This window comes from Drosophila nasuta, chromosome 2L, assembly GCF_023558535.2.
Source record: "Drosophila nasuta strain 15112-1781.00 chromosome 2L, ASM2355853v1, whole genome shotgun sequence".
Classification (NCBI taxonomy): domain Eukaryota; kingdom Metazoa; phylum Arthropoda; class Insecta; order Diptera; family Drosophilidae; genus Drosophila; species Drosophila nasuta.
Window position 1 is genome coordinate 16,406,146 of NC_083455.1, and position 142,005 is coordinate 16,548,150.

The 142,005-nt window shown below is 38.1% G+C and overlaps 16 protein-coding genes and 1 long non-coding RNA gene across 19 annotated transcripts in view; 8 read left to right on the forward strand and 9 right to left on the reverse strand.

The window, feature by feature from the left end:
- The first annotated feature begins 1,116 nt into the window (after positions 1-1,116).
- LOC132783673 (proteasome maturation protein) lies at positions 1,117-2,011 on the forward strand. The gene is made up of 3 exons (XM_060788998.1): positions 1,117-1,401; positions 1,463-1,728; positions 1,791-2,011. Exons 1-3 carry the CDS (start codon positions 1,399-1,401, stop codon positions 1,924-1,926), a joined length of 405 nt encoding a protein of 134 aa, XP_060644981.1. The 5' UTR covers positions 1,117-1,398; the 3' UTR covers positions 1,927-2,011.
- A 145-nt stretch (positions 2,012-2,156) lies between these two features.
- LOC132783666 (protein PALS2) lies at positions 2,157-9,860 on the reverse strand. 2 transcript variants are annotated; one of them, XM_060788989.1, is made up of 10 exons: positions 9,363-9,858; positions 8,912-9,009; positions 5,029-5,181; positions 4,458-4,955; positions 3,988-4,086; positions 3,766-3,927; positions 3,495-3,705; positions 3,098-3,429; positions 2,952-3,026; positions 2,157-2,779 (listed from the first exon to the last, which is right to left on the reverse strand). In XM_060788989.1, exons 1-10 carry the CDS (start codon positions 9,457-9,459, stop codon positions 2,603-2,605), a joined length of 1,902 nt encoding a protein of 633 aa, XP_060644972.1. In that variant the 5' UTR covers positions 9,460-9,858; the 3' UTR covers positions 2,157-2,602. The 2 variants fall into 2 exon arrangements, with proteins under 2 accessions (XP_060644972.1, XP_060644973.1); XM_060788990.1 differs by lacking the exon at positions 2,952-3,026 and having other exon boundaries at positions 9,363-9,860.
- Positions 9,861-10,114: 254 nt separating this feature from the next.
- Positions 10,115-11,526, forward strand: LOC132783669 (small glutamine-rich tetratricopeptide repeat-containing protein beta). Its single transcript, XM_060788994.1, has one exon. It carries the CDS (start codon positions 10,275-10,277, stop codon positions 11,328-11,330), a length of 1,056 nt encoding a protein of 351 aa, XP_060644977.1. The 5' UTR covers positions 10,115-10,274; the 3' UTR covers positions 11,331-11,526.
- A 476-nt stretch (positions 11,527-12,002) lies between these two features.
- Positions 12,003-14,927, reverse strand: LOC132783668 (apoptosis inhibitor 5 homolog). Its single transcript, XM_060788993.1, has 7 exons — positions 14,744-14,927; positions 14,428-14,589; positions 13,832-14,356; positions 13,574-13,774; positions 13,311-13,513; positions 13,062-13,248; positions 12,003-12,997 (listed from the first exon to the last, which is right to left on the reverse strand). Exons 1-7 carry the CDS (start codon positions 14,810-14,812, stop codon positions 12,734-12,736), a joined length of 1,611 nt encoding a protein of 536 aa, XP_060644976.1. The 5' UTR covers positions 14,813-14,927; the 3' UTR covers positions 12,003-12,733.
- Positions 14,928-15,099: 172 nt separating this feature from the next.
- On the reverse strand, positions 15,100-17,966 carry LOC132783665 (conserved oligomeric Golgi complex subunit 5). Of its 2 annotated transcripts, none has more exons than XM_060788988.1 (4): positions 17,854-17,966; positions 16,966-17,593; positions 15,817-16,899; positions 15,100-15,751 (listed from the first exon to the last, which is right to left on the reverse strand). In XM_060788988.1, exons 2-4 carry the CDS (start codon positions 17,578-17,580, stop codon positions 15,173-15,175), a joined length of 2,277 nt encoding a protein of 758 aa, XP_060644971.1. In that variant the 5' UTR covers positions 17,581-17,593; positions 17,854-17,966; the 3' UTR covers positions 15,100-15,172. The 2 variants fall into 2 exon arrangements, with proteins under 2 accessions (XP_060644971.1, XP_060644970.1); XM_060788987.1 differs by lacking the exon at positions 17,854-17,966 and adding an exon at positions 17,683-17,775.
- Positions 17,967-17,972: 6 nt separating this feature from the next.
- Positions 17,973-18,770, forward strand: LOC132783675 (ragulator complex protein LAMTOR3 homolog). The gene is made up of 3 exons (XM_060788999.1): positions 17,973-18,101; positions 18,170-18,368; positions 18,539-18,770. The coding sequence occupies exons 1-3, from the start codon at positions 18,058-18,060 to the stop codon at positions 18,674-18,676; spliced, it is 381 nt and encodes a 126-aa protein (XP_060644982.1). The 5' UTR covers positions 17,973-18,057; the 3' UTR covers positions 18,677-18,770.
- Positions 18,715-20,839, reverse strand: LOC132783667 (glucosidase 2 subunit beta). Its single transcript, XM_060788992.1, has 2 exons — positions 19,780-20,839; positions 18,715-19,637 (listed from the first exon to the last, which is right to left on the reverse strand). Exons 1-2 carry the CDS (start codon positions 20,768-20,770, stop codon positions 18,973-18,975), a joined length of 1,656 nt encoding a protein of 551 aa, XP_060644975.1. The 5' UTR covers positions 20,771-20,839; the 3' UTR covers positions 18,715-18,972.
- Positions 20,840-21,104: 265 nt separating this feature from the next.
- Positions 21,105-22,280, forward strand: LOC132783671 (mitochondrial inner membrane protease ATP23 homolog). Its single transcript, XM_060788996.1, has 2 exons — positions 21,105-21,889; positions 21,951-22,280. Exons 1-2 carry the CDS (start codon positions 21,224-21,226, stop codon positions 22,149-22,151), a joined length of 867 nt encoding a protein of 288 aa, XP_060644979.1. The 5' UTR covers positions 21,105-21,223; the 3' UTR covers positions 22,152-22,280.
- Positions 22,281-22,314: 34 nt separating this feature from the next.
- Positions 22,315-22,918, forward strand: LOC132783676 (uncharacterized). The gene is made up of 3 exons (XM_060789000.1): positions 22,315-22,407; positions 22,464-22,716; positions 22,782-22,918. Exons 1-2 carry the CDS (start codon positions 22,347-22,349, stop codon positions 22,508-22,510), a joined length of 108 nt encoding a protein of 35 aa, XP_060644983.1. The 5' UTR covers positions 22,315-22,346; the 3' UTR covers positions 22,511-22,716; positions 22,782-22,918.
- A 512-nt stretch (positions 22,919-23,430) lies between these two features.
- LOC132783663 (villin-like protein quail) lies at positions 23,431-40,481 on the reverse strand. Its single transcript, XM_060788985.1, is given in 9 exon segments — positions 23,431-23,642; positions 23,713-23,904; positions 23,962-24,660; positions 24,662-25,003; positions 25,481-25,762; positions 25,764-26,427; positions 26,491-26,693; positions 26,754-26,963; positions 39,748-40,481. Coding segments are annotated over 9 exon segments (2,733 nt in total). The 5' UTR covers positions 39,775-40,481; the 3' UTR covers positions 23,431-23,528.
- A 113-nt stretch (positions 40,482-40,594) lies between these two features.
- Positions 40,595-43,233, forward strand: LOC132783677 (uncharacterized). The gene is made up of 3 exons (XR_009632178.1): positions 40,595-40,765; positions 40,865-41,117; positions 42,667-43,233. It is a non-coding gene; the product is annotated as an uncharacterized LOC132783677 (long non-coding RNA).
- Positions 40,895-41,939, reverse strand: LOC132783672 (uncharacterized). Its single transcript, XM_060788997.1, has 2 exons — positions 41,442-41,939; positions 40,895-41,112 (listed from the first exon to the last, which is right to left on the reverse strand). The coding sequence occupies exons 1-2, from the start codon at positions 41,815-41,817 to the stop codon at positions 40,895-40,897; spliced, it is 594 nt and encodes a 197-aa protein (XP_060644980.1). The 5' UTR covers positions 41,818-41,939.
- On the reverse strand, positions 42,866-44,575 carry LOC132783670 (elongation factor Ts, mitochondrial). The gene is made up of 3 exons (XM_060788995.1): positions 44,074-44,575; positions 43,761-44,009; positions 42,866-43,480 (listed from the first exon to the last, which is right to left on the reverse strand). The coding sequence occupies exons 1-3, from the start codon at positions 44,239-44,241 to the stop codon at positions 42,953-42,955; spliced, it is 945 nt and encodes a 314-aa protein (XP_060644978.1). The 5' UTR covers positions 44,242-44,575; the 3' UTR covers positions 42,866-42,952.
- Positions 44,576-44,679: 104 nt separating this feature from the next.
- Positions 44,680-73,445, forward strand: LOC132783661 (dynein axonemal heavy chain 7). Its single transcript, XM_060788983.1, is given in 23 exon segments — positions 44,680-45,345; positions 45,410-45,437; positions 45,439-45,635; positions 47,130-47,292; positions 47,365-47,598; positions 48,192-49,771; positions 49,943-50,065; positions 50,128-50,281; positions 50,344-51,639; positions 51,702-52,148; positions 52,212-53,839; positions 54,086-54,872; positions 55,117-55,299; positions 55,406-55,752; positions 56,051-56,890; positions 56,951-57,316; positions 62,739-63,026; positions 63,082-63,497; positions 63,556-63,734; positions 65,479-66,855; positions 67,291-67,540; positions 72,476-72,627; positions 72,794-73,445. Coding segments are annotated over 23 exon segments (12,066 nt in total). The 5' UTR covers positions 44,680-44,821; the 3' UTR covers positions 73,301-73,445.
- LOC132783662 (cilia- and flagella-associated protein 91-like) lies at positions 67,898-72,388 on the reverse strand. The gene is made up of 3 exons (XM_060788984.1): positions 71,924-72,388; positions 71,616-71,853; positions 67,898-70,999 (listed from the first exon to the last, which is right to left on the reverse strand). The coding sequence occupies exons 1-3, from the start codon at positions 72,246-72,248 to the stop codon at positions 68,104-68,106; spliced, it is 3,459 nt and encodes a 1,152-aa protein (XP_060644967.1). The 5' UTR covers positions 72,249-72,388; the 3' UTR covers positions 67,898-68,103.
- A 28,523-nt stretch (positions 73,446-101,968) lies between the features above and the next one.
- LOC132798441 (casein kinase I) lies at positions 101,969-103,418 on the reverse strand. Its single transcript, XM_060810300.1, has one exon. It carries the CDS (start codon positions 103,181-103,183, stop codon positions 102,092-102,094), a length of 1,092 nt encoding a protein of 363 aa, XP_060666283.1. The 5' UTR covers positions 103,184-103,418; the 3' UTR covers positions 101,969-102,091.
- Positions 103,419-108,729: 5,311 nt separating this feature from the next.
- The window catches only part of LOC132798527 (class E basic helix-loop-helix protein 22), a 41,601-nt gene continuing 8,325 nt past the window's right edge, over positions 108,730-142,005 (forward strand). Inside the window, exon 1 of the mRNA XM_060810408.1 lies at positions 108,730-109,340. The gene's annotated coding sequence lies outside the window, so the exon portion shown is untranslated. The remainder of the gene's footprint in view (positions 109,341-142,005) is intronic.

Here is a 142,005-nt window from a genome sequence, read left to right on the forward strand (position 1 = left end):
AATCGATGTGACTAAGGCAACCTTTTTTCGGTTCAGTTCGATTCGCTTCGTTTCGGGTTATATCACAAATCTAGACAGGTTGTATATTTTCTCAATTGTTTTCTTCTACATACATATGTGCGTCTCGGACATTTCCGATTTTGTTAATCGGCAGCATAATAAATCAACCGTTGAGAGGTTTTTTGGCTTCAATCGAGGGTACTTGAGTCGAGCGATAGAATGATTCCTTTGCAATCAGTATATTATGTTGATCTTCAAAAAAACTAATCTAATATAATATAGGTAATATATAGTAATTTCATATCGCCACAAAAATATATTAAATGCTTGTTAATTCTTAATTTTAAAAAAGACAAATCACATGATCAATTTGAAGCATGATATTAATTGTAGCCTTAGAATGCAAAATACTTACAACTTTTTTTGCAGTTAGATCGCCTGTCCCTTATCTCAAGCATGATCGAGATAATTAATTTATGCCCTAGGTACATATTTGTTTCTTCACGCCACTGACGCCCAACGTAGTCGTCGTCTTCTTGGCCATTCATTGGGTTATCCGGTTTTCAATTTTCAGTTTTCTGTTTGCTCTTTTCAAGTTCAGAAATCAGAGATACGTAGACAATTTGTGGCTTTTATGCGGGAGTTTGATTAACACAATTTTGCTGCTGCTGCTTCGCGGTGTGATTTTTTTTTTGTGTTTATGGAAATTAAGCAACAAGTTTTATTAGTAACCATGCACTAATTAAATTCTGTCTGTTTCTATCAGTTGTCACTCAATGTGACTCTATAGAAATTAAAAACAAGCAAGCTCAAAACTGAATTTCGGTGCTCTGTGGAGCAGCGGATCATAAAAGCCGCTAAAAGGTGTGGGCGATTTCACAAAAAATCCAAAACAAAAGCAAGCTAACAACAACTTGTGTGCTGTTGTGCGCCTGATTTGTTTATTGAATTGATTAGAGTTCGTCTTGAGCACGAGATTCCCAAATGTGTGCTTAGGTAAAATTACTCATAGCACACTACGCACGTAAATTTTTTATGATTATTTTCGCTTTTCAAATTCAAGCTGTCACAAATATATACATATGTAAATTACGTATTTAGATTATATTGTGCTATAAATTGTTAAGTTAAAATTATTCAAATTTAAAAATTTTACCGAACAAAAGCTAGCTGCTATTGCACTCGATTAAAAACGTATTTTTATATCGCTTCGAGTAGTTGCCACTTAGCTGAGGAGCGAGGAGTTCAATCATCGATACATCGATAGTGCTATCGATATTTCACCAACGTTACTAAACACTAATGTGCAGCCAACTTCAAGTCACACCTAAATTTGTGTTGTCATTGTAAACTGTTTTATATCGAAACACCCGGAATCTACTAAAAGCAGCTTGTAAAATGGTAAGAAATTAGTTAAATAGTATGTTAAAATGTTATTAAAGGCACCGATATTGTTTTACAGAACCAACAATCACTTAAAGTTCGCCCAACAGACGTGCCCGTCCTCAATGCGTCCGGCAAAGCCGTTCTGCCTACACAGCCAAATTGTGTCAGTCAATTAGCGCATATCCATCGCTTGCGAGACTCTGAATTGAACTACAAGGATCACCGATACAATATTGATATGCAAATGCTGCGCAATCACGAGGGACTAGGTGCCCCACTACGTATGGGAATGGATCGTTTTGCTGCCCGTCAAGTCGGCCGTCTCCCTTTTCTGCACTCTAGGTAAGTTGTTACCATTAAATTGTAATCAAAGGGATTACTAAAATATGAACTATGTATTCCAGTAATATGATGGACGATGTGTTAACTGGTCGCTGTGATGAAATTGCCTTTGAGGACTTCCTAAACATTCCCGAACACAATGAGCAGATGCGTCAACCTCATGCTGTCGTCGAGAAGTCCATGGGCATTTATCTCTAGTTGAATAATTATCACTTTCACAAGCATCAACTTTATATTAAACCAATATGGAAAAATAAACGGAAAACTCCTTTAAGGTGTGGAATTCCCCTGCTTTTTTATTTTGAGCCAAATGCGCATTTATTTGTCATCAACATTTTGCTATTTTATCGCACAAACTTATTACATTTCACTGAAAACAAAACGTAGTACATTATGCACTAAAAACTAAAGAAATATATTGGCAGAGCTTGATTTGTAATAATAAGAATTGGTTGTACTCAAGAGATTCATTAAATTAAATGAATATAGTATATATGATATGCATACAAAAAGTTATAATAAAAATTGAAGAAGTAGCTAGAGCGCATTCATTGCAATGAGACAAAAGTCTCAAGAAATGCACAAAAACGTTTAAACACGCGAGAGTATAAATAAAATAAAGGCGTACAAGTTAAAACAGCATGCGAATGGACGAATTCGTTTCAATACATAGTAACATTATTAAACTTATAACTTAAGGAAACCAATTAAAAGAAGCGGAGGGCCTGATAACATTGTACATTATACACAATATTGCATATTTAAATACATATACATTAGTGTTATGTATGGATTAATTCGTTTCGTTTTGTGATGATTACAATAGATACTAATTAGAATAAGAAGAATTCGATTTGCAAATAGAATTGCGTTCCTAATATATCCAGTTGACGGGCACCCATTGCTCTTCATGGCTCATCTGGTCCAAGGTTTCAACCACTTGACGGAACGTTTCATCGAAGTCCTCGTTGACAATGACCATGTCGAAATATTTTTCATACTTTCGCTGCACAAAGGTGCTCTCCTCCACTGTGGAGATGAGATCGTCATCCTGTTGATAATAATAAGCAGAATTGATCGATGTGTTAAGCAATATTTGTGTGTTCAAGCAGAGATCTAGCAGAGCTATAAAGGTGGCCTAAATGCGTGCAGGTTGTAGGTTGGGTATGCCATGATGCAGCATTAGAACGCTTCAACATTGCAAACATTGCCTTTACATTTACCTCATAGAGCGATGCTAACGACTCAAGCGTACGTGCGCGTCTGGAGCTGAAGCGTATGGAACTTTGACGATCAAACTGCAAAAGGAGCAACACAGGTTAACAACAGGATCTAAACTAGCAACTAAACTGGGAAAACTAAAACATACAGATAGATTTCTATTTGAGCCGGTGGCACGACGATCTGCATAGATCGTCTTTAGTTGCTCCATGCCAGGCGCCGCAATGAAGATGACAAATGGCATCAATTCCTGGCTGTTGTGCAGCACTTTCAATGAGTTGGGCGCACAGTCTAGAATGCACATGCGTCCACTATTAATGACATCTTTGATTGACTGCAACGAGGTGCCGTAGAGGTTGCCATTGTGTTCCCCATATTCAAGAAACTCATTCTGCTTGATGGACTCATCCATTTCCTCACGATCCATAAACCAATAGCTTACGCCATTCTCCTCCAAGGCGCGCTTAGGCCTGCTGGTGTCTGTAAACAATTCAAAAAGAAAGAGATGTAAAAAGTTTCCAAAAGATATTTTCTGTTTAACCTACGTGGAATGACGGCTCCAAACTTGTCCACATCGCTGTTGATCAGGCGATTCTTGAGCGTACGTCTGCCCACGCCAGAGACACCAATGAGAACAAGAGTTTTCCTGCGGAATGGTGGCATGCGCGTCACCTCCTCGTACAGCAACAGCTCTGCCTTGTCGAACTCACAGTTTGCCACAGAGCGGTACATCGTCTTTCGCTTGCGCTTCGATATCTTCGGATATATTTAATTTTAACTGATTTCTGATAATTATTAATTGTAGCATTTAAATACCCGAGTGCCACAGATGCCAATCTTGTGCACATAATCGGCTTCGGGCGCCACAAAAGCTTTGCGTCGCTCCTCCAGCTCCTGCGATGGCACCAGTCCAATTTTATCCGACTCGGCAGTAATGTTCTTTGCCTGCCACCAGTTGGGATCCTTAACATTAATGATCTGCAAAAAGATAAAACTATTATACACCTTGTTTTCCAAATACTTGATGTTGAAACTCACCTGCAGAATGTCGCCCGATTTGAAGGGTAATCCAATGTCCCTGCAGGGCAACAGCGAATCCTCCGATGGATTGTATGTGAACAATGCGCGCATATAGCACTATGGTAGAAACAGTTACAAGCATTAGACGTATAAATAAGTCAAGAAGAATATAGAGTAGAAAGGCTAAGCTTTAAATTTACTTACTCAATTGCAGGCGTTATTTTTTTTTTTGGGTGGGAATTTTCTTGGACTAAATGAATCAATATAATTCGAAATTTGAAAGCTCAATTGATAAAATTACTATTTAAAATATATCTATGTATAGGTTGTATATAAAGTAAAAAGTTGAACAAGCTAGGCAAAAATAATTATTTTCGTTCTAGTTGTCGAAAATCCATGCATAAAAGTAGCAAACTTTTCAAAATATTCTTTTTCTAATAGCAAAAAGGTAACAATTAACCGCAACTATAAAGCAACACACAACTTACCGTTAGTTTCTTGCCCGATTCAAGATTTGTGATGCCATTCTGTTTTACCTGACCCCCACTGACCGTATAACGACCACTTTTGATCTCTTCATCGACATTCGGTCCGATCTTAAGCGTTAGATTCTCCTTCGCCCGCGACACCTCCACTTGCAAATCATCAGCTGATCGGACGGGCGTTCCATTGACCTCGAGTATAACATCGCCCACATGGAGCATGCCCTGTTTATCGATAACACCGCCGGCGAGGATGCGTGCTACTACTAGCTGTTTATATTCGTCCACCTCGACGGTCAGACCCAACGGTTGCTTTGGATCCCGACGCAGGCCGACCATTTTAATCGTTTCCACTGGCATTTTGCTATTTAAAACGTCTTCCGTATAGAGATATCCGCCTAATTGGCGTTGAGAAGTTGCTTCGAGCTTTGTGATAGATCCGCCAACAGCTTTCAAACGTTGCTCGTACAAATATCCTATCTCATCGTGAGCACGCAACAGAGCCTAAGGGAGATAAAAGAAGACACTGATACTGAGAGAGAGCTTATCAAATTTAGAGAGAGCTTTCTTTACTTACACGAAAGTGTGGCTGGGCCAAGAGCTTGGCAAGCTCGCGGGATTCCAAACGTCGCGAGGGCGAGAATTTGCGTATGATATCGTCACAGATCGGCTTGTTGTTTAAATGGGCGGGCAGAAAGGCGGGCACGGGCTGCGGCTCTGTTGGATTAAGCTGTGAATGAGAGTAAGTGAATAAGAATGAGATGAGAATACGAATACGAATGAGACATGTACGCATAATTAAATTAAATCGTTCACTCTAAGTCTGACATGATGGGGCGTTAGCTCTTTGCTCTTTTAGCTCTCATCATAAGTTTGTCATGCCCTAGGTCAAGTCATCTTTGCTTCTGCTTAATTGACATCTACGTCTGTTAATTGAAAGCTTGCGCTTTTTATCGTTCACATTTTTTTTTTTGGCAGCCTCATTTAACCCTTTGAACTTTGAGCTATTTTGTGTTGGGTCACATATTTGGGTCGTGTGCGTTGCTGACAACAACAAAATTTAGGTCGATCGAAGGGAAAAGAAAAAGAGTGAATTTAATTTGTTTTCGCTGCAATTGCAATTAATTCTGGTCTTCCGGCGCACTTTTCCAGCTGAATTTATTTACCCTTTGTCAGCATTGTGGCACTCTCATTGCCTGTCTGTCTTCTGCCTGTCTCTGAGTGTGTATTTATTATTGTGACTCTGCTACAATTTCCGCCCACATGCAATATTTATTGTGTACGTGAAGACTTTTTCTTTTTCTTTGCTGCCAACACAAATTGCATTAGTCGAAAAGAGAAAGAACACTTGACGAATCAACGAAACAGTTTAGTTCGCCTTCTCTTTTGTTGGCTTGATCCTAATTTAGAGCTTTTGTCAATCGGCTATTCTATTGTTTATTTGTTTACACATCACATAGTATCGAATTTCCGTTTTTGAGTTCTCTTCTTCCGTGTGTGCAATGAAGCCCCACGCAGACAGAATTCCCGCTGTTAACCCTTACACACACACACACACACACACGCTCAAATGCACAGGAATGACAACTGTTATTGACACTGAGCTTAGCTCTGCTAGTTGTTGTTGCTCACTGCAAAGGGCTTTCACCTTACAGTTTTGTTGTCATCGTACAAAACACGCACATTTATAACAATTTGTTGAAAAAATTTCAACAGGTTAAAAACGCTAATTAGGCAAATTGCAGTTACTCACTTAATAAATAACAATGAACAGTTGTTGTGTGTTTCTTAACTGCGAAGGTTAAACGTGTTTTTTAGGAAAACTGACGAATCTTTAAGATATATTTATGTTTAACCTAAAAATGTGTGACATTGTATTACGAGTTATTTCAAGTTGTTTACCAACAATAAAGTGTTAATTAAATTGATTTTATTTGAAGAAAGCACTTTTCGTTTTTTACTCTTTTTGTTACTAAATTGTTTTTTCACTTTTTTTGGAGCCACTCCCAAACGAGCGAGCGCAGCATTAAAGCCAAGAAGAGCGCGAGCGTGACTGAAGACCAAAAGGTGTGAGTGTGTGTGTGTGAGAGAGTGAGCTTCTGGCTTGACTATATAGTTGTGTGTGTGAGCACTTGGTTTTTTGAAATGCCAAAACACAGTTAAGACGTTACACAATATAAAACGAGACTCGAGACGAGTGGCGACTACGTCATCAACTGCCAGTTAGCCAGGTTAATACTGGGGGTTTGTTGTTGAATGAGTAACCAAGGCAGCAGCAACAACAACACCACACACACAACTAGAAAAAAAAAACACTTGTGCTATATTCGCTCTATTTATCTTTGGCACACATACGAAGCACTCATCGATTTCAAATTTCCTTTTAACCACTAAACACTTTATAATATTCAAATAGCGTCTTTTTAAATTTATAAACTGATCGAAGAGAGCGAACGAAGCGCGAGAGTGAATGAGCGGGGCGCTAACTGTTGAATATTTATGCCGAGCCGCTGCCCCGTTTAAGCCATGCTCAAGCAAGCAAAGCGCGCACACACACACGCAAACACTAACTCATGTATGTGTATGCACACACACACAGTCAGCAAGAGTCACGACAACAACACAAAGCAATAGCAGACAGAACCTCACCTTAGCACAGCTCGCAAGTAACTGACTCTGGGCATGAAACCCAGTTTACCATACAGTTGGGTGTGAGTGATACAAGCACAGAGAGAGAGAGAGAGAGAGAGAGAGAGAGGCAGAGCATGTTAGACTGCTAGGGCTATAGCTCAGCACAGCGCTGCACACTGTATGAGTGAGCTTGCAGGTTAGTCGCGCTCTTAGTTGTATGAGTGTGTGCGTGTGCTAGTGCTTGTCTTATTGGGAATAACGTTACAACTGTACGCCGCTGTAATCGGCGCTGTTAGTTAACAGCGACTCAACGGGCTTGTTGAAGCCGCGCTCTCAGAGCTTTTATGCTGCACATTTAGTAGGCCAACCACTTTGCACACAGCTTATAGCTTGTGTGCATTTTGTTATTGCTGCCAGGTATCGTTAAAGTAAACTTTTCATAATTAACACATGTATGCGCATTTACTTAGGAAAACATTTCCCAAAACCGGTTTGCAAAGCTTTGTAGCCACTCTTTTTTTTTGTGGTATGCCCATAGGGCGTTGTTGTTGATGTCGCCGTTTGTTGCTGCTTTTTATTGACTTGTGGCATTTTGTGCAGTGACTTTACTTTATATTTTCAACTTGATTTTTTTGCTTTAATGAAAAATCTCGTGACTTGTAAGTTTAATTACTTTCACTGCCTTTCTCAATAGCAGGTCACTGTAATAACACTCAAACACACACACGTACATTTAAAACCACATTCTTAGCTAGGAAAATTGTTTATTCTAATTATCTGCGACACGCGACGTCGCTGTTGATTAAATCTAGTTTGTTTGGCTATCGCGTGTTTTTGGTTTACCACAAATAGCAAAACCAAAACAAAAACCAGCAAATATTATTTCTACTGATTATGCAGATTTAGATGCCATATTCATTAGCATTATTTTGCAATGAGGAGAAAATCAATAGCCTGTCATAAATTATCTAATAGTTTGCATAATCGCATGTACAACAAGAGGTCAAGTTGAATGTGCCAAAGAATAGTGTTAATTGCGCTGCCATATTTGTGCCATAATTGCCATAAAAGTATTGTCCCCATAACGGACAGCGTAATAAAACCGTTTCGCACTTCATAAGATAAACGACAAAAGTAAAGTAATCGCTGCTCGCGACGTTCCCAAGCTTTAAGTCAGCGTACTTATTTCTTTTTATTGTTCTAGCATCGTTGTCTGTGCTGTTTACTTGTATGTTAGTGAAAGCTCTGTAAATGGGCAGCCATGACCCTTCTTTACTGCTATGGTAAGCAAATGATATCGCAAGTAATCAGGCGTGAAGTAGCCCAAGCACATGATGTAATAAAGAAGAAAAGCGTAAGCGCACACACAAAACTTTTGCTCCAAATAATACGTAGTGTGTACAGTGGTTCATCGCCAATTTGATTACAAACTAGATGTGAAAGTTTATATTATATATCATCAAAATTTAAGCGTATGAATATAACATAATGTGTAGTTTAATTAGGCAACACCTTTTATTTAAAGGTATACGATGAAAAATAAAAGTTATTATGCTTTAAAATTTTCATGAAGATATTACTTTCATACACAGTCTGTACCAAATGAGCTGTGAGTCACTGTACCGTGTTCATACTCAGCATGCATTGACATCGACAGCGTAAACAATCGTTTCGCTTGTGCATGCGTGTGTTCAATAATGGGGGAAAAATCATTTTCTTTTCATTGGCAGATGGTTCGACTTGATTTGGGTCATGTTCCAAATGCAAATAAAAAAAAGAACGACAGTAACAATCAAGAAATGATGTGTGTGGAGATTTAATCTACATACCATAAGCTCCTTGTGCGGCGTTGATGGATTACTGAGCAAGAGACCCTTGAGAAAGATTTCATCGGTATCCGATAGATCAGCGGAATTGCGATATGCAGCTGCAATAAAATAGAGATAAAATTAATAATAAGAATTTTATTGCTGCAAAAAACTATTTGATAGTTGATAGTTTGCATATTTACGAGTAAAAAATTACCATTTGAAGAATTTAGCTAAAGATATGAATGCAAACAAAACAATTCATTACACTATTTGACCATGAAATAACACAATGAAAATGTGTTTTCATGCCTGTTGGTGTATTGAAAACAATTAATTGATATACTTTAAGAATGTAATTTTGTATAATTTTAACGATTTGTTATGAATGTTAAAATAAAAATTAAAAAACAAATACATGTGCTTAGATTTGTGATAAACCAAATCAAGATTATGTTATTGGAGCACTTACCATTATCGGCGTCGTCCTCGCCTATTTTATTAGTGCTGGCCAATAGCTCCACCTGATCCTGCCGCGCCCGACGCGAACGTGCGCTCCAACGCACCATGTTTGTGGCGCCACTCAGCGTTTTAAATGTGTGTGTGTGCGTTCGGTGGCAGACAGAAAACTGTCTTGGCAGTGAGTCAATCAAACCAACTGACCACAAGACGTAAAGGATTGTACGTAAGGCACACTGACGTCACGTAAGGAAACAAACACACAAACACGCACTCTTTCTTACACATACACACTCACACACGCAGTCGCTTAAGTAGTAGTTGTAGCTTCTTGGACTTTTGCTAATTTTGGCAATGCCTCAGCATATGTTTAAAAGTAATTTGAATAATCTTCTGCTTTGTTATGATATACACACTGAACAATCATTATTCCGCCACGACAACAACGCGAACAACAACAAAAACAAGTACAACAAGTTGGAAGACGCGCACAACCAAAAAACATACAGCAGGCCAACAACACGCCAAGAGGGCCAGAGAGCGTTTAACTGAAAAGTCTTTTGTTGCATGCTGTGTCAAAAAGCTCTTTGCCAAGAGAGCTTGCTCATTCATTCAAAACAACATAAAAAAAAACGAGTTTTTCACGCGCGCGCTACGCATACAAATGCTGCTTGCTACAAAAATTTGCGTATTCTTGTGTGTTATCGAAACACAGCAACCCTAGAAGTTGTACACACAACAGAGTTGATTTTAGCTGGATTTATCGGTCGCATGCTCATACAAAATTTTCATACATAAAGCGTGTGCGTGTGTTTGTGAATGATTGTGTGTAAGGAAAGCCTTCAATGAGCCACATAAGTGAATTTCCACAAAACATTTAACTAGTTAAATCTATATAAATTAAAGAAAACTATACTCACACAAAATGCCGGATGCAGTGCAGCAAAGTTTTGTGCGCTCCTTCATTGATTACTTGAAGAAGCAGGTGGACGTGATGTCGCCGGATCAAAGTGAAAGCATTGAAGTCGCCATTCAATGCTTGCAGGCTGCCTTCGATGTGGGTGATGAGGAGCCCCAAGAGCAGCAGGCAACTGCAACCACACAAAGTACAACATCATCGGCGGCTTCGGCTCCTGGTGGTGATGCAGCAGCGGCTTCTTCATCGGCGCCCAGCACCAGCGGCGTCAACACCAAGAACATCGATATGTTTGAGCTCTTCCAATCGCTGTACATTGAACGCAATCCCGAATCCTTGGCACTGGCTGAGTCCATTAAGAACGAGGGCAATCGTCTGATGAAGGACTGCAAATACAATGAGGCGCTGTTGCAATATAATCGCGCGATTACCTTTGATCCCAAGAATCCCATCTTCTATTGCAACCGAGCTGCGGCACACATTCGACTGGGCGACAACGAACGCGCCGTGACAGATTGCAAGTCTGCGCTCCTGTACAACTCCAACTACAGTAAGGCGTACTGTCGCCTGGGCGTGGCATACTCCAATCTGGGCAAATTCAATGAGGCGGAACAGGCGTATGCTAAGGCGATTGAGTTGGAGCCGGACAATGCTGACTATCGCAACAATCTGGAGGTCGTGCGCAATGCACGCAATCAGCCACCACAGCTATCGCATCTGACAGATGGCCTGAATGCTATGTTGACGAATCCAGCTATACGCAATTTATTCAGCAGCGCTGAGATTGATCTGGAGCAACTGCAATCGATGACACAGAATCCGATGGTCATGAACACGATTGGTCAATTGTTCAGCAACATGGGTGGACCCCAGGGCGGTGCACCTGGTGCTGGGGCACCTGGAGCTGCTCCTGGACAAGTGCCAGCAATGCCTAACGATATGTTGCAGTTGTTCCAGAGTTTCGCCACACAGCTGGTGGGCGCCCAGCAGCAGCAAGGCGGCAATCCTGGAGCAGGTGGACAGCAGCCAGGTGGCGGCAACCAGCAGCCTCCTCCAAGCGTCTAGATGCATCAACGATGTGTCCGTGTGGTGTTAGTCCAATATAACAACACATCTACACTATCATGTTGTACTATGGAACAGCAAATGAATTGCTTAAATGTTACAAGCTTATAAACTAAACATAATACACATACATATATATTTTTATTAATGCTAAATAAATAAATACAACACACGACGAAACAACCGAAGTTTGATTGAGAGATCATTTAAAATCATAATTTAAGATTTTTTAGCGATAATGATTCATTTCCAATAATATACGAAAATTTGTATTTGCATTTTGTTTTCATTAATAATTTTTATGTAACTTTTTTTTACATATGAGCAATAATTACTTATACTTTCATCGAAGAAAATATGAACTTTGAGATCTTTCATTTTTATGAATCCAAAGAGCAGGTGTTAATTTTTTTCCAAGTCACTTCTAAAATTATTTTTATTAAAATTAAAATCAACATTTTTAGTCCCTGCAAATAAATTAAAAAATTTTTTTTGAGGTTTCTAATGAAACCATTTTTTAGTTTTTCCGTTTATTGAAATTCAAAATTTTGCATATTGTTTTGTATGTCTGTTGTAGGATGTTTTCGCTATGTAATACAATTGTTAGGTATATATTTAAAAGGATTTGTGATAAAATCTTATTCTTTTTTCATTCACGTACATGGTTGTAAATCTTGTGCATATTATTTCATTGTTTTTCTTTATTTCGTATGTATAGAGGGACCTTCCTTACTTTACTTTCAATTTGATATTGTGGTTATTATGTGGAGGATATATATATATTGCAAATTGGTTATTTCGTTAACGTTTACAAACTATTTTTGTATTATTATTGTATAAATAGAATAGAAAAATTGTTGCTTGATATATTAAAACAAAGTCTACGTCCATATGATGGTGACAATATGAATGGTTGATAGAAATGGTGAAATTGGACGTGGCTTTTGCTTGAAGATATCAGAGACGTTAAATATTTGCAAACATGTTTCACATACGAAGCAATTGTTTGTGTAATAACAAAACAGGAAGAGATAAAAGAAGAGAATTGTTAATAGAAGAGGTGCAGCATACAATTCGATGATGCTGAGATATTTTGGTGCACACCAACTCTGAAATATATCAAAGGTAGACAGTTACATGAAAAGCTCACATGATACTCACCCTGGAACCCGTGTTGATGACATTTGTGAAGCAGTCTCTACAAAGTTGCGCCCGTATGTGATTTTGGAAGTTGTTTATTAAACAAGTGAGTTAGAACGTCGTTACGAATATTTTCATAATCTCTGGAAGGTTCTCAAATATCTTTTTCTTTTCTCGGTTTTTTTTTTTGTGGTGTTTGTAGTTGTTTAACGACTAGGATTTGCAATGAAAATATGCAAAAATTCTGTTTACTTAGTGGCATCTTAATATCTGTAGCGTCGATTCCTAAATCCTCCAGCTCCACCGCCGCCTCCTCCACGGTTGCGCCCGCGATGGTTGTTGTTGTGATTGTTGTTGCCATAGTTGGGATTCACTTTGCCCGAGTATTTGCCGGATGGTGGTGAATAAAATTTCTGTTCATTGGATGGTCGCGATTTCTTTTCCTGCTGCTCCGAAGTATCCTCCTTGCCATTGGCGGCAGCCTTGTCGCCAAATGTAATTGGCACGTGACGTTTGCCCAGCTTACTCTGCAGATGACCACAACATTGACAAATTAAAGAACAAACATTAAAGAATATTCAATTTTCTTACGCTTTTGGGCACAATCCAGGAGAGGACAATGTCGTGTTTGAAAATGGGCGGTGAATGAAATAGATCGCGTATCAATATGTTGATATTTGATGTTGTCTTCAGTGCTGTTTGCTTCAATTGATTCTCCTCGGTTTTCAGCTCCTCGCCCGTTTTTCCCTTAAGTGACTCCTCCAATTTTTTAATATAACTAAAAGTAAAGTATATTAAATTAGAATATATTATTTTGGAAATCAAAATAGGGTCACTTACCCCTGTGTGCCGCGTGCTAGATATTGTAGTCTAGCTCGAAAGTCTTTTAGTTTCTCGGCGTCTTCAACGAATGTCAAATTGCTCGGATGCTTCTTGCCCAATGTGTGCAATGTGTAGAGTAAACACTCGGCATGCGAGAACTGAAACGAAGGCGGCGCATCAGCCACATCCTCATCAGTTAGCTTTGGCAACGGCATGTACTCCTGTAAAAATAATAAATCAATTTAGCATAATTACAAATTAATCATGAACTCAATGCATACCAAAAGCACATTGTAGACAGAATTGATGCGTTCGCTGGCATTTTCCAGTTTGTCCGTGTTGGTGATCATCTCAGCGAATACTTTCAGCAGTCGCAGCTGTATTTGATCTTGTGACACTGTTGTTGCAAGCAAATTCCATGTGTCAATGGGCAATAGTTTATCGCAAACATAGCTCACAAATTGTGTCGATTTAATGGTTTTCTAAAAATACCAAAAGATTATTTTTATGATCTTACAATTGAAAGTTGAGTTGCTTACCGAAAAATAAGGTGCAGCTGCTGTGGCGCATTGTATGAAACGCTCTACAACTTCATCATCCACCGCAATCGGATCTGTATTTAGCTCTGCCTGCTCTGTGGCCAGTTTAACTAGCTCTGCATGTCCGGTTATTGTGTTACCCAGTTTTGTTGCACCCAAAATAGTCATGCAAAGATGAAATTCATCGGCTGTCACGTCCTGCAATGCTTTTTTAACCTCCTCAACGATATAATCCTCGATTTCCTTCGTAACAATGTTGGGACCCATAGTCAGCAGCTTGGTGGCAATGAATTTGAAGCAACGCTCTCGAGTTGGCTCATCTCCCGTTGTGATTTGCTGGAATAAACCGATGATGGCATTCTTGGTGTCCAGCTTAATGATGGTGAGGAGCGAGTTATTCACTTGTTGCAACTCGGTCGCATCGTCCAAGATCAGCAGCTGGGCCAAAGTGTCGCCCACGCGAATTGTGGCATCCGCATTACCCTGACACAACTTGGGCAAGTCTTTGATTGCTTGTCGACGTATCTGTATTACAATTGCAAAGTTAATTTTAAATGTGATGTGATTTGATGATGTGTTAGTTTTAATAGACAAACCTGTGTATCGTCGTCTTCGCATAGATCAACCTGTGCTTCGATGGCGGTGTCGCAGAGATCGGGGAAATGTTTGAAAAAATTGCCAATGAATTGAGATGCCAATCGCTTCTCTTTCGATGTGCCTTTTACGGCTTGCAATATCTCTTTGTATTCCGCCACATGCTGCAATAATAAAATGCCAAAATGTTATACAGATGTCTATGTTTGCGTATGTGTATTTGCACACTTTTTTATTAAACAAGCGCCGGCGCGCGTGTATTTGTGTATGTATGAGTTTGTGTGTGTGGGTTGACGCGTTTTTTCTTTTAGCACTAACCTCAGTTATTTTATCTCCCGCCTCTGATAATACTTCGTAGCATTTATAAAGTCGTTCAATATTGTCCATTATTACTGCTATTTTTTATTTATAATTACTTTGCAAAAGTCACTTTACACACAGCACAAGAAAAACGTTTTCACGACTTTTTTTCTTAAACAAAATGGTGTGTCTAGTCAGCGATGGAACTTTGAGTAAATGTGCCGACAGCTAGCATACAACCCTGGTTATCGATAACAACACTATCTATGCGATACATTAACTATTGCATCGATTATCGCTTCTTTCAACTATTGAATCACGCGTACATATCGCTAATATATTTCAACTATTGTATCATACCTATCGCATCTATTCAAACGTACAATTTTTGCTGGTAGTATGTATTTTAAATATATTGCCGTTACAAATGAAATTTTTAAATTTAAATTATGCAATTGCCTTTAAGGCTTGCTCAAAGTAATCCACCATCATGGGATACACTTCATCATACTGCTGTATATTCTTGCGTCGCGCATTATCACGATATCTTTGTAATGCCCCCGATATCAGCTCCAATTTCTCGCGCTCTGCCGTGTGCCCGTCGAGCCATTCTATTAAACGTTCATTGGACCAATTTGCTGTGGTGTGCGGTGATTGCAGCTCTGCTCCGGCATGGCCAAAGAGCAGCAACAGCACTATATAGCTAGGCACCAAGGAATCCGATCCAACTGTTTGCTTGACCAACTCTTGTGGCGTTTGCACTATCAACAGCGACATGGCGCGCAACAAACGCGACGGTTTGCCGAGCTCAGCCAAGTTGGGACAGAGAGGCTTCAATGCCTGTTCCATGTTCTGGCAATCTTGTTTCAAACGCTGCCTGCCCGCTGCACTTAACGGTCGCAAGATGCACAGATTATGTATAAAGAGTTCGATGCAACGCTTTGCGAGCTCCTGTCCACATTTGCTGGTCAATTCCTTGTCGTCGAATAGTTCAATATGATGCGACCAGGAGCGAGAGATAAACTCCTGTAAATCAGATAAACTTGTGGTAATAAATGGTATATTAAAAAGAACGAACTTTGCTATCAAACCTGCAGCTCTTTCATGTACATCGATGGGCCCGTTGTGGATAGGCGATCTGTATTCAATCCCGGCTCCCGATGCATGCTTAAAATGATGATGCTGATGGTGGTAATAATCGATTCCATTATCTGCTGCAGTATGGTGCCAATTAGTAGGTCAGCCAGCTCCAAGGAACGTGCAATTGTGCCACTTGCTCCACCTGTTGTCTTCTCGAACTGCAGTTGCAAATCACGCAACATGCGACGCACTGAATCCTTGTAGTAGTAAAGCACATTCGCCAGCTGTGTGTTCTGCTGTTGCTGTAAATTGGGCATATCGACAACTTGCTTGGAGTCTGCCCCCAGCTTAATTTGTGCCTCCAACTTGGTGCACAATTCCTTGCCACAAGCAATGAAAACATTTGCAATTGTGGTGCTCAGGCGACTATCGATTAGTGCAGCACTCAGCTCAGTGGTTGCGACTCTGATGAAGTTGTCCACGGTCTCGTTACCAGGCAGTTCAACGCCAGCCAAACACGCCTTCAGGTTGGCTGCACATTTACTGACATAGCCTACTTCTAAGGGAGCAAAGAGTTCATTGTCGAACTGGAATTCGTTGTGCAGTCGCTGCTCCAAGCCTCGTGCCGAGGTCAACAGCTTGGAGAGACCTTCCTGCAACGTTTGATTCACATGCTGCGAGCACTCGTCGAATGATTTGCGCAATAATTGCTGCACACGTTGCCAGAAGCGTTGTGGAATGCATTGATCCGATGACTCAGAAGTGTAGCCAAATTGATTGATATGCTCCAGAGATGTTTTTAGTAGCTTAATTTGGGTGCAACTTTCATAGAGTTCGTCGTATAGCAGCCAATGTAACGATTTCCAGAATTTGGCTCGAAAGTTCTGCGTCGTGGTCAATTGAGGCGCCTTGCCGGGTCCGCGAGCACTGTTGTTCCTGGCAGAATTGGTTGGTGAGCGCATAGCATCGGCTTTATTGAGCACTGAGATGTCTGTGCCGGCAAAGCATTCTTTGAGAGATTGCTCCATGTCCGCTATGAAGGTAGCAAGCAGATTTTCCAGCGATTTTTCCAACGTGTTAAAGTTCATGAAAATCTAAACAAATTTAGGGGAAGCAATTAGTAAAGAAGCATCTTAAGTTCTAGTTATTAAGTTCCTTACTTTTAGTGCATTGACCACTTGCGTTTGATTGCGCTCCTGGAGTCCCGTGACCAACTGCATCTGCGTCAGATTGCGTATCTTTTGGCCGGAACTTATGACATACGCGCGCTCCTCCTGTATGAACTCAATGTCCTTCAGTTCCTTGTCCTCGATCAATTGACCTAACTCAAAGTGCAACTCTGCTTGCCGCAAAACGTCTTTTGTGCTTTTCAACTTGGCGGTCAACGTCAGCAGCGTGCCTGCTGAGCGTAATAGATGCGACACCTCATGCAGCCGGCCCAGAACTTGGGTCTGGTTCTCCACCAGCTGATATTGAGTGTCCACCTGACTCTTCAGACGATGTCCCGTGGCACGCACTCGTTGCACATCATCGGTTAACGTATTGAGAGCAGCATCGAAACGTCCAGCGTGCGTTGCTTGCTGCAGCAGAGCTCCATGCTTATCGCGCACCTGCTGATGTAATTCCTCAGTGGTGTTTTGCAGACGCTTCGACAACTCCTGGATCTGAGCGCCAATCGTCAAATGAGACATCGACGATGTGTAGTCGTCATCATCTGTTTTTGGATCAACTGGCGACGTGTTGTCCTTGCTGGCATTGAGGCTACTCGTTGCCATTGTCTTCGATACCCTATTAAGTTTAAGATTTTTTATATATATATATATTAATTAATTTGTTTTAATTAATTTAAATACAATAAACAAAACAAAAACACGTACATTGCAACGCAGCTGTAGCTCAACTTGGTACTTTTTAGGTATTTTGGGCATATTTAATGTGTTTTAATATGTTTGTTTTGTTTTGATGAAGCTCAAAAATGAATTGAATATTTGTGGTATTATTGAGAACATTAATTTATAATTTTATGTGCTGCAAGTTATGTTACTTACCAGCATGCCTTTATTAATTCGTTTTAATTTAAATTTATCAACTGTGCTGCAGTGATTTTTCTCTCTTTCATTTTAACATTTTTTTCTGAACAGTAAGTCCATATTTAGCGCTTTTCTGCGTGTTTGTTTTGTTTTCACGGCGAACATAAAAGCAAATATATTTTTTGTTGTATTATTATAATTTTGTTGTTTGGGGCTGTCGTCATGTCAGACGATATCAAAAAATATTTCAACGGTTTGCTGCACAAGTTGGTGACATTTAAATACCGTTATTAAAAAAGGGCGTCTGCTAATTGCTTTTGTATTTTCCTCACAGGGTCAGTGGACTCTACGTGATTCAGATAACGGACCGCGATGGAGTCCCGTTGCTTCGTGTTAGCCACAGTCAGGAGAAGAATGTGGACTTTGCATTGATGCCTTCACTTATCCCAACGTTCACCACAGCCAGCGATCAGGCCAGCAAACTGGGTTTGGGCCGCAACAAAACCATTATTTCCATGTACTCTAACTATCAGGTGGGTGTGACCAGCGTTCGCTGTTACCAGCTGTCTGCTTATCATTGATTGATTTTATACCCTAGCTAGTCATATAGGGTAGAAGGGTGTTAAATGTTAGTTGGTTTATGGACTTTCTACTTGATTTTATTTATCATGATGCCTCACATTTATTGTTGTTATTGTTTTAGGTGGTGCAAATGAACAAATTGCCTTTGATCCTTACATTTGTGGGCGCCGAGGATTGCAATACGGGTCACATTCTAGCGCTGGAGCATCAGGTGGATGGGTATCTGGAGGACATCAAAATGGCCGTGACAGAGTCGTAGAAAGCGAGGAAAAAGAGCAGCAACAGCCTCATAGCATATGTGTAGTATATAGAATGTATATTTAAAAAATGAAACTTTTTACTTGGCTCTTAAATGCAGCATACATTGAATATTTGTCTACGACCGAATGCAAAATGAGCGCGCCTTTGATATACAAATATATATAGTACGTGGGGGAATGATCAGCAAAAATCACTTTACAATTACAAATTACATTTACTTCCATTAAGAACTACAAACTGCTAACCAGATCCAACGTTTCGTTTCAACTATCAATCTCTCGTTGTTGCTATCTTTCAAAGTTCATCGTGCTTATTCTGTTCGGCGGCCTGGAAAGCCTCGCTATCGCAGGCAGCTGGTGTCTCGAATTCGAAATAATATTCACACCGATTTGGCTCACTGACTCCCGTGATGCGTGGTTCCAAGGCGCACTTAATGTTGATCAGCGCCGAACGTTGTGGTCCATTCCAGCAAGCGGCACCATTCGAATACTTTTGTTTGCTATACTTGTCGCCCTCGCCCAACCATTGATCCCAACGACCCAAAGTGGTTTCAGCGCCACCGTTGCGTGGCTTTTGCGACGCACGATCGAAGGGACACAAGGTGTAGACATATTCGCGATCCTCGAACGTATAACACTCGCCATCAAGCACCGCCCATTCCTCGTTGCGGCCATAATCTTTGCCTTCCTGTTCGTCCAGCTCCTTGATTTCATGCTCAATTTCACGAATGTGGCGATCCACCTCATCGAAAGCATTGCGCGCCTCGTTGGCTTGTTCGATCAGTCGTTGTGTCTCAGGATCGTAATTGGGTGCGGCAGTTGATGTTTCTGAGTCGGCAGTGGCTTCTCCTACGCCCACATCGGGCTCGTCATCCTCCTCGTACTGATCTTCTTCATCTTCGTTGTCCTCTTCGCCATCGTGACCATGCTCATCAATTCCCAATTCCATGTCTGCTTGTTCTACAATAGATATTATAAAAAAAAATATAATTTAAAAAAAAAAAGTATTTGGATTTCATCAAACTAATAGTCGAATTCCTACGAAACTATAATCTTAAACGAATTGTACATCTAGAAATTATAAGTATACGGCTTTACTTACCAGCATTGGCTACTGGGGCCTGTGGGGCTTCAGTGCTTGGCACTTGAGGCTTTGGCTGCTCAGTCTCCTCAACTGGCGGCTGGAAGAGACCTTCGGCCAGCATCTTCTGTGGCTTGATGCGTGGCCAGGCCAATGTGACAAAGGCATCCAGATCAACACGTTCGCGTTCATCCAAAAAGTATTTGGCCTCCTCGACAGTGACAACGCCATTGCGATCGCTGTCTAGATTCATGTCAACCATCAGTTCGGTGATCTCCACAAAGCCATCCTTGTTGGCATCGTAGCGCACAAAGCTGAGCGTCGCCTCCTGGCGCATTTGCTGTGGTTCCTGCTCTGCTTGCGCCGTCTCCGCATCCAGTTCACGCTGTTGCTCCTTGAAGGCCTCCATTGCTTCATTTTCTAAAGCTTCAGCGTTGCGCTTGAGCTGCTCTTTTTCAGCTTTCAGGCCTTCCTGTTCCTTGATTCGTGCTCCCAGCTCTGAGCGTCGTGCCGCCCGATCTGCCTTCAATTGTTTGCCGCGGGTAATCATCTCCTGTCGCTTCTCAGCGCCCCGCTTATGCAGCTCCGCAGCGTTGCGTCGCTCAATAGCTGCCGCTGCGCCGAGTTCGTTGCAAGTATTGCCACAGCCCACGACGGGCAGCTCGTCGCTACCGTCGCAACAATCACAAATGCCGTCTTGCACCTGTGAACTGGGAATGTCCAGCGATTGATGGCCCTTGTTGATGCAATGGAATTTGGCTTGGGGGCAGGCTGAGGTGCCGGGTTCATCGCTGCCATCGAGGCAATCACAGTAATCATCGTTCACCTGAGTGAATGGTATCGTTTTGCTGCCATCCAAACAGGTCCATTTCCCATCAGAGCGCGGTTGATAGAGCGCCGCCTTAGCTAGTGAAACGCCGCGAGGACGCGGAACTTCGCCGCCATAAACGGAGGATACTGTGGCGACTGCGCATATTGCTAATAATACGAATTGTTTGTTTGCTAGTCGCATTGTGAAAACTGAACCGTAGCAATTACGTGGAAATTTTACACTTGTAAATGCCGGTCGACAATTAAGTGTGGAGGCTAACGGTACCAAAAAAATACCAGAAACTGCAGACCATAAAATACTGATATATCGGTGCAAAATATCACTTCGGTTAATTATTATATCGAAATACAATTTTCAAAAATGACAAAGACGTTATTTTAATTGCCGAATTAATTTTATATTTTAATATTAATAAAATATTTAATTCTTGATAAAATTTATAAAAATAAAAATATAATTAATTAACTATCAATCACATACACTTTGTTGTGAACAGCGATTTGCTCGTTGCGTATATGGGCCACATTGCTGCGATTATTAGGACGCATTGGCAGCACTGGCAAAACAGCTGCCGGTTTGTTATTCAACTATTTGCCTTACCTACAGCAGGGATAAAATAAATAAACCAACACAATGGGTTTGCTGACACAAGTGTGGGCCAAAGCGGCGCCAGCAAAGGAGACGACTCCACCACCACCAGAAGCTGTGATACTGGCCGATGCTAAGCCAGTGCAAGATGTGAATAAAACGGCTGCCAACCCAGACACAACACCACCAGCAACAACACCGGACAAAGAGCCAAAGGAATGGGGTTATGATCTCTATCCGGAGCGACGTGGTGAAGCTTACAAACCAAGACTCTCACACATCCTGTTTGGAAGCGAGGGCAAGGAGAGCATCGATCGCTACAAGTGCGAACAGAACGTTTATTGGTGCGTGAAGAATGGTCCGCTCGTCAAGCTGATGATGGGCGCCCTGCGCAGCTCTGGTTGCCCCATGGATCTGCGGCGTCACATCTCTTGTGAGGTGTGCGATCCCAGCGTAACTGGTGGCTATGATCCGGTGTTGAATCAGATTGTTGTCTGCCAGAATATGGCCAAAAACAAGAGTATGGTGCATGGCGTCTTAACCCACGAGATGATTCACATGTTCGATTACTGCAACAATGATTTGGATTTCCGCAATGTGGATCATTTGGCGTGCACAGAGATTAGGGCAGCTAACTTGGCGCATTGTTCCTTCCTGAGTGCCATGATGCAGGGCGATGCTTCGCCATTTAATGTGAAGGAGGCGCATCAGGTGAGTAATCTCTACTCTAATCTAAAATCTATTATTACTGATAATCTTTCGAATCTTGCAGAACTGTGTGAAATCCAAGGCCTTGGCCTCGGTGCTCGCTGTGCGCAATATTAGTCATCAGGCGGCTGTGGATGCAGTGGAGCGCGTCTTCCCCAAGTGCTATGCGGATCTGGAGCCGATTGGACGCCGAATACGCCGCAATTCGACAGACCAACAGAAGGCCTTCATGGAAGCCCCCATGTATGGCTACGATGTGTATTAGAAAATCAAGAGCAGCAGACTAATTCAATTAATCGCTGCAAAACGCAAATTATGTTTTAAGAATTAATGGCATAACATTAAATTAATTTTATGCATTATTTTCAAGGTTGAATGCAAATAAAATAAAATACAAGTCAATGATAGCTTTAAATTAAGCCAGCAGTTGGTCCGAGAGTTTAGTTAACTGTTGTGAATCATGGAGGACTGCGAAATTATTGGCATTCTAATCGAGTTTATAGGGGAAATCATATTTGGTTGTAAGTAGAGTGCTGTCTAAATCCTTGTTCTCTAACTAAACACTGTGTCCTGTCAGCGGATAATTCGTATAATGATTATTCAGAATCAGTGGAAGATGATTAGGCGCTCGTCGAAACCATTTGGCATCCAACCAAGCATTAACAAAATAATATATGTATTAATTAAATTACCACAAAAAGAAAGACAAAACAATTTACAAACTATATAAAGCCCCCGAAAACTCAAAAGTCGGTTTCATAAAATGGATTGCTGGGCTTTGGTAGAGGCTTTGTTGGGTTTCTTCAACGACATGTTCTTCTCGGATATCAGTAAGTAGTACAATAATAGAAGATACCATAACGAAATTTTAAATTATATTTTCTAATGTTTCTAGCTGATGCACAGTACTTTGGCGATTATTATTATGATGAAGATTATCAATAATAATAATAGCAATTATCAATAATAAATATAATAATAATAAAGTGTAGAAATCATGAATGCAAGTTATTAATACAAATAAAAACAGTTCTGAGCACATTTACCCTTAAAAGCATTTCCACTGACCCAAATCACGCGCATCGATAAATTGAGGATTCGTGCGTTTGATTAGAATGAAATTACCGAGTTTTTGTCACGGCTCATTAAATGGTCGACAGACGATAAAGAATCCAAACCGCAAAATGGGCGTCATTTAGTCACAAAACGTTAAACACGGCAGCAGCATCAGCAAAAGCAACACACATAAATTAAGCATGTTCTGGGATCTATTGGGTGGCATTTTCGACTTTATAATGGGACTGATATTTCCAAGTAAGTGTGGACTTCGCTTCGTGGTGAAATCATTTGCAGTTGCAGCTTATTTTCAACAGGTTCCGGTGACGATGAGCCGGACTCCTCGGAGGTGGAAACAAATCCTTGAGATGAGCGCATCTTTAAATTGTGTTGTGTGCAGTTCGCATAATATATATTTCGTTTTAATTCAAAAAACAGCAGTGCTTAATTATAGTCTATTAATTCGGAGTATATACCATGCATATATATAATTATATATATAAGTGGCTTTATTACTTCTCCAAATAACTAAAAAGCCCGATTAAAATATACTATATACAGAAGGAGATTGGCGAGACCAGTTGTCTTAGAACAATTTGTAGAGCTTCTTGAGCTCCTGCTTTTTCCACTTGGGCAGCTCATCAAACTCATAAAAGGACATTTTAAAAACTCCAACAAAGTCATCGTGCGTTAGATGAACCTGCAAGAAAAGAGAGAAGAAAAACATTTAATTCCGTTTGAATAGTTGTAAAGTAAAGATCTGAACTAACTTCACGTCGCAGCGGATTAATTTCCGGTGGCAGCATATCCATTTCTTGCACCAGCACAGAAAGCGGATACTTCTTGTGGCCATCAAAGTCCTTCTGATTGTTGTTCAGATGCAGAGCGGAGCCCTCACTGAGACCATTGCTGGGCGCCACGCTGCCCAGTTCCTGACGCATCTGCTCGTAGCTGAGAAAGTTCTGTGGAAGAAATGAATCAGTTATTTATTAAGTGAGGATTATCGCTCATTCTCTTGCCTTTCCCAGCTCATCGTGCCACGTCTCAAAGAAACCCTTAAACACATTGGGCTCCGCATATTGACGCACCACAGCCAATGCTGTGGCCGAGCGTCTACCAAATGGCGCATTCTGTACATAGCTTTGTGCTATCGCAGTGTATTTATCGCGCTCCTGACGCAACGCCTTCGAGCCCAGCCAGACATAAGCCAAGGTGCCTGTGTCCAGTATGTACGTGGAGTCGGCACAGAGATCCTTTTGCTCAAAACCCAATATTTCCTCGCAGCGCAATTGTGTCTGCTGCCACCAGACGAGAAACAATTGCACTGGCGGTCTGGGTTTCGTTGGCATTGTGGTGTTCAAGTAGCAATTGTTGCTCAACGTGGGCGAAATGTTGCCATTGCCACCGCCACTGTTGTTGCTGCCGTTGCACATGCTGCCGGCGCCGCTGCTGCTGCTGCTCGTAGTGCTGCTGCCACACGATTGCCCATTGATGACGAGCGTCTGATTGAAGTACATTGACACCGATTGCCAGAACTCTTTGCTCTCCTTGCCCTCCAGCATCAGCGAACTTTCGCCCAGTAGTGCGCCCACCGATTTGGCCATCTCTCGAGCATCGCCAGTGCTGCTCTGTCCACACCAGACCCACACATGACTCGTCTTGATGACATAGCAATCCTTGGAGCTGATCGCTGACAACGGATGCTCTTCGACAGCCTTGGGAGTTGTAGCTGGCATCGCCATAGATCTTCAGCAAAAAGGTCTCCAGCATAATATTGGTTTTGAAGTCCCAATTGTGATTGTTATTGGAGTGCAGCAGCTCGCTGCGTTGACCTCGCATTATGATCAGTTTGCCATCGAAGAGCTGCAAGAAATGCGGCGTCTCATCGAACTCGTAGAGCTGCACAAACATCGCCTCCGCGCCTTGCATCGACTCGAAACTAGTCATGGCAAAGCTATCTGCCTTGGCAATTGTGTCCGCCGATGCCTCCGAACCGTTCCACTGATAGATGATGCTCTTGACGCCCACACTAGCCAGATCAGCGGGCACAACGGTGGCACACTGAAAAGTAAATAATAATAAAAATAATAACAATCTATTGCAGCATATGTGAGACCTTTTTTGCATATCAATTGCTTAACTTTCAGCTTCATTTCGGTTAGAAAAAAAAAACAAATTTGAATAGGCATACTGCGAGTTACAGAAGCAATACCTTTAGCTTTTACTTGAAAAGCGATTTAGACACTAGCATAATAAGTTAATAGAAAAAAAAAACCAAATTGAAGATCATATCAATTAAACTTTTCCCTTAACATGTTCCATGTTAGCTCAGATGAATTTGTAAATATAAATTTAGAGTTCAATTTTCTACTTCACCATTTTTACACTTCCCTTACCTAAAAACACCTCTTCAATTATGTTTAATTTACACATGAAAAGAGTAAAGCTTATGCCACAACCACAGCCACAACGCTGCGCTGAAAGCGAACACAATTGGCAACACATCAAAAAAGTGTTGGCTGTTTGTTGGTCACTCACCTGAACGGTGTACTTGACCACATAGGAGGCGTTGGTGGTGAAGACCGTCACTTTGGTGGCCGGCAGCTCGACCAGTTGATCGCCAAAGATGCGATATAAAACACGCTCGCCACGTCCATCGTCCACCAGCTGTGTGTCCGCTGCCATCTTGGGGCGTTCGCACAACAGAACCGCATCCAATTTGCCAAACTTGGTGGACACAGGCTTGTGGCCTCGTGTATTATCCTGCCACACAGTCAGCCAGTTGCCAAACAAACGCTTAAACTCCACGGGTTCCTGTCCCCTCGAGCACACGCACCACGAGCGTGCTGTTTGCATACTTCTTTTTCTTCACAAATGCACGTCCATTGCTTATGGCCGTGAGAGCATCCGCTTGAGTGGCTTGGGCGCCAACCCACAACCAAATGCTTTGGCCATAGTTGTCGAGCAGATAGACACCATGTGCATCGCTTAGATCATCCTTGCTGGGCATGCCCACGTCCAGTTGATCGAGATGCAATCGCCCACGTTGATTGCACTTGTAAATGCGAAACTTGTTGCTGCTGCCATTGATATCGCCATTCGTCTTGGAGTCATAGCTGTTGCTGTCCAGCTGCTGATTGGATTGAAAGACACGACGTTGCTGCAGTGGCAACACCATATTCCATGCCTGCTTGTGCTCCGCACTCATCGACTGCTCGTAGCCATCGTCAACGATGCAAATGGTGCCAGAATCCTTGCCTCGCTGTCGCTGCACCCAAGCGAGCGCACCTCGACGCTCAATCGAGGCACTCGAGCGTCCAATCCACACAAAGGTGATGGCCTCCATCTGCAGCACCATGATGTAATCCGAATTGAAGTGTGACCACTCAATCTCAGCCAGCTCAATGGCACGCAGCCATTTGCGACCGTACAGCTGAAAGAGTCGCACCTTTTGCACTGAGTTGATCAAGGCGCCAGAGAGTACACTAGAAATGAAAAGAGTATTCATTATTAGATTATAGTCTGATTAAATATATAAGATTACTCACTCGTAGCCCTTCTTGAAATAGGAGAGAAAGCGTGCGCTTTCGTGATTCTGCGTCTCGCGATAAATGGACGCCACATTGCCTAGATACGAGTCCAGCTCCTGAATCTTGTGCACAACATTCGAGCGATTCTGTTCGCTGACATTGCTGCCCAGCCAATAATGTATGTAACGCTCCAACGGCACATTCGGCTTCTGCTCGCGTGTCTAGTGATCGAAAAGAAAGATTAGTTGTGAATGGAAATTGCCATAAAAAAGAGTACTTACGATGGTCTCGTGATTCGCATAGTGTCCCACTAAACTCGATGCATAAATGATGTACGCACAGTTATCGTAGAATGTTCCATATTGTGCTCGAGCAACGGCTTCTAAGCGATCCTCGTCGATCTTCCACAGCTCAAAGGTTAACGCATGCTTCGGCACCTTACGGAATGTGGCATCCACCTTCAAGTCGGGTATTGTGTTTGGACGCACCTCCTGTAAAAAATTATTTGAAATTGAATTAGGAAATTTACTTATTTATATTAAAAAATGAAAAAGTATCAATTGGAGTTAGATTATAGTATCTTTTACGATAAAATTGTATTCATATTTTGGTTACGTTTTTTATGAATTTTTATAATTAATTTAACTTTCAATATGTCAGTTGTTTATAGCTTTTTTTAGGATAAAATTGTATCCATATTGTTACATTTTAATATGACAGCTTTGAGATAAAAATCGCATAATCTTAATTGCGTTAAACGGTTTAAGCTAATATAATATTAATATTAAACTTCACTTACAGATCAATTTTTAATTTTAGTATGAATAAATATCATCAAATATTAATAATGATTAAATTCTAAAATAATTATTTAAATATTCTACATTCCAAACTGTAACAAATAGAAAAGGAATTAGTAAAGCTGACTTCAATATTCTTATTGACCCAAAGACAATTTAGACCTAATTTATTTTGCATATTTTCTACACTCTTAAGCGTGTATTGCCTATTACATAAAGTTAGCTTGGCTATTAAGCTGAAAGCAACTCCAATACAGTTATTATATGCTCTAGTCTTATTAAATTGCACTTTGAAAAGCCTGACGAAACGAACTGATCGACTTTCGCAGCTGCATTTTGTTAGACCACATATTTTGCTGTTGATTTCCACGCCTCAATTATGTGGCTTAATGACGGCTGTCAAGGCGCCATTTAAAGAGCTTGTTCGAAGACACTAAAACACCTTTCGAACGCTCTATAATTGTTGTCCACTCTTCAATCGATGCGACAGTTATCATCAAATGCCCCAAGGCGAACAAAACAGTTGAGCTTCTGCCTCTGACGGCTGTGACTGAAGGATGTGGATGTCTGTGATGCCTTGATCGACAACAGAAAACCAGACAAAGTAGTTTTGATTATTCGGGGACGGGTATTGAGATGGCAGTGTACGCTCTGCATTTGGCTTTTCCAATTTGAAGTGATAGTGAAAACTGTACTAGAGTGACGACTGCGACTCTGACTCTACGCAGCCAGTTTTTCTTTCTTTTTGTGTTTATTTGTATTTTGTTTTTATCAAACATTAATTTTCTTATTTATTTATGGAGCGTGTGGAACGAGTGGAAGAAAGTGGTTTGAGTTTGTGTTTGGAGTTTTTTTTTTCGGGGCGGCGACTTCTTCGACTACGCAACCAGCTAACAGATCTTTATGTCATTAGCTTGTGGCTTTTTTTTCATTTAATTAATAATCGTAATCAACCTTTGTCTTTGACTTTTTTCTTTCCATCCACTTTGATAACTTTTATTTACATTTTCATTTCCATTTCCATTTCCAGCTCCATTTTCATTTCCATGTATTTGCCAGCCAGCGTGTGTTCATTGACCAAAAACAAGTTCATGCTTCGCCTGGCTGGGTGATGGCATCACCACCATCATCAGCCTTCATCATCAGGCCCAAACGACATTTTATAGAAATCAGAGGCAGCAATTATAATTGAAATTGTTATTCGAGTTATTTTTTTTTTCGTCTGCTCTCTTATATCTTTTGTTAGTCACATAAAATAACATAAATAAATTCGTCAAATTGCGCGCAAAACATTTTAATTAATGTCTGGAAATGGCAAGTGAATTGGCTTGGTCCACATTGCACTTTGGGGCTGATAAAGACTGAAGATAGAAAGAGAGAAGATGGTGAGGCATCGTTTGGCAATTGACGCTATGATTGATTGGAGCCAAGATTGTGCGCTGACAGCCAAACTACTATTTGTCACTTGGCCGTAAAAAGATGTCTACAAAAAAAACAAAACTGGAACATACCGCTATACACTTTGTGCTCCACATGATGATATTAGTCTATGTGTTTCTTCAACTTTCACACAACACAAGATTAATTAGTGTCATCATCAGTCCAAGAAATGTTCTAAGAAAGTGCCAGCAAACGAAAAGAAATCCACGCTGTTTTTTTTTTTACAATCACTACAAATTAACAAATTAAAGCGTTTTCGTTAGAAATTTCATTACGCTAAGTTGTGGTTTTGGTCGCCCTCCACCCCCCTAAAATATAAATGATATAATATTTTTTCGTAGTATGTGAGTCCCCTTATAACAACAGCTCACGACATACAACACACGCGATTTTCTGTGTACTGTCTCTCTAATTGCAATTAACTAAAACAAACAAATAACAACTATTTGCCAGATTAAAAAGGTGAAAGACCCCCAAGAAAGCGAATTACATTCACGTGCATACATTACAGATGATATAAATGCGATAAACGAAACTGAAAACTTCTGAATGTAATTATGAAACTCGTGTTTATCGTCTCGTTAATGGTTCTAATTTGTCTAGAATTATAAATGGTTTAGTGTTTAGAGATAAACTAGATTTAATTATGCTTATATATACTAAAGAAAATTAATTTCTTTAGGTTTTTTTAATGTTTATTATAGAAAAAGCGTGACTCGTAAAAATAAATCCTGAGTTTATCTCAACAAGAAGTTTGAGTGAAAAATATTCACAACAAAGGACTTATATTTTGTTTCGTTTACCAAAAATAAAATGGTTCATTAAATTACAAAATTTATTGAGCTTCAAATTTTATTTAAGAATTATTTAATGACGCTAAATATATATATCAAATCTCAAAAACTAGTTTTAGTGAAAAACAAGTAAGAAAGCTACAGTCGAGTGTACTCGACTGTGAGATACCCGCTACCCAATTTGATTAAAAGCAATATATTTTGCGGTATTATTCTCAAAATATACCGAATATACTGCAAATATACTAAAAATATCGATATAGATTCCAGATTGTCAGTCAAAGCAACTAAGACGCCTAGTAAGTAGGCGTTGTTGCCCATACAAAAGTATTTCTTTAATAACTTCGACAATTTTTATCTGACCGCAACCAAATTTTCAGGAATCATAACTATAGTTATTATTATATATGCCAAAATCACAACCTTAACTTTACAATTATGCTTGTTATTCGATTTTATTGATTTGCGGGCCGGAAGTGGGCGTGGTAAAAATTTGAAACAAACTTGATCTGCGTGCAAGCATAACAAATGCTATCGAAAATTATAGCTCTATCTCTTATAGTCTCTGAGATCTAGGTGTTCATACGGACAGACGGACAGACACACAGACGGACAGTCGGACAAGGTTAGATCGTCTCGGCTGTTGACGCTGATCAAGAATATATATACTTTATAGGGTCGGAGATGCCTCCTTCTACCTGTTACATACATTTCCTGTCGGCACAAAGTTATAATACCCTTCTACCCTATGGGTAGCGGGTATAAATATTTCCAACAAATTAGTTTGTTTTTCTTACTAAAAATAAAATATATATATTTCATGATATTACAAAATTTATGGAATTTTGACACTTTATTTAGGAATTATTTGAAGACGTTAAATATATGTACTTTATAATCAAAATTAATACAACTTACATTGTATTTTCCTAATTAAACGCAGTTTTTTGAATCTGCAACATAAGTATAATGAAATTTCCTCTTCAAGATTAGCACTTTAATTTAATGACATAATATAAACAACCATAAAGGCCAAACACTTTGTGTTGACATTAATAAATACAATTTCTCTGTTTCTGTGCAAACTCAAAACCTTTTTTTAAAAGCGTGTTATGCGCTGTCCAAACATCAAATAAATCGAATAAACGTTACGAATGCACTTAATGCAATGATAATATATAAAGCGAATAGATACCAGTAATAATTATCAGCTTGTAATTGCCAAAGAGATAGAAAGAGAGAGACAGAGAGAGAAGAGGCTAGAAATTAACTTGTCGGCTTAGATGGAGTCAACTTGAAAGAGACAGTTGGATTTGATTGTGGGGATAGTGGGGAGGCAAAGATAGAAGACAGTCAGACATAAGTATGCATAATGAAAAGCCTGTAAAGTAAATACCGTTTCTTTTGGTGACAACGTTAGCTCCATGTTGATGCCGTTGTTGTTGCAGTTGCAGTTGGAGTTGCTGTTGTCGCTGTCGCTGTCGTTATTCGACTGGCTCTTGCAATATTAGAGAGCAACAGGTAGGCAGCCTTGAACTAGTTTTCAATTGCCGGCGAGCACTCAAAGTGAAATCCTTTTCCAAACTCGATTTTCTTACGCGCACCACAAATTTGAACTATTTCTCTTTTTTTTGTTTTGTGTTTTCTTATATTTTTGCGTACTTTTTTTTTGTTATTTTTATGATTAAAATATTGTTTTTTTTTTGTTTATCGTTTACTTGAGAATTTGGTAGAGTAAATAAATTGTAGTAAAAGTGATTAGAAGTCCAATGAATCAAAGATCGAGGAAAATCGAGGCACCTTTCTCACAATCTTGCCACTCGCGTGAGATTCGCGACGTTGTGGAAACGAAACCGTTAAGAAGAGCACTGCGAGGAGACTGCCAACTGACTGAGTGATGGGTAACGGGTTGAAAAAGTTGGTAACTGGCTGGTAAAGCTGCTGCTGCTACTCGACCGGCGACCGAGTGCGTAGTCGCTGCCAGAAAGCCAAATGCAGACTGGTCGACGCAAATGCCGAGCCACCAAGTTTATGGCCAAGAGACACACGAGTTTAGCCAACTGGGAAGCGTTTTTGGTTGTGACTCAGACACGACAACGAAGACAACGACGAAGCCAATTCTTCGTCTTGGAGTTTAACTCTAACTGCGATTGTGAGTCGGGAGTCGCGAGTTGGGAGTGTAGCATGAATGAAATTATCAGTTATGTGTCTTTGGCTCTAAGAAAAGTGAGAAAAGCGCAGAAAGCGCAGCATTTTACTTTGTGGTTTCTGAACAGTGAGAGGAGGCAATGCAGAGCAAGCTTAAAGCCAACGGAACATTAGCCATGTGCATAATGCCACTTGATATAAGTAACAGATAGATAAACAAACATACAAAAAAAAAAAGGGATAGTTGTTATTCTGGCATTACCCTCTAAGTACTTGCACTTACTAAAAACACAAAGAGTCTTATGATTGAGCTGGCAAAGAGGTGACAATTCTTTAGAAGAAGAGTTTGAAACTTGCTCAATATTAAGATTCTAATTTAGAGATGGAAGAATTGTTATTGAGGTGTCATATGATTTTTGTGTAAATATGTATACATATTTACTTACTTTATAAATATAGAAAAAATTGAAATCTTTTCATTTTTGAATTTTAAAGACCAGAGCATCTATCTTGCAAGAGCTACGTTATAATTATAGAGAATTTTTTTTTACAATTAATTAATTGTGCAGAGCACAGCATCTAAAACATTGCTTAGAGCTATAAACTACTAAACAAAATGTTGGCTATGAGTTCTTCAAATTAATATTTTTAAAATTATATATTTTAGTGTTCTAAGATCAATCTATGTAAATATTAGTTTGGTATTTATTTCAAACTGCTTTCGCCTACGTTTCTTGAATTAGGAGATGAATATTAAAAGCTTTTTATTAGAAATATAGTCGCATAGCATAGTAGCATATTAATATAATTAGAATGCCTATTTAAATATATTTTAACTTTAGTGGAATGTTCTGTCCTTAAAATAACAATTGCTTAACATTAATTCCTTCTTATTCTTAACTCAATAAATTAAGATTTTGTAAAATTGGTTTGATATTTATTAGAAATTATTTTCAATATTCATTTTTTATGTGATTTTAGCAATAATTTGAATATCTTATTAAAGTTTAATGAAATTTTCTGTCCTTAAATTGACAATCGCTCAACATTAATTCTCACTACTCTTAACTCAATAAATTGAGCTTAGTAAAATTGGTTTGCTATTAATTAGAAATTATTTTCAACATTCAGCACTGATTTATAATTTAAGGATGTATTTTAAGATTGTTTTCTACGATTTTAGCAATCCAAAATAATTTGAATACCTCATTAAACTCTAACGTAATTTCCTCTCCTTAAAAAAGCAATCGCTGAAGATTAATTTTCACTGTTGTTAGTTTAATAAATTTAATTAGCTTTTTTGAGAGGCAGTTCCTGGCCAAAAAGCATATTTGTTAGTCGCTTTAAGCTTATTTGTCTTCCGTATTAGCCACTTGTTGTATTGACATTTTCCATATGCAATCATGCATTGTATATAGTGAGAGGAGGTAAACATAAGTACTACTTCAACGACAGATAGATAGATAGATGGATGGCAACTATCAGGTTTCCGATGGGTTTGTCAGCTGCTTTGCTTGGCTGGGCATTTACTTTTATGATTTATGCATAAAAGAGATAGACCGACTGTCAGTTCGATCGCCCAACGACGCATCGTCTATAATCATTAGTCGCAGAGCCCAAGGGAAACAATGGAGATTCCCCCATCTCTACTCTCCTCTCTCTTTCTGCTATGTGTCTGTGTCAATTTCCCGGTGAAAAGCATTTGAAATGTTGGCGAACTTGCTTTATGATTTGTTTAACAATTTGATGTTTTGTTTTGTAGTTTTTTTTTTTTTGGATTTGAACGCAATTAAGCCAAAATGTTGGTAATCGCTTTGCTCGACGGCTCCTTAATGAGTCAAAGTATTTGTGTGAAGCGTGAAAGACGCTAATGGGCCTATATACTAAGTAGTAAGCGCCTTGGGTCTTCAACTGAGTACATGTATCTGTATCTGATTTCTGTTGTTGCATTTGTATCTGTAAATGTATCTGTATCTGTAACGCCTGACCATTGTTATATTGGTTCGAGTGCAACAATAATGCTGCCTTTCAAAAAAACAAAAACAAAAACAAACCGCATCGGCTCACACATATTTTCCCTCTGCAACATTTTCAAATAGATCGCAGACTTTGACTTCAACTTCGACTCTGACAAGTTCAATCAACCGTTGAGGTTGAGGCGTGAACCAAAACGAAAAATGGAGGTAAAAAAAATGAAAGCAAAATGTAAATGCAAAGCATTTGCCATTGGAAATGTGCGACTTTTAGCATATTGAAAAGAAGAAAAAATTTCAACAAAATAAAACTGCAAAATATGATGAAAAATGTAATTTACAATTTATGGTAATTACACACGTCAAGACACAACAATTGACTTTTCCTTTTCTTTTCATTTCTGTTGTTGTTGTTATGTTTTTGGTCTGCAACAATCTTATTGTGTTTGCTTTGGTTTTTCCTTTGAATTTTCTTATGCAGTCTGTGTAGACTCACCTCAAGACAAACACCCATTAACGACATTTACGTAAAGTTTAAACAATGCCAGCGTATTAAATGCATTTTACTTACTGGCTAACAACAATTGCAACAACAACTCTACAACCTGACTGCGATTGGCAAGAGCAGGGAAATATCAAAGAAGGGGCGAAAGGGGAGGAACAACCGGAGCACGTTCAGAGCAAAATGTACCGCTTTGATTTTTCTTTAGTATTCCATCTGCTTTTAGCCCCGCTAGCGGTGATTGTGCCGATTTGTGTTTTTCTTTCATTCGCACACTCTCAGCTTCAGCTGGCCTTTTCATTAGCCAACCAACAACAACAACAACAACAACAGCAAATGCTGCGCATCTCTCTGAAGATGGCTAAACTATGGCAAACACGCTGCCCCGACTGCGACTGCGACTCCAATTCCAATTCTGATTCCCCATGCTGTGGTTAATTGCCAGCGCACAGAGCAGGCCAAGACCAGACTAGACAACTCTAATAGACAACCACATGACCACAGCTGTTTCCATCACAAATGGAAATGTGTTCTTTTTCTGTAATTCTTTTTCTTTTTTGCGTTTTGTTTTCCAGTTGTAAATACACTGAATATGTCATCAGGTGTGTGATGTGTGGAATTTAATGATCTTGTCCAAAAGTGTGTGCACTTGAAAGTTACTTCACAAAGTGGTTCAATACAAAAGTGGTTACCTCTTTGTAATTAATTGATTTGAAGAAGTGTTTAATGGTGCTTAAGACTTTCGAGTTTTCATATATAATTCGTCTTAAAAATTTCCTATCAAGAGTTATACTAAAGATTTTGAATAATATAAGCTGAACTGAACTGAAGTATTTTGATCTAAATCTCTTTACAGATTTCTCATTTAAATTAATTGCAATTCAAAATTATGTTTTTAAAACAATCTTAACTGAACTTCATGGCAAACTTGATGCCTTTAAAATAATATATAAAACAATATATTTTTAAAATAATTACTATTTAAAGAACAAATTTTAGTTATGTGCAATATTCCCAAAATCTACAAAATTTAGTTCGATTACCAATATTACTACCAAACCTCTTTCATAATTCAATTTTCTATCAACATTCGAATTTCAGTAAAAAGCAGAAGCAATAAAAAGAGTTATGTCACCATAACAAACAAACAAGAATAATAAATTTTGAAAATAGAAAATGGAATTATAGCTATTGTTGTCATACAAAAAGGTAAACAAAACGCAACACTGAATAAAAGAGTAACTAAAATTCGATTCGGGATGAAGTCATAACGAGTTCGATGCTAACAGTAATAATAATAAAATATATTGGCTTTATTGTGCTGAAAATGCATTTAAGACCAGCATTACGAATTGTTAATTTGTTTTGATAATGCATAAGCCAAGCGCCGCGATTAATCAATTCGAATTCGAAAGGCAACCAAAGATAAGAGATTTATCGAAGAGGAGGAGGAAACTCATTTTAGGAAATTTGTTGCATTTCTCTGGATTTGGAGTTGGATTTTGTTTTTGCTACCGTTAGGATCCGATTGGTAATTGTGAGCATATCGAAAATAAATCCAAGACAACTGACAAAATCTCTCTCAAGTGGCGATGAAGAAGGAGTTTGTGGTTGATGTTGCTGTTGTTAATGTTGCTGCTGTTGTCTGTTGTCTGTCTTCCCACGCCGAAAGCTTTTGAGATGTGGGTGCGAGTTGCAAGACAAAGTTCAAAATAATTTCAGGTACCGTGTATTATGGTATTACATTGTGGGTGCTCGACTGGCAAAGAAAGCAGGCAAGCAAAAGGGCAGGCAGCCAGATAGTCAGACAGTCAGACAGTGGAGTGATTGCACAAGAAGTTGAACAACAATTGCTTGAAGTTAACCCATAACAGTCAAACAAGCGAGAGCAACAGCTGCTGTGGCTGCTCATGTTGCTGCTGCAGATGTACAGTAACCGTTATTTAACAGTTATTTAACATGCAATTAACCTGGCCCATACTAAAAAATGCAAATATATGGCCCGGCACAGTTGAGCCGCGTCGAGATAAACCCTCCAGTATTCCAGTTCAGTTCAGTTCAGCTCAGCATCGGGAGCTGGAGCTAAAAACCTCGCCTTCAAATGTTATGGTGCAATAACTTTCTAACCAAAAAAAAAAGACCAGAAAGAAAGAGACTAGTTTACCTATTCTTCTATCTCGCTCTCTCGGCGGGGGTCATTCATCTTAATTATCACACGGCCCAAAAAGAAAAACCTTCCAAATTAAACAAAAATGCTACTTTAATGGGCTTGGAAATTCATTAGACAAAGGCAGAGCAAACCCAAAAGAGAAAAAAACAAAATATGATCACATCCCCATTTTGACTAGCCTCTAAAACACAGTCCATTGCTGACCATTTGCATTGTGTGCCCGGAGAGCAAGTAGATCTGAGATCTTAGATGGTAGACAACTGGGTCTGGCCCATCAAAAAAATTTGTAGAATTAGAAAGCTCTTGGTCTAGTCTGCAGTGTTTGCTAGCCGTAGAAATTATTCCCACCTTTATGGCCGACCTCTTCGTGTTCGTTCTTTTTTTTTGGTCTTGTTGGGTTGTCTAATCACCGGAAGCTATCTCTAAGCATCTATCTGGGCATCGGATCAGTAGCAGACACGCTTAATTACAAAAGCCGCGTCTCCCATTTCCAGCTGTGCTTTTCGTTCACATTCACATTCAAGATACATAAATCTATTTTCATAGCATCCCATCGAGTTTCGGGTGTATATTCAAATTGTGTAACGTGTTCAAAGTGTTTGTTTTCTCTTCAAAGTTTGCCTTGCTAATTAGACACGTTTTGCTTGATTTCTTCCAGAATATGACTCCTCGTTTTATATATAGAATAGAGTTGTGTGTCATCGATATTTTGCAGCTATCTAACGGTAGCATTTCTACGACAACTTGTGTTACTATTGGAATATTACTTGTTATTGATATTTTATCTGAATGTTATTTTGAACAGACAGTAGATTGCCTCTAGATATCTTTTCTATAAATACTTCGTTATTGAAGAGGCAATTTATCAAGCATAAAGTGATGAAATACAGTAAAAGAAATTCTAATATTCGAATTCGATCTATTTGATATACATGTATACTTTCTGGAAATTCTTCTCTTCTTAGATTTTTCTATACAAAATAAAATAATTTCTATTTAAAGCTTGCATAAACTCTATATCAAGTAAATTATTTTTTCACGTCTCTTAAATTTAATCTGTCGACACATAGAAATCGCACCATTTATGAATAATCAAATAATTAACAAGTTATGTTGCATTATCTAATATTACATAGATAAATTATTATTATTAGCTGACATCTATTGAACGTAATCTAGCGACTAACTATAGGCAATTACCTCTCAATTAAACGTATTAATACAAGCAATTAATTATTGTTGATATTACAACAAAATGTAATTTTTAAAGCATTTGGGTAATTAGTTCATTATGAATTAAAGTATGTCAACATAAAACTATGTTTGTCGAAATACTGAATATGTGGAGAACGTGTCTGGTTAGATTTTCTTCTACGGTACTTTAAATTGAATAGAAATGTCATGATCTACAAATACGTTTTCTATGCTCACGTTTGAAAAGCGAGACTCAAACCTAGAAATGAACCCTTCTCTTGAACATGACTATGTAAATTTGGTTACATTTCTTCTTCTTGCAATGCGATTGTTTTTGTTTTCTGCTTTGCAATTACCTTTCGTGCGCAAGTGGGACAGACGTACAGTATGTCAAGAAACTCTTTACACACTGAAAAAAACACATATTTTTTGACTTTGCATGCAAAAATAACGCCTTTAATTATTATTTTTCAATATTTTTTTAATGCAGATCTATTATTTAGCAAATTTCAAATTAGTATGTACAAAAATAAAAACAATACAACGAAAGGGAAAATTTTAAATCAACAAAATATGAGTTTACACATTTTTGACACTGTCAAGAAAGTGTTTACACACTTTAGTTTTCGATTCTGTTTTGTTCTATTTTTCGTAAAAACTGTACTTTATTGTTATCTATGCTTATGCACTATTCGCTATTTTTGCATTCCTTTTCATTAAATTGCGAAATCTTGCTACGCACTTGTCAAAAAGCTGATTTTTAAATTATTTGACATGCCTGGAGCTGGTTTGACTTTTGACGTTACCCAATCGACTTATTATAGTCACCAAATTGGAAAATCTGTAGTTTAGCTAGTGGAGCTTATTGGGGTATCGCAAAAAATAATTTATAATGCTCCAAATCGAGCCGAAAATTAAGACAAACTGCAAGCAAAGTGTGGAAATGGTCGAAAAATGGATATTGACGAGCGGCCAGACCGCCTTATTATGGGCATGGTTCGTCAAAACCCCCAAATTTTGATCAGAACCCATGCCAAGGAGTTGGAAGAAGGGTGTGACACGGTCAATTCACATGAAACCGTCCGCTAACTAATTCTGCGGAGCAAACACTCTTCAACCGTTGAAACGGTTGCGCGTAAGAAGCCGCTGCTTTCGAAAGTAAATGTTGAAAACGCTTAAATTTTGGCTTTTAACATGAAAATCACGCCGGACAACTATTGGGATGACGTCGTATTCTATGTCCAAACCAAAAAAATGCTATACTACAATGATGGACCAACTAGAGTATGGCACAAGCCGTTAACAGCCTTACATCAGCGCAACATCATTCTGACAGTAAAATTGGGAAAATAGAATTTGCTCCACAGAATCAATTGACGGATGGTTTCATGCGAAACGACCGTGCCACACCCTTCTTCCAACTCCTTAGCATGGGTCCTGATCAAAATTTGGGGGTTTTGACGAACCATGCCCATAATAAGGCGGTCTGGCCGCTCGTCAATATCCATTTTTCGACCATTTCCACACTTTGCTTGCAGTTTGTCTTAATTTTCGGCTCGATTTGGAGCATTATAAATTATTTTTTGCGATACCCCAATAAGCTCCACTAGCTAAACTACAGATTTTCCAATTTGGTGACTATAATAAGTCGATTGGGTAACGTCAAAAGTCAAACCAGCTCCAGGCATGTCAAATAATTTAAAAATCAGCTTTTTGACAAGTGCGTAGCAAGATTTCGCAATTTAATGAAAAGGAATGCAAAAATAGCGAATAGTGCATAAGCATAGATAACAATAAAGTACAGTTTTTACGAAAAATAGAACAAAACAGAATCGAAAACTAAAGTGTGTAAACACTTTCTTGACAGTGTCAAAAATGTGTAAACTCATATTTTGTTGATTTAAAATTTTCCCTTTCGTTGTATTGTTTTTATTTTTGTACATACTAATTTGAAATTTGCTAAATAATAGATCTGCATTAAAAAAATATTGAAAAATAATAATTAAAGGCGTTATTTTTGCATGCAAAGTCAAAAAATATGTGTTTTTTTCAGTGTGTAAAGAGTTTCTTGACATACTGTATTGTGTGTACATTCGGTATCTTTGATTATGCTATTAAAGTACCAATTAATGTACATTGGTAAATATGTACAATTTAAAGATGTCTTCATGCATATGTATGTATGTAGTTAGTTTTAATAGCATTGTTAGCACATGCAATAAATCAGCATTTTAATGCTTATTTTCACACTCACCTGCTTAATGAAGTTAAACGGTGGCATTTTGTTCGCACTAATTCGCGGTTGTTTTAGACGTCGTCTTTATTGTAGTTGTTGTTGTCATGCAAAAACACAAAGCACAAAAGCGAAATGAAGACAAACTGCAAGCGACAAATGCAGCAAAGCAGCTGTCTTTTTTATGGCTATTGTTGCAGTTGTTTGGTATTGTTGTTGTGATGTTTGTGTTGCAGTGTTGCTGTTGCGCCAGCAGTTGTTGCACATACAAAAGAGACTTACAAGTGCCGCTCCCCAATTAGTGCAACACCAACAAATTAAAAACAATTTAAATCTTTTTCGCACTCCTTTAGAGCTGTCACCAAAGCAGAGAGCGGCGTCTTTTTCTTAGCTTCGCTTTGCTTTGCTATTTTCGCAAATTTACCGTTACACAAAACACTCGACAATGTGTACACACTTACAAATTGGGAGAGCGAACCAGCAAGTGAGAGAAAGGTAGATAGAAAGAGAGAGCGCGCGCGTGTGCAGATTCAGATCGTGTGCTATAATTAACGTTTGTTATTGTTGCTGATGTAGTAGTTGCTGCTGCTTTTTGCGTAATTCATAATTTCTTGCGAAAATTGTGCAGCGGAAATAAAAGCTCTTTCGCACTTTCCAAACAAATTAACCCGAATTGTAAACGGAAGCACAAAAGGCAGGCAACTGCTCTTATTAAACACAAGCACACAAAACAATTGAAAATGCGTGAGCGTGGCTTAACCCGTGAAAAGTCGGCTTACGACTGAACTGAACGCAACGTCCCCTCTGCTGCTATTGCTGCTGCTGCTGCTGCTTGTTGATGACTTCAATTGAAGCGAGGCTTTCGGTCGCATGTCAAGGCAAGCGTAGCTTCGACGCCGACGTCGGCGTCAACTGCGGCGTTGGCGGCAGCGTCGTTGCTAAGTTTTGTGACCCTTTTCGGCAGACACTTTTTTTCCCTCCTCGCTTTGTTTACTGTTGTTGTTGGCGTTGTAGTGTTAACCGCCAGTGTGTACATACGGTAAGTAGAAATTCTATAAGGTTCTCGGAAACACACGCATACATTGATGTACTTTTTTGTTTTTCTTTTTTTTATGACTATGGCACACTAAAACAAAAGTTGAAGTAATTAAAGCGTTGCCAGCTGACGTCACTGACGTTGAGTGGCTTCTTCTACGATTACTGTTTGCTGCTGGTCGCGCATGAGCAAGAGAATGCACTCCCGCACAAGGACACGTGCCTGGGCAATGTCACGCAACAGGCGCTCCTTTGGGGCACGCAATCCAATTGTTGTTGGTCCCAAATTGCTTTGCATCTCTGCTATGGTCCGCAACAGGCTGCCATAGACATCCACTATGTTGGGCGTTTCTGTGGTAAATATAAATTCGATTTAAATTCAATTGCATACCAATTATTTATAGTTTGTATAGAATATGTATGTATTTTTAGAGCTTATCCAATTTATTGGATTATATCTAATATTAAGGTACAGTGAAACACGAACATTTCTCCTCATAAGTATTGTAGACCCAACAACAAAAATAATTCAATAATGTGAATGCATTTAAAGCAGTCAGATTTGTTTATTTGTATTGAATTTACATGTGTCCTTGAATTAAAAAGCTCTTTCAATTCCTTCTAGTTTAGAAGTTATACAATATTCAAAGACTACTTAATACGAATTAATCTTAACTTACCCGTTGCATTTCCTCCTCCAGCTCCATTGGTGGTCAGGGACATCATTTGGAGCTGGGCCTGCACAAACTTGGTGTACTCCAGCTTGGCCAGCACTTGTTTGTATTCGTTAGCATAGGCCGTGGCATCTGCCATTTTTTGTTGCTGTTGCAACTTGCTGCGCGTATGGTGCGAAGAGGAGGGAGCGAAAGTTGCTGCTCCTAGTGGTATGATTTCCACAAGTGGTGTTGGTGGTGCCATTTGAATTGCTTCCACAGTGTTATTTTCCACTTCATCTAGGTTTTCCTCGGAATTAGTTGATTTCGGTACAGATGGCACAGCTGTGACAGTTATATCGCTATATCTCTGACGAAATGAATCCAGATCCATAAAGTCCATTTCATAAGCTATTCTCGATTGCACCAAACTAAAAGCCTACTTTGATGACTGAACAATAATTTTTGACAAGCATTTGACAAACAATAATATTTGACAGCTCTCTTAGTTCAAAATGAAATTGGGGAACCCATCATCCGGGAATGGAACTGGAAAAGTGAACTAAATCAAATCGAGAAACAATGCAAAACGAAATTTCATAATTTCTAATTGTAAATGCAATAAGTAGAATAGAAGAATAGCATTAAATACATATAGGAAATTTGTATTCAAATGTAATCATAGAATTTTGAATTACATATTATAGAAAAGAATATTTCTGATAGCTAGATGGTACGGTATTTAAGGTATGGCTTCTATCAGTTAGTTGTAGTTCAACTGGGGAACGTTCTCTTTCAATAAAAACCAAAATTCCCAAATGTACAAGATGTTTTTTTTTAAAATTATTAACAGTTAGGCTCTAAGATCAGCAACAGATGAAAGACATTTCCTGCTGGCGTTTCAACGATAATCTCTTTGGTTCACCCTAAGAAAAAGTTTTACCATGGTCTCTATTCAAAGTACTTTTTTCGCAGTTTGGTTTTTTAGGGGAAACCTGACAGCACTTCCTACTTTTTATGCAAAGACCAGAAGAGTGTTTTTGGTGGAGGGTTACTCTCATTGCATATTTTTGTATTTTTCGACGCGGCGAGGTTCTGTTACACTAACAACACCTATGTCTGTGTGTTGCATAGTATGTTTCCGCACATCTCATTTGGGGCACAAAGAAGTGACGTGCGGGTAATTACGCGGCAGTTGAATAAAACTCATTCATAAACCGGGCATTCTCTTTTTTTTTGGCTTTAATGCCAGTTGGTTGTAGGTGCTTGGCAGAGACAGAGACAGAGTCGGAGCAGTGTGGCAGGCGGTCAAGCGTGCTTCCCGCACGCAGATACTTGGATTCGTTCTACCCCCAAAGCGAGCACAACGTGTGGGGCATGACGACGGTGACGCATGGAATTGAAATAGAAAGAGGCACCTGGAAGCGTGTTTTTTTGTTTTCCAGAATTTGTTATTATGGTGGCTAGAATTTACGAGTTTAACAATAAAGGTGTACAACAAAATTTTGGATGCTACAGAGTCAAGTTCGAATTGTTCTTCAATTGCTGTTCAGCTGCTGGGCCTGCAGCAGATCTTTGAGATCGCGTTTTGATGGCTCGCCGCACTCGAATCGATGATAGTCAACGATGTCAACGCCGCGCTCTTTGAGCACTTCGCCCACCGTCTTATCGGCATCGAGCAGATATTCCTGATAAATGAGACACGTCTCATCATCTTTATTCTCCGCCGGCTTATCCTTGCCATATTCGCCAATTTTGATGGGTTTCATGCCAACAATTTGCTGACAAATTCCCTTTTGCACTTCCAGATCCTCAAAGTCACGTGCACGAAATGCGACAATGGCACCATATTTTCCCACCTGGGTAATATTCTGTGTGGTCGTGATATTGGTGGGCGCTGGATGCGCATAGCCAGTAAGCATTAGATCGTTGTTGACCTTGAAACAGAGGGCACGTCGTATGCTTGCGTTTTCGCCAATGGCTCCGATAAGCAGCGCCAGATGATCGGCCAGATTGCCGCCTTGCGGCGTTTCCAGATTTTTCAGAGCATCCGCATCAAAGCCAAGCTGCAAAGCAACAAGAATTTACAGATTAATATGTTGAGATATATCTTATATATATAATATATAACTCAAGAGTAAATACTCTAGCTCCACACTTGTGGTTTTGATATTAACGGTGCAGGATCTAAATTCTAAAGTAAACTTAAGTGTTTATGTCTAACTCTGTGACGTGGGATCTGGATCATAAAGAAAGATAAATGAACGTGTCTATATGATAATGTCATCACACACAAACTTCTACTTCCTATCCATAGGATGGTTATAAATGTATCTCGTTGGTTACCTTCCAGATGTCACCGTCGAACTCCGTTTGATCCGTGTAGTGCAGCACAATGCGCGACACGTGATCCACGAAGCGCTTAAACGTATCGTTGCGTGCCACGAAATCCGTCTCACAATTCAACTCCACCATGGCGCCACGATTGCCATTGATGAGCACGCCAACCAATCCTTGTGTGGTGACACGATCTGCTACTTTGGTGGCCTTGGACCAGCCCATTGATTGCGCCTGTTCGTGCAGCCATTTCTCAGCCTGCAATGAATAAGAGATAAAGGTTTAGTTGTTACACACTTAATAACATATCCCTTCCTCACACCTGGCTGATGTCGTTGTTATGCAACTCGAGCGCTTTCTTGCAGTTGGCGAATGTGTAGCCGGTCTTCTTCCGCAGCGCCGACAGCGCGCTCTTCTCCAAACCAGCGCCGGCGGCATAAAAGCGCCGCGTGGTGTGAAGAGTACGTCCGAGAAACTTTTGCAGCAACATACTTAATTGAGAATTTATCTATGGCTTTTTTTCTAATTTACTTGTTTTACTTGTTGCACTAGCCTACTGCTGCTATGGGCAACAAAAAAAATGTGCTGATGGTTGTTGCCTAGGTTGTTGGGTTTACTATTTGTTAAATCAATTTTTCTAATTTGTGATTTGCATTTGTTTTCAAACAGTTGATAGTGCAGCAAACACCGGCTGCTGTGGTCTTTAATTAATCGTAATAAACGCGTTGAGGCGCCTTAATTTAACAATAACAATAAACGCGGTGTGAAATTGCTTGTGCAATACTTGTTTTCCGTGCTTTTAATTTTGTTGTTGTTCTTTTTCGGTCATTTTTAGTTTCAATTTCTCACACATCGACCACCCCCTTCCTTCCCTTTCCTATCAACCGGCTGTTACACATCTATCGATTTGACATATTTGATGTTTCGCTTTCGATGAATCGAAATCAACTCTGACAATAATTCAACTCGATACATTTTTTTTAAACAGTGCTGCCACCTGCCGGCAAAAAGGTTAGGTGTGCGCGCGTAATTTGAAAAGAACATAAGAAAAAGAACGAGCTGCACGCACAATGGCGAAACAAAATCAAAACAAGGAAATACCCAGTTTTACATCGGTTTGCGGTGCCAGACGCATCTGCTCGAAATCGAAAATGTTATACACACGACCCAAGCCCGATGTGCTGCAAAGCATCTTGCAATCAAAAGCGAATTCGGAATACAAATCGCGAAAGCTGTGGTATGAACTCAATATGCCCGAATGTGCCAGCCGCTTGTTTGATGGCCAAATGCTATCGGATCTACCCGAAAGTTTAGTGGCCACAAAATCACGATCACGGCACAGAGCATCCGACAAGTCAGGCGATCAGGGCAAGCCAACGTCTCATTACATGGCCATGCGAAAAGAACGAGAGAACTTTCGCCGTAAACTAGTAGAGCTCATTCTTAACATGGATGAAGGTGGTGAAGAAGCTCCCACAGCAGATACTGCTTTTCCAGATCAAAGTGAACGTGAAGTATTACGATATTATTACTACATCAAGCATGGCATTGACACAATACACGTGTCCACCATCAGTAAAAAGACACTGAAAAGGTAGAGTTGGAAAATTAACGAATTTATCAATTTACGAATGAATTAACGATTTGCTAATTTGCAGAATTATAAATTTAGTGCCACCATTATTAAAAAAAATGGGAGTCAGCATTAGTTGAAAACATTGCGGAGGTGCGTTCGGATTATGTGTTTGCCATGAAAAAGGCGGTGGTCGATTTTGTTTTAAGGCATTCGGTGTTGGATCGCCTAACTCAAGAAGGAACTCCAGCAACGTTTGAGACGCCCGAACGCAAGGAAATTAAAATACTCATGAATCACTGGCGATATCGGTAAGTGCTCCTTGATTATATAAGATTTAAGATAGATTTATTCAGAATATTCATTTTTCATTTTTTTTAAATAAGTACTATTTATAAAACCTTAAGTAATAGATAGAATATGTTTTAAACATTGAATTACACATTAAATGGAATTTAAATCAATTCCATTTGTTATTTAAAATTATAAACAACAAATTAATTGCATCCTGACTTAATATCCGGATCAAATAATTTGTGTATTAAATTAATAACAGAAAAGTATACTTCTCATAAGGCTATTAAAAATAATTAATTTTTTCTCTACTCTAACCAAAATTAATAAGTTATGTATATTTTCAAAATCACACGATTTAAAATACAGAATGTATAACCCAAAACCGTGAAGAAATAAGCTTAAAAGCGTATTAAAATGAAGTGTTAAATTGGAATCCATTAAGTTCCGGGGGAAGCATATCAGGAAAGTCGTTAGAAAGTTGCCAGCTTCAAAAGCATGCAATTGACATGCAATTACACCCACACACACTTAAAAAGCTTATGTGCGTGTGTGTGTGTGTGTTGTAAGTGTTTGCGTGTGCTGACTGCCTTTGTAAATTGTATAAAGAAGTCAATTCAAAATGAGTCGTCAGCGTGCGAAATCTTATAAAATAACTTGACAATAGCGCATATATGAGACGCGGGAGAGTGAAGTAGAAGTTTGCAGGGCAAGATTATTAAGAGACTGCCTGGCTGTTAGACTAGGGAGTGAAGCTTGGTGCGGAGGGGGCGGGGAACGCGAGAAATCGCTTTGCGGCATACCAAAAAAAAAGAGAAAAGTTTTTAACCACACTTTTGCAACTACAATGGCAGGCAATGGAGGCGGAAATGGAAAAGCAGCAGGAGCAGCAGCATCAAGAACTTGGAAGCACAAGTCGAAGCTGAAGCTAAAGCTGTAGCTGTAGCTGATGCTGAAGCAGAAGCTGAACCTGATGAAGAGGCGGAACCAAAAAGAGCTGAAAGTTAAATCCTCCTGTGTATTGGTTTGACATCTGATGAGCAACATTAAGACTTTTGCAGCACAGGAGGCGGAGATACAAACACAACACACACACTACACTACACACTACACTAGAGAACATATTCCACGAAGTTGTAAAAGGGATATGCTTAAAAATGAATTGAACTTGGCGCGGGGCGGAGCAGAGGGGGGGGCGTGGTAACATTCGCTTTGTGAGATGGAAAAACTTTCGACCCTAAGTGGGTCGTCTTTGGCAAATTGGACGGGAGCACATCGATAGCGGGGAAGGAAGGAGGCATGGAAGGCAGGCAGCTCTAATTTATAGCTTAAAGCATTTAGCCTCATTAAATGTAGGCCAAGCTAGGCGTTTGAACGCAGGCGGTTTTGGATCTATGCACACTGCTTAATGGGCCATATTAAAATAGCTCAAGTGAAAAGTTTTCCCATTCAAGATAATTTGCATAACTTGCTCTCGCAGCGTCATTTAATGAAATCTCCTCCATTTGCAGCTACGATGAGAATCGCAGTCGTTTGATGAAAACCCTCTTCTGCATCCATCGAAGCGTTGCCAGCATCCTGGAGGTCTGGAGCATGAAGTATAGCAGCAAGTTCTTGGTCAACATCGAGGAGCTTAGCAAGGTCGAACAGCCTTTCACACTCTTTAATTTTGTGGCAAGTTTTACAACGATCCTCTCCATACTTTAGATATTTCTATTGAAATTTTGTTGTATACTTCTATTTTAGTATATCTGTGGAGGTCATATAGATGTGGCCAAGCAAATGCTAGAGGATATTTGGTATGGAGAGATCCATACGACGCTGTTAAGGGCCAGCAAACGTGGTCAACTGCCGGACATCAGACGCATGACGTTGGTGAAGCGTTTCTTCAATTGTGTCGCTGCTTTAATGACACAACAGCTCGAGGACATTTGCATACGCAGCTTGAAGGCATTCGCTGATTACGTTTGCGATTTTGGCGTAAGACAAGGGCGGGCTCTTTGGGGAGGGAGGGAATCTTTTATTATATCGTCTATCCGTCAGTCATGTCCTTGTCATTAATGGTTTTAAAAGCTCTTAGCTGCGAATTTAAAACAGAATTTCTTGGGATGTAACAGCAAGCTTTTCACCCCTAACCTTTTGGCAGCTTTGGCTTTGAGGATTTGTAATGATAATGACTGAATTAGTTACGCTTAATTTCTAGCTCGTAATGTAATAATAATAATTAGGAATATAACATTCGTAATTTATGTAATTTTAAGCCTTAAATTAGGGGACTTTTTGATGCTTATTTTATGGCTTGTGAAATAATAATACTTTATACTTTATACTTGAATGGTCAAGCTTATAGCCTAATTATATTAAGGGTTCTATTGATTTATATAATCCAAGTGTGTTCATTCAAGCTATTTTTATTCTTTCCTTCCTTATAACAAAATATTTTAACTTCCTACTCCTCTATATATTTGTGAAATCTAATCTATCACCAATTCTCCTTTCTATGGTCCTGGAATATTGATTTGAGGTCAAGCTATTTTAAATTCTTTCTTTCATTATTTCTCGTTCACAAACAGCATTCAAATCCTGGCTTCGAGATCTCGATCTTCCTTGCCGAGGAGGATACAATTGCCTTCAATCCCAGTTTCTCCAAGATTCAGAGCGAACTGTTGCGCGTCATAGATTCAATTGTGTTGAGTGTGCAATCGATGCCACGCATTGAGGGAAAACTCTATACGGATCTCAAGATTTCTAAGAAGTTTTACTTGACACCAACGGTGCCCGATAGCATTGTGGCTGACACCAAGAATCGGATTTGCATGATGCTGGAGGAGCAACGCATTGGTCCGGAATTGCGCTTACAAGACTTTGATCAGTTTATCGATCTGATCAACGGCATCGATGCTGAACGTGTGGGACGCTTCATGGAGGGCGATGCAAGTTTTGAGCAGTACATCGATATGGTGTACGAGTATCGGGAGAAGGAGGATCGCATAGCCAAGGAAGTGTGGGGCGTAATACGTATGGGACTCTATGAGTTTCATCGCGAGAAGTTTATCGATCACATGGAACAGTTGGCGCGACAATTGCAATCGGATTTGCTATCTAGAATGGTGGCAGATCAGCAGGCTAGGATTAGTCGCCTAGGTAAAGAATACGATATGATTGCGAAGAAGGCATTGACAGTGCCCAAGGACACCGCCGAGTTGATGGAACTCAAAGCTTATGTGGTGCATGCCGAGGAGAATCTGGTGCCGGAGATGGAGACGCGTCTGAAGGTGAACATGACAGAGATACTTTGGCTAATGGATCACACTCTCTACTCTCCGCTGGAGATTAAGAACAACAGCAACTCGTTCCAATGGTATCTAAAATTGGCCTCTGTGTTTGAACAACATCGCGGCATCATTGCCGAGAAGATGATCGAGTACCAGGAGCTGCTCAAGAAACGCATCGAAATGTTCCGCCGCGAGCTGCAAAACTATTACGATCAAGTACAAGGCTACGACACTTGGGGCGATATTAAGCAGCTGTCCAAGTATAAGAAACGTGCCACACTTCTCGATCAGCGACTTGTCACCGCCATGGAGACCATCGATCAGATCAACGAGGAGGAAACCGCCTATGGCTGGGATCTCTCACAGTATCCGGTGCGCAAGAAGACCCACGATCAACTGAAGCCATATAAGAACCTCTTTGATGCTGGCCAAGACTTTATCGACAAGTGGGAGACGTGGATGTACTCACAAGTGGGTTCATTTGATCCCGATGAGATCGATGGCGATGTGGCCAACTTTTATCGCGTCATTCAGAAGTTAGAGAAGCAGATGGGCGAACATCCCACGACCATGCAGCTCATACTTGATGTCAAGGAGCAAATCGAACATTTCCGCGGTCATATGCCGATTATCAATACCCTGGGCAATCCGGGCATGAAGGCGCGTCATTGGGAGCAAGTTTCCGAGATTATTGGCTTCCCCATCAAGGTGTCGCCGGAGCTGACGCTCGAGAAGATTATCGAGTATCAGCTGGACGAGTATGTGCCCAAATTCGAGGCGATCTCGGAGAGTGCTACCAAGGAGAACAATCTGGAGAAGGCCATGGCCAAAATGGTCAGCGAATGGGAGGGCGTCGAGTTCAATATTTCGCCATACAGGTAAGGAATTAAGTGGCAAAAATATACTACAAAAGAGGGTAGTAAATCTTATAGATAGGTGTAAATACTTTTAGATCGTTTACACTCTTACATTCTTGTCCGTTTTATAAACACCTATCAACTATTGTTCTTAAAAACTCTTACTAAATGCAATTAAATGATTTATTACAGAGATTCAGGCACCTTCAAGTTGTCTGCCGTGGATGACATACAGATTCTGTTGGACGATCAAATCATCAAAACGCAGACTATGAAGAGCTCACCCTACATCAAACCCTTCGAGACGGACATACTGTAAGAGTTCCACTGTGCTTTACCTAACAGTTCATTAACTTACGAATTTTTTCTACTCACAGCAAGTGGGAAGCCAAGCTTATGTTGCTGCAAGAAATTCTGGACGAGTGGCTGCGTGTTCAAGCTACTTGGATGTATCTGGAGCCCATATTCAGCAGTCCCGATATTCAACAGCAAATGCCGGAAGAAGGACGTCGGTTCAGCGCTGTGGATAAGGTGAGTCTAGACTGTAAAGTTATTTATTTTTAATAATTTCTGATTCCTCATTTCACCTACAGATCTGGAAGGAACTAATGAAGCAAGTGGCTTCCGATCCGCGTGTCATGACCGTCGTTCAAATCGACAAGATGAACGACAAGCTAAAGAAGGCTTATTATCTGCTGGAGATTATACAAAAGGGACTCAATGCTTACCTGGAGAAGAAGCGTCTGTATTTCCCACGTTTCTTCTTCCTCTCCAACGACGAGTTGCTCGAAATCCTCTCAGAGACCAAGGATCCCACACGCGTCCAGCCGCATCTCAAGAAGTGTTTCGAGGGCATTGGTACACTCAACTTTACCGAGGAACTGGAGGTCACCGCTATGCGTTCCTCGGAGCGTGAGGAGGTTATACTGGTGGATGTCATCTCCACGGCTAAGGCGCGAGGTCAGGTGGAGAAGTGGCTGCTTGAACTGGAGATCGACATGAAGAAGAGTTTGCATCACAAGATCTCCGAGGCCTTCTACAGCTATGTGAAGATGCAGCGCAACATTTGGGTTTTAACTTGGCCAGGACAGTCGGTGCAATCGATATCCTTGACCTATTGGACGCTGGAGATCACGGAGTGCTTTCTCAGCGAGACACCTAAAGAAAGTTTGGCGAAATATTTGCAAAAATGCATGATGCAAATCAACAAGATTGTCGATCTAGTGCGCGGTGATCTCAACACACAGAATCGCATAACTCTCGGCGCTTTGGTTGTGCTCGATGTGCATGCTCGCGATGTATTGGCGGATATTGTGGAGAAGGGTGTCGACGATCTGCAGGACTTTCAGTGGTTGTGCCAGCTGCGCTATTACTGGGAGGACAACAATTTGGATACTAGGATGATTAATTGCTCCCTGCCTTATGGTTACGAGTATCTGGGGAATACTCCACGTTTGGTTGTCACTCCTTTGACCGATCGTTGCTATCGCACGCTGTTTGCTGCTCTTAATCTACATTTGGGTGGCGCTCCTGAAGGTCCTGCGGGCACTGGCAAAACAGAGACCACCAAGGATTTGGCCAAAGCTGTGGCCAAGCAGTGTGTGGTGTTTAATTGCTCTGATGGCTTGGATTACTTGGCGCTGGGCAAGTTCTTCAAGGGCTTGGCTTCGTGTGGCGCCTGGTCTTGCTTTGATGAGTTCAACCGCATTGATTTGGAAGTGTTGTCTGTGGTCGCTCAACAGATCTTAACCATTCAGCGAGGCATCAATTCAGGCTCGCCAACTCTAGTGTTTGAGGGTACCACGCTTACCTTGGATCCCACTTGCGCTGTCTTTATCACCATGAATCCTGGCTATGCTGGTCGCTCCGAGTTGCCCGATAATCTGAAGGTAAACTCACTGATTAATTATTTATATATGTTTATTATAAACTCATTTATTTACTTTCCTAGGCTTTGTTCCGTTCGGTGGCCATGATGGTGCCGGATTATGCCTTGATTTCCGAGATTGAATTGTACTCCTATGGTTTCCTTACCGCCAAGCCTCTTTCGGTCAAGATTGTGGCTACCTATCGCTTGTGTTCGGAGCAGTTGAGTACTCAGTGCCATTATGATTATGGCATGCGTGCTGTCAAGTCTGTGCTGAAGGCTGCTGGCGCCCTGAAGCTGCGCTATCGCGATGAGAATGAAGATATTTTGGTGCTACGCTCCATTAAGGACGTTAATCTGCCCAAATTCTTGAACCAGGATATTCCGCTATTCCAGGGCATTACCTCCGATCTGTTCCCGGGCGTCACGCTGCCTGAGGCCGATTATGTGGTCTTCAATGCCTGCGTACAGTTGGCTTGTGAGCGGCAGAACAAACAGTGCACGCCGTTTGTGCTCGAGAAGGTTCAACAGGTAAGGACATATAGGCAGTAATTATAGCTCATATTACACAATCTATCTCTAATCAAATTGCAGCTCTATGAGATGATTGTGGTGCGTCACGGTCTAATGTTGGTGGGTAATCCATTTGGTGGCAAGACCACCACATATCGTGTTCTCGCTGAGGCGTTGGAGTGCATGGAGAAGAAAGATGGCTCCGAGAATAAGGCCATCTTCACGATCATCAATCCCAAGGCCATAACCATGGGACAGCTCTATGGACAGTTTGATGCAGTCTCCCATGAGTGGAGCGATGGTATTCTGGCTGTAAACTATCGCCTCTTTGCAGTCTCCGATTCACCAGATCGCAAGTGGTTAATCTTTGATGGTCCCGTGGATGCTATTTGGATTGAGAACATGAACACAGTGCTGGACGACAACAAGAAACTATGTCTGATGTCAGGCGAGATTATACAGCTCTCCAATACGACCAATTTGATATTTGAGCCAATGGATTTGGAGGTTGCATCGCCAGCCACTGTTTCGCGTTGTGGCATGATCTATTTGGAGCCAAGTTCGCTGGGCTGGGAACCGCTGGTCACTTCCTGGAAGAACACTTTGCCCGCCTCATTTCACAGCGTGAGCAAGAATTTAATCTCAATGCTGGTACAACGTTTCTGTCCTCTGTTGTTGTATGTGGTTAGGAAGAGTTTGCGAGAAATTGCGCCAACTTCGGATACCAATTTGATGGTCAGCTTGATGAATTTCTTTGAGTGCTTCATCGATGATTTTCGTGATGAGAAATATGTAGCCAACATATCAGATTTAGATTTTCGCGCCCAGGTCGAAGGCATCTTTTTGTTTTCGGCGATTTGGTCGCTGGGCGGCTCATTGACCGCCGAGAGTAGGGAGAAGTTTAATCTTATCTTTCGTGCGTTGTTGGAGAAAACGTTTCCACAGAGCCTTTACGACACTTACGATGTCCCCGAGGATCTCTATGTGGACACGCTGGCCAAGCCTTTCATCTTTCCCATACCCAAACAGGGGTCGGTCTTCGATTATCGCTACATCAAGGAGGGCAAAGGCAAGTGGAAGCCGTGGCAGGATGATGTGAATTCGGCGCCCCCATTACCACGTGATATACCCGTCAATCAGATTATCATTCAGACCAATGAGAGTGTGCGCATCGCTGCCGTGATTGATCTGTTGGTGCGACATGGCAAACCCTTGATGTTGGTGGGCCCAACAGGCACGGGCAAGAGTGTCTATGTCATCGACTATATGCTTAATCGCATGGATCTATCGACTTACAAACCATTGCTCATCAGTTTCTCGGCTCAAACTTCGGCTAATCAGACACAGGACATCATCATGTCCAAGCTGGACAAACGTCGCAAGGGCGTCTTTGGTCCACCGCTCAACAGTCGTTATGTCATCTTTGTGGACGATGTTTCAATGCCACTAAAGGAGAACTATGGCGCTCAGCCGCCCATTGAGCTGTTGCGTATGATGCTCGATCACATGATGTGGTACGATCGCAAGAATATTGTGCCCATGAAGCTGATTGATCTGCAGATGATTGTCGCTATGGGACCGCCTTCGACGGGCAATACGGTCACACCGCGTTTCCAGCGCTTCTTCAATGTGGTGTCTATCGATGACTTTAACGACGACATCATGAATACCATCTTTGGCAAGATTGTGCTCTGGCATTTGGATACACGGTGAGTGCTTGAATTAACTTCAAATTGGGATGGGACCGTGACTCCTGACACACGTGATTTTGTCTAGATGGGGAATAACCTTTTCCCCATTTAAACAAAATCACACCTGCCAGGAGTCACGCTATAATTCTAGAGTATACAATTTGTATAGGCAACATACAAAATTCGACCAATTGCTTTTCACTAACTCTCCTTTGCAATTCAACCTAAATATTTTGATATCTTAATCTTTTCTCCTCCTTTCAGCGGCTTCTCAAAGGAGTTTGATCCGTGCATCGACGAGATTGTAAGCGCCACACTTGCAGTGTACAACGATGCGAAGTTGAATCTGCTGCCCACGCCAGCCAAGTCGCATTATCTGTTCAATCTGCGCGATTTCTCACGTGTAATACAGGGTGTCTTGCTGTCGGTGCCCGAGGCAACGGAGGACATGAATTCGATGCGTCGTCTGTGGGTGCATGAAGTGCTGCGTGTCTACGGCGATCGCTTGGTGGAGGATGCGGATCGCACTTGGCTATTTGGCAAGTTGTGCACCACAGTGCAGGATTCTTTCAATATCGATCCGACGCGTTTGTTTGGCCGCCTGGTGGCGAAGGATAAGAAGCTGGAGGAGGCAGATTTCCGACAGTTGATCTATTGTGATTTCACGAATCCGAAGGCGGACACAAAGAACTATGTGGAGGTGCAAGATCTGGAGGAGTTGCGCAGTGTGGTGGAGGCCTATCTTGTTGAATATAATAACATGTCGAAGAAACCAATGAATCTGGTGCTCTTCCGCTTTGCCATCGAGCATTTGTCGCGCATATGTCGCATCATAAAGCAGCCACGTAGTCATGCTCTGCTCATCGGTGTCGGCGGCTCCGGGCGTCAGAGCTTGACTCGACTGGCTTCGCATATATGCGACTATGAGCTGTTCCAAGTGGAAATCACTCGATTGTATGGTCCTTATGAGTATCATGAGGATATTAAATTAATATTACGCAAGATCGGTGCGTCCGAAATGCATGGCGTTTTCCTCTTTACGGATGTCCAGGTAAGACAATCGTCTTCAATCGGATTAAATCTATTTATTTACATTGTATTTATCTGTAGTTAGTTTAGTTTATCATTTTATATATCCTTGCAAATGTTATTGAGAGAAACATATGTATATAGCTCTTACAGTTAACAATTTGCAGCGATATAAATTCTTTGGCTTGCCGAAGGTAGCTTTTGGTTCCCGTTCTCTTGTTTAAATAAGTACTCGGCATGCTTGGCTAACATTTTGAGCGTTTTAGATCAAAGACGAGTCGTTCCTGGAGGATATCAACAATCTGCTGAACTCGGGCGAGGTGCCCAATCTGTTCAGCAACGAGGAGAAGATCGAAGTGGTCGAGAAGATGTCGCAAATCGACAAGCAGCGCGACAAAGCCGTGCAAACCGACGGCAGTCCCGTGGCCCTATTTAATTTCTTTGTGACGGTGGGAGATGATCGTTGATCAACACATACACACATATCATTATATATGATTCCTTGTTAGCAATGTATACTAATAGCATATCTTTAACTACCTTTTTATTATGTAGACCTGCAAGGAGCAGCTGCACATTGTGTTAGCTATGTCGCCCATTGGCGATGCGTTGCGCAATCGCATTCGCAAGTTTCCCTCGATCGTCAATTGTTGCACTATCGATTGGTTCCAGCCCTGGCCAGAGGATGCTCTACTCGCGGTGTCTACACGCTTTCTGGCCTCTGAGGATCTGACTGCTCTGGAGCGGAAGACAGCCATTGACATGTGCATGGAATTCCACACCTCGACGCAGGAACTTTCGGCGAAATTCTTTACGAGATTGCATCGCTACAACTATGTGACGCCCACCTCGTATTTGGAATTGATTCAGACATTCAAATCGCTGTTGAGTCAGAAGAGAAAGTAAGTACAAAATAATGTCGATAAATCTATGAAGATTTTTTAATTACAATTAGTGTAGGAATTTGATTGGGGGTTTCCATTTATTTATTAAGTTTGTACTAATATTTGATAGTCACAATGATCGTAGAATATTTTTTTGAACGGAAGAGCGTTAAGTTTAGGGTTAACTGTGATGCGTTTGAATTTTACTTTGTATAAGTTAGTATTGAATAAGTTTAATGTAAGTTAATCTATGTCAGGAGCAAATATCGACATTAAAAGTGCAGTAAATTGAGTAACTAATCACGTTAACTTTTAGCAATATTACCACGAATCGCAATCGCTATTTGACGGGTATTTCGCAGCTGGACATTGCTGCCCAACAAGTGGGCGTGATGCAGGAACAATTGCAGGCACTCGAACCCAAGCTGAAGGAAGCCTCCGAAATTGTGGCCGAACAAGTGGCCAAAGTGACGGCCGACAGCAAAGTGGCTGCAGAGCAGCGAGAGCTGGTCAAACTCGATGAGCAGGCGGCCAAGGAGCAGGCAGCTGTGGCTCAGGAGATCAAGGATGAATGCGATGCCAAATTGGGCGAAGCGTTGCCCATTTTGGAGGCAGCCTTGTCGGCTTTAAATACGCTCACTACCGCTGACATTGCTGTGGTCAAGACGATGAAGAGTCCGCCAATTGGTGTGCGCATTGTGATGGAAGCTGTTTGCATTCTGAAAGACATGAAGCCGGACAAAGTGCCCAATCCCAGTGGCGTGGGTACTGTGGAGGATTACTGGGGTCCCTCGAAGCGTGTGCTGAGCGACATGAAGTTCCTCGACAGCTTGCTCAACTTTGACAAAGATAACATTCCGCCTGAGGTGATGAAGAAGCTGCAACAGCGTATTCTCAGCAACGAAGCCTTCGATCCGGAGAAGATCAAGTCGGCGTCCACGGCCTGCGAGGGTCTCTGTCGTTGGGTCATTGCGCTGTCCAAATACGATGTGGTGGCCAAGATTGTGGCACCCAAAAAGATTGCTCTCGCCGAGGCTGAAGCTACTTATAATGCTGCCATGAAGCTGCTCAACGAGAAGTTGGCGCAATTGGCGCGTGTCGAGGCAAATTTGGCGGCTATTCAAAAGATACTCGACGAACAGTTGAGGCAATATGGGTGAGTTATTGTAGTTGCTTCAGAGATGCAGCGGCTGAGTTTTATTTCTTTTTTCTTTAGTATACTTCTAGCAGAGCACGAGGCTTGCACCAAGAAGCTGCAACGTGCCCAGGAACTCATCTCGGGCTTGGGAGGCGAACGCACTCGTTGGTCCGAGTCGGCAAAGAACTTGCAGGCGAGCTTCAAGAGCGTCACTGGCGATGTGCTCATCTCGTCGGGTGTTGTCGCCTATTTGGGTCCTTTCACTATTGATTTTCGTGTCAAACAAATTCGCAAATGGGTTACCAAGTGCATCGATTATGGCGTCACCTGCACTCCAGACTTTCAGCTAGCCACAGTGCTGGGCGAAGCTGTTGAGATTCGTTTCTGGAACATTTGCGGACTGCCCACGGATGCTTTTTCTGTGGAGAGCGCCATTATGATGAAGTGAGTACGAGTAATTAGTAGAAATTTTGTTATATTATTGTGTGGGAGAAATTTTTTTAATGAGCGGCAAGGCAAGCTCCTTTTTGGTTTCAGTTGTCTATATTTAATATAAGTCCCAGAGAAATTTCGTTAATTGGCAACGCTTCTGAGTAATTCTTGTAATTGTTGATTCAGCCGTCTTTCGAATTTAATTCCTCGAAATGCAATTAGTTTGGCTTCAAATTTACCATTCTTATCATATTCTTGGAAATATAATTTATAGCTTCAACTGAAAACAGCTTTTAGTTATGTAGTATTATAGTGAATTTTAATTGTCTTGTTACTTGCATTTCACAGAAAGCTGTTAAGCTTTGCACTTGTTTTTAAAAGACTTGGCTTCATTATTTCGTTTTCTGAGAAATTGCTAGTACATATGTATATAATTTAAAATTACATGCAAATAGCAGTTATGAATATGCATTATTATGTACATATTTATCCTATAATACTATAAAATTGCATTAAAATTCGAGTAGCAAAATGTTCTATTGTTTTTTATTGAGTAATATAACATTATTTTGCAATTCTAATTGCAATTTTGTAGTACTTCCTTATAAAATACTATCATTGAACAATTTTCGAATTTGTTTTATTTTTTTGTCGAAAACTTTTTGAAAATTGAATAATAAAATATTTAAAATTATATTCCCGGAAGTGTTAAGTTTAATTGTTGAAAAGCTTTTGCTTATTACAATATATTAATAAATTTAAATGGTTAGATCGATAAATTACATATTGTTTAAAAAATTAATTCCCAAAAATTTGATGAAAGTTGCAAATCTCATTTGTAATTTGTGAAGGGTACTTTAAGAACCGTGCTGCTGCTTTTTGACCCTTCAAATTGCAGGCAAATGTTGCTCTTAGTTAAGTGGAGCAACAGCTGTGGCTCGTGTCCGATCCCCAATCTCATTTTCCCCAATTTTAGTCAATTGAATTTGAAATCCACGTCCGATTATAATCGTGCATAGAGCCCACATCAATTAGGCAACCTGACACGGTAATTATAGCGGAGGCGCTTGTCAGGCGCACGTTTGCCTCTGCCTCTAATTCTACATCGCTGCCCTCGTGTCTGCTTTCTTTTTGTTGTTTTGTAATTACAAAACACGAAAATGTTGAAATTCACGCATATTATGAAAATTAAAGATACGCACTGTGTGCTGTTTAGTAGCGTGGCGAGTGTGAGAACAGCACCGGATGCTGCGTTTCTCTGTCAGCTTCAAGTTTTCCAAAGGTGGCACGTAAGGCGCGGGGGTTGTACTTTCCCCCTACATCTCTCTCTCCCTTCTATCTTTGCTGTGTGCCCGCATGTGGCCGGGACACAGGAGCACCGCATGCGCCGGTGGTTGCTTTAGTTCAAGGTACAAATACATCTTCACCCCCCCGCTCAAACCCAGCAAAGTACTGAGAAGGAGCGTAGCATTTTCATGTTTGATGCGTGTGTATGAGAGTTTTACGCATCTGCTAAGTTTCCACCGTCAACTAAGGGCGGCAGTGGCAGCCTCAGTGACGGTGGCAACGTCGCGATGCCACATGCCATACCATGTCTCTTGTCGATTTAATAAAGGAAATTCTTTGGCTGCTGCTGCTGCCGATTCTGCTGTTGTTACTGCTGATGCTGCTACTGCTGTTGACTCGGAAAGTGTTCAAAGTAATTTGGAGCATGCCGAAAATACCTGAGGTGCGAGCTCTGAGGCAACCACACTCACACAACTGCACAGTTGTAGGCATTTACACTCACACACACTATAAGGATAAGCAATTGATTAATGTGCGCTCCGGGCGCATTACGTTTAATTTTTACATCGAATAGACATGGCAAATGAATGATGTTGGGATTTGCTCAGACGACAGTTTACTACGACGACCATCAACTTGCTCTCAGCTTTCTAGTATTGCTACCTTGTAGTGAACTGCTACAGCTATTGCAGCTTGCGACACAAGACAGATGAATTCTTGCTTAGTTATCTTCTTGTGTTTGCTTAAAGAAATACTCTTTTGCAGGGTAGAGCATATTAGTTGCAAAGGGCTACAAGAATTGAGGTAGTATATTAGTTAAATCTTAAGTAGTGTTAATAGTCTGTATTTCAACATGTTTGCAATATACATTTTCTTTAAATATTAGATTCATTTCTTTAACCCTAAGTGAGTCACATCTGGAGAAGTAGTTAAATTATACCGCTCATTTAACATAATTGTATAGTGAATAAATGGTAAGTAAGGAAAGCAGATAAAGTTCATACGTGATAGTAATAATTCAAGGTATTATTGTGAAGTAAGGATTAACTTTACAAAGATTGAAATATACGTAATAAATTGTTGAACATTATTATATATGTAGATTGGAACACAGCTGGTAAATATCGCGATTGTAATGATTAGCTTCGTTAGCAATATATTCTCAGATATTCTAGTATAAACTTCAATTGGTATTTTTTCCTAAAATGCATCAAAGAAAATGATCCAAAAAGATACTGAAATTGTAAATATTCCATATCTTGTATTTTGTTAAAGCAACAATATATAGCTTTATATCATTAGTTGAGTTTTGAATATTCCATATCTACTACTGTAGTTCAAATTTTATTGTTATTATTATTTTATTATAATAACGAATACAATTCTTAACTGCAAGGAGATGAGCCAGGCCTAATGTCTTCAGGCTAGCTATAATTTTATTCAGTATATAGTAGTAAGATTCTGATTTAAGTTATACAAGTCATATAATAAAGCTGGAATTTGGTTACACAATTTTGAGTAATAGAGGATAAATGTAAAGAATGTTGTTCATAGGGTATTTGTCCGTCTAGCACACTCAGTCAGCTCTCTCTCCTCCGTTAGCTTTGTTTTCGTATTGCTTTTTGCTGTGCGGTTGCCATTTGTGTGGGCTATGCTCGCATTTCTGTTGGACTTGAGCGACACGTCGACCACATGGTGACCATCTCTCGATGCGAGCACAAAGGGACCAGCAATGAGGGGACCCGCAGCAGGGAATCTCCATCTCCAACTCTCATTCCAACTCCCACTCCAACTCCAACTCCCATCTCCATTCTCATCTTCATTTACATGGCCTACACACGTAAATTGCTAATGTGGGGTAGCAGGTGCTGGATTCGCTTTTGGCCAGTTTCGGGTGCGCTGTCTCTTTGCATAAATGTTTGATTAAATAATGTTAATTTGAAAAAGGCCAAAATAAACGAGAATTGCCTTTGGGGAATAGCATTTTTATTTTTATTTATTTTGCCATTGTTGGCATTGTGTTGAGCTTTAAGCTTTCATTTCGATTCTCTCTGTAGGGAGTTGGTTTAAAGTCTTCGTATTTATGTTTTAATTTCGAGCAGAATGAAAATGAAGACTTGTGTTTTTTTTCTTTTCTTTTTTTGTAAAAAGAGATTCATTTGTGTACAATTTGTATTCTTTTACTGCAATTACATTGTGTGAATAATTTTCTTGTTCCTTTTTGCTTTTGTACTATGTATTTTGTTCTTCATTCATTCGATGTTTTTTATTTTTCTTTGCTTTTTGCTATCACATCATTCCCTCCGACAATCCCTTGTGGGTGCTTTGAACTCCGGTCGAGCTTTTCACACTGCCTACAGTAGTTGGAATCGGAATCGGAGTCGGAGTCGAGGCACATTCAACAATTGCAATCGTTTTCCGTATCTGCATTCAACTATTGTATGACCAGTGTTATACACACATACTTCACTCTATATGCATGCCGATATATATATGAATATGTGCAAATATGAATATGTCTATAGCTATATGTGGAGTACTTTGGTAGTATGCGCATTTATTCGCTGACAGTTTTTTTTTTTGGCCAGCTATTTTTTTATTGTTTTTTTTGCGTTTTCGGAATTGGCTCTTTTGTTTTTCCATCAAATATTTTTCATTCATCAAGTTTTCAATTTACAAAAATGTTCATTCATTCGCACGAACAATTTGTATTCGGTGTGAATTTGTCATGTGCTCTGATGCTGATGCTTGTCGCGTTTCAGATACTCATTTGTTTTGTTCATCTTGTTCTCCTCGTTGTTCTTGTTGTTGATGCTGCCTTTTGCGATTTTCTATTGTATCTGAATATCAGCAGCATATCGCTGTGTATCTGTATCTGATAGCGAGCATGCATAAAAGGCCTTAAACATTCGCAAATAAAATACATTGAACACACAAATATTTATTTATATTTATGTTATGTCTGTATTTACACACATATGTAATGCTCTCGCGTATGTATTTATTATATTTTTCCTTGCTTCCGTCTGTGCATTATATTAATTTCATATTTGGATTTCTATAGAAATATTTACGCTCATAAATATGTTGAGCCAATATTGTTCATGTACAATTGTGGAATTTTATGCCCTTTAAGTTGAAGCAAACAAAAAGGTATGCCGCTTTCATAAATACTAATTTAAGAATTAAAATATATAATAAATGTAATTCTTGAGTATTCTGGACTTATTTGGTATAAGAAAGTTGGTAAACTGCTCAAAGCAATTAACAATTCTTTTTAAAATTAAATTTATGAATTTGTAGTACATAAACATTTCCTTGAACATTTTTTATTTTAAGTTTCTCACTTTTTTTATATTTTCCGAATAATATAAAGGTCAACTTGGCCTCTACTTATGTCTATTTTTGACATTCAACGTGTCTAAATAAAGTGCTCTACATAAATCAATAAATGCAGTTTAGCTACTTTAATTTCTGTGCAATTTTAGCCTTTGCAGTACTACAATTTTTAACTGAATTCGTAGGGTATATAAAAGTATACGTTTATATTTTTGCATATCTTGGAAATATTTAAGAAATAAAACGAGTCTCTCTTCTGTTCATGTTGTTGAAGTACTCCATGTCAAAAGCGTATTCTTAAAAATTTCTTAGAAAAGCATAAATACTCAAGTGTATATTATGTTTCTCTCAATTATTTTTATTAAATTTAAATCACAAATGATTTATTCCACGGAGTATTCAAGTTCTTGTGAATCTCAGCATTATTCAACAAGTCTACACACAAAGGCTCGCTTAATGTTAATGTTAAATCATAATGTTTTTTTATTATTGAGTTTGTAGTATATAAAAGTTCTTCGAGTACCTTTTTAATATTGCAGTTAAACTGCCGTTGCAAATACAATTTATCCAGAGGGTATTCACTCAAAAAGTAAAATTCTTACGAAATACTCCACAAGTGTGAATACTAAGAATTTGCCAAATTCAAATTCAGTTTTCTTGTTATTTTTTAAAGCAATTTCTTGCGTATTTAGTTGTGCGAGAAATGTGCTGCCTTCAATTTGTATTTATTACAACTCTGGGTGTTCATTTTAAAATACATTTCCCCCATTTCATCGACATTCGTATTTCATCGTAATCTCTTTTGCAGAAATGCACGACGCTGGCCTTTGATGATTGATCCGCAGGGACAAGCCAATAAATGGATAAAGAACTACGAGAAGAACAACAAATTGTGTGTGATTCGATTGAATCAAGCGGATTACACGCGTGTCCTCGAGAATGCCATACAATTCGGTTTGCCCGTGCTGCTCGAGAACATTGGCGAGGAATTGGATCCCATACTGGAGTCCATATTGCAAAAGACACTGTTCAAACAAGGCGGCACATTGTGCATTAAGCTGGGAGATTCAGTGATTGAGTACAATCACAGTTTCAAGTTGCGTATACTTAACATTTTTGTTAAATACATTATATTGAATATATCTTCACAGATTCTACATGACCACAAAGCTTCGAAATCCTCACTATTTACCCGAGGTGGCTGTCAAGGTGACGCTGTTGAATTTCATGATTACTACACAAGGATTGCAGGATCAATTGTTAGGCATAACAGTGGCCAGAGAACGTCCCGATTTGGAGGCCGAAAAGAATAATTTGATTGTGCAGGGCGCTGAGAATAAACGCATGTTAAAGGAGACTGAAGATCAGATATTGGAGGTGCTGTCATCGGCCGAGAATATACTCGAGGATGAGACGGCTGTGCAGATCTTGAGCTCAGCCAAAGCTCTGGCGAATGACATTAGCGAAAAGCAAATTATCACGGAAGCTACAGAGAAACAAATCGATCTGGCTCGTCTCAGTTATGTGCCCATTGCGGAGCATTCGACAATTCTATTCTTTACCATAGGTAAAAAGAGGTTTATATCACATATAATTTAGTAAATTAAATTTATGGTTTTTCACAGTGGAGCTGGCCAACATTGATCCCATGTATCAGTACAGTTTGGTGTGGTTTGTCAACCTTTACATGGGCTCAATTGACAACACGGAAAAGGTCGATGATATTACGGCACGTTTGGCCGACTTGAGGAATCATTTCACATACAGTTTGTACGTCAACATTTGCCGCAGTCTATTCGAGCGTGTAAGTACTTTAATTTAATGCCAATTATCATCAAACATCCGCATCAGAACCTCGAGTCTTTGGTCCACTCAACTTTACTCTCTACTTCACTCTACTCAACTTGACTCTATTCCACTCTCGACTCGACTCGTCTCGACTCCTTTGCCAGCAGTAATTGCAATATAATCCCATTGCGTTCCATTCGAAGCGTATTACTTGCTGCTTTATTTTCTTTGTGGCCACTGCTGCTGCTGCTGCTGCTGCTACGGCTGATGATGGCCAACGTGTTCTGCTTGACTGGCTTATAATAATTCCTAAGCCTGGCTGTAACCATTCAGCCTCCCCCTTCATTATTCCCTTGCACGCTGCTGTCACTTCAATTGACAGTCTGCTGTGTGAGCTCTTTTTCCCCAGGTGCGTCAATTTAAATTACTTTGTTTTGCTTAAAGTTAGACATTCTGCAGATATTAGTCGTAAAGTTTAGATCTAAGATTATTAGAGATAGATAATAAGTTTGACAAACATTTTGCAAATATTGATGGGAAAGCATAGATCTAAGATGATTGGAGATAGATAATAATTTTGTTCATTTAAGCAATCTTTAGTTCATCTAAAAATGATTTAAAATTTAAAGGAAATTTGTATAAAGAATTTATAGTTCAGTATTCACATATATTAAAAACGTAAAGTTCTTTCCCTATTAAATTTTACGGATCATTATTATTTAATTTTTACGTTAGGGCCTTCAGATTTTAAAATAGCTGAAATTAAGTCAGGGCTCAAGGACAACAAGGAGTTTTTCAACATTTTTGAAAATAAATATTAATAAATCCATATGCCTGTTAGATTATTATTAATCTAATATACTAAAACATAAATTTCATTCAAGTTAAGTTTCATTTATGAAACAGGTAATCTTGAAGCCAATTTCACAAATTAAATTAAATTTAAGTTGTCGATATTCTACTTTAAATGAACATATTATACAACCTTTTCCCTATTGATTAAAAAATATATTTGCCCCGTTTTTTTCTCCACTTTTCCATCAGTTTTGCACCCATAACAGGGTAAATGAATTCTTCTTGCAACACTGCCACCAATAAGTCGGTTATCCCTTATACACTCATCATTTTAAGCGTCCACTGTGCCACTTTCATACACAGTGGGAATAATATTATGACGTTCATATCTCGTACACTTCTCGTAGTGCATAAAAGTAAGGGAAAAAAATTATATAAAATAGAGACAACGAGATGAAACACAGATAGAGAGACATGAGGGATAGAGAGAGAGAGAGAGAGAGAGAGAGAGAGAGAGTGAGTGAGAGTTGTTGGCTGGCTTCATGATGTTTTCAGTCAATTATGCGATGTGCCCTTTGCCTTCCGCATAAGCTCGCCTTTGATCCTTGGCTTTTAATTTTCTTGTGAAAAATGCCCCAAGTGGAGCGGGAGAGATGAGGGTGGAGTAGGACTACGGGACCAAGTTGAAATGCTATCTGGAAGCAAATGGTGTTCGCTGTTTGGGGTTTTTCAGCATTTCATTTTTTTTTTGTGCTGTTGTTGTTGCTCTGCCTGTTTCGTTTGGGGAAATTGCTTTGATTTCAGTGGCGAGAGCCGAGTTGAGCGAGGCAACCTTTTTACCCATGTATAACCCATTTAATGCGTGAGTGAATCCGCTGTAGAGGGGGGTAGTGGGGGGAGTAGTCGAGAGTGACGGAGGAGAATGAGAAGGTAGGCCAACTAATGAAATTTCTGCTCCATGACAGGATAAGCTCTTGTTCTCGCTCATATTGAACATCAATCTGATGAAGCATGACAACCTGATTGACAACGCCGAATGGATGTTTCTACTGACTGGTGGCATTGGCCTCGAGAATCCCCACAAGAATCCCGCTCCCTGGCTGGGTGTACAAAACTGGGATGAGATTTGTCGGCTCTCCAATCTCGCCAGCTTTAAGGGATTGCGCGAAGATGTGGCCGCCAATTCAGCCAGCTGGAAACAGCTCTTCGATGCGAAAATACCCCAGGATAATGCGTCCATACCCAAGGACTGGGCCAGCCGACTGACTATCTTCCAGAAGCTGCTGTTGTTACGCTGCTTCCGGCCTGATAAATTGGTGCCAGCTGTGTTGAATTTTGTCACCAGCGAACTGGGTCAAAAGTTTGTGGATCCGCCACAGTTCGATTTGAGTGCCTCCTTTGGCGACTCGCATTGTTGTGTACCCTTGATATTTATTTTAACACCCGGTTCGGATCCAACTGCCACATTACTCAAGTTCGCCGAGGATCAAGGCTTTGGTACGAATCGTTTGTTTTCGCTGTCGCTGGGCCAAGGCCAGGGACCGATTGCCATCAAGATGATCGACGAGGGCGTCAAGCTGGGCAATTGGGTTGTGCTGCAGAATTGCCATTTGGCTGCCAGTTTTATGCCTTCGCTGGAGAAAGTCTGCGAGAATCTGTTGCCCGACTCAACGCATCCGGATTTCCGTTTGTGGCTAACCTCGTATCCGGCTGAACATTTCCCCGTTGTGGTGCTGCAGAATGGCATCAAAATGACTAATGAACCGCCCAAGGGATTGCGTTCGAATATCCTACGTTCGATGCTTAGTGATCCGATCAGTGATCTCGAGTGGTACGAGAGTTGCACTCAGCCACGCATCTTCAAGCAGTTGATCTATTCGCTATGCTTCTTCCATGCGGTGATACAAGAGCGTCGCTACTTTGGACCCATTGGCTGGAATATTCCCTACGAGTTCAATGAGACGGATCTGCGTATTTCGCTAATGCAGTTGCGAATGTTCCTCAATCAGTATGAGACCGTAAACTATGATGCTTTGCGCTATCTGACGGGCGAGTGCAATTATGGTGGCCGAGTTACTGATGATTGGGATCGACGTACTCTCAAGACCATCTTGGATCGTTTCTATTGTCCGGCTGTGATTGATCTGGAGAAACCGTATTATTTGGATGATTCGGGCTTGTATTATGTGCCTGTGTTTAAAGATGTTGATTTGTATTTGAATTTCACTCGGGAATTGCCGCAAATTTCGGCGCCATCTATTTTTGGTTTCCATGCGAATGCGGACATCATGAAGGATCAGCAGGAGACGGACATGTTATTGTCTCACACGCTGCTCACACAGGTAAGTAAAGGGTAGTTCTCTTATAATGAAGTTCCTACTTTAGTCTAGTCTGTAGTAATTTGTACTGCTTATAATACTGCATATTTTTCTTGCTTCGCTTATAATGCTGCTTTAAAAGGAACGCTGGGTAAGTCTTTCGAGTACCTTAGTTAGTCTAGTCTAGTTTATACCCTCTATTAACACTGTTCTTCGCCCTTTTTTGTACGCCAAATGAAAGGATCTCTATGAGAAACGCGTAAGTTGTCATCATTGCTTTGCTCTTCTCTTTGCGCTGTTTTCAAGTTTCTTGCTTTTTTCATGCTTGCGCTTTAGCAATTGGAGAAAACCCAAAGGGTTTATGTTGAAGTGTTGTCGCAACGTTTTCCCGAAAATCTATCCTTACCCACCTGTCCCACATGTCCACCCTTCCTTGCGCTCTACGATCTACCCCTGAAGGACACCAGTGGCAGCAAGGACGATAGCGAAGGTTCCAAGGCATTGACGCCTGAGGAGGTTGTCACCAATGTGGCCACCGATATATTGGATAAGTTGCCGAAATTGTTTGATCGCGAGGCGGCCTTGTTGCGTTATCCAACGCGCTACAACGAGAGCATGAACACGGTGCTGGTGCAGGAAATGGTGCGTTTCAATGTGCTGCTGAATACCATCAGAACGAGCCTTATTACGTTGCGAAAGGGTATCAAGGGTAAGTTACGAATTAAGAGTCGGAAAATATGGTATATGTAAAATAGGTAAGTTACATTTTTGGGTTTCAACTCCAAACTGTTAATTTCTATTTAAATTTTTCTTCGATTTTAAATGCGCATTAAGGTGAGAAACTTTTTAAAATGTATCTAAGATACCGAAATGTTCACAAGAATGCTTTGAGCAAATTAACACTATTAATAGTAGTCACTGTGATCTAGGTATTTAAATTGACAGACAGACGACTAGACGAATAAGTTTTCAATACTAACTAATTATTTATTATGCTAACTAGAAACTTTAATTCAATAATATTATATATGACTAATTTTTAAAACGCTAATAGATATCAGAAGAGTGTTCTCTAAAATCTAGCTATTTGTAAGGACGGACAGACGGAAAGACACTCTTTCGTGATAGGTCAAACCTTTTGTTAACCACCATAAATATATCTATCCAATATCTGCACAATAACTAAAGTAACTTTTAATTTATAATCATATTTAACATCATCATTTCACTATTTATAGTGGCTCCAAAATCAGCATTCTCAATTTTTCCTTTCTATTCGCGATGTTGGGAATTTTTGTCTTCGCTTTTCACAGACTTTACGCTTTTTCCTGACTGCGATACTTCATCGTTGGGAGCCGTTAGATCATAGTGGCTGGACACGCCACTAAATTTCTTTGTGTCCCTCGCATCGAAGAACGTATTTGATGTTTTATTCGAGGAAAGATTTCCCAAAGGATGTTCATCTTCTTCTTCGTCGATCAGCAGACTTGTGGCCCTTGGGATTTGCGCCTTTGGCAATTCCGCCTGCGATGCTTGCTTTGATGCAGCTAACGATCCAACTCTCGATGGAGGTCGCGATACAGCTGGTCGCTTTAATGTCCCCTTTAATGATGCCTCCGATGACGATTGTTGTCGCAAAACAGTGCTTGCATCGGTTGTACTAATAAGCAGCTCCTCCTCTTTGCCCTCGCCAACGTAATCATCTCGAGGCCACCAGCTGCTCTCGTCATCGGCCTCGTATTCCGTGTACGCATCACTGGGAACGGTGCCATCGATGAGCTCGTGAAACGCGTGTATCAATTGATCCTCCGGTTTTTTGGTCTTTGTGCCAAACTCCACGCCTATGTATGTCATCCTGGAACTGCTCGTATCGTCAGCAATGTCCGACTCCGGCCCCGGATGCTTGACGGTAGCAAAATGCTCCTCATTGGTCACATCCAACATGCTGATTATGCTGTGCACATCACCCTCAACTTCGGATATTTTTTCCCTCTCCTTGTAGACGTGCAAATGCACCAATGCATCGCTTTGATCATCCTCGATCTTCACTTTAGCATCACCCAAATAATGCTCATCGGTATCCAAAGCTTTTGTGATCTTATCGCCCTTCATCTTCTTAAGCAGCGACAAAACTTGCGTCTTCAAATGCATAATATTCTCGATTTCACCTTCAGCAACGGTTTCATCCAATCTCCGTTTCTGTAAATTCTCCTCCTCCAATTCACGTATATTATCACGTTTGCTAATCAATTGTCGTGAGAAGGCCTGATGCAATTCCACCGGTTCCATGGGTTCAATATCTCGATTCATTTCCTCCAGAATCCGATCGAAAATCCCATCAAACAGATCGTTGCAATTCTCGTGTGCTACGCGTTCCGTTTCCGTCTTCCAGCGTCTTCCTGGCACCGCCTGTCTAATGACCTTACGCAGAATGGCCTCCACTTCGATGTTGGCTATGCGTGGACGCGGTGTTTCGCCTTCACTCTCCGTTGAAAAGAAATACAAATCATTGTCAATCAAGCGATCGATGAGATCACTGCCAATCACGGTTGCAATGTCATAAGTTTCCAACTCTTCCCAGATGCGCCCAAAGAGCACATCGTCTATGATGTACTTGGCTATCAGAGTCTTCTCATACTTGATCACCAAAGTGTTGAGGTCGGGAAAGACCATGGCACGCAATAGTTCACGCAAAGGTTCGTAGGTCAGCGGTGTTTGCACCAGTTTAATGTTGTCCAGCCACCGCTGAATATCCGCATCGATTTGTTTGGCCAAAACAATCACAGACTCAGCCGCGTTGTTCTCGGCAATATGCGCCATATCTGTGGTCAGTATGGTGTTGATATAGTCTTCGGTCACCTCGTTGTTAACCACATTGCTCTGCTGAAAGATGTCCTCGTAAAGTATGCGTAAATTATTCTCCTTCTGCCGTAGTCCAGCCTCGGCAGCTTCGCGACGCCAACGCTCCTTTTGCGCTAATATAGAGAAAAAATGCAGCTTACGCTGCTCCTTGAGTCGCTCCATTTCCTCCGAAAGAAACTGCATAATCCAGCCAATGGTGCCGCCCTCGTAGATGTGCAACAGCTGCTCTAGATCCTCGGTACGACGTTCGCGCATCATTTGCTCCGCAATATCGGGACTGTGTTTGCGTCGCTCCTCATCCTCAAGGAAGTTGCGTATGGCCAGTATTTGCTCGGGTGAAAGTTCCTCGCTCACTTTCAATTCAGCGACGTCAGAGCGTCGTGCCCGATCCCTGAAAAAGTCCGTAGCATCCACATCCTCGTAGTTGTAGCTGATGCGCGCATCCACCTCGGAAGCTACCTTCGGGCGACGCTTCAGGCACTTTGGTGCTGTCTTCTGGCGCGTCGCCTGCGAACGCAGCGTCTTCAGAGATTCGTAGAGCTTTTGCAGATGCTTGTCGGAACAGAAGTTCTGCTCGTACTCCTTCACATACTCCTTGGGCTTGGACCATTCCTTGAGCTTGGTGAACGGACACTCCAGCTTGTCCATGTCGACACGCTTCTCCAGGCTATCGATACGCATGTCAAATGCCTTGCGTCCGTCGCCCACAAAATTGCGACGTGCCGGATCGACGCCATGACGTATGAGCGGACCGTAGAACTCCGAGCACGGCGATCCCAGCGCCTGCATCGGACTCTGTTTCTTCCAGCGACGCGAGGTGCCCGAGTGCTCGATCTGCAGGCGTCGCATCGCACGCTGATATTTTATCTCGTTCTTGTTGAGACCGTGCTGGCGACGCTTCTCAATGGTGGCACATGCTTCCTCTATGCGTGTCTTTGAAGCCGTGTGCATTTGCCTTTCTCGCTTGTCGAACATGCGTATCACAATCTCCAAGCGCATCATCTGACACTCTTGTATGTATTCCTCCCGCTCGATCCATTGCTCCCACTCGAAGGCCTCGAGTATGGGACGATATTTGCTATTGATCGCACTTTCGCGTGCCTCGTGCAACTGCTGCATAAAGTTCGTCTTCAGCGCTTGATTGAAGGCCCAACGTTTGCGTGCCCTTTCGAGTATTTCCACCTCGTAGAGTCCAGGGGGCTTGTCACCCGGCAGCAGCGTGGCCAAATTAAAGAGCTCCAGGTGTTCAGATTGCTCCTTGTCCACAATGTCTGGCAAGTATGCGAGAGTTTGTGCCGAAGATTCCCTAGAGCGATGACAAAGTAATTTAATTAAATTAAAGACTGACTATTTAAAAAAAAAAAAAATAAAAATAAACTATTCAAATTTATGTTTGAAAATAATAAGGTATAAGGTAAGGTATAAATAATAAAAGTTAACATTAAACAAGTGAAAAATTAAACAAAATATACGAAACTTCATATTGGAGTAAATTTAAACAAAAATATTTAAATTTAATAATTACAATTAATAAATAAAATAGAAACAACCTAAAGTTGAATAAATTAAAAAATAGTTAAAAATATGAATTTAATATTTAAATAAAAACATTAAATCTGAGATCAAATAATACAGTATACGAATTAATAAAAAAAAAAATATATATTATAATATTAAAAGTACTAACTAATAATAGAAAAGTAAGAATTCCAAATATCTCAATATAAAATTAAATTTCTAATGATTTTTAATAATAATTCAACACAATATATAAAAGTTAAAAGTTAACTCGAATTCATAAATAATTTAAAAACATATAACCGTACAATACAAAGCTAGAGTACTACTTTAGAAAATTTTGTTGATTTACCATATTTAAAAAAAAGAAACCAGTTAAACCAGTTAAGAAATTTGAGAATTACCTGTAAAGCGTTTGTGTGGCCTGATCCTTGAAGGGTCGCTTGTCCACAAACTTAGGAAAGTAATCGCACTTGGTCGTGTAGTCCTTGACGCTCTGCAGTGAATCACGCATCTTAACCTCGAATGTGATGACATTTGTGTCGCGTTCCGTTAGGAAATCAATGCCCGGTGCCTTGAATTGACACTCGCTGTCCGTCCGCGCCAACCAACCGACTTTACGCTCCGCCGGATTATTGGCACCTAAGCAGAAGGCAATCAAAGAAAGATCAAGCAATGATTTGAGGTATATAAACGAACCAACTAAACTCACCGCCTGCCGCACGTGGCTCCAGCGTGGGATTTGTTATCAGACATGAGGTTAAACCAGTCTGCATTTCCGTATCCTTAACTACGGTTTGTTGTCGCTGCTGTTGATGCTGCTGCTGCTGCTGCTGCTTCTGTTTGCTAAAGGTCACACGTTTGGCATGCTTTGGCGGCTCCACCAGCAACTGCACAGATTCCTTCGACTTGACCCGCTTCACCTCGAGGGGTGCAACGCGGGGCGAGGAGCCGCTGTGCCGCGATGTCGAGCTGCTGTTGCGCATACGACGCGCTTCGAAGAGCACATTCATTACGCCCGCCTCTTGAGCTGGCATACTCGTAATTCTCGTTCTTCTCTTTTTGTTAATTTGCAGCTAATTAAACGTAATTTATCAAGTATTTATTTATGCCGAAACGGTAACTTGAGTTCAATTATTGATGTACACTTTATGATTGTCCTTTGTACTAATTGAATTTTCAATTTGATTTGGCCTACTTGAGTTTTAATTTGTTTGTATGATTGTTTGATGATTATTTGTTTGATTATTTCTTCATTTTGCAGGTCTCGTCGTAATGTCCGCTGCTGTTGAGGCCGTGTACAAGTCGGTGCTGATTGCCAAAATTCCAGGGATGTGGGCCAGCAAGTCGTATCCGAGCCTCAAGCCACTAGGCAGCTATGTCACGGACTTTTTGCGTCGCCTCGAATTCCTGCAGGTGAGTCGACCAAGTTGAATCGAGTTGAGTTGAGTTCGTTTCTCTTGGCAACCAAAACTTTGCTTGTTTGCTCAATCGTTTGTGGGTTGAAGCGGCGCCCCTACTTGCACAAATGTTGACCCTCTTTTTGTTTCCTCTTCACCCACACACACACATACATACACAGCATTGGTATGACCATGGCGCTCCCTCGACCTTTTGGCTGTCGGGCTTCTTCTTTACCCAGGCATTCTTGACGGGCGCCCAACAGAATTATGCTCGCAAATATGTCATCTCCATCGATCTGTTGGCCTTTGACTATGAAGTGCTTTCGCTGGAGGAACATCAAATCAAAGGACTATCCGCACCCGACGATGGTGTCTTCGTCTATGGCATCTTCTTGGAGGGCGCCTGCTGGGATCGGAAGAATAAATATCTCGCCGAGTCACGACCACGTGAACTCTTCGATACGATGCCACTTATCTGGTTGCGTCCCTTGAAACGCACCGATCTCCCAGAGCGTCACAGTTACACGTGTCCCATGTACAAGACGGCGGAGCGACGTGGTGTTTTATCCACCACAGGACACAGCACGAATTTTGTTGTTGCCATGCTGTTGAGCTGCAATCCAAACACTCCAATCGCCCATTGGATTATACGTGGCACAGCGTTGCTTTGTCAGCTGAGTTTCTAAATTGCGTTGAACAGCACTCGAAGCGTAAAGACTGCAATATATATTTTCTGTAAGTATGTTATAGACAAAAAACATTCATTAGCTCAATTGTGTACAGAGTAGTATGTGTGTGTGTGTATAAATAAATTGTCAGCTGCAGTTGTGAGTAAGATTATTAAATCAATTGTCTTTTTATTTAAAAGGGTAACGAGTGAAATTTAGTAGTTGAAATTTAGAACTGCAATATTGTCAAAGCAAAAGTTAGAAGTATGTAGATTAAAAACATAATAAAATTGCATTGCAAAGATCCTCTTTTGCAAATATGTAAATTCAGAAGCGCATGTGCAGAAAAATAATAATAGAATACATTTTATAAATAATGTTAATTAGAATATAAAATTAATATTTTAATTTATGTATGTGAAAAAGTGTATTAATAACTATCGGAATAAGTTATTGATAACTAGATTGAAATGTTAAGTGACTTTAAAGCTAAGGTAAGTAAATAAAGTCCAGAAATAAATTGCACTGAAAAGAACCAAATTAAAATGAACTTCTTGAAAAAGAAAATAATGTATAATTTAAAGCAACCTTGGAAATGAATTACATATTTTATATTAAGAATGACTTCATTCTCATTTTGACAAATAAATTGAAATGGTCAACAAAACAACTTTATGACAAACTATATTGCTTAAAAGCTTACTCGTAATTTTACTAGATTTTTCATCGATTTTATGAAATTAGTATTTTATTTGTTATGTCTGTAAATTGAATCCCCTCAGCTTAGCTCCAAATTTTCACAAAAATTAAAACATACAAAAAATAAATGAAAGCATGAGCCATGTCGTGAGAGGCTGGGATTTAATTTTGCACAACCCAAAGAACAGACAAACAGAGTGTTTGCCTCAGTCTCCTTCATATCTTAACTAAGGGTTCATTTGATATTGTTGTGGTTGCTGGGCGGTGCTCATCAATTTCAATTGAAGTGCAGAACATTCTCCTCTTCTCTCCTCTCTCCTCGCAAACTTTGTGTTTGGCTGCAGATAAAATTTAATATCGCACACACAGAGAGAGAGAGAGAAGAGAGAGGCGCATTGAAGTTACAGCTTGGCAACTTGTTGTGCTTCAAGACTCGAAATAAATGACCCCAAATGGCTTGGATTTAACTCGCAGCAATTCCGGGGGATGTACGCAAAAGGCACGTTAATCATTTATTATCTGACATGACTGTGATTATTTAACTTTTAGCCTGTTTTACAGCCATATTTCATTTTAAGCTGAGTGTTTCCCTGCTGCTGTTTCCCTTTCTTTCTTTTTTTTTCTGTTTTCTTTTCATTCTTCTCTTTTTTTGCTTCTTGCTGGCTTTATTTACAATTGTTGCACAATTTCTGTTTTGTGTCCAATTTTGTCTAATAATTTATGAGCAAAGTTTTTGTGCTGAATCGCTGGCAACACAAAAATAAATAGGGAAAGTGTATTTTTGACGATTATGCGCAACACTTAACAAAAAATCAGGAAATTTTATCGCTGCCTCAAAGCGCTTTTCAACTCACTTTTGTCGAACTTTAATTAGTTCAATTATTGGGCAATTACGCAACAGAAGCCAGAAGCAGAATTGGATCAAATTGGGGGTATTTTTTTTGTACCTGGCTCCTTTTGATGCCGTGCTTATCGTGCCTATTAATTATAACACTCTATCACTTGAAAATGGCTTCACTCTGCTTGCCCATTAATTACCACCTTGAAGCGGCAAACGCTATTTATCAGCGCCTTGGCAACTGTTCTCCTCTCTTTCTCTCTTTCTCTCTCGCTTCCACTCCCCTTTCTGCACCCCAAAAATAAGACTCCATTCCGATTTGTTGCTTGGCATTCCAACACGCCTTTGGGGCTCAGTCAGCTGAGCGTGACCCCATCAATGATAATGTTGCTAATTAAGCTAGAAAACATTTTCACAAACTGTTTAAAGCGATTAGATAATGTTGAAATCTGCCACGCTAATCTTGCCATCTACACAACTCCCTTGGCGTTCGTCTTTCTCATTCCATTTCGAGCTGTCGAAATCCTTTCATTTCTTATCAGACGCCATCTTGATTTTACGTTCTCTACCTTTTCCACTTGTCTCGGGTAGTTTTCTACCCGACACTCTGAAAGGGTAAAATGCGCAAGTGGTGGGGGACGAGGTGTGCTCTGGGATAAGGTGAATCTCCTGAGGAAACTGCTATCAATTGTAATATGACAGTGCCTGTCATGCGTTATTTGCCCAGCGAATTTACTCAAGCTGTTCAGATTTTCATCTAAAGATGCAAGACTATTTCACAAATTGCTGTATCGATTTAAATATCAAATAATATGTTGAAAGTGATAAAGTTCTTTAATTTTCTTTGCTTCTTTTCAAAATTATATATATAATTATATATGTATATGTATATTGAACTCTTAAATAGAATGCAAAGTTTGTATTTTCTTTTTTAAATTTAATTAATCTATTTCAAATTTTGGAATTGAAATAGTTAGTTAAGGTATAAATATTATATATAACTGTAAACTCAATAAGTGCATTAAGCTTCATTTAATCAAATTCGGTTTAATTTTAAGATATTTTTAATTTTTAAGTAAAAATATCCATTTTTTAAGTCCCTGAAAAGTATGCTATAAAATGTTTAAGAAGTGCAATAATTTTAAAAGCAAGAAAATGTATTAAATCTGATAAAGTATATTACTTTAAGATAAATTATTCAACACTCTAATCCTATTGGAAATATTTCCAATTGAATACCCTTCAAAAGCAGCAAATTACGTGGTGCAATGCATTGTTAGAGTATTATGGTTACCCATTGCAAATTTCCCTTTTTCACTTTGCTTCCATTTCTTTGTTGCGGGTAGTTTTCTATTTTCATTCGTATCTTGGGTGTTTTTTTTTTTTACCAAATAATAATGCGTATTTATGAGCAAACAACGAAATTATATTTACTTGCTCTCGCTCTGCCAATATTTGCATGCAATTAATTTTCCAGCGCGGGCAACAACAAGAAGAAAGAGAAGAGCAGCAGCAGTAACAACAACAACAACGACGCGGCGAATCAAACGAAGCATAAACGAAGCGTGGCATCCGCATCCCAAAAACGTCTCAGTGCGTTCAACAATTTACCTCTCCTCAACTTCACCCACGCAACCGGCTGGCTGGCTGCCACTTCGACCAGAGGAGAGACGCTGGGATGCGGACCATCACAATTTATTCTAAAAAGTATTGCTAACGAACGAATCGAAGAGAAATTCACTGCGCTGTTGTTGTTGTTCTTGTGGTTGTATCTGCTGTTGTTGCTCTTGCTGATGATGGCGCCGATAACGATGCGGCAACTTTGGCAAGTTGCCCCCTCCTCCGCCCTCCCCCACTTCTTTCCTCCTTCTACTACTTGTGCCACATTTTCCGACAGTCTTCTGCAGTCCGTCGCTGCTGAGGCAACTCTCGAACGTTCGTTAATGCCGGGCAACATTTTCTTTAAAAACTTCGTTTGCTTTCGACTTTTTTAATTAAATTTTCAAGCGTAAGACAAATAAAATGTGCAAAGTTGCTATAATGCTGCCTAGGCCTGCCCTTTTCCTAGCCATTTCCCCCTTTCCCCCATTTTCCACCCGCTCCCCTTAGAGCAGTCTGCTTCCAAAAATATAAAGACATTTAACTGCTAAATTCAACTCGTTTCGTTTAATGGCCTGCCCAAAAGGCAGATCTCTGGAACGGATTGCTTGATTTTATGTTATCAAAAATATTTTCAGGCACTTAAATTAATTTATCGTTCCTTCTCTCTGACGTTACACAACAGCAGCAGCAGCCGCAAAAGCAGAGTTCTACACCAAAAAAAAGGGGGGCGTTAGGCGTTGTTATAACCCCAAATAAATTAATGTTCTAAACACAAAAAATTGTAAATCAATATTTATTCGTAATACGTGTTACGGGTATATTGATTTATGCAAGTCGTTTGCCATTTGAATTTGGGAAATTATGGCATGTTGTTAGGCTCGATTTGCTGATTATGTTTTTGGGATATTAAAGAAATATTGAATTGAGCAGTTCTAATGTAAAATTTTTCAGCTTTTCTTTTGCAGTATTTCATAATTATGCCATTAAAAAACAAGTAAAAGAGCTACATTTTGAATAAAAGCAAAATATTGCGGTATTATTTTAAATATATTCTACAATTATAGAGCACAAAATACTAAAATATACGAATGGCTATATTTGGTATAATAATATAGTACAACATTTACCATAGAGTACACAATATACCACACGTACATGGCTATCTGGGGTTTGGTTGTTCACGTTGATCAACAATATATATACTTTATAGGATCGAGATGTCTCCTTTTGCCTTTTACATACATTTCCTGTAAGAAATATAATTTTAATAATACCCTTCTACCCTATATATAGCGGGTATAAAAATATACTTTAGTTGCTGAGAGAAACTTTGTAGTTTCATACGAGTATTCGAATTCATCATTCATTTTAAACCCAGTTTAATCCTTTCTATTGCAATTTATTCTAGAGCTAAATTAGCTATAAGAGCATAAAACATTCGCTGCTCGAAAATTTGTATAATATATGCGACTTTTGTTTGTGGTACATTGGCTTTGTGTGTTTGGATTCTTTTGGCGCTTATGTTGATAAATTTATGACATGAAATGTTTTGGGCATTATTTTTTTTGGCTTTTTATCTGCGGCCATGTTTTTAGCTAAAGGTAGGCGTAACGGGCGGGGCGTGGCTCTGGCCAGGGCTTATCCTCTATGCCATCGGACGTTTTGGGCCTCGTGCCTCGTGATGTGACACAGACATAAAAAAAGAATATGTCTACAAAATATGTACTATACTCATAGGTATGCATGACAATTTGTGAATTTATGTGCAGAAATTTACATTTTTTATGTGTAATATATTGTTGTTGTTTATACGTGTGCACTCACTGTAGTAGTTGGGTGTTTGGATGATGGGCGAAGAGGCTAGGCTGGGGAATTGGCTTTGAGATTTGGCGAAATGCATACGTTTCTTTTTGGGCTGGGTCGCTTTTTGGGCGCCATTTATCAACTCTTGAGGGCGGATGAGGGGCAAAAAACATAAAATTGCACTTATGCAGCCCAACGAAGCAACCAATCTCTAACCAACCAAACAGCCAAACATCCAAGCAACTAACCATCCGACCAGTCAGCCAGACATCCAGCCATCCAGCCATCCAACCATAACCGAGAAAACCAGTCAAGTGCATGTGGGCCATACAAAAAGCGTATTCACATATTCAGGGCGCACATCTTCACTTGCTATCCCTGTTGTGTATGTGTGTGTGTGTTGGGAAGTGTGTGTTTTGCCCTGCGCCCGATAGCTTCAACCGCATAAATTGCTTTAGCACCAAAGGGATTTGTGTCAAAATCAGACCAAAAAGAATCCGAAGCGAAGACAAGACGCGTCCGGTTCAAGAAATGAAGTCTGTCCCGGCATTGATAAATCACAGATACTCCGGGTTGCCAGCAAATAAACACTATATCATTTCATGTTTCGCTGTGTAGCATGTCACTTTATTTTTATCCTGTTTTTGTTTCTTTTTTTCTATCAAAGTTCAAGTTTGCACCTTGCTTGGTTTTACTTCTTCACATTGCATTTTATTTTTGTTTCATTCCATTCCATTTTAATTTCTACTCCATTCCATTTAGATATTCCATTCCATTTTAGATACATTATTTTATGAGCATATTCAACATTTCTTATTCCATACTTGGAATATGAATATATATTCATTTAATTTTGTCCTATTAATTGTGGTATGCACAATATATTCATTCCTACTTATTTCAAGTTCTTTATTCGATTGTTCACCATCTATAGTTCATATTTAGCGGTCGTTAATTCTTCTTAAAATATTCTTTTAATTATTTAATATTAAATTAATATTTTTTATATAAATTATATTCAATTTTCATAAATTCAAGTTCCGTTTCCAATATTTATTATCGTTTTTTTTCAAAGTAGTTTCAGTTTTCTATAATATCGAAATACTATCTATCTATTTTAGTTTATATTATTTTATTTATTTATTAATTATGTATTTTTTTTTTAGTTTATGTATATGTTTTAGGTATATTTATGTTTATTTTAATTAATATTTAAAATAAAAGATATTCTAGTTCATTTATTACCTTTTTTATTTTTCATGTTCTATATAGAATTTCCATATTCAATATTTTATACTGCATCTCTGATCTACATATTATTTTACTATTCCATATGAAACATTTCTATATTTTATTTATACTCAATAATATATTCATGCGTCTTCTAACCTACTCTCTAGTCCATCATACCCTTTAGAGCTTGTCAAAATTCTAGGTTAGAATGGCAAAAGTTTTGCCTTAATTTTGAGCATTTGCTCTTACAGTTACAGCCAAAAGTTTTTCTACTTCAATAAGCTGCCGGCAAAGCAACTCACGCATATGAAGTGCAGATACAAATGTGTGTGTGTGAGTGTGTGTTTGTGTGTGTGCGTGTGTGCAGTCATATTACTCGTGTGTGCTGTAGCAAATCAGCTTACAACTTAAATTGAGGCACTTTCGTTTAGCTTCACTTTGCATGTTCGTGCTTTTTTGCGCAATTCCTTAAGAGCCAGCGGCAGCAGGATATTCTAAACACAATGACTAGACGCAAGCGGGGAGAGAGAGAGCAAGAGGTGGACAAAGAGGCGCAACAGTGAGAGATAGAGAGAGAGAGAGAAGGTAAAGAAAACCGCCGCTGGCACAATTTAGTTCCTGCGGGATATGTTGAAGTTGTTGTTTTTGTTGTTGTTGCAGACAACTTTTCACTTGCTCTATTTACCATCCTATGTATGTATTTTCCACATGTGTGTGTGTGTGTGTGAATGTGCGTGTATTCCAGTGTGTGTGTGCGTGAGCATTAGAAATAAATCAAGGGATTTTTGGGATTTCGGTTTTTGCTTAGCTTAGTTTTCTCTTTTCTCTTTTATTTTTTTCTTCTTTTTTCTTCTTCTTTGGCGACGGCGCTTCTTGTCTACACATGTGCAGGTCCTTTGCCTTGGATGGAGGCTTTTGCGGTTATGTTTGAGGAGAGGCGATGCAAGGGGGGTCAGGCGTTTGTGTTTGCAGAAGATGAGGCATTAGTTTGGAAAATTGTTTCGTCCACCGCAGGCCAAGCCGAACAACAACTTGTTGTTTTCTCAGGGCGAAAATGCTGTCAGAGAACTCAAATAGAAGTTGAAAACTTTACGACATGCAATTATGAACAATTTTCTTTTCTCTTTTTCTCATTTTGTGCCATTTTCGCCAATGTCCCCAAATCTTTATGTGTGTGACTCAGCAAATCCAAGTGAATCAAGCTTATTTGTATTGAAATTAAGGATTTTAGCTAAATTGAATTTGTTAACATACACAAATTGATTTAGCCCCGAAACAGAGTGGCACATCGCACTGCGCACTTCCAACTAATTAAAGCCAAAAACTTTTGGTCGAATGTTAATCAGCCGTAAACCACAAAACAGCAAAACCAAGCTGTGCATTATTGATAATATGTTGTAGTTGTAGTTGCCAGAGTTGCCAGCGTAGCTATAATTACTGTGTGGTAACACAAGCAAGTCGCGCAAATCGAGAATGCCTTTGATGTTGCCTCAAACATTCAGAGGTCTCTCAGAGCTTTCTGTCGTTTGCCAAATGTGGTTAATTAAATGTAATGACATATTAGCATAATAATTTGAAACATTTGTGGTATTCCCTGCCTGGCATCTACTTCTCTCTCTATCTCTATATTTCTCTCCCTCTCTGTATCCCGAAAATGTTGAGCATTTCTCTTTGGTAAAAGCGGCTGCCTCGTTAAATGCAATCCATCAGTTGCAAATTAACAAGAAAATTGCTTTTTCATGCAATTTATAATCAACTGTCGCATTTATTTAGTGACAAAACAAACCAAAAACACAAGTCAAAATGAAGCAAATGAAGTGAAGCGAGGCGAAAAAATACCCTGTAAAATAATTTAACAAGTATTCACAAATTTATTCTTTCTAAATATAAGTAAATTATTATATGATAAAAAGAAATATTATTAAAATTTATAAGCAGCTTTGGTGTCGATATATTCTGTACTCTATGATATATTTTTAATGTATATCTATTAAAAAATACCAAATCAATATACTGAAAAAGTACTCAAATATACAAAAGGCTATATTTGGTGCCGGTATATTTTTAGTGATTTTCAGTATATTAATTTCCTTTTATTGAAAATAGATAGCGTGTATCTTTTACGACTTTTTTTTACATGCATTATATTCTTTTCTTAACTTACTTCTTTTTTATTTTTATGCAACTTCCCTATAATCTGGAACATATGTTATTATAAATAACATACCCAAATTTGTTCTGCTTACAGCACATTTCAAAACAATATCAAAATGATTTTTCAGGACGCTGTGAAGCATGAAATTAAGTGCACAAAAATGCAAATTCCAATTTCCAAAATTTCAGCCAACTTTACGAATCATATTGACAAATAATTTGAGAATGATTTTGTTTGATTGGAATGCTGGCCGCATGCAAATCAATTAGAAGATAATTAAATCTGCACATAGAAAAACGTTTTTGCCGCAAATGCTTAGAACACACACACGTGTATGTGGCACACGCTGCGTATGAGTATTATTTATGGTTGAATAAATTGAAAGCATTGCATTTGAGCCGTATTATTGTTATTTTGTCAAGCGGAAAGCATTCACACGTTTTCATTATTTTGTATTTATTTCTTTTTTGTAAGCATGGATGATCTGCTGAGTCAAGAGGAATTAAAATGTAGCGATAATAATTCTGTACTCGGCTGTTTTTAAGGCACTTTTAAGCTCGCTTGTGACATGATGATGTACAGCAATAGCTGACTTCAAGCTGAATGCTTAGCTGAAGGCGCGTGTAATTAATTAATGTTGTTATCCATCATCAAATTGCGTATTTCCTTAATGTATTTACAACTAATCTGTTTGGTAAATCTAAGCTGCGACTTTGATACACACACTCTTTGTATTCCCTAGATTCATGTAATATGCGTTAACAGCACTTTCGGCTAATGTCATTTCATTTATTTCCTCCAAATTCGCTTTTGCTGGCTGCATATTCAAATTGTGTGCAATTGTTTGGCTGTCATTCGTAGCAGTCGGATTCGGATGTATCTAAAAATCAAATCAAATGCCAGTTGGGTCAAACGAACACGCCAGCCCTTGACATTTAATTAAATAAGAGCGCCAGCATAAAAAGGAGACGCAACAAACATGACCAATAACATTCTTCTTTCTACCTATGGTTATATGCGCTGACGTTGTTGTTATTCGAGTTGTTGTTGTTGTTGCTGTTGCTGTTTCTGCTTGATTTTCGTTAACTTTTTTCATTTATTTGCGATGCTGGTCACAGCTGGGTGAACGCGCGCACTTCCTTTTTACTTTCTCTACTTTTTTTATACCCGCTACCCAAAAGGTGGAAGGGTATTATAACTTAGCGACTCAATGAAATGAAAGTAACATGCAGAAGAAGGCATCTCCTATCCCATAAAGTATATATATTTTTGATCAGAACAGCAGCTGAGATGATATTGCAATGTCCGTCCGACCATCCGTCTAAGAGACTATAGGAGATGAAACGATAATTTGTTATGGACAGCACTTGTTATGATTACACGCAGATCAAATTTGCTTTAAATTTTTGCCACGCCCATTTCCAACCCCGCAAATCGACAAAAATCGGATAACAAGCTTAGGCTAGAATCCAATAATAACTGTAGTCTATATGATTCCTGAGAATTTTGTTGTGATCGGATAAGAATCGTAAAAGTTATTTACGAAATTCTTTTGTATGTCAAACTTTATCTTCTTTGTCTGACAGTCGGTATATTTTGCACTCTACGGTATATTTAAAATGTAGCACTTCATCAATATACCAAATATAGCCTTTGGTATAGTTGTAGTTATTATTCTTGTATATTTTAAAATAATTTTAAATAATTCCGCACTGTCTTGCTCATATTCAAAATGTGTAGCGGGTATCTCACAGTCGAGCACACTCCACTGTAACTTTCTTACTTGTTTTTGTTGTGTTTCTGCTGCTGCTGTTGCTGCTGTTTTCTTTTTATTTTTTTGTTCGCCTCTTTGCCATTTGCCTTCTCGCACTTTGCGACAGCTCATAAAATGTGAGCGACACGCATTAAGCAGTATGTGTGTGTGTGTGTGTGTGCGTGGGTGAATGCTGTGTTGTGTGAGGTGTGTGTGTGTGCTGGCTTTGACACTGAAGAATGGCCTAAGGGTGTCCCAGCTTCTCTTCATTTGGGGTGCGACGAAGCAATATTATGATGAGCTGGGCAAAAGCAATATGAAAATGAGGCAACTGCAAGGATACGCCACACTTGGCCGCCAGGCAAAGGTCCTTTACTCCTCTGCATACTTAGCGCAAATAAAAATTTTTTTTTTATATATACACATATTTCTACTAATAAGCAGCAAGCTGAGGCAGCTGCCGCAAAGAGTCCGCTTTAAGGCATGCAACAAAAAAATGTATGCAAACTAATAACTTGGGCATTTACTCACTTAATTGTCTACTTTTCCATTTTATCTATCTCAAAATCTGCTTATTCATTCCGCACATATCGCCAGAAAATAAATAAATATATAGCGACAGGTGGCTTCCAAAAATTACGTCAAATACTCGTGACACTTATCTGACTTGTGCAAACTCAATTTCAATTTCAATTCGAATTTGAATATTTTAGGGAATTTTTTCCAATTCCAAACGCAAAGCTGACTTTTGATATGTGCTGCACAAAAAAAAGAAAGAACAATACATGTATTCAAAACAATTCCAATGAAATTGAAAATGTGAAATTTATAAACGGGATGAGCTGACACTCGCTCATTGAAAATATGCAAAATACTTTTGGCTTAACGTAGAGAAGAATGCAATAAAATTGACAGATCGATAAGCTGCTCTGATATCTGATGAAAATCAGATAAAAAGTTCATTAAAGTGCAGTCAATGGCACTAAAAAATAATTCAAAGGTAAATAAAGATGTAAATTAGATTTCTTAAATTATGAATGGCTTTGTTATATCATAAAAATAAAGCAGATTTTTACGTGCAATAAATAAAATTAGTCAACAAAAAAGTATTTAATAGAAACTAAAAATAAAGATTAAAAAATAACAAGCTATCATTAAAATGTATTTTCAATTAAATATTTAAAAATTCATCATATATTATGAAATATTCTTTTTGCTGCTCACAACTGTATTTATTCAATAATATAGCATTTTTCTTAATAATAATGGCTTTGTTTTAACCATAAAACTAGTCAATAAAAAAATACTTAAAATAATGATTACAAAATAACAATTTATAATTAAGGCTTTTTCAAATAAATATATAAAAATCCATCGCATATTATGAAAAGTTCACTTATTGTTTCTTACTACTGTACTAAATGGCTTTGTTTTATCATAAAAATAAAGCAGCTCTTAACATGAAAAAAATTGTTTAAGAAAAACTAAATCTAAAGATTCAAAAATAACAATCTATCATTAATGTATTTTCAATTAAATATTTAAAAATCCGTCTTTTTGTTACTATTGTACTTATTTCATAATTTAAAATTGTTCTTGATTTCCTCAGAATTCCTGCAATTGTCTCATTCATTAGCGTACCATATTATAATACCCTTTTATAAAGAGTAGAGCGGTCGAAAAAAAAAGAACAAATGATTATAAATACGCCGATTTATGAAATATTCGTATTTGCTTTTGCCTTTTTGCACTTTATTTCATATTAATTAAGCTGCAATTTTAAAACGAGCTTTGGGCAATTATATTTCCACATTTTTGTTGTTGTTGTTTTTGTATTTTCTTGCTTGATTGTATTTTTTCGTGCCATTTTGTGCGCAATTAAATTGCGTAAGCGTTTATTGCTCCCGGGTGGAAATGGTTTTATGTATATAATATTATAATTTCACTGTTCTCATTTTGCATTTTTTGTAGTTGTTGTTGTTGTGTCATTCACCATTCAGCATTTCCATTTTTAATTGGTTTCAATTTTATTTTTTTATTTTTGATCGCCAGTTGCTAGGCAGCGAATGTTAATGCACTGCGGTTGAAGTTTTTTCAGACGCACTGTAAATTGCGCAGCAAAACTTTTAGCGAATTTTGTTGCAAAAGTGCTTAAAATGAGGTGTTGCTTCATTAAATATGCAAATTATTGCTATTTGCTGCAATTAAATATTTATATGAATCACAGTCGCATTGTTATACCCTCTTAAAATACTTTAAAGAGTTTCAAATATTAATTATATTTCTTATATATTGGTGACGTATTTGAAGGTTGAACAAGTTTTATTTGTTTTAGAATAAATGTCGCAGCAGCAAATTGCATTTTTTTCTTTATTTACTTTTATTTTATTGCCGGAAGCTAGCAAACACAATTTGTGTTTTATTTCAAATATTGTCTTCTAAATGTTGTATTTACATTTTAGAATATAGAATTTAATAAAATGCGAATTAAACTATGAAACTCATGTTGATTGTGGTTGAATGGTGAGTAAGGTAAGAAAACCGCGTATAGTTACATATATATGTTATTTTGTCAATAACTTTGATGTAAATAATAAATTTACTTTATGTTGGTGTTGACATCTAAAGAATATACTAACAAGTTAGAAAGTAACACTCGAGTTTGCTGAATGCGGTATTAATTTGAAAAATATACCGAATGAATATACCGCAAAATAGTACAAATACACCAAATTTTTTATTTATATAGTAATATAATCAAAATGCTCAAAATATACCAGATTGTCACCTAGAGCAACTGAGATCCAGTACATAACTTCAAAATTACGTTTGTTATTTGATTTTCTATAAATTTTCGGGCGGAAATGGGCGTGGCAAAATTAAAAAATAAACTTGAACACATTAAAAGTGCTTTCGATAAACAAATGTATTACTATCTCTTATAATCTATCAGATCTAGGTGATCATAAGGAAAGACGGACATGTCAACATTGCCTCAACTGTTGACCTTGATCAAGAATATATATACTTTATGGGTTCGGAGATGTCTCCTTCTGCCTGTTACATACATGTCCTAGAAGCACAAATTTATTACACCCTTCTACCGCATAGGCAGCGTGTATAAAAATAGATAATACCAATACTATAAGCAGACAATAAAATAAAAGCATCAAGAGGCTAAACAAATTTGCTCTAAATAAGTTACAAATTTACAAAATTGTTCAGGTTGCTGAGCTTAAATTGAAAAGCTGCTGCATCTAACTACTTTTTAATGTAATGCCAACAATTCACAGCTTCCGCTGCACCTGGAATTTCTCAGCTTCACCCAGAAATTCTTTAGCTCCCATGCTGTGTATAAATTATTTTTAAACCGATGAAAGTATTTGGCAGAGTTACCTTTTTTATTTCTTTTTTTTTTTTTTTTGCCTTTTGTTAATACTATATTGCATGTGTGTGTGTGTGTGTGTTGCGCTAAAATGTATGCTATAGATAAGTTTCGGTAGTATGCAAATTTTGAGATATTTTTGCATAAATTCGTGTTGGCAAGTTCAAGCAATTTTGTCATGTAAATTTTTGGGGCAGGCAAAAAAAAAAAAACACAAAATAAAATCGAAAAACTGTTGGGCCATTTTGCCATTTTGCGCAGCTTCAATAACGTGTTAATCAAATACACAACGATAGAACGATAAAAGTGAGTACAGTAGAGTAAAGAGTGAGAGTGCAAGAGAGAAAGAGAGAGAGAGAGAGCGAGAGAGAGAAAGAGAGAAATGGCTATCCATAAACATAAAAGAAATTGGCTTAAAGGCTTCGGGGCTGCCATTGGTTGTGAAGCCATGTGAAGCCAATTTATTTGCATTCCGTTTCTGTAGCCACGGCAACATTTTTATGAAGCGCGAAGCATTAAAAATCATATAAAATTTCCCTTTGACAAAGCACAAAGGGCACACAGTCTAAGCCCTTGCCTCGCCTCGTCTCGCCTCGCCTCGCCTCGATCTTGATCTCTCGTCCACACAATCCACACTATTAAGGCTCCAGGGCAAATGTGTGTCTGTCTCTCCGGTTGTCTGTTGGCTTGTCCTCCTCCTCGTTGTCGTCGTCATCATTCCGTTCAGCTGCCTTTTCGTGTTTTTTTATTTTAGCTGGCTGCAGCATCATCAAATGCAGCACATGCCGTGGCAGACAGTCTAGTTGAGCATCGAGAGTCACCCTTCGTCGTTCTTCACCCATTTTGGTGTTTTGCCTTCGGCCTTCAGTCCGCAGTCCACAGTCCACAGTCGACAGTCCACGACCCTCGAAACTCAGATTCAGATTCCAACTCGAACTCAAACTCAAGCGCAAACCCAAACCATCAACCCTAATCGAGGGACGCGGCCAACCCCCGCGTTTTGCGCTGATTATAAAATGCAAAACTAGCTACCCGAAACTTGCTTTTATGTTTACATTAAATTTGTTTTTACCCCCTTCCACCCCCTTCACTACCACTACCACCTCCTCCTCCTCCCCCTTGTGCAGCACTTTATCATCAGCCGCCTCTGCATCACATTTTGTCCCCTTTTCGTCGTCATCTTAGCACAAATATTTTTCATGCATATATAGAGAGATAATAAAAGGATTTCGAAGCCCTTTAAAGCTGTCATTGTTGTTGTTGTTGTTGCTCTTGTTGTTGTTTTAATGCTCGTTGTTGTTGGTGGAAGCTGTATTTCATGTGTCCAAGTTGCTGTCGTTGCTGCTTCGGCTGCTGCCTCTGCTGCAAATAATATGCTGCCGCTATGTAATTTGCCTTTTGCTGCACAGATTTTCTTGCCGCAACTTGAGTGTACAGTGGTACACAATACTAAGTTTGCGGGTTAGAAAATATCTTCTATTTTGCATAAAATATATGAAAATAATTTAATGGTACCAGCATCCAGTACTCTCGTCTCTATTAAATGTAGTATTAAATTCTAGATTTAAATAATAAATGTTATAAAATTTGTTGTTGAGGTGCAATTTTCTGCTGTACAGATTCTACACTTAAAAAAAATTTAAAGACATTTTTTTATATAATATTATGGAATCGTTTTAGTTTAAGACTTCTTCACATTAAGTAAAAAAATAGATTTTTTAAATCAAAGATAATAACACAATATCTTCATTACTATAAGGCTATGAGACCTTCTTGCTCCTTGTTAGAAATGCAATTTAAACACTTTTGATCATACTTTTATAATATTGATATAAAAATATGGTGCTAAAACCAAAATTTTGGTCTCCACTTAAAGAATTGCACATTATAATAATTTGATCGCATTTTAATAAGACTGATAAAAAAAAAACGTTGGTCTCAAGTTAAAGAATATTCACATAAAAAGTAAATCGAGAACTTAAAAAGCTGAAAGCAAAAAAACCTATCTTAGATCAAGTTTCTGAATACGAAGAATGTTATCAAAGAAAACAAATCTTCTACTTTTAAGAATTCATTATACAAATTTACAACTTTTAAGAAAGTTTTTTCATATTTGTAGATCAGAAATAAGATAAATTAAATAAATCTGTACTAAAATCAATCCCTATATTTTTATTTTATATATAATATATTTTTTGGACTAAGTTCTTCAATAAATTTTATTTTTATTTTTGTATGCACTTATTTCTATTACTGCTTTCCACTGTGCATTGCAATCCATACCGAAAAAGCTAATTAAATTCAGTTCATAGTTGGTTCTGCTTCGGTTGGCGTTTCAAATTTCTTCTGCTTGCGCTATTCAATATATAATTATGGTTAGTTGATATTTCTGGGCGTTGTTCGTGCAACTTTCATTTGCAGCTGCATACACACACAGCGCACAAAGACACACACACTCGCACATACTTGCACACACTTACAATAACATTTACTGCCTGGCCACCCAAGTTGCCACCCAACCAAGTGGCAACTAACTAAACTTAAACCAACCCAAACACACAGCGAACTAACTGCGACCAAAAAAAAAAGGTCTTTCAAGCACATTACTTTGCAAGTGAGTGGGAGGGAGAGGAGAGAAGGACACACACATACGCATACACAGGCTTGAGGTCGTGGCCCTGGACGGAGGTACCTCCGCCACATCTTCAGCTTCCCCCTTGCACCCTTCCTCTGCCCCACCCCTCCCCCGTTGTCGTAATCAGGTTGCTGCACGACGCCGACGTTTACTTTTTGACTGCCAGAGGCAATTGCTTTATTAAGAGTTTCTGCTCTACTTGATACGAGTACAAGCCTCGCTCCCCGCTCCCTGCTCCCCGCTCCTCACTCTCTCTCGTTCTTCCGCTCCCTTCTCCTCGTTTACATTTGCACCCTGCAAATGGCCACGTGCATGTGTGTGTGTATCTCTGGGTCTGTGTGTATGCGCAATGGTAAAGCTTAATCTTACTTAGTTAACTTTAAATTAAATCTTGATATTCACATATCGTTGGCTCAGAGCCTGCCCCCTGCTGTTGACCTGCTCTCCCCTCCCCGCCGTTCCCCTTCGCCGCTCTTTCTCATTTTCGTGCCGTGTCTCGACTTGTGCAGTTCTCGTTTTTTTATTTGAGGGGGCGTGGCAGCAGCGGAGGGCAGCTGGGCGCCGCAACATGGCGTTGTTTTAATGTGCAGGCGTTCTTTGTCGGTGTTAGTGACGGTATCTGCATGTGTGTGTGTGTGAGCGAGTGTGTGTGTGTGTGATGCCAATTTTAATGTGGTCTCAGTTCACCCTTCTACACTTTAATACACACACACATACACATAACATTTACACACACAATCAACTCATGTTTTTGCCATCAGGCAGACGATGGTTTCGCATTTTTATTTTCATTTCTCACAATACATATGGGTATTATTAGTACAACATGTGTGTGTGTGTGTGTGTGTGTGTGTTTGTGCGCTCATGTTACCATAGAAATTTTATTTTAATATTTTTTTAATGAGCATGCTGAAAATTTAATACATTTTCGGTAGCTGCGGCTTCGCTTTTTGCAATTGCTCTCTGCTACACTTGCATTTCCCGCATTTTCCGCATTTCCTGCCATTTTCCCTTTTTCGCTCACTTTTTATTTCGTTTTATTTTTCATTTTACGTTTACTTTTTTTATATGGTATTTAATTTTTATTTTTGCTACATTTTTATTACGTGCTTTTCCGCTTTCCCTCGCTTGTATCTGTCTCGCTCTCTCTCTTTCTATTTGTGTGTGTGTGTGTTGAGGTTATGTTGAGGTTTTTGCGGGTTTTCGGTTAATGTAAAGTTTGTCCAGCAATTTGCACATGTTCCTGTTGGCATCTCGGCTATTTAAAGGGAGGCGAAATTTTCGTATATAAATAAGATTCCTTCTTTTTTATTTGTAACAAAGTGGAGTATGATAAATGCATGAAAAATTGAAATTGAAAACGAGAAACGTTTCGCGTTTTATTCAATTTGTGAAAAGTGGAAGCCACGCATTATTTAATTTATTCAGCTTTCAAATTCGAGTATTTGATTACAGGGTCTCAGGCAGTCGATACTCTCGACGCTTTGTGCGCTCTCGTTTTAATTTAACAGCAGGCAAACAATGTGCTGAAGTATGTGGCGTGTTTGCGAGATAAAAAGCAGGAGGAGATACATATTACAATTTCGAAATGAATATAGAAATTAAATGCTAATGCCAACGAATTACATTTTAGAGAATATTCAAACAATGGAATATGTTATATGTATGGAGTAGCTTAATATCGTATAAAATAAAAGTAAAATAAATCAATATAAGGAAAAGAGGAAAATATGCACTACATTTTAATAAATATATTATCTCAGCTTAATGAAATCAATGAAACGAACAAAACGATAGGTTTTGTTATAAAATTAGAATGAAAATACAAAAGAAACTTAAATTAAATCTACATAAATATATTTATAATATATTTAAAATATCCAGTTCAGAATAATGTTGTTGGGTCCACGTAAGTAAAACAAAAGCAGAACTGAAATATATGACTATATTCAAAAAAATAAATGTAACCAATTTATAAATAAATAGATTTAAATCCACATAAATATATTGACCATAATATTTAATAAAAAGTAAGAAAGCTTCAATCAAGGGTGCTCGACTTTAAGATACCCATTACAGGTTTTGAATGAAAGCAAAACAATGCGGCATTATTCTTGAAATAAACCAAGTGACCACAAAATTACTTTAATATACGAAGAACTATATGTGGTATATTAATAAAGTACTGCATTGAAAATATACCGGATTGTCAGCCAACAATTCCCGCAGCAAGTAAGTGTTTTTGTTCATACAAAAGTATTTCTTAAATAAATTCTACAATTCGTATCTGCTCGCAACCAGATTTTCATGAATCAGGTTCACTATAATTTGTTTGCAATAAAAATTGCGAATCTAGCTTCAAAATTACGCTTGTTACTCTATTTTTCTCTATTTGCAATTTACTTATCCAAGCACAAATAAATAAATGAAAGCAAGATGAATTTATTGACCACTATATTTAATTAAATAAAAGTAATCTAAGCGTAGACAAATGAATAAACGTAAGGAAACGAAACTTGCATTAAATCTAGATAAATACACTTCACATACAATCGATTAGAGTGCCAAATTTAGTGGAAAACTGATAACGCCTACAACAAAAGACCAAAAGTCTCGGGTATGCAAATTCAACAACTTTGGTCTACAAGTTTTTTTTGGGTAAACTTTTCAATTACTTAAGGTGTGTGTCTAAAAGTCGTTTGTAACAACCCTGAAATACCCAAAGTGTAGCCAGCTGATGAGCTAGTTCAAATATCAGTTTGGATTCATGTTCAATTTAATTGAAACGCCTTGTTCAATGAGTATAATCGGAACTAGCTGTTGGATTTTGTCGATGTCGATGTCGTTGGCAACTGACAGCCAACGATATGTCGAGCTGCTTAATGCGGACATCTAACACATGCATTAGATTAAGACCATTTAATTGACACATCGATAAGGCGGATGGATAGAAAGAAGCAAAGCGAAAGAAATGAAACCAAACACACAATGTGCAAAAGTGTAACTGGATGATGCTAGAGTACATATATATACATATATATAGACGACTATTGGATTCGATGCTGATATTTCTCGAGTAGTAGGTATTAGTGTGCCTTTGTTGGCTGGCTGTCGTCTCGCTCTAACGCTCCGTCTCTGTCTCCCTCTCATAGTTGCAACAGCAGTAGCAATTCCTTCAATGGCAGCAAATTTGTTGGCAACAATTTGAAACGCTCATTTGTTGGGGCATTCAGTGCTGCCTTTGATGCTCTCTCGATGCTACTTCTTCTACTCTGCTCCTGGCTAAAAGTTCCAACAAGCTGCAAGTGAAAGCAAAGCACACAGCAAAGCAAAAAAAAAAAAAGGTAAAATGGAAAAATAAAATAAACTCACCGACAGGCAATAGTATAAAACGTAATGCAATGGCAATGGGAATCGGAATAGGATTCCGGATCTATGGAGTGAGGAATAAAAAAATTAAAAAATAGATGAAGAGGAAGAAGTGGAGAGCTTGAAGCAGAGACATTTCGGGTGTGTCGAGTGGGTGTGTAATTTCTTGTAAAGTGCTCAATGAATCGAAATTAATTAGTAAGGGAAGTAAAAGCGAAACCCGAGAAACGAAACGAAATGAAACGAGCAAACCAAAGCAAAAGTAAAAACAACAACAACAGCCAGAAATAGCAGCTTCAACAATTTGTAACCTGAAGGAAACAAAGTTGAAGGCACTGCAAAAAATAACGAAGGCAACAACAACAACGACAACAACGAAAACAACAACATAAAAAAAAAATTAAGATTTCCTTTTTCCTCTGCAGTCATTTCAACGCTGTTGTGCACTTTTTCTTGCTCATCTACCCTGTGCAATAAAGAGAATGAAAAGGTGTTTGATAAATAAACAAAGAATAAATTATTGGACCTCTATAAGAAATACATTTTGCGTTTTATTATATTAGTAATTTTCTATACTATTGAAAAATTAATAAATAATATGAAACAAATATTGTGAAAGTTTAATAATGAAACTAGTTTTTCAGATTCTCTTGCTTTTTGAGGGAAGAAAACTTCGACAAGCAAAATTGGAATAAAAATAATGATATATACATATATTTAAATAATGATATGTATTATATTAATATATAATAAGATGTACTTTTACTTATATAAAATAAAAATATTTTAATATTTAATTTAATTGTTGTAGGTTGTTAAGTTAAAATACTATTTTTAGTGCAATTTTGTATTCATTGTAGAACATTTTATTTATTTTATAATTTTATTATTGGGCAAATTATCTGTTTTTTTGTGTATGTATATTTTTGCTTTAAGTTATGTTCAAAAAATTAATGATGAAATAAGTTTTTCTAAGCCTTCTATTCTTCACAAATATAAAGTGAAAACTGTAATTACATTTTTCGATAAATTTAATTATTTTTGAATACTGTAGTATTATTATTTATAGGATTTTTTTATTAAGTAAGTAAGTAAGTTTCTAAGCTTCTTTCTTTTTATATACAATTTTTATTTTAGTACTTCATTTTATAGGATATTATCACATTCAAACCCCTTAAATTTTAAGACTTGCTTAACCATTATTTTTTTTTGTTGTCGCCTTTTGCCAAGTTGGCTTCTTTCGTTTTGACTAGTCGGTGGGACATTTTACACATTACCCGCGCTTTGAAGTGAAGAAATTTAATTAAATTCAGCTGGCACAGGCAAAAAAAAAAGGCAAGCAACAAATTTTCAGATGAAATAAACTAGGCGACAACACAATTTGCTGTCTCCAGATGGAAAAGTAGAAGAAGAAGAAGCTAAGGAGAGTTTGGAACGTTTGCTGGATATTCGCACTTAATTAGAAATGCGATTACAGGGTCTTAGCCTCGCTGTGGCTTTTCACTCGTCTCTTTAAGTAGTTGGCACATTTTTTCGTTGCTTTATTAAAATGCTTCCTAGGTCATAGCAACATTTTCCAGGAGGGTTTTTCGACACACAAACACATACACATACAGAAAGTTGTTCCCTCATAAATCGCATGTTAAATGGGGCAAAGTTCGCGCACGTGCAAATTCCAGAGAATGTAAACTCCTTTTTATTAACATTTGTATTTGTCCAGGACTTTATTTACACTCATTTTAATTTTGAATTTTAATTGAAAATTGTGATCGCATGCTTACAGCAGCAAAAGTATGCTATATGTTTTTATTGTTGTTGATGATGGAGAAATGACAACGAAAACGATTTGAGCAATGTTTGCCATTTGTTTATCGTTTTTCGTATTTCGTGTTTTTTGCATAGCGAGCGAAGAGCGTAAAGAATGTTTTACCAACAGCAATTATTGTCAATTGCTGGCACAACATTTCTGCATCGTTGGACTTGAGTTTTGCTTCTGGCTGCTCTGCAGATTGTTATTATTATTTTTCCAAGTTTTGTGGTATTTCTCCAGCATCGTGCCTGGGTAAGTAAGTAATAAGAGTAACGGTTTGCAGCTGTCCCTCGCCGGATCCCTAAATTACTTATGACTGCGTGTGTGTATGTGCGGGTGTGTGCGGGTGTGTGTGTGAGGGGAAGTTCTCGAGTCTCCATGTCCGAAAGTCGGACTACAAGTTGAAGCCGCCACTTCATATGCTCGGGATGTTTTTTGGGTCTCCGGCATTTGGCAATGGCCAAGAGGCACTTATTTTTATTAACTTTTTGGCAACTAAGTGCACTTCAAAGTCGACTTTGAGTGTGCGTATGTGTGTGTGTGTGTTTGTGTGTGGGTGTATTTCTATACATGTCTCTCTTGGTCTCTGTCTATGTGTGACTGTCGGTTGTTATGTGAACGACGACGATAAGTCGACGTCCGCCTTTGGGGAGAGATTGGGATTTGTGTGCGTGCTGCTTCGGACCATCACAATTATAAATTTGAAAAGCTGTTGAGACTTTATATATGCGCTTCAACTTTTCTACTTCGTCTTTTTCTCTCTTTGGCGTCCCTCAATTATTGCATTCAGAAAAGTTCATTTGAGATTTGCAAAGAATTTAATATAGAACACAAAGCAACAAACAATATGTGGTACAATTGACTTTGAAATATGATTCAATAAACGCAATCAATTTGTTGAACTCGAGCCCGTTTTATTTGCCCACAATGCCATAAAAAAAATGGAGGGGAAACAAGCAAACGGAAAAACGCATTTGATGTTCGCGTGGTGCGCATAAAATACGAAAACCAAAGCGCGGACATATGACCAAATTGAGTATACGCATCATAATCCCAACCAACATATCACACTCTCTCGCTCTCGTTGTCGCTTCCACTCATTCTATGTCTGTTTCACTCTGTATGTCTGCTGGCAAAAAGCTGAAATTGAAAACTCAAAGTACATACAATGGTATTGCCATTATGGGCGCTTTGCTGACATGCACACTCACATATGTACATGCAGCAAATTTTCCAGCATTTTGCCAGCTCACACATTCAAACAAAACGCCAACACATACACCCACACACACACAGACTCGTTAGCATATATAGAGAGATCTAAAAATATGCATATGCTTGCATTCACACACACACACACACACACAGCGAAAGAGTGAGATAGAATGAGAGGCGTAAACACCTGCGCTGCACGCCATGCAAACAAACATTCAATTATAGCATACTTTCGTGCGTCTCAAAAAAATGGCGTCGCACTTTTTCGCCTCGTCAGCTGAGCTGAGTTACAGTTTCGCTGCTTTTGTTCTTTCTTTTTTTTTGTTTTGTGAGCGTGCTCTGTTTAACTACAAGTTCGAGGCAGGGCATCTAAGATTTGCCATGGCATTTGTGACATTATTAATTACGCGCATAAACACCGGCAAGTGCAGCTGACACTAAATTATTGCATACTTTTGTGCGTTCGCGTTTTTTCTACGCTTTGTTAGCACAAACTTTCAGTTGTCGTTCTTGTTTACGGTTTACGTTTTACTCTACTGTAAAGTTGTGTCTTATACATTTGTTAAGCGATTTGGTTTCATACAAAATATAATTGGTTAATTTAAAATACATGTATGTATAAAAGTATGTATATGTACAATTATATGTGTAAAAGTTTAATCATTCTAAATCTTACAAAAAAATCTCAAATTATCATAAATTATTGTTATTCGAGTGTAAGAAAAATGTTTTGAAAAAAATAAGTAATTAAAATAATAATCATTATTCAGTGGATATGATTATTTATTGATTATACAATAAAACAAAAAAAAAAAATCGAAATAAAGAAGGTATAATAATACAAATTGAAAAATAATCAGTGAATAAAATTATTATTTGTTGACAAGTACTTTGATATGTGTAAGTTATTAAATAATGATCATTTATTGATCAAAGAATTGAACTAAAAAATAATCATTATTTTATTTCATGACTTTATTTGTTTTATTCGAAAATTAAACTCTGGTTTTTATATTGTTTTTATGCTTTGGAAATCAATAATATGGAAATTATTTTTAAGTAACATTTATGCGAGGCGGCATAAAAGGAACAAATACTTCTTAAACATTTGCTCAGCTTCTTAATGCTTTTGAATTGAGTTTAATTCTATTAAATTTGTTTTGTGAAGCAAGTGGAATTAAGCTGAAATTAAACCCGCATTTGCTTTAGTTTAGAATTTGCCTTCAACAAAATGCAGACACGTGCCCGCATTAAGGCCAACATCAATATTTAAGTTCCTTTTGAAAGGATTATCAAGAGCATCATCATTAGAGAAGGAGAAACCTTAAATGTATTTCATTTATTCAAGGCATTCAATATTCGACTTGTTTATCAGTGAAAATTTGCAACTGTTATTTTGTGCTTTTTTGTTATTTTTTTTATTGCTGCTTTCTGGTGTTTTTTTTTGCAGAGCTTGCATCGTTTTTTGTGCCATGTGCAATGTGCGATGGCTTCATTTTAGCGCAACTCTAGAATGTTTTCCACCCTTCACACAGGTGACTTGTTATGTGTGTGTGTATGTGTGTGTGCGTGAGCGTTTGTACGTAAGTGTGTGTGTTGTTGCTGCTGTCTCTAATAGTTTTCAGCTCGTAAAAGCTTTGTTGTGGGGACTTCGATCTCAGCATCGGCTGAGCGCCATTTGCTGTTGCTGTTGCTGTTGTGTGCTTACCATGGCGGAAACTTCCCAGGCAATTTCCGCTTTAAGTACCATTAAATTCGTATTCGTTTTAATGAGCTCTCAACATGATGCTGGAGCATACACAAACTATTAGACTGCCAGTTGCCAGTTGCCACCACCCGGACTGACTGCTTGTCTTTATTTTAATGACATTCGATTCTGTGTCTATCCCACAGCTGCTGATGCTACCACCTACGACTTTAGAGACAACAAAACAAACAGCTTGAAGTTATTTTGGCATTTTGAGGTGTTAGCGGGGGCAGGCGGAGGATGTTATTTTGCTTTTCTTGCCTCTGCTGACCATCAGACAGTGAAATCTGCTTAAGTTAGCGCACCTGCTGTGCGCTTCTTTCACTCGAAACAAATCGATTCATTATCAGCTCGCTTGTCAACCACAAAAGCAGGCAGGCAGCAGGCAGGCTGGCTGCTGCAGCTGGCAAACTAATTAATTTTCTTTGCTTTTGAAAATGGCATAAAGCATTGCGCATACGCCACGTTACACATAATTACTTTCCCTCACTCCCTTTTCTTAATAAATAATTCAAAGCGCATGTGGCACACAAAGCACAAAGCACAAGAAATACATGCTACTGCTATACACAACAAAAAAAAAATAGAAGAAATGGTAGTAAAATGTAGTAAAAGTAGTTCGCATTTGGCATAGTATTAAATAGTTGCAGCAACAAAGCTGCCAAATTGTATTCGGAGTTGGGGGATTGTGAAGGAAAGTCTACATCTATTAGTGCGGCCCCCGTGAAAGCAATTATTTGAGTGAAAACTTTGTGAGCTACCACCACTTTTGGTTTTGGCTTACATTATCTCATTGCGTTGCACGTTGTAAGTTGCAGTTAGTTGGCAAATAAATGCAAGCAGCAAATCTGCAAAAACTTTGTTCGCCTTGTTGTTGTCGACCATTAGTTGAGTTTTGTTGCTGTTGCGGCTACGTGTTGATGCCACTTGGGTTACCTGCTCCCACCTTAAGTGCCTCGGCTTGGCTTAAATTATGATTCCACAATCTTTGTCTGCCCTTTTTTTTATTCTACTCTCTCTCTGCTAATTCCGCACTTAATGCACATCTTTACAAGCCTGCTTCAAATTTCATCCTTAAAGCTCTCACTTTGTGGGCGTTGCATATATTTTAATTAAATAGTTCGCAAGCTTCTTTTGTGCTACAAGAATATAATTTCAAATGCTTGAACTACAAGTTGCTAATGAGATGGGGAAGTGCTTGCTTTTGCATTATAAATGAGTAAAATTTTGCACTTTAATAAGTAGCTATCAATTCTATTTTTAGTTCATATTTTTACAAGGTAATAATAGAGGAAGAAATGTACAATCGAGTGTGCTCGACTGTAAGATACCGGCTTCAGATTTTCAATAAAACCATATTCTAAAAAATATACTATGTTAATGTACCGAAAAATATACTAAAGTATACCGAAGGCTTTATTTGGTATATCAGGTTAGTACTACATTCAAAATATACCATAGAGTACAAAATATACCACATACCAAATATACTACATTCAAAAAATATACCACTGAGAGCAAATTATACCAGATATTAAGCAAAGTTCATTAACACTTTCATTAGGTGAAAAAGCCAATGAAAGTAAATGTTATGTTTGTTGAAATTATTTTTTATGAAATTGAACAACATTTTATTCAATCGTAATTTTGTTTTAGGAAAATCAATGTACGTGTTGTTGGATGTTTTCCTTGTATTATAAATTATTGCTCACAAATTTTAGAAAACCATTTTTTATTATTGTCTACAACGCTTTTCAATTTCCGAGTTTACATTCATAATTTTTGTTTGATTATTTAACTGGCAAAAATGTTTTATATATTTTTAAATGTAATTTATTTTTATTGGGTTGTAACTTCTAAAGCATTTTCTGATTTAATAGAATTGCTAACTCAAGTATTTCATTATTTAGACATAGTAATGCTTGTGAAAAGTAATTAATTGAGACTTTGAAGTCGACAACAACATCATTCCATTTATTCTTCGAGTAACTTTTGTGAAATTTGTCTGATCTGTTTGTTTAATGTCATTCACAGAGATAGAGAGAGAGAGAGAGAGAGAGAGAGAGAGAGAGAGAGAGAGAGGGAGGGAGGGAGAGAGATGTCACCTTGCCACAGCGTTGACAACTAGTTGTTGCCGCACTAGACTACAAAAATACTTTTGAATAGTCGCAATGAACCAGACAGCAGTTGAGAAAGGCAGGTGAACGAAGTGTTGTACGTGTTGGGATGCCATTCACAGCTACAAATTAAATAAACACCTATTTGGCATGCATACAACGAAATGTGCAATTACATTACACGAGGAACGAACTGACTGACTGACAGTTTAACTGAGGTGAAAGCAACAACATTTGCAGTCATCGCGGACGTCGAATTTCCATAACACATCGCATCATTTCAGCAAGTTGTCTCGATGTCCTCGTTGTCATCTGAAACAATTTATCATACGTTGACGGAGGAATTGTCATGTGTGTGTGTTTCGGGGGCAGCCAAAACGGATGAACTGCAACATTAGTTTGGCATTTTGCTGTGCTCTGCTAAAACTCTGCAACTTGCCGCCACTTTTGCTACTTGTCAGTTGTCAAAAGCCGCTTTATTTGCGACAAGTTGCAACTAGGAGCAAAACGAGACTTTCAGCCTGCTTCGTCTTGTGGCATTTTTTTTGTTTTTTTCTACTTCTGTTTTTCTGTTTTTGCGCTGTTCATCAACTATTTGCCACGTCAACGGGCAGCACTCAAGACGACACTTAATTATGTTTTTCCATTGCGCAAACTTTTGCGCTTGGGCAAAAGAAAAATTGCTGGAAATGTCAAAATGATTTTGTGCCTTCGCTACAGTGCAAGCATCATAAATTATTGAAATTGCCAGACTGTCATAGCCATAGTTGACTGTTCCATTGTGCTCTCTTTCTTCTATGTATATACGTATTTTTAGTTGCCTTGCCATCGCAGTTTTCTGTATTTCTTGGCAACTTTTTTTGTGTGTGATATACTCTCTCTCTTTATAATATATTTTGTTTTATTTTGCAATTTAATTTGGCAGCAGGTGCGACACGACCCCGTCTTTAACAGAACTCTAAGCATCGCGCATCGCCAGCAGTCAAGGCATTCTCCCCACAAAACTTTTCCACTTATTTTTTCGTCGCACAAAAACGTAAAGAAAAATGGCAAAATATTCCAGCTCTTGCTGCGGTCTGGGGATAAACTATTTGCCAGTGTATTGTGTGCAGTTTTGTTTGCCGACTGGGGCAGGACTTTGGTCTTGGCTGCCGCTGCTGCTGTAAAATTTATTTTGTTTTCGCATAACTTGCAAGTGTTTTTCCTGTGTTTCTGTGTGTTAGTTTGTGTGTGAGTGTGTGTGTGTGTGTGCGGCTGCCACTCAATAAATAACTAGCGAAAAATAAACCCGCCGTGGCGTCCTTTGGACATGACAATTTGTGACGTTAGTTTTCTTTAACTTCACTTTGCAACCAGAATTACACACTTAATTATAAGAAAATTTTGGTTCGCTGCTTGCCGAATAATTTATTTGGAAGTTGACTGGTCAACGCTAAGAAAAGATTTAAAGATTTTGGCGAACTTACAACAAAACCTAATATCTAAAGCTGCTGCTTAAGATGCTTCGTCTATAAATTTGCTTCATTAGAATTTGATTAAAAGTTACGCGAAACAATGTTGAATTAAATTAACAAAAAATTTGTTTGAGCACCTATAGTATAACGATTTTAAAGAACTCAGAACACTAGTAAAAACAAACACCTTGAAGAGCTTTGCTTCTGTGTCTAAATTATTGGACACTAATTTTCGTGACCAAGTTACCAAGTTATAAATAAAAAAAACAAACTAAGAGAGTTTCGCTTGTTTTACAACTTATGTGAAAATGTATTTATCAACTCCAAAAACTTGGAAGAGGTCAGCAAATTTCATATAAAATGAAATATTATTAGAAATGAATGTGATTTGGTATGATTTTTTTGCTTTGTAATTTTATACCAAGGTAGAAATAATAAAAACAATATAAAACAAGTGAGGTAGCTGTCGAGTATTCTCGACAGCTTAAAATATACTGAATGAGTATACCGAAATTATAATAAAATATATCCAAGTACTAAATAGAGTACAAAATATATCAAATTAACACAAATAAATTTTCTCTAGTTGATATTGAATATTTTGGTTTGAATTTTTTGAGGAAACAAAATGAAATATTAGAAATTAAAGTAGTTTGTACTTTATTTATTTACATGTTAAATATTATTACTAAAAGAAGGGAGTGCTAGCTACTAAGGCCATCGACTAAAAGTTTGTACTTTACTTTTTCTAACTTCAACGAAAACAAAATAATTTCTAAAGAAATTTTCGCTTATTTGCTTGTGCAATTTTAATTTATTTGAAGTTTGCAGGCAAAGTAGGGAAACTGAACTATGTAAAACATTTAAACAATTTAACAATAAAATCTTTTATATACTAATTATATGCAATCGATGAGTTATTTTTTCAATAATTTTGACTAAAATGTGCCACAAATGTGTCACGTTGAAAGAAACTTGAATGTTTCAAAGTGCTTCACTTGCGATGCCTTCGCTCTTCGGCTGTTTTATGCTTCGGCTTAATGCTGCTATCTCCGATCTCATCGCGTTGCAATTTCACCCGCTGACGACGTCCCAACTCCTGTTCGAGCATCTGCTTGGCACGACGTCGATACTCACGATCACGATCGCGTTCCTTTTGCTCTTGCTGCAGCAGTGTCCAATCGTAGACGTGATCGTATTGATGATTCTGCTGGCGGAATAGAAAGCGAAACAGTTGTCGCAGGTAAACATAATCGGGAGCATCGGTAAAGCGTAAATTGCGTGTGTACTTGATAAACAGGGCAAACTCATTGGGCCAATTCCTAAACACCTCATCGATGCACATGCTCTGCTTCAGCTCCCAGATCTTTTCATACTTCTGCTGCTTGTTGGCAGCCACAACACCTTGCCACGGCAATTTTCCCATATTAAAGTACATGATGCAATAGGCCAAGGACTCGAGATCATCGCGACGCGATTGCTCAATACCACGCTGAGCATTGATCGAGGCATAACGCGCAGTGCCGGTTAAATTGCGATCCTCGCGATACGGAATATGCTGATGACTAACCGGATCCTCGAAGTGCTTGGCCAGACCAAAATCAATCAAATACAACTTATTGCTGTGCCTGCCCAGCCCCATCAGAAAGTTATCCGGCTTGACGTCGCGATGTATGAAACTATGCAGATGCACACACTCCAGACGCATCAACAGCTGATCACTGATCATCAGCACCGTCTTCAGGGAGAAGCGACGATGGCACAGATTGAACAGATCCTCGAGCGAGGGTCCCAACAGTTCCATGACGAGTGCATTGAAACGCTTCTCGCTGCCATAGTGCAAAAATGTTGGCAATCCGGCGTGTGGTCCGATCTGATCGTAAACCTTTGATTCGTAACGCAACAGCGGATACTTGACGTCGGCTGCTTCGATTTTCACGGCCACATCCTTGCCGTCCTGTGTGTTGATGCCCTGATAGATTTCGCCAAAGGATCCGCTGCCAATTGATTTCAATAAACGATATTTGCCACCAACCAAACGATTCTCGAGGGCCAAATTCGAAAGATTAACACGACTCGATGCCATTTTAATTCGTTTGCGTCGAGAGGTAAATAACAAATATCTTTTTACTGAGCACGCCCGATCATTAATCGTTACTCGTTCAGCGAATCAAATTGTTTGATATCTTTCTTTTGTTTTTTGGGGACTGCGGTATCCAATTGGATGACCACTTTTGAAGCTGGTATGAAACGTTCTTTATTGGATTAACTCAAAAACCGAAATAAATATCTGAACTCATGTATTGTATTGTCTATGCTTGCTTTACGTGTTCGTTTTTTTCGTTCAATCCTTCAAATTGTGGAGTTTTTAGAAATAAATGGCACAAATTTTGAAATTAACTTTGATATTCAGTTCATTAAAGGCTTGCAAAATTTGAAAAAAATTTTAATTAGAGTTTTATTTGTGCTGTTTTAAAAAATGAGAATCAAAATTACATTAATTAGACATAAAAGGAGGAAAATTTTTTCTAAAATTTATTCTTTTTATGGTATCAAATTAAAATAGTTCTAAACATTATTTTAATTTGATACCATACCATCGATTCCATTAAATATATAAAAGCTTAGGAAAAATAAAATTTTGTTAATTTTAATTTTAAATTTATCAGTATTTCTTAAACAATAGTTTACATTTTTGAACAGATTCGAATTGTAAATGATAGAGATTAATTGCTTTGGCTGTCAATCTGGTATACTTTGCTCACTATGGTATATTTTGAATTAGGTATATCAATATACTAAATATATCAATCGGTACAATTTTAGTATTTCGGTGGTATATTAATTCGGTTAATTTTAAATACGGCACTCTTTTGCTTTGATTCAAAAGGGTAGTGGGTATCTCAGAGTCGAACACACTCGACTTTAGCCTTCTTACTTGATTGGTAAATATTGAAATTAAGATTTAGAACATTCACTTTATTAATAAATAAACGTGGTAAGCCTTAAGATGTGAAAAACCGCATTTTTATTTTTATAAACTATATTTAATCCTCTTTATTTTCATCGTAAATTCGACAGCAAAGTGTTTAAATATTTCAACAGCGAATCACATAAATTTAAATGGTTTAATGCGACATCATGCAAATGTGTTCAGTGTGTATAAATATAGAATTAGATCATTAGCTTGCAATTTCGCAATTAAATGAAATGGGGCAGTTGAGGGACGAAGGACGATAGAGGACGATGGACAAGGCCGCAACAAAGCCAACAAACAACAAGAGCAGCAGCATCAGCAGCAGCAGCAGCGCTTCAAATGAGTGAAAATTAAGCGCAACGAAAATAAATAATAAATAATGGACAAACACACGGCAAATGCTTCATTTATAAAGCGGCTTATGTGCGCTCATGACGACGATGATTATAGCGATGATGATAGCGATGATGATGATTGCGTCCGTCGCTTCTCGCGCTGCTAAAGTGTTTCTCTTTCCATCTCTTTCACTCTCTTTTCTCTCTCTAACAGCTGCAGTAAGCGTTGCAATATGACAATGGGAACAAAGAACAAAGCGTCTTAACTTCTAGTGTCTGTGTGTTTGTGCGTGTGTATGTATGTTTGCAGGTGCATTAAATGCTATTACCAGCATTTGTTAGCCAGCTTTCCCTTTCCCCCTACACCCGCCCCCCCCACTCTTTGCGTCACCTGTCTACCGCGGCAGTAAAGCACCTTTCACTTGGCAAAGTCCATTGTTAATAATTTTGAAACAAAAGGCCACACTAAAACAATAACTAAGCACGCAGTAAGTAGTAGTAAGTAAGTAGATGACAATGATGTGCTTGCAAGGAGTAGGAGTAGGAGAAGGGGAAGGGGAGGTTGGGCTGGGCTGTTAACTGGCCCAAAGTCAGTAGTCGGTAGTCGGTGTATACATAGAAAAGTACTTTGGCCAAAACCATAGAAAATAGACATAAAAAGCCGAAAATAAAAGAGAAGAAGTAACAGCCAAGCAGAAAGCAGCTGAAGAAGAAAAGGACGATGTGGCAGCAAATAAAATAAAACAAATATAATGAGATTTCGTGCGATGGCAACGACGAACAAGAAGAAGAAGCAGCAGCAGCAGCAGCAGCCAAAGCCAAACAAGCATTGCATACTTATCAGCGCCGCTTGCGACTTGGGACGAAGAACGTGCACAAAAATGGCGTCGCTATCTTTTGTGTGTGCCTGTGTGCGCGTGTGTGTGTTGGACAACAACTAAATTTATTTTAGTTTTAACTATTTGCCCGGCACAAACGACAAGCGGCGAAAAAAGCATCGCGCGAGAGCTATTCAACTGCATTTATGTGAGTGTGTGTGAGTGTGGTATAAAGTATTTGACATATACAAACACATCCACATCCTCCCACACACACACAGTTGCACATACTTATTTTCACTTTTCACCAGCACAAAGCAGCACCGAGCACAAAGGGTATTATAAATTACATACTCAATTCTCTTTTTTCCCCTTTTTTCTTTTATTTTGTTGTTGTTGTTGTCGTTTCTCTTTTGCTCTCTGTGCCATTGGCAAAATAATAAAAAAAAAACTTTAACAGGCTTTCTCTCTATAGGATATGAGTGTGTGTGTGTGTGTGTTGATATGTATATATTTTATTATTCTTGTTTGTCTGCTGTTTGTTGTTTTAGACTAGTTTCAATTTTTTGTGCTCGGAGGCGGGCCGCCTCTTGTTATTGTAATTGTAGCAGTTTATGTTTCTTTGCTATGCAAACTTAATTCCATTTCGCTGTTTATGTGCTTAAAGCCAAGTGCTTATGTACTTGTTAAACTTAAATATGACCAGCCAGCCAGGCCAGCTAGATAGATACAGGGTGTCAGGGCCAGCACTCCCACTCATAGAGAGCCACACTTTGTCTTTGTCGTTGTCAATTTGATGGCAAAAGATTGCTATGCGGGTCGTATACTGATTTTGGCCTTATTAAATCTAAATTGCAGCCTATTAGGCGTTGTTTAACATTGAATATTTTAAATACAGGGTGTCCAATTTTTGTATCTATTTATATAATCAGTTCAAGTATTGATATTGATTTTATTATATCGTATAGAGAAAAATGAGTATTGTATAGGATCAAATACAGGGTGACGAGTTTAATTTGCTGCCTCTTAGACATTACTTATTTTAAATACAGGGTGTCTACATGCCTAAGAAGATTTATCTGTACTAGTAATTTAATTTCGACTACTTATAATAGTGATTTTAATTATTCGTACAAGATAATGGCTGTATAGCGCTAATATTGGCGGCAAATATAGGGTGACTAGGCTGTTGATACTTAAAGGCTTCCTCCTTAATGTAAGTTAATGCTTATTATAGCACTTACAGCATATGTTTAGGCAAATAGAATACTAAATCTAAAATTACTCTTCAGTTATTCAGTATACATATTCGACAGGGTCATACAGGGTGCTCAAGCTATGCAAATTCTCGAGTGTAATTAAGGCAGAGTGTGCCATGAGTTTTATTTGAGCTTTGACAAAGTTATTAACATAAATCAGAGTCACCTTATGCTACTTGCTTTGCAACTTTCTAATTATACAGGGTGTTTGCATAGTTAAATCAACTTTGAGATAGCCGACTTTACTACAATATAAAGTAAGCTTATATTAATATTGATTTAATTGGGCTTGATTAATCGCCGTTAAGGGCGGCAGCAGCTTAAGCTGCAGCACCCTGTGCGATGGCAATCAAAGAAATAGCAGCAGCAAAAACAACATGAAGCAGGCATCGTCAAGCACGAAAAAGTGGTCACCCCCCCTACACAAACACTCACAGTCACACACACACACACACACACACACACACATACAGTCAAAAGTCTGCACGTCTGGACGCTTGGGATGAAGGGACGGACACAGTGTATTGCCAACTGCGCTGTCAACGTCGCAGTCGCTGCCTAACGCCGCTCAGCTGCTGTTGCTGCTGCAGAGAAACTGTACCCAGCATGAAGCTGCTGCTGATGCTACGCAAACAACTCACACAGCAGCCACTGTGGCGTGTGTTAGAGCGAGAGGCAACGGGGCGAGCGACAAGGACAGTCAGCTAAAGAAGAGAGTGTAGAGAGCAGATTTTGGTATGTATAAATGTGTACATATGGCGGCATATGGCAACATTCCACGCGCTCACTCAAAGCCACTCAGCAGGAGCTGCAGAAGAGCAGCTGAAGCGACAGCGACAGCGACTGCGACTGCGGCTGCGACAGCAAAGTTTGAAGTTTCTGTTGACGTTGGCAGGCAGTAAAATTTCATACATTTTTGGTACTCGCCACCCCAGCAGCAGCAGCAGCATCAACACCCCGTGACCCCCTTTTGCCCATTTCTCACTTAATCTTTTTTTTTTTGTCGTTTTTCGGCTGCGGGGTGGTTTGTGTGTCCCAGCCAGAACAGCAGCAGCAGCAGCAAGCAGCGACTGCGACGGCAACTGAGGCAGCGCTGTTTGCTGGGACCATAAAAATGGATTTTTATGATGCTGCTGCTGCTGCTGCTTTTTTGCAACTTCTTCTTCATCAGCTCATCACTCGTTTTTCTTGTTGTTGTTGTGGTTATCTCTTACTCTCACCTTGGCAGAGCAGAGAAACTTGCTCTCAGCGGCAACAGCAAAAAGCGTCGCTTTTTTTGAGCAGAGCTTTTGAGCAAAAGTTTAGCAAGTAATGTTTTGGGAAGGGAATGAAGTGGAAAGACATTTGAAATGAAAATCAAGTTTAAAATTAAGCGCAATATTGCGAATTATAAAGCAGCAATAATAACAAATTTGAGCAGCGAAAAAGTATGTTATAAATTGAGACTCATATTTAAGTATTTCTAATTATTTCGAATGCCATAAAATTTATTATACAGCAGTGCAGTTAAATTAATGGACGTGCTTAAATTAAAGCGCTGCTCTCAAGTCCAAATTGCAAACATTAAACATAAAATTAAGAGCGAGCAACAACAAAATAAAGGAAAAACAGACACCAAAAAGCGAAACTCACTCAAAAAGCTTTTGCTGGGAGGCTGCTGCAAAAAAGCACTCAAAATCGAAAGCCGGCAGCAACAGTCTGCCTGCCTTCACCTAGCTAAATGTATATACATATACATATATATATATGTATATATTGAATTGTATATATATTTGTTGGCAGTATATATATATAGAGAAGAGAAGCAACTATGTAATAAACGAAACACTCGGCCTGGGAGCTTGCCCAATGCCACCCCCAAAAACAGGACACTGTTGGGATTAAGTCGCCGCTGCGAGCAGCGCAGTTCATGCATGAGTCATGTGTCTCTCTGTGTGTGTGTGTGTGTGTGTGTGTGTGTCGGATGCTGTACTAATGTACATGCATCAGTGTGTGAGTGTATTTTGTATTATTTTGTTGTTGCTTTTGCCATTTTGTACATAAATCACAAGCAGAGAGCGAGCTACTGCTGCGCAAGTTTGAGTGAGCAGCAGATGCTGCTGCTGCTGCTGCGGCTGCTGTTAGCGATGCTGCCGATGTCGCAGTCGCTGCTTTTGCGGTAGTGTGCGTGTGCCGCCATTTGGAATTTTTCGAAATTGGGGTTCGCTACAACAAACGCAATTCGTAGTAGACGTTTAGGCGTCAACTAGTGCGCTTGGTGCTGCGCTTTACACACGTAATTCAAACACACAGAACGAAACGCTCAGCGATCAGCGTTTTGCCACGGCCTCCAGAGTTCCTCCTGCTGCACACAAATACACTGAGACACCTACACACGCACACACAGAGACTAGCGAGAAGGGGGGAGACACTTATACATGACAAATGGCTAAAATAAAAAGAAAATGAACGAAATAAAGGAAAGCAAAATCAGAACGCGCGACACTCGACACTGGACCAGACAGTTAGACACCAATACTAACAATACTGACAGTAAAATAATTAATTATATATTTTAGCTTCAAGGCTGATCATCAACACACACACACACGCACACATACACTTGACAAATTAAACACACAACAGCTGGAGCAAAAAAAAGAGAGAGAAAAAATGAAATCGATCAAAAGTGAAAACTCTGTGCAAATACAAAAAAAAAAAAAAAAAAAATACATCAAATCTATAAAATATTACTATAATTCAAGTAAAAAGTGCTGACAACAAATGCCATGTAACATATAATTATTTTGCAAATCAAAAGAAAAGAGAGAAACTAACTTAAAAACGTTGAAAGTGCGCGGTATATCGCCAATGGGTATGTACTTGATGTTGTAATGGAATATACGTCTATATGTCTGTTAAATTCATTTGGTGTTGTCATTGTTGTTGTTGTCGATGTTGTTGTTGTTGATGTTGATATTGCTGTCGTTCTACTCCTCTACTACTTACTACACACTTCTTATTGTTGTCGTTCTGCAAACATCACTCAAGATGATCATAAATGACAAGGCAATAGTGAGTGAGTATACTATCTAATATTTCCTATAAAATATAATTTAAAAGAAAAAATTCAACATAATACACACATTTTTTGGTTAAAAGATCATTAGGAAGTTTCTTCTTAATTTTTATAAATTTTAAATGTTTTTTTTCGAACTGTGATATGCCATATGGGTAAACTTATTCGATCTGTTTTAAATATGTGTACCACAAAATTTCTACTGAATTGAAAGCTAAGAAAAAATATCTTAATATTAAAATATATTTTATTGGAAGTATGTTAATGATTTCTATGAATTATAAGTTTCAAAAATTGTATTTTCATTGCAAAATAAAATATATTTTACTAAAAGTATATTTGATAGAGACTAACTTAATGATTTTTATAAATTTGTATTTAAAAATTCTAAAACACACACACCTTGAATCTAAGAAATGAGAATCTAAAATATAATATCAAATTAAATGTAAGAATCTATATTATTGACATTGTTTTTTCAAAATGTGTATACAAACTATAATATTTTATAAGCTGTAATATATAACGGTTAAGTTGAGTTTTCATGCTATCGTATGAAATGCTTATGAACTCAAGTGTCAGTATTGAAAATTCCCATAGAATGCTGGACGGAAAACAGACTGCGAATAATTTTCCACTAAATAAATAAGTTAGGGAGCTGCCTTGAGGGGGCTTTCGTGAGTTGCCAAATTTCACACACAAGTCTCTTGGAAGATGTGAGTGTGTGTGGGGGAGTGCGATACACACACACACACACACACACACATACACTTAACAGTGAGCATCTCTCTGGACAGCATCGGCATCGTGGCTGTGTTGATGGCTGCGGGTGCTGTCGTAAAATCGAGTTCATCGTGAATTCGAAACGAGTATTCGCAGCAGGCAACCCTGTGAATCTCTGAAGCACAGAGGCAAAGGAAGCGCGCACACACACACACACACATACACAGAGACACATTCGTAGGGAGGCGAATGTCATGCGTCGTACGCGATGTCAAGGACCGCACCCAAAAATACGTTTTTGTTGTTGTCCATTCTCCTCTGTTGCTGCTTCTGCTGCTGATGATGATGAGGATGTATTCGCAGTTGATGATTTGTCGTACTAGCAAAAGCTTTATCTTTTTTTTTACCTATCTCCTTTTTGCACAAATATGTGTACATCGGTGGCCATTAATGGCAGGTTTGTTGCCCGTTCTCCTCCTCGTTTCTCTTTCTCCTTTTGAGTGAGGTGTGTGTTCGCGGAAGGAAATGACATTTTTATGTGACTCTCGTTGCAGGTGCGACGTGCAACATTTTCGTTTCACTCGCGAACGTGCTTTGCATAAAAATCATAGCAAACTTGTTTGTTCTTTCATCGCTTTTCTTTACTCTTTTCCGTACTTCACTCGAGTCTTATTTATCTCTTACGCTTCGCTGGCGTTAAAAATTTGTTTGCTTGCAACTTTTGAACAGCGACTTCATTTGCGCTGCAGCAAAAGTTTTGCTGCTTTTTTTGTTTTTTTGTTCTTGTGCACCGGAAAGTCATTTTCCTTTTATGCTGTCGAAAAAGAATTGAGGCTTTGAGCTTAAAGTTGAAGGCTGTCAAAAAGTTGTTCGGCTAACTTTTTCGGTGAGCTCAACTTTTGGGCATTAAAAGTTGCCAAAGAGTTGATTAAGTAATGCATCATAGTTTTTAGCAGTAGTATTGAAATCCTCAAAGAAAGACAACGACTATTTATATACAAAATCGATCATGAAATTCAGCTTTAAGTGCTGCAGCTTCTTGCTTCACTAATTCGCCGACTAATTTCCACTTTAATTGCACTGGCTGCCAACGAACAGCTAACGTGCATCCTGCGGCTGTTCAGTGTCCTTTACAGCAAATTAAACAGCAGCCAACACAACACACTTACAACCAAGTTTGTAAAGCTCATCAAGCTGAAAAGTAAAATCTATATAAAAACAAGGTGCTACGACCTCTAACACTTTCATCTTCTTTGCGAGTAAACAAACATTCTTGTCTTTTATTTTTTTCCTTGCTTCGTTGTCGTTGTCTTTGTCTGAGGCGGTTTTTGTGAAGAGAGAGAGAGAAAGAGAGAGAGAGAAAAGAGTGTGGAAGCCATTGACATTAAAATCATGTTTAAGTGCTCATATGACAGCAATGCGACAGCGATGAGAACAACAACAACAGCAGCAACAGCAACAACAACAGCTAATTGCCAACCATTGAGACAGCTTCGCCATGGGATATACGAGTACAGTGGAAGCTAGACACAGGACACCATTTGCATGTCTGTTCTGTGGTTGTGGCTGTGTGTATGTGTATGTGTGTGTGTGTGTGTGTCTCGTATGCTGTTTGCATCTGCCTGTGTATTTGTGTGTCTACATAAAAGCCACAAGAGAGCAGGCATAAACATTTCTACAGCACAACAGCAGCCAGCAGAAAAGCAAAACTAAATAAACTTGGAGTACACTGACAGAAAAACAACTTAACAGTTTAAATCATATAGAGCAAAGGTAAAGAAACTTAATAAGTTTTATTTTACATGCATCATAAAATATTTGATAATTGTTATTATTATTTTAATGAAATAACGATTCCAATATTGCAATGAAATGAGTCAGAGCAACTAAAATATTCTTATGAAATTATTGCTTCTTAATGTTTTAGATGAAAAGAATTTAGCAATAGGCAATATCTTTAGGAAAGCCTTCAAAATATATCTCAGAAAATATTTGTTGGACATTACCTTTCTTTTAAGCAATTTTTGTCAAATTTATCCATGCTCATCTAATAGTATAACATCATAAACACTCTTCTGCTAAACCAAACAGTAAATTACACACATTTTCTTCAAAAAGTTGTTATTAAGCTAAGATACTTTTGCTTGTGAAGATCTTCTTATTATTTAACAATAAGAGAAGTCTCAGCACGATTTATATTTCCAACAACAAATTAAGTTCAAGATTTATAAGTGACCCTTTTTATGGAATGTTTTGCTATGAAATATTTTTAACAAACGATCCTAAACCAATCTGATAATAATTTCTATTTAATTTTGGTAACTTTTTATATGCTATTTAAATTGTAAAATTTCTTCTCTGTATTAAATTAGAAGAGAAAATTTGATATAAAATATCTAAATAGAAGTTGTAGCTAACTTCTTATTAAACTAAGTGATTTCAGGGAATTATATAAGGAGAATTTTCAATTTCATTATCAATTTCTCTCAGTGTTGCCCTTCAGTTATTTGCATATTTCTTATGCACACTTGGCTTCAATGTGGTTGTGTAGGTTTATGTGATGTGACGCGTCATTTGCTGACTCGAGATACTTTTAGCTTTCACATTATTTTTATCCTCCCCTCTTCCGCTCGAAGCAACTTTGAAAGCATTCAAGCATCCGCTGACAATCGATAAAAAGTCGACGGGCGGGCATGAGAAATTTAAATAGTAGCTACAATGTGTCGCATTAAAATCAATAGTGAGCAAAGAGAATCGCAGTTGCAGCCTCAGCTGTTTGGCATGAGCCAAACAGAACTGAACAGAACATTCAGAGTTCAGTTGACAGCTGCTGAAGTGATGCAATTTTTATGAACGCCCCTCAGAAATCGTTTGGCTTTTGTTAGCGCTGCCATCATTGTTGCCATTCAGTTTTCTTTTTTTCCATTTTTTGGGCGCCAATTCGCTATAGCAAAGACTGAGAGAGAGAGAGAGGGAATCGAGTCAGTATTTCAGCCAAATGTGTGTCACGGGCCAACGGCTTACGAGTTTTTCACCACACAGATAGGCGTCTCTCTGTCTCTCTATTCAATTGACAGTTGTTGGCTCGCCGATCAGCTGCTGCTGCTGCTGCTGCCGACAACAATGCACATTTATCCCATTGTCATGCAACCTCCCCCCAAAAAAAAAATGTCGAGACCAAAGAAAAACCATTGCCACAGCTGACTTTTCCGTCTGCAGTTTTTCCAGATGCGCCCTGATTTTGTGATTGTGCCTCGCAATTGATCGGCAAATAGCAGTTGTCGCTTTTCAATCCGCTATTTGAGCAGAGCACAATTGAAGAATTTCAACATAAGAATGTCTCTTAAATATAAGAGCTACAAATATATGGCATTGCGATCAAATAACAAAGAAGAAGCTATTTCTATTTGCTGATATTGTTGCTATTATTTTTAATATTGAATAGTGTTTCATTTAGAGAAACAAGTAGTTGAAATTTGAGTTGAATATATATAGAATATTTGAATAGATATAGAAGCTCAGCATTCTTATTAATAAAAATATTCCTACTATCTAATATTTCTATGCTGATAACAAAGAATAGAGTAAAGTGTTCTTTTCACTAAATATATCAAATTTTTTCTAATATATTATACATACATATATAAATATAAAAACAAAAAAAAAATAGTATTCAGAAATTAAGCGTGAGATCTTCATTGTTAATTATATGGTAGTAAGTTCTGCACATAAATAGAAAGCGAATATGTTTAATACAAGCCATATTCAAGGAAATCTGCCTTTTGGTTATTTCATATTCTTTCTAATGCAATAATATACAAAATAAAATATGTATTTATATATTAGACGTACGATATACAATATAAAGTAAAGCAAATTCTGTACTTACCTAAATAGAAGAAAAATATTCACAGCCACAGTGAAGAAATCAGGAATATATTTTTGTTCGCAACATCTAGAATAAAACAAACATATAAATTTGATTATTCAATGTAGTAAATTCAATGCAGTAAATTTAGACTTAAAAAAGAAAAATGAATTTTGAGTATTTTATTAATTACATTAAATTTATTGATTATTGAGTAAGTTTACTTTAAATTAATTTTTTTAAAATATGTTTTGGGACTATTACTTTTCAGACTTTTTACTTTTGTAAAATGCAAGAAATTCTTTATTCAGTTTTCCTTCATGTGTATTTAGATATTCATATAATTTTTGCTTAAAGTCTTTAAATTATTATATCTCTTCTACAATCAAATACTTTATATACATTTCAACCAAACCCCTTTCTGGCATAACATTTATATTGAGTCAACTTCCAAATTTGCATAACAAAAGAAAATAGAAACAATTTCAATAAAAACGCAGTATAATGACAGTGGCGAAGTTGACGAAACCATCAAGATCTTAAAGTCGCAGATGACATTCACCTTTTCCATGATGTTTTTGTTGACTTGACGAGGGAGAAAGCCAGCAAAAGAGTGAAAGAGGGAGAGGGAGAGCGAGAGGGAGGGAGAAATCAAAGTTCCATTGATAAAAACGCGCGCGCATAAACAGGATATAAAAATGCATTTGCAACGCCGCTGACGCCAGCAACAACAAAGCCAAAAGGGACACACACACATACGCACACGCACACACACAGTTGCACATAATCATAAAATCGGCAAGGATAACAATAACAAGGAGCAGCGGGCGCTCGATGCGTATGTCCTAAGCCAATGCACGTTCTGAATGAATCAAGCAGGCAAGCAGGCAGCTGCCTGCCAGGATAATTCAAAGGCTACTGCAAAACCGGATTTCAGGCGAGGGCGAGCGGGAAGGCAGCAGCATAAGAGGAAGTGGAAGAGGGAGAGGGAAAGGGAAAGGGAGAGCGCTGCTTGATCCTGTTACCGTGCTTGGGATCAACCCCTAAATAGGTGGGATCGTGGGACTACTTAAGGCTCTGGCCGGGATCAGAGTTTTGTATCGTTGCGCATTCAGCAATTCGGGCAGTTCGATCGCGGCACTCGCAAGGATCACACACAGGACCTCGCTCTCGTCGACTCAATCGCCGACTCAAATCGTCAACAAAATAACGCAAAACGTAAAACGAAATGTTGTTATTCGAAAAAGTGAAACCGGTTCGATGTTAAAGTCTTGCGGTTCGGTTCGGTAGTTATTTTATTGCGTGCTGGGTCATTGCCTCGCCTTCGAAAGGACCTCGCCTCCTTGAGGCGCGTTTAATTGCAAAAGATAGCAAAGGACATCAGCTGTTTTGCATCTCACACAAGTTAAACAAGTTCCAGTTGCGCATTGAAGAGACAGAGAGGACTTTAAGAACTGTTTTTCAGTGTTTCATTCAGTGACGTCGTTTGGTACGTTTTTCTCCTGGTATCCACTGTAGGCCTCTATGTATTCTGACCATAAGGCACGCGGTGAATGCCAAGAGCGAACGAAACTCTACAATCAAAGCGAAAACAAACGACGATAAAAGTGTTGAATAAAAGAAAGAATAATATATAATGAAACTATTAAATAATTGAAGACATTGCTAAAGTGAAAATATTGCGGAGAATTGGTGCAATATAAATTACATATAATATAATGAAATATAAATATAACTCTGATTATAACATATCATATAAAGAAGACATATTATTAAATGGGCTATTTAGAAAATCTTTCCTTGGTAAGTAGCAAATGTTTTAATAAGCGACGATTTCAGTTTTAATAAAATATTTTTGTATTTGTATATTTTTTATTGGTATAAGTTTTTATTTAAAATGGTTTTAAAAATACCAATTTCAAATACATGTTCATAAATCAAAGATTATAATTGACAAACATTTTTGAATCCAGAAGGTAGTTAGAAAGATGGTTTGTAAAGCTGTCGACAAAATGTTAGGCAAAGATTGAGCGATGGGTTTTATTTTATATATTTCACATACTGAACTGTTCTGAAAACTTGCTGAAAGATTCTTGTAATATAACGAGTATAATTTCAATTCGAATGAGTTAACCAAAGCAAACTAAACAGCGGACTACAGCACATGGAGAAAAAAGCATTTCTTTTTAAGTAACTTAGTCCATAAAAATGTATGGTATAAAATCAATCATAGAACTACGAATATTTACCAAATGATATATTATATTAAAAAAGTATATATAAAAAGTATATACATATAATCTACAAAATATTTATTTTTTGAAGCATCACCATAGAGTTTTGTTTGAATTGCGATTATCTTAAAAGGTAAAATTGCATATTGAAGAGGTTTTTATGTGAGGCGGATGCAATCGCAAAGCTTATTATTAAAAATAGCTGAAATAACTTGTAGGATGCCAACTAAAATATGCCAATAAGCTGTAAAATGAGAAAGAGGAAGATGGAGATTATAATTTCTTTGGTGGAAATTAATTTAACGTCAGCTACATGCAAAGCTCTTGCACAAATATGCATTAGCTGAGGCTTAGTGCAGCAGCAGCAGCGACAGCAGCGAGTCGAAGGACGAGGAGAGGACGCCCAGAAAATGGCGAGCTTGACAACGAGGATAGAGATGAGTTGGAGGATGAAGATGAGGTTGAGGATGAGGATGAACACAAGGCCAGCGGAAGCGGAAATGTGCCTCAGCCCTTCATCACCTCGTAAAGTAAAGACGCGACAAACGCGTCGTTGCCAGGCAACCAACTAAGTTGACAAAGGCAAATTGTCGGAAAAGCTGAAGGCAACATAAAAAGAAAAAAAAACTTACTAAGTAGAAAATTGCAATATGGAGAGAGCGACACAAGACAAGCACTATATTTGACGTTTATGTGAAAATTGCGCAAAAAAGCTGAAGCGAAAAGGTAAAATGTTCGCTCAGAATTTAATATCTAAATATTTTAACAAGGCTAACAGGCAGAATTCTCTTTTAGCTAACAAAATGCATCTCAGCAAAAAACAACATGGAAAACACAACACAAATGAAAAGCAAATGCAAATATGGAGAAAAATTTGATGTTGACTCAAATATACCCTATATAGGATAGAGTTTGCTTTGCTGTAGTTGAATGTTGAACAACTAAGAAATAAAAACACAACTTTCAGTGAAATTTAACATTCTTTTAAATGTGCTTAATTAAATAGAACTACTCTTAATTCGTGGCTAGATTAATAGCAGCATCTAGTAGTGATAAAATTTTAAATTTATACAAAACTCTTAAGCATTATTTATACAATATTTTTGAATTCTTTAATAAAATAGAATTGCTGTTTGTTTGTTAGTTTCATTTCAGGGATTGGTTAATCAGTTCACTTTATTCCGAGGATATTTCAATTAAAGAGTTATCTTTTTAACATTGCCAGAATGCTGTTTATCTGCTTTAGAACTTTGAACTTCAAATACTACATGTTTAAAATATATTTAAAATAAACTTTAGTTTAGGCTTTTTCTCTTTGAACACTTTGAATACTTGGCAAGATATATTGACAACTAAGAACACGAACTGCAGAGAATATTTTAAAGAAAATTAACTTTTATTTAATTTTGAAGAGAAACAAATTCCATTTCTTACTTTATTTTTGTGATTTTCATATTGCATTTTCAGACATTTTATGTAGCACAAAATTCTCAAATATGTTTGTGGCTTGCGAGATATATATCGATGATATTCAAATACAAATACAATACTTTTTTTTTTAAAAACGTTGTCGGAATGTTCTTTCTCTTTTTAAACACTTTTGAATATTAAATTAATACTTAGAAAATATATATTGGCAACTAAGTTTTAACAAAATAAAAGTCAATTTTTGAAATTACAATTTTCCGAAATGTTATGCAGCACAAACTACTCGAATTTGTTTCTGTGCTTTACGAGGTATATGAAATGCAAAAATAATGTGCACATGTTTGGCAAAGTGCAGGGATTTAGCTGCGACACATGAGCCAGTTGGGCGCACAAGAGTGTGGGCGTGGCACGGTTGACAGCATTAGTTGCACTCACATCTGGCAGCAGCCACAGCGACTAAGCACAGCTTTTAGGTACACATATGTACATACATATATGTGAAAAATAAGTGTACATATGCAGAATTCAGCAATGTACATAGTTTTGTTCACTTTTTGTATAAATTTTTCGCTTCGTTTTCTTTTGCGCTTTTCTACGCGCCCAGCCTGAATTTGAGAGCTACATTGCAAGAGCAGAGAGCAGAGAGACGGAGAGTGAGAGAGAGAGAGAGAGAGCCTTGGGGCGTTGTTGTTGCTGTTGCCGCTTTGGCATGCAAATTTGTTTGCATGAAAATGAAGGCAGTTGCTACGACTTTGCCTCTGCCTCTGCCTCAGCCTTCGCCTGCGTCTTCAGCATTTTCTCTTGGGCAACGGGGCGTATGCGTTTCATTTCGCATATGCACACAAAATGTACAGAGCATTTTGCCTTGGGGGCATTCCTTTGAGTATGCGATGTGACCCAGCTTGGATTTTGGTGGCAATAAACGCAAAACTTAATAACTGTTCAATGGAGATTACTTGGGTAAAATCCAACAGAAGCAGAGACAAGCTGCAGCAGAAGCAGAAGCAGAAGTAGTAACCGAGCAACATTTGCACAACAATGTTTGCCTTTTTCTTATGCAAATTTCACTCTCGCAACTTGCAACTCTCAAGTGCCTGTGGTTGCCACATCCTTTGCATATTTATGCCTCCAACGCGTGTGTGGTTGAGTGGGAGAGAAGAATTAATGGTGGGGGGGGGGGAGATAGTGGGATAGTGGAGGATAGCAAAAACATTTTGATTGGCATTTGCATAAGCAGTTCAATTGCAATTGCATGCGGTTTTCGTTTGCAGCCTTTCAAACATTTTCAAACGAGCATATGTGTAAGTATGTGTGTGTCTGCATTGAAATATGGCTATATCTATGCACACACACACACATACAAGTATCTATATAGCTATATAGTTATTGCCGTTTATAAATACGACTGGCATCCTGGCTGGCGAGGAGGTCATTCGATTTGCTCATGCATGAAAATGTTCGCATTGCACTCATAAAAGCGGAAATTGAAAATATATAAATCTTGTACAAACACACAGACAGAGACACACACACACACTCTTACACATTGTCAGCCATTGTAAATTGCACTCATCGCAAGTTCTTTGTGCATCGTATGTCTGCTTCATAATTATACGACTGACAAAATCTGACATTATTTAATGAGAATCGTTATTCAACTGCAGATTGTTTTTACCGCCCACTTTTCACAGATGCGGTTAAATGTGCTTTAAGCAAAAGCTGAAGTGACATTTATCCCACATCTTAATTAATTGTTCATGAGAAATATGCTTCGCAGCTCTTGAGCTCTGCCAAAAGTGCCAAAATATGTATACGTATCATGAATTATTTGTTGTCAACACTATTGTTTGACTTTGTTGTGATTTTATATCAGCTGGAAATTTCAAATAAAGAGAAATTCAATGCCAGTGGATGGAATATTCTATAAAATGAAATATTAAGAGACATTTATTTCGGTAAAATGATTTGAATTGTTTTGAAAATATGTTGAAAAACATTTTCTCGGAAAACTAAATAACAAATAATAAACAAACAAAATAATAAGATGATGAAATTCTAAAGATATCCTTGCTACAGAATATAAATTTGAATGAGAATATTTTCTGCATTAAAATATAAACAAGTGTTTATTAAGAAAACATTTTTTACATAATTATTAAAAAGTACATTGTCATTATATTACTTACAAAATATTATAATAGAGAAAAAAATCAAACAATGTAAAAAAAAGATTACTAATAAAGGCAGCTCAAAGTTTCAAATAAAGAGAAATTCAACGAGAGTCGAAGAACTACTTTTTAGAACTTTTGTTTTAGAAGCAGAAATATGAAGAGTGACTTATGTCCTTTGAATAATTTCAATGGCAAAAATATTAATGGGAATCGAAATCTAAAAATAATATGACAAGAATGTTAAAATGCCCAAGAAAATTTCTAAATTTTGAGCATATGAGGATATTTTAATAAAATTATTTGCATTAATATAAATTAATTTGATCTTCGGCATTAAATGTAAACCCAAAAGTGTTTCACTTATATTTAAATTGAAATTTATTTTTGCACACCTCCTAAAGAATTTATCTTTACGTAAAAATGTTTTATCTATTTTTAAAAGTTAGATTTTGTCCTCTTGCTAAACAATTTATCTTATTTAAAGAATACGTTGTACATCTTAATTTATTTATAAACATCATAGTGACACTTAAAGAGCAGGTTGTTTTCGCAGCTTTAAAAAACAATTGAATCTAAAAATAAACGCTGTTGTAAATTCACGATTCGAACATATCCATTACACATGTTGTAAATTGTAGTCGAACTTTTGCCTTTGGATAAATGTACTAAACAGCCAAACAGTAAGTGCGTAATCCATTTGAAGTGTGGGTGAGGAGGAGGTGAGGAGGTAAGAGGGAAACGCAAGTGAAATGGCGACTGGGGGATTGAGGCATACTAAAAATGCCAGCTAAGCGAAAGACTTGGAAAATATTAAGCACGAACACGAACATAAATCCCCGAGAGTTCAACTTTAGCTGGTCTCTAATACAAAATGTGTGAGATGCGGATGAGGATGAAGAGGAGGATGAAGAGGAGGATGGGCTTCATTTCGTTCTCAGCTTTTGAAGGAGAGACCATCTGCAGCCGAGTTTTCCATTTTCGCAATAATAAATCTGTGCATGCAATGAAATGTAACACGAGATATTGAATTCAATGCTGGATTGAGATTGGGGGAGAGTCAAGGGAAACGAAGAAGAGGAGACGAAGCTACCCGCGGGGTCGGGGTTAGGCCAAACCAGGCCAGTGTTGCTGTTCTGATAAAGAAAAGTGGCAGCAAATGCGGAAGAATAATGCGACAGCACGAACAACAGACAGCTTGGCTCTCTGTTTGGCTGCCTCGCTGGCAGCTGGGTGGCCAGGCTAGAGGGTGATGGGGGGTGTAAACAGAGCATGGCCAGGGGATGCATTACAATGGCAAAAAATATAGGCTGACACAGAATCACTCTGTGTGTGTGTGTGTGTGTGTGTGAGCGAGAGCGTGGGACACAGAAACAGAAAGAGAGCGAGCGAAACAATTGAGACAATGCAACGCCCGCAACACGGAACAAAAACAATTGCAATGCGGCAACTAATATTTTATGCGTAAAAGCAACACAGATATGTTCATAGCAGCGAGGGTCGCTCAATAAGTATGAGTTGGCAACAAGCAGCAAAAGCAATAAGTCGTTGAATGAGTGAAGCACACAAAAAAATGAACTTTTAAACAGAAACGTTAAATTTTTGAGAGAATTTTCGAGTATCCAATCAATATTTTGATTAATATTCAAAATGAATGCGCTATGAATCTTAAAATATACCAAATAAATACACCAAAAAATAGCAAACTATACCAAGGGCTATAATTGGTATATTGTTATAGTATCAACTTAAGCCAGATTGTCAGCCAAAGCCCCGTAGGAAGTTCTCGTTTTTGTCCATACAAAAAAATTTCTTATAGAAATTTATAAGTTATACCTGATTAAAAGAATTGTTGGTGTTTAACAAATACTAACTAAAGCCAAGTAAACTTTATGAAAAATTTTCATATCTTAAAACACAATATACATATGTTATATGATTGAATTGCTTTAATAAAGTTCTATAGATAATATAGTGGCAGATTCATGGCTACTTTTCTATTTTTGTAGGGCAAAATTGTGGAATCCTTATAGTATTTATTTCTGTATAATATAGTATTATAGTATTTATTTCAGTAAATATAATTTCTTTTTATTACAAACTATCTTAAAGTCAATGAGTAGACGAATTTTCAATGAAATTTCTGTTTACAGCATATAAAGAAGTAAATGGAAAAATAATTTTCCAAAATCTGCAAATGCTTTAAAGGACGGACAAATTCTATATTAAAGAGAGTATTATAATTTGAATGACATACTAAACTTTTAATAATACAATGCAAGTAATTGGTTGAAATAAAATAAAAATAATATATTAATTATAGAGGCATTAGTAAAGTATTCGCAGTAGCAAATAAATTAAATGAATAAATAGTCGAAAATTGTAGAGCATAAATGAGTTACAGAAATTCTTATACACTTTGCTCTTATAACGCCTTTAAGAAACTTTGTCGCTTGTGCTATCGATAAGACAACTTTACCACAAGAGATTTTGTTGCACTTAACTCGCAGCATATGCGCAGTTCAGTAGAATAAATAAAAGTTGCTCCTTAATAAGTTGTGGTAAGTAATTCGATGAACTGAATGTTGCGAGGGTATTTAAGCATTGTCACGTGCCGGTTGCTTGCCAGTTTTTCTTATGCTTTTTCCTCTTGCTTTTCTTGTAGCTGTTGCAATTTTTCTTTCGTTCTTTTCGCTGCTGTTTTTTTTTTTGTTTTGTTTAACACGCTTGTGCAATTTTCCATTAAGGGAATTAGTTAGGAAACAACAAGAGCAACGGCGACTGCGACAGCGACAGCGACAAAATGGCACAGCATGCGAGTGTGTATATACTTGTAAGCAGTACTGTAGATGTAAGTAGACGTACATATGTATGTGTGCAAGTGTATGCAGGTCTACAGCGAGAATGTGCTGATTTATAGAAGGTGACCGTTGTGGGCACCGAATGATAACAAGCTTTTCTCACTCCTCCCCTCCTCCCACCCCTTTTCCCTTGTTTTCTTCCGATCCATCACTTTGGTCTGTTGCCTCTTGCCTCTCTCAAAGCTCTTAGCTAAAATTCTATCAAATGTTGCTTGTCGGTTGGCGAAAACTGCCAGAGATTTTCTCTTTTAAGCGTCGTGAATTGCAATTGCCCCACGTCTGGTCTTCTTCTTCTGTCGACTCTGTGTTGTAACAGCTGCAACTGATGTGCATGAAAAGTGGTTTTCCACCAAGCACAACCAAATACTAGAAAATACGCTGCAAAAGCTGCCCTCCTCCGTGTCCCCCACGTTTCGTCTTCAGGCGAAAGGCAACGGCAAATTCGTCGCTTTGCTATAAATTAAAGTGTTGTCAGTATCTCGATGCCACATGTGGCAGCAGTTTGGGGCAACAGTTCACACTACTCAAATTTATTATATTTTTTTTTATTACGCCCTCAGATTACTTTTGACTGGGCTTAAAGTGAATTTAAGATTGTTCAAGGCAATCTTCCAATTAAAAAGTTGGAATGTAACTTAAAAATTCTGATAAAAGAACTTTAATTTATCTATTTTAATTAAAGCTGTTAGGCAGTAATAAAGTTACAATTCAAACATTATTTTAGTACTATTAAATATTCAACGAATGTTAAAAAATCTGAAATATTAAATATCGAACAAATGGAATTATTTTTCGTTAATTTTAATTGAAACAGTCAGTGAAAGAACCGAAAATGAAAAATAAAATTCATTGCACATAGAAAATTCTTCACATATAAAATATCATTTGTATTTCAGAATCGAAAATTTTAATTAACTTAGCAACTTCAACAGTTTAATGAACACATTGCAAGTATTGAATATTCAATGAAAATTAAAAACTCCAAAATATTAAATATCATTTGATTAAAACAAAGAAAAAAAATGCAATAAATGAAACTATTCTTCATTGATTTTAATTAAAACAGACAGTTCATGTATCAATTTCAACATTACTTCAATAACAAAGGAAAATTGTTTGCCCATTACAAATGTTGTTTTATACAATATTCAATAAAAGATCATAAAAAAATCACTTGAACATGTATTTCAATACAAGTTAGAACTGTTTAATTAACCCAAAAACTTCAAACATTATTTTAACACTCGCAATGAAGCGAATTTTATGTCTTCGATTTAATATTCAATTACATTTTGTATGTTGCTCGATTTAATTAAATTTCCTTTATTACAATTCCCCAAGATGCAGAAACAATGTGGCTTAAAGCAATTCATATTTATGGTGTAATTAGTTTTACAACTGTAACTATTTCGAATAATGTGCCAAAGTATTTTCCAATCAATTTGACGAGTTTGGCAGGCAACTTGCAAAATTTCATTGCGAAACTTTTGCAGCAGCCGCAGCAACAATTGAAACTAATTTGTAGTGTGTGTGTATGTGTTAAAATGTAATAGATTTGATAAAATTGGCCAGAAAGGAAACAACAACAACAACAAGGACTACGCTAAAGTTGCTGCTAAATGCATTTGACGGAAATTAAACAATTGCAATTTTATTAATTGCCTTTTCAGAAACACGCGCACGCACAGAGCATACTCAATAATAAAAACGTTTTAAAACTCATTTAATTGAATTAAATTAGCGAACGCGACAAAAAGTGAAACTAAATGAATAAACAAAACCAACTCACTCGGAAGCAGCAGCAGCATACTACATATATATGAGAAAACGCTTATATTGCAAAATATTTTATGGCTTTGTTTTTGTTGGTTTACATTTTGAACACGTTTTTCGGCACGCAACACGGCTGAAAAGTGCCTCAATTAAATTTGTTGCGGCCTAATGAGCCCGATAGGACATTACAACACGGCTCGCCTCGCCTCGCCTCTTCTGTTCAGAGTTCCGCATCGATTGTGTGAGTTTTGGTGTGAGAGGAATAACAGGCAAAGCTAAATGGAAGCGAAACGCAACGAAAGCAAATGGAAAAAAAGCATAGACAACGACCAAACAACAAAAAAAAAAAATACTACAACAGTTGAGAGAAAACAAGTGGGAAAAATGCCAACGTTGCAGTTGAGTTTGAAGCAGAAAATAGAAAACAGAAACACAGCGAACAGAGAACAGAGAACAGAAAGCGGGACTCGGATCCGGATCCGGGCAGCCATGTTGATTTCATTTCATTTAGTGCCATTCATTTTGTCTTTGTCTCTCTCAAAGTATGAGCGAGTGTGTGTGTGTGTACGTGTTGTGGTTATTGCTGTTGTTGCCCAGCCAACGCGAACACATTTCGCGCAATGGCCGCCAACGCTTTGGCGTTTCCAATGGCGTCTGGCTGCCCATTAGTACAACACCACGGCAACACGGACAACAACAACATCAACAACAACAACATAATAAGCGACAATCAATAAAATAAGTCGAATATCAATATGCTCTATGAAACTCAGATGATTGTTTGATGCTAAATGCACCTTTTGTTTAAGTATTCAATTGTTTTATAATTTAATTTTGATCGAAAAATTTTATTGAAGTAAGGAAAGTTTATTAAAAAAATATTATTTAGTTTTGGTTGCAATATTTTTTCAAGTTAAGAAACTGTACACATTGTAGGTTAATATAACTCTATACTAATAAAATAATAAAAAAAATATTTTAATTTGCTTGAATCATTTTATTTAAGTTAAGAAAGAAGAAGAAACTAAAAAAGAATTATATAATTTTGGTGAAACCATTTTATTAAAAATAAAGTAGAGTATAGTAATAAAATACTCAACTTTACGATTTAATTTTGGTTAAACCATTTTATTAAAGTTAAGAGAGCGTATTAATCTAATCAAATAACAAAAAAAGTATATTTTTGCAAAGTTGTTTTCAATGACTATTATACTATTTAAGTTCGCAAAAATAATTTAAACAAAATAAGTAGTTATTTTATATTGAATTAATATTTTTCAGTAAAACAATGATTTTGGCAACCAGCTCATTTGTTAAATTATTAATATTGAAATACTATTGTAGAATATTTCATTGCATAACTTCACTTCTTTTTTAAACTTGTTGAATATATCTGTAATATTAAAATGTTATATTGCAATATTTTTATTCGCGTAAACCTACAAAAACTAAATTTAATTTAATAAAATAACCTACTCAAAGAATTAATAACAAAATATTGTTTTGAAGAAATTCTGTTTAATATTGGAATTTATCATTAATATAAAGATGAAAATTAAATTAAAAATTTTTGTTAAGAATATTTTTTAATTTCTGGAAGATGTTGAAGTAATCTGAATTCAGAGTATTTTCTCGATTTATATCAACTATACAGAACTATAATATATATAAGTAATCAGTCTAAATGTATTGTATAATTTTTTGACTTTATAACCATCACCTGACTTTGATATAATTTAATCGCTTAGTCAAAAGTTATGTTTAAAACTTGTTGATTATATAATAATGGATAATAAACCATATTATCAACCATTTATTCTCTGGCTGTCAAGCTGCCTCAACAAGCGTCTATTTCCTGCCCATGGTAGAGTAAACCTCACGCTAGTAAGCTGCAAACGTGTTGCGAGGGGTTGGCCTAGACCTGGTCAAAAGGTGAATAGATAGCTAGATAGATATGTAGATATATGTACGCTATATGGATGGATGTATGGATGGAGTGCGCTGGGAAAACGTGCAGTGAACTGTAGCAAAGACAACAAACATCAGTTGGCCAAGTTTCTTTGTTCTTGTTGTTGTTGTTGTTGTTGCCTAACGACAAATCGAAAATAACAACAGGCCAACAGGCAAACATCAAATATGGCGGCGACGTTGGCGACACACTCAAGGGAGAGAAAGAGTCTTCCAACTCGCACAGCAAAAGCAGATATCGCTTCAGTTGCAAGGTTCTCTCTCTCTGTGTGTGTGTGTGTGTGTGTGTGTGTTGTCTCCAGTTCCCCAAACGCATAAAATGCCCAAAACAGCAGCTCACTCAGGAGTGGAGTTCACAGTTAAACTCCCACCCCCTCCTGCTGCTCCTCCTCCCCCTCTGTTCGTCTCTCCATCTCCCAGCAGTGCATAACACTCTCTGGAGTTGTTGTAAAAGACCGGCAAAAAGCAGCAACCGGTAAAATCGAATGTTCACTTTGCACACACACACACACACTCGTTCGTTCTCTCTCTTTCACTGTCTCTATCTCACTCTGTGTGGCTGATTTACTCCCACGCTTACACACACATACATATATAATGTTTGAAATTTTGCACACATTTACAATAATTGTAAATGTGTTGAAAATCGTTTGCACAACTCTGAGCAACAAACACAACCCAACAATGTGTGTGTGTGTGTGTGTGTGTGTGTGTGTGTGTGTAAGGGCAAGTGTGTGTGTGTATCTCAATGCTTGCTCATTTGTTAAGGGGAAATGGCCTTTGTCTGTCTCACTGAGCGTGTGTGTGCGTGTCTCTCTCTCTCTCTCTCTCTCTCTTTCTCTGTGTTTGTGTGTGTCTGGGTGTGTGTGTGCGTGTGAGTCCCGGTTGTGAGCGCAGCCATGTTTTTTTTCACAGCGAGCTTCAAGGCGCAAGCGTCAGAACATACACTGCGCAAAATCAGAAGCATTTTGAGTTGCCATATCAGTAAGTTTCTAAAAATGATCCTCACTTAATGTAAATATAAAAAGAGAGAATTTTAAATTGGTAATTTCATCATTTTAAAAACCAAATAAAAAAATCTTTTCAAAAATGTATAAAATAATTCTCACTTAACTTAAATATGTAATCAGACAAATATTAAATAGTTTCATAATTTTGAAAATTTACCTTTTAACCTAACCTTTTATTCTATATTTGTGTCCTCACAATAGAATAAAAATATATTGTTAAAAGTAGCGTAAAATTCCCTTAAAACCGTTTTTAATTTTTTTTATTGAATATAAATCTAATATTAATAAATAAATTAATTCAAATTCAAACCTTCTTTGTATCTATTTAAAAGATGACAGAAGCAAATAGTTTTTTTTTCGGTTTTGAAAATTTAAAAATCAATTTTTTGATCACATTTGAGAATTTGTGTTAATAAGTTACTCAAAACTATAATAAAAATAACAAAAAAATCAAAATATTCAGAATAAATTTCTTAAAATTAATTGGCTTTTAACTTAAATATAATCGAGTTTTTTAAGTCTCCCAATTATGTCGTATTATTAAAAATATGTTTCTGATTATCAGTGAGCTAACGAAAGTTTTCTTTAAACTTTTGCACAATATGTTCATTTTGCCATCCGGAGAATATTCTTAATTTTGTGTAAACTTTTGTAGATTATCAAAGTTTGGCTCTAAACTTTAACGGTCTTAAAGTTCGTTCATTGCCAGTTGAGTTTGAGTTGTCTGTTTGGTTCGGCTGTCAGCTTTGTATGGCAAAGCTATCAAAATATAATAAGTATTCGAGTAGGTTAGATGAGGGTTTGCACCCAGTTATGGCTAAGTGCTGCAGAGATCTCCTTTATGCATTTGAAATGCAGTCATTACTGCTAACCACATTAGTGATTCCAGCCCACTTGCTCCGCCCATTGCGCCCATTTCGCCCACTCGTTGCGCGTTGAGTGTAGTTTTCCGGACAGTCTGCCAAACAAACATGGGAGCAAAACTAAAATCCAAGCTGGGCCAAGCACAAGGCACTTGAGACTCGCTCGGCAAAGGCCTCAAGGGAGCTGCTGCTGCTGTGTTGCTGCTGCTGCTGCTGGCCTTGTGGCTGCCGTGGAGCCACCTGACAACGCATCTGTGCGGCGAGCTGTGCATGGCAACCGCTTTTATAGTCGGCCCCACACTCAGGCAGTGAGGCTTTTAGCTGCGCACAACATGGCGTATGAGCAACGACGGACACAAACACGAACAGATACGATGCAAACACACACACACACACACACACACACACACACACACACACACATCAACACACATGCGATGAGTTCGCTTCCAGATATTGCCATAGCAACCTTGACTACCTGTGCTCATGCCCCGCCAGCTTAACCTCAGCTCACACACTCAGTGAAAAAGGGAGACCCAGCATCCTTGTTGCCGTTGGCTTGACGACGGCTTTAGCTTCGGCTTCGGCTTCAGCTTCAGCTACAGAGCTTCAGCCATCGCCATCGGTTTTGCCTTTGTACAGTTTTCGGGCGCAGACTTTTGGTTTTAATGGATCGATGACTCTTTGTAGCCAAAAACGTTGGCCCAAACGAACATCGTCATCATCATCATCATCATCGTGCTCCAACTTTTTGCCATTGCGACCGCCACATTCGAGCACTTCTTTTTTTTTGGGTTTATTTTTTGGGGCACCCTTTTTCTCCCTTGGCTTAGCCGCAACTTTTCCTGTGGCAGAAAAGTTTTTGCCTTTTCTGGCATGTGCCATGAAAAAATGTTTTCATATGTGGGAGTCATCGTCATTGCAAGCAAAGTGCGACTATATAGAGACCTCATATAGCCATCAACACACACACACACACACACACACACTTAGGCACAACCACGCGTATGTGTCATGCATATTTTTATGTTTTTTTTTTTTTTTGTTGGGGGCACAGGTGAGGTGACAAGCGTTGTGCTGATTAGATTTTAGGCTTGCAAAATGCCAAGATGCGGTCAGGAAAGGTTTTCTGTGGCTCTTCGCTTCAATTTTCTTGTCTTTATAGGTTAGCTGGTTATTCTACTTAACTGACTTCTGGCTGTCTTTTTTCACTTTAAAGTGCAATAAAGATGAGGAAATTTTCAACTTTTATTTGTAGCAAAATGTGTTCTCTGAGCGCTTCTTAAGTCATATTCACAAAGCACAACTGAAATAACGAATGCCGTGAGATACTCATGACAAATAGCAAACACACACACAAACACACACACACTCTCACATATATTCACTAACAAACAATTTGCACTCGAGCGAATGCAAATAAAATACACTTTTCAATGGAAATTGATTTATTTATACTCGGTTTGCCAGCCAGCACAACAATTCAAGCACACAAATAAATAAATAAGATGCATTTCAAAGTGATGAACTTGCGAGTATCCTGCAGATACACTAATGTATCTATTAATGAAATTATGATTCAATCATTAATAAATTTTATAAATGAAAAGTTTATTTGATTCGTGAATTAAGTAATTTTTAAAAACATTCCATCGTATAATACTTCCACAACTCTTAAGCATATTTTACAGGGAATTCGCATACAAAAGCAGCTTCAGCGCAGCTTCAGCTGTTGTTGCTGCTCCTAAGTACTTGAAATGTTCGCATTGGTTGCCTAGATACTTAGATAACTGGCTGCTGGCTTCAATTGCATTGGCAAACAGAAACAAGTTCTGTACACATGGCCAGCTTATAGTTTCTCTTTATTGCAAAAATATTTGTTTAGCAAGTTTGTTCATATTTGTTGTTTTTTTTTGCTCTGGTGTTGTTTGATCTATAGAAAAACCATTTTTAATGTGTGCAAATAAAATGAATTATGGTCAATGGCAGGTGGTCGTCGCATCCAACGCATTTCACATGCCAGTTTGTTATGAATAGCGTTTCAGGATTGGAATTTTACGGCACTCGATGCGAGAGAGGAGCGGGACAGGATACGAGGACTTAATCAAATTTCCAAATATTGCCATGAATTGTATCCATAAATTTTACTTTAAATACTTTGGGCAAATGAAAAAACAAAGCAAATGTGTTTTTGAATTTATTTGTAATGCATTTGCACTTTGTTACATTTTAATTGCTTTAAAAATGGCAAAGGTATATCGAACTTTATTTGCAGTAAATTTAAAGAATATATAAACAAAATAAAGCCTGATTTGGATTAAAGTTATATCAGTGTTTTTATAAGTGTCTATTGTGACTAACTAACAGGCAAAAATAAGAAAGCGAAGACCAAAAAGTATCAAGGTGGAGATTGCATAATTTAACAATGCCAAAAGGCTGGGTTTTTAAATATTTTCACTATAATCGCACACTAACTTAAAATAAAAATAATTAATAATTTAAATAAGTGTTTAAACTACTGTGATTGCAAATAATGAAAGAATTTGACCATGCAATGTGGCTGGGTTTTCGAATGTTTTGACTCTAACTATAAAATAAAGATAATTAATAATTTAAATAAGTGCTTAAAATGCTGTCGATGCAAGTTTTTGAAGATTATAATTTAAATTAAAATAATAATTTATACAACATAGAACATAGAACATATAGAACATTTGTACTAACACTGAAAATTATTCGATTATAATAATCGAATAATAATTTGAATTTTTAACCTCACTAGATATTCACACAGATCTTTAAATGCGTGCCTTACATTAATTTTTACCAAACTAATAATTACTATAAATAAAATTATTATTATTAATAAAAATGGTATTGAAATATGAAATTTAATAAAGTATTCAATTAAGTCTTTAAACTACAATGCAGGTTGCTGAATCAACTAGAATGACATAGCCAAGAGATTAGCCAGCATTTGAAATCTGTAATAAAAATAAACTTTTTGCCATTGACAACTTTGCGAGATGACTTTGGCATTTGCCAAAAGCATTTTTGATAACACTCTAAACCCATTACAGGGGACGTCAAATTAAATTTTGGCCAAAAACTCTGGCAGCTAAAATAGGCGCCTGCATAGCAAGCATACCATGCATACCAAGGGGAGACCGACGATCCGAGCAGCTTAAACCAAAGCTCCGAGTGCTGAGTAACTTTTGACAAGCACCAACACACATACACATACATACACATATATATTATACACACTAGGCAACTAAAAGCGCCAATTGACGACAAAATTTCAATTTGTCTAACGAGTTGGCGGGCAAAGTTTTTGCACATACGGTTTAGCCCACATGAAAGCAAGCAGCTGGGCTTGGGCTGCACAGCTACAATCAAAGCCATCAAATGCATAAAGGCTTAGTGGCAACTTTGTCAACCAGCCACGCCCACACACACACACAGAAGCAACCCCTTTTGCTGCCCGATCTTCAGTCTCCGGTGTGTTGCACTAATGGAAAACAATTTTCATGCGCTGAATTTTGTGTGCGCTAATGAAGTGATGCTAGACGACATCAGCAGCACCAACAGCAACAGCAACAACAGCAACAACAGCAACAACAAGAGCAACCACAGCAACGACAGCAACAACAGCAAAAGCAACATCAGCTACAACAACAATTATGACAGCAGAAGCAACACAAATGAAGCCGCCAGGCTATTAAAAAAACTTTTAAAGGCTTCAGTTATTAATTTCCATGGTTGCAATTCTCGCTTCTTTCCCTTTATTGTTGTTGTTTTATTTTGTGTTGCTATTGTTGGGTGGAGCGAGCTGTCAGAGCCATTCCATTCCATATTAAATTGGCTTAATTCGCAGAAAATGGCAACGCTGCTGCTGCAGCAAAATATACAAGCAGCAACAACAACTCCATCATCGGCAATCATCATCGAAATCATCGTAATCATGATGAGCTGACAAGCAGAATCCCTTTTGTTGTCAACGGCAACAACAGCAGCAATATAAAACATATAAGAATGTTAGAGTAGTGAAGTAAACGAAGAGGAAATACCCTGTTTAAAAGTTGCTTATTATTCGAGTTATTATTATTAAAATAGAATACAAAAATATACAATATCGTTATATTATATGAAAAGAGAATACAAAGATAACTTCACAATAAAGCTACAAATAACAACATTAATAAATATTGTATTAAATTTAAACTTTTCTATTTTGTAAAAGGTTTGATTTGTGTAAAGATAAACAAATATGTTTATAACATTGCATGATTATTGTTATTGCAGTTCGAATTGTTTGCTCCACTTTATGTGTTATTTCAAGCTTGAGCAAACCCGTTTTGTTTTCATATTTATTGGGTGTAGAAGTGGAGGATACAACAAATACCTCTTGAGTATGTGAAGAATGTTGAGAAAACTTTTGCAAATGAATAATCCACAATTGTGCGCAGCGCAAATTGCAATTGTTGCTTGCAGCTGCTAGTCAAGAAGTGAAATCTGAATAGCAATAGGAAATGGTGATGATAAAACGACAGTTGAATACGCTATGGGCAATTAAAGTGCAAGTTTGAAAAACGAATTGTAGATGTACTTTTTAAATGTGAAAGTTAATCAATGACTTAAATTATACATCATCATTTTGTATGCTTTTGAAGAAGTGTATAATAATTTGAAGAACTCTCTCAAATGCAGAGCATTTGCAGAGTGAATGTTATTGTTTTTGCCACCGACATGCTCAAGTGGAAAAAAGCATTGCGCATACGCCCGAGTGCACTTGGTAATAATAATTTGAGCTGCCTGCTGACAGTCAGGTAGTAGAAGTAGTAGCTCAGACACAAAATGGACAGACGGCAAAAGACATCACAAAGCAGAAAAGCAACAAGCAGAACACGGCATTGGACAGCAGAGCAGAGCAGAGCAGAGAAAAGAAATAGAATTGAAATGGATGGCAAAGAGAGTGAGAGAGATAGGGATAGAAAGAGAGGGAGATGTGAGAGCTGAACTAAAGTCAAAGAAGCTGGCAGGAAGTTGGGTGCATTTCATCAGCATGTGGCTCTGTGGGTCGACATAAATCACCAATGGCTAAACAAGTGATAGCCCATCACACGCACACTCACACACACACACACACACACACACACACACACACACACACACACACACACACACACACACACACACACACACACACACACACACACACACATACGTGTAAGCTGATGGCATGGCAACTGCAAGATAGAAGATATATGAACGCCATTGTTGAGTGACTGCTGCTAAGCCAGATTGTTGCCAAGGTGTGGTCAGACTTTGGTTTTCTATAACCCACGCAACAGCATCAACAGCAACAGCAACAGCAACAACAGCAGCAATCAATAAATAAAGACACGGAAGGGAAATGGATATGCAAATCCTTAGTACAGTTGTGCCTATTTAAGCCTTAGTAATCGATCACAAACTGCGGCTGTTGCTGCTGCTGCTGCTTTAGATATCTCTCCTTTTGTTTGTTAATATATTGTGCGAAACAATACGATGCGATATTATGCAGCCGCACTTGCTTAGCTTATGAATTAATTTCGTAGCTGTATTTCGACAATAGTTTGGTTTTGCATATTGACATTGTCATCTTCTGCACAAAATCTTCGCCTTTGTTTTGACATCCAGCAAATAGCTTGCAATTAAACAGAGGTAAATATTTGTCAAACAATGCGGCACGAATAAGGATTCTCAGCAAACGAAATTAATGCAAATTGGAGACTAGAAAGAGAGATTATCAATGGTACACAGAAAGAAATAAGGTGCTAAGAACAAGAATAAAATCTTTAAACAAGAATTAACTAAAAAATTCTACATCTTGAAATTCAAGATATAATCTTGTTACAATAATGTAAAAATCTTTAAATTTAACCTGAAAATCTTAAATCAAGATCAAACAATCTTGTATTTAGATTGTTTAAACTAAAACAAACAATAATTCCAAGAACAACAAATTTTAAATCAAGATTTGCAGTCTACGTTTCAATCTAGTAAAAAACATTCTAGAATCAAGATTTGAATCTTCAAATAAGATGTTTTTAACTTAAAATGCAAATTTTGGGTAAAAATCTTGATTTAAGATTGTTACTGTCCAAAAATCTTATTTCAAAATTGTTCTTTTGTAGATGGAAAAAAACTTAAATCATGTTTTTTTTCAATCTAGATAATTTTCTCTATGTGTATAGAATAAATCTACTTAAATTTGGATTCTTTTTACAAATTAAATAACATTTCAATTGCACAAAATTTGATATCTTCAATGTTGCATTAGGAATGACAAACTTCTTCACTTCCACTGACAGATTGCAGCTGTTTGTGTTGTTTGTCCAAATTGCCAATTTGTTTGTTTTTTTTTTCTGTTTTTGTTTTTGTTTCGTTCACAAACTTTTGCAATATGAAATGCATTAAAGTAAAGTTATTCGGGGGGCAATAGTGGAAGTGGAAGTCAAAGTGAAACTTTATATATGGGGCACACAAATGTTGCAATTGAAATCAAAAATCATAAAATTAAATGCCTGGCAGAGAAATGTGTACGCGAAACGAAAATACAATTTCAAATTTTATTACACTTTCAATTCTGTCAATTTGTGCACGCTGCGGCAGCTGCGTTGACAGAGCCAGAGAGAAAAGTCAGAGAGAGAGAGAGAGAGAGCGAGCGAGAACTGAATATCATATCGTAAAATGGAAATGAAATTAAATGCTGAACATTATTTATGACGCTGTGCATATCAAATAGCAACGGCAGCAGCCCAACGCGATCCCGAATCAAACACCCCGCCACCCTTCTTGCACCCCTTTTGAGACTGCTCTGGTCTGCTTTGGTCGGCTGTCTACCTTGCAGATGCACAGCTACAGATACGGCGGATACGTGCAAGGATTTTGTGGAATTTATTTTTGTTTTCCATTTACATTCGGCACATTCAACTTTGTCCGCTTTTTTTTTGTTGTTTTGCTTTCGTTCACTATTATTTGTATCTAATTTGCATATCGCCGTCGACATCCTCGTAGAGCGCATCCTGACATGCGCCGCCATCGCCATCGCCGTCGCCATCGCCATCGTTACCATCCGTTATCGCCGAGTGCCTTTGTTTGCCCGTTGTCCTGACAACCGCTGGCAAATTTGTTGCCTTCCCTTTAGCTGCATTCGCATAATCGGGCGTGCCTGACATTGAGCTACCCTGTAAAGCTCATCACATCGCTGTCATCCCTGTGCTCTGTGCATCTGGTTCACTGCATCGACTTAACTTTGGCATCGCCGTGACGTTGTCGTTGCTCATCACCTCATTGCCCATTCCTATTCCATTTCCCTCCCTCCTCCTTCCCGTTTGTGTTGCCGGCACGACTTCATTCAAAGTTTATTCGGCAACTTGAAGTGCAAAGTTAAGTCAACTTGCCTTGCAGCAAGCGCGCGCACAAAATGCCATTTCCGTTTCCGGCAACTTTTGCCAAGAACAAAAGCGTAGCAAAAAAAATTCACAAAACTCATACATATACAACGAAATTTGACGTCACAACTCGCAGGTCGCATTTGCGATACCCTTTCAAAGGGAATGGGAATCAAGAGTTATACCTTTTAAATCAACCAATCAATGCTGAAGCGAATTTTAAGATACATTCATCATGCAAAATATGACATACAAAATATCAATAATAGAAGAACATTCATAAGTACATCAAAAAAATTATTAAAGATTTGAAATAAAACAAGTAAAAAAGCTACAGTGAAGTGTACTAGATTGTGAGATACGCGCTATTCATTCGCAAAACAAGATTCTAGGTAAAAATATACTACAAAAATGCTAATACATATCGAAGCCTGTACTTGGTATATCGATATTGTAGTACATTCCACATATACCACAGAGTACAAAATATACCAGATTATATACATACTTTATAGGATCCTTCTGCGTATTACATGCCTTTCCTACAGACAAGTTATAAAAATAATCTACAAAACATGTATTTTAAAACCCAAAATATATGATAAAAAATGTCCAAAAATTATAAAAATAAATAGCTGTAATCAATTAAATCTATAATACATTGGAACAATATGATGGAACTATGAAAATATATTCAAATATCTTCAAGCAAATGCTAGTTATTTTCAAAAAGACAATTTTGAACGAATGCTTAGAATGAAAATGAATTACAATATGATACATTGGTTCAATCAAGTGAATAAGTTTTGTATTTAAATATATGAACTATATTTAAATAAATGATAAATATATTTGAAAAGATGCATTGTCCAATATATCATCGTTACCAAGTAAAAACGAACATTTATATGTATTAGCTGAGCATTTTGGTATTATGTTATATAAATTTAAAGGCTGCTAATTAGTCGCCTCCAAAAGCATTGGGAAAAGTGCTCAGTTTAGATTTATGACTCAATTAATCATTGAATGTGGCAGGCACAATGAAAAATTGTGCATATCCTCTGCAAGAAGTATGCTAAAAGTGAAGACAAAGCACAAAAGAGAGAGGGAAAGAGAGAGAGAGAGAGATAGAGATAGAGGAAAGTGTCAGGCATCGTACTGCTGTTGCATAAATTCTGAGTCAAATAATATTTGTGCTTGCTGTGGAGCTCATTAGTAGCTGGCAACAACAGAAACGAAGAAGACGCAAAAGACCAAAGGCAGATGAGAACCGGAAATAACCCATACTCCCACACTCTACACACACATACACACACATATGAGCGGAAACAAGTTGTGTGTGTGTTGGTGTTGGATTAAGCGCACTTTAATCAAGCACCAGGGCAATCTTCTCTCCTTTTCTCCCTTTCTCTCTCTCTCTTCCACCTGTTGTAGCTCTGGAGGCTGACTTATGATTTCACGAAAAAGTTGCCAAGCTACATAAATTAAATTACAAGTTCTGAGTGTGCGTGTGTGTGTGTGAAAGTCGTAGTATTCTTTCCAGCTGCCTCTTGTGGTTGACATTCATTTGTGCAAATTTATGTTAATTAGAATTGAATTTCGAAGCATGCAAAGTTGCCTCGTCTTCAAAATGCTGCACACAGCACCCAAGTTCTTGTTGTTCTTGTTGTTGGCAGTACTTCCTCGTTTGATTCAATTTATTTGGCGCTGTCAGTGAAAGAGAAAGAAGAAGAAGAAGAAGATGGAGAAGACGTAGAAGTCGCTTCTTCTGCCGTCCGCCATTTTCACAACTTGTTTGCCTCGCAAAAATTCTGTTGTTGCCCCCTCGAATTGAGTTCAGTTCAGTTCTGTTGGCGTCATGTCCTTCTCCATTTGTGGACCTGTCAGAAAGTTTGCCAGCCAGCGAGAGAAAGAGAGAGAGAGAGAGAGTTTTGTGTGTTTTGCGGTTTTTCGGGTAATGATTTGTGGAATTTCTTTATTGAAAATATTGCCCCCACCCCCAACTCACTGACGACTCTGCAATTCATTGTTTAATTTCGCCTTTGTGCCTAAAAATATAAATCTATATTATTGCCATTATTGTTTGTGCTTTGCTTTGATTTGCTTTGCTCGTTTTGAGCATTTATTACTTTTTGGAATTTCATTGGTTATTACGATTTAATTTCGCAAATCAATCAAATTATTTTGGCTTTGAGTGACAAGCCTAGTTGAACTTTTGAGAGCAGAGTATTAATTAAATTCAATTGAACATATCCAAATTTGCCAAAATTGAATTGAAAAATCAATTTAAATTATACGAGTAATGTCATAATCTAATAAGTTACGTTAAGTTAAATAAGTTACATTTCTCCGCAGAAGTTTGCCAACAATTTAACCTCATTTAAAGAGCTCACCTAGTTGCAGTTGTGCAACTTGTGTATAACATAGTATATACATATATAAAGCATAGTGAATAACCTGTTTAGCATTTATTTAGCCTTGCAAATGCTTTGCCAAGTTGCTGGGCAAGAAAAGTTCTCGTTAGGATTTGCTCCTCGTTAATGTGCGCACTTCCCGCTCTAATTTGCTGCATATTCTAAAATGCAAATGCAACATTTTCATATACATACATACATACACATATATTTCTGTTTTTCCTCCGCACTCCCTCAGCTGACCAACAAAAATGTAAAAAAGATGAAATGTATAATCACTCGGTCTTCGCTCCACTTTGCTGTGCAGCTGATTTTTGCGTTGCAAACAAACTGTCTGTATAAAATTGTGCAAAAATAAAATGAAACTGAAAAACTACACAGCACACAGAAATGAAGCAAAAATAAAATATTATATGAAGAGTGGAAAAACGCAGCTCTCGCTCGCTTGTGCGCATAATTTTCCTGAATACCGGACCTGCAGGAAACGGCAGCTATTAGCATTTGACTGCTTCACTGATGATGTTAACGATGTCAGCTCCCCTTCCCTTTTCCCTTTGCTCTTACTCTCTTACTCTCTTACTCCCAAATAAAACTTGAACTCAAACAGAGTCGAGTCCTGGGCACCAGAAATAACCCAAAAACCGTTGTAAGCACATAAAGTTTCCACGTCCGTGGCTGGACAAAGACATCGCTCTCTTCGTTCTCGCTGCTCACTGCTCGACAGTCAGCATTTATTATTGCACATTTCGTTCGCTCGACTGCACAATAAAAACCAGCAAAAGAACACATTTTTTTATTTTATTTATTTGCAGCTTACCGAATATTCACATATCCTAACAAAAATGGAAATTGCAATAAAAACATAAATGTATATAAACATATACTCGAACATATGCAAATAAATATACATTTAATTCAAACAGAAAATGAATTGATATTAAAAGTTCGTAAAGCGCATTTTATATTTATTTTCTTTGACATTCAAAAGGAAATTTTAATTAAGTGAAAGGTTGCCAATGCACAGACAAATAAAACTGAAGAGAAATACAAAAAATGGTAAATCTGTCTCTTTCATTGCTAAAACAAAACGAAAAATGAAACAATTTCTTTGCATCATCGAATAGAAAATGGGGCAAATTGATATTAGAATCAAAAAATTCAATGACAAAAAGGTTTAAATTTATGATTATTTTGTTGTATTGAGAAATGAAAATAATTGAAGGGGAAAATCAAATCGTAATTATCAATCTCAACATCTCAGCAAATAAATTTGCCATTTTTCTGAAACAAAGTAATAAAAGTATAATTTTTATAGTATACAAAGTGAAGAAGAAATACCGAAATAAATACCAAAATACACAAAGTTCAAAAAATATAATTTGCATATTTAAAAATGCGAATCAAATTATATTCAAATTCAAATCAAATTATAAAATTTAATAAAATCTTCCAACGAATGACAATTAAAAAACCTTTTTTTTGTATTGTTTTAGAGAAATATGTATTTAGTATTTTATATAAAACAATACAAAAAAGTCATGTTTGATTTTCATTGGCTAGAAGATTTTATAATTTAATTTGACTTAAATTTATTTTACTATAAATATCAAACAAATATCCCTAAAGACAAATGTATTTTTGGCAATTATTTAATAAACAATTAAAATAAGAAATTAAATTTTTCGTTTTTTAGTTCGAAATAATAATTTATCAAATAATATGAAAAAAAAGTATTTCGTCGAATAATGAAATCTTGAAATTTATGATAGTAAATGCAAATATATTTTGTGTTATCTTTAAAACACGAATAATTTAAAGTGAAATTTATTTGAAATATTTTATTACACACACAATTCCCTCTCTTTAATCCTCCAACCTCGTCAAAATAGATATATAAATAAAGTTATGAATATGCCCAAAACGTTGACTGTGTTATTTTGGAAGTGCAGCTAGATTATTTGATGTCCAAATGCAGACGTGACTAAGAAAACTAGCCTGAAGCCTTGACAGTTGGAGAGTATAATATTGAATAGTATATAGTAGAGGAGTGGAAGTTGACTAGCCTGACGCATGCAATAATGATTAACACCCGAGGCGGAAGGGAAATGTGCACGTAAGCGGATACAATCAAAATTCCATTTAGAAAATGCTGAGAAACGCACAATCAGTCATTAACATTGGTGCAAAAAATAAGTACTTGGAATGAGGGACGATGGATGGACACACTCCTGACTATGTCGATTCTATTCAATTTGGTTGATGTGGTGATTGGGAATGGGAATGGAGGGGAGAGAGGAACATCTCGGTATGGTCATTGCTTCTGTTTTGGGTGGTTGTTTGACGCTTATTTCGCTACGTGCTACGTGTGTGGGTTGGATGCTGCGGCCAGTCTAATCAACATCAACATCAACAACAGTGGCATCGACATCAGCGACAGAGCAACAAATTGTTCTGAATTCAGAAGACTGAAGCTTGGGCGGCTCAGCAGCTCAGCTTGGCAGCTCTTGTCATTTGCTTGCTGCTGCATGTTCGCTATTAATGGATGTTGTAGGCGGCAGAGAACGCGACGGACCCTGGAGGCGGTCCGGACATGAACCAGACGCATGCGGTTGTCGTCTCGCCGCATTAGGACTGAACCAGAGTATTTTATGCGAGTAGGGGAAAAAAATATATGTATGTTAAAACAGGTTTTTATGGTACTTTTGGTTATCCATACAGATCCAATCTCTTAAATAAATAATAGAAAAAAAAGAAAATACAAAGAATAAACTTTAACTCTATTGCCTTTTTAGCTACTCAGAATTATTCAATATAAATGCCATCCTCAGCAGTTGTGATTAATTGTATGCCCTTTCTCCGTAAGTTCGAGGCACAAGAATGTAATAAAAACCTTTTTCGACGCATTCAGCAATTCAAATTCGACGAAAGCTATTCAAAATGCATGAGATGTGTGATCCAATTTCAGATACTCACTCCTTTTTGCTCTTCTCTCGCCTCGTGGCAGGGTGAAAAACGTTTCTCTAGGGAAGTGAAATGCTCATAATAATACATAAATCACAAAATCTGTGAAACGCACCTAAGGCCGGCACTGAACTAATCTCTATGCCAGGCGGCAGTGGTGCGTTGAAAGCATTAGAAATAAGGACACATCATTAAAGGCAGCAGCAAACCATTTGCAGCTAGCTGGACAGCTGGATAGCTGGACAGCCGGACAACCCGAGAGCCCTCTGGATATGGTCAGAGGATAAACCACCACGTGCAGCAACGCATCGCATCCACATGCTCCGGGCTGTTCATTCACAATGGGATCAGTGCATAATTCATCACAATCAGCAACAGGAACAAGAGTTGACTTCAGTTGGAAATATTCGAAATTCAATGGGTTACCTTGGCAACTTCGAAGCCCCCGAGTTGTAATTGCAGTCCAGCCTACAACGAGTGGCATCATCAAAAATGCGTGTGGCAAGCACAAACTAAGCGTAATCCCAAAGCACACACACACACACACACACACGTAGCTTGCAATCAGCAGCAATAGGGAAACTCAGAGAGAAACAGCAAAATCATCAGCTACGGTCACATCATCATCATATTTTTTGGGGTAGAAGGGAGGATGATTGTTGGACTCTCTGTGTGTGTGTGTGTGTGTGTGTGTGTGGGTCGAAAATTACGCAAAGAGCTGCTGACTCAGGACGAAAACATCAGGAGTAGG

Bases quoted from the DNA above. Each gene is read 5' to 3' on its own strand.
- LOC132783673 (XM_060788998.1), top strand. The intron at 1,729-1,790 runs GTAAGTTGTTAC...TATGTATTCCAG, and splicing joins CTCCCTTTTCTGCACTCTAG to TAATATGATGGACGATGTGT.
- LOC132783666 (XM_060788989.1), bottom strand. From the start codon at position 9,459: ATGGTGCGTTGGAGCGCACGTTCGCGTCGGGCGCGGCAGGATCAGGTG. The intron at 4,087-4,457 runs GTAAGTTGTGTG...TTTCTACCATAG, and splicing joins AATCGGGCAAGAAACTAACG to TGCTATATGCGCGCATTGTT. The intron at 3,430-3,494 runs GTAGGTTAAACA...AATTGTTTACAG, and splicing joins GTTTGGAGCCGTCATTCCAC to ACACCAGCAGGCCTAAGCGC.
- LOC132783669 (XM_060788994.1), top strand. From the start codon at position 10,275: ATGCCGGATGCAGTGCAGCAAAGTTTTGTGCGCTCCTTCATTGATTAC.
- LOC132783668 (XM_060788993.1), bottom strand. From the start codon at position 14,812: ATGGACAATATTGAACGACTTTATAAATGCTACGAAGTATTATCAGAG. The intron at 13,514-13,573 runs GTATGCATTGAG...TTATTTTTACAG, and splicing joins CTGTCTACAATGTGCTTTTG to GAGTACATGCCGTTGCCAAA. The intron at 13,249-13,310 runs GTAAGTGACCCT...CTTTACTTTTAG, and splicing joins CTAGCACGCGGCACACAGGG to TTATATTAAAAAATTGGAGG.
- LOC132783665 (XM_060788987.1), bottom strand. The intron at 16,900-16,965 runs GTAAGGAACTTA...AAATTTGTTTAG, and splicing joins AAGTGGTCAATGCACTAAAA to ATTTTCATGAACTTTAACAC. The intron at 15,752-15,816 runs GTTTGATAGCAA...TCTGATTTACAG, and splicing joins TGTACATGAAAGAGCTGCAG to GAGTTTATCTCTCGCTCCTG.
- LOC132783675 (XM_060788999.1), top strand. From the start codon at position 18,058: ATGTCAGACGATATCAAAAAATATTTCAACGGTTTGCTGCACAA. The intron at 18,102-18,169 runs GTTGGTGACATT...TTTTCCTCACAG, and splicing joins TTCAACGGTTTGCTGCACAA to GGTCAGTGGACTCTACGTGA. The intron at 18,369-18,538 runs GTGGGTGTGACC...TTATTGTTTTAG, and splicing joins CCATGTACTCTAACTATCAG to GTGGTGCAAATGAACAAATT.
- LOC132783667 (XM_060788992.1), bottom strand. From the start codon at position 20,770: ATGCGACTAGCAAACAAACAATTCGTATTATTAGCAATATGCGCAGTC. The intron at 19,638-19,779 runs GTAAGTAAAGCC...TATCTATTGTAG, and splicing joins GGCCCCAGTAGCCAATGCTG to AACAAGCAGACATGGAATTG.
- LOC132783671 (XM_060788996.1), top strand. From the start codon at position 21,224: ATGGGTTTGCTGACACAAGTGTGGGCCAAAGCGGCGCCAGCAAAGGAG. The intron at 21,890-21,950 runs GTGAGTAATCTC...CGAATCTTGCAG, and splicing joins ATGTGAAGGAGGCGCATCAG to AACTGTGTGAAATCCAAGGC.
- LOC132783676 (XM_060789000.1), top strand. From the start codon at position 22,347: ATGGAGGACTGCGAAATTATTGGCATTCTAATCGAGTTTATAGGGGAA. The intron at 22,408-22,463 runs GTAAGTAGAGTG...GTGTCCTGTCAG, and splicing joins AGGGGAAATCATATTTGGTT to CGGATAATTCGTATAATGAT.
- LOC132783672 (XM_060788997.1), bottom strand. From the start codon at position 41,817: ATGGACTTTATGGATCTGGATTCATTTCGTCAGAGATATAGCGATATA. The intron at 41,113-41,441 runs GTAAGTTAAGAT...TATTTACCACAG, and splicing joins TGGAGGAGGAAATGCAACGG to AAACGCCCAACATAGTGGAT.
- LOC132783670 (XM_060788995.1), bottom strand. From the start codon at position 44,241: ATGTTGCTGCAAAAGTTTCTCGGACGTACTCTTCACACCACGCGGCGC. The intron at 44,010-44,073 runs GTGTGAGGAAGG...TATTCATTGCAG, and splicing joins ATAACAACGACATCAGCCAG to GCTGAGAAATGGCTGCACGA. The intron at 43,481-43,760 runs GTAACCAACGAG...GTTGCTTTGCAG, and splicing joins TCGACGGTGACATCTGGAAG to CTTGGCTTTGATGCGGATGC.
- LOC132783662 (XM_060788984.1), bottom strand. From the start codon at position 72,248: ATGCCAGCTCAAGAGGCGGGCGTAATGAATGTGCTCTTCGAAGCGCGT. The intron at 71,854-71,923 runs GTGAGTTTAGTT...CCTTCTGCTTAG, and splicing joins GGAGCCACGTGCGGCAGGCG to GTGCCAATAATCCGGCGGAG. The intron at 71,000-71,615 runs GTAATTCTCAAA...TCATCGCTCTAG, and splicing joins GCCACACAAACGCTTTACAG to GGAATCTTCGGCACAAACTC.
- LOC132798441 (XM_060810300.1), bottom strand. From the start codon at position 103,183: ATGGCATCGAGTCGTGTTAATCTTTCGAATTTGGCCCTCGAGAATCGT.